Below are 144179 nucleotides of genomic sequence, written 5' to 3' on the forward strand. Positions count from 1 at the left end.
CATTGGCCCCATTATGAAGATGAAAAGAGAGCAATTGTCAGATGTAGTGGTTTTCTTTGAGAAAATTTGGGTGCTTTGGTTTTTCATGTCTTCGGATTCTCCAGTGTTGCCATTATAATGGATACCTGGCGTGTCATAGGTGATATCCAGCTATCCACTGCATAAAGATTTATTTTTGGAGCATAGTGTCCCAATGCATGCATCTAGGAAACAGTGCAGCCTTTTTTTAAATACAGAAATCAATTTATGGATTTTTTTCAGTTGCATCATTTTCACAACAGCAGTTATTGGAAATATCCTACATGTCAAAGATCCCCTGTGACTGCTGCTGCTCAATAGGACCATTACGTACACATTTGATACGGCCATGGGTTAGGTTAGGTATTTATTTATTTCAGGCAATGACAAAAAGCACACAAAACAAAACAACCCGTGCCACATCGCACGAGCCACATTTAAACAATAAGTAATCAATCAAAGTGGGGACTTAAAAGCCAATAGCATAGCTCCACACTGCATCTCGTGACTTTCTACTCACCATTTTAGTTTGAGCTAATTGACTGAATGGTTGAATCCCACATCTCTCATTAACCTCCTATGTAAGACAGCTGGCAAATGGTTCCAGCAAACAAACTCAGATGAGCCGAATAGCTGTTCAGGGCAAAACAACAAAATATAGGGCAAGAACCGTGGGAGGAATATTTACCCCTGAGTACCGATGCATTTCATCAGGCAGCCAGAAACGCAACCCTGAACACGATCTACCAACACATGAACCCAAACTTCTTCATTAGCCACACTAGCCTTGTAGGGCTAAATACCGATGAGTGTCTTTGCATCCTCATCATACCAAAATAAAAAACATATTAGAATCGTCCCAACCTGTCCTCCACAGTGAATAATAAAGTAACCAGAGGAACAAACGCATCCTGTAATGACGTGGCGTAGTGAATCGGCTTCCTTTTATTTGTAACTTCCATCCTTGTATAAATAAAGGAAGACGTGTCCTTAGAAGGGAATTAGGCAGATGGTTGAATGGTGAATCAAGGGTGAGAGCAAATCACTTGATGATCACATACAGTGGAAAACAATACATTTAAAATAAATGATTGTTCGCAAGTCATACCTGAGGCAAAATGTTTGATACATTTTTTACAAATACATTTTAAGTCATATTACCCAGTTCCAGCAGTAGGTCATGTGTTTAGCTTTTTCCACCTGTACACATATTACAATTCTCTCACTGTCAACTATATGGCTAAACAATAAAATATAAATGCAGATTCTGTGTTTTAAAATGATACAGGCTGACATTTATTCTGTATAACATCCAACACATAAGCTCAACATGTCAGTCAGTCAAAAATGTGTAATAGATGCAGATTAAATACTAGGATAGTGATTGCTAATAGACAAATAAGTTCTCTTCAAGGTTTCTGCCTGTTAAAGGGAAGTTTTTCCTTGCCTCCGTCACCACTTTTGTGGTACAAGTTGGGTTCTGCCTTTCACTGCAGGTCTTTCCCTGTTCTACCTGTAAAGTGCCTTGAGATAACTTTCTGTTATAATCTGGCGCTATATATATTAATTGAATAGAACCAAAACGTTATTATCGGGGTTACAGTGGTAAATCCACCAGGGACCTTTCTGTGTGGAGTCTTCGTGTTCTCCTCGTGTCTACTTGGTTTCTCTTCAGGTTCTCCGGCTTCCTCCCACCACCAAAAACAAGTAAAATAGAGGTGAGCTGCTGACTCTGAATTGCCCCCTAGGCTTGAATTCGTGAGTGATTCCTTGTTTGTTGAAATGCCCAGGTATTACCATGCCTCCTGCCCAGTGTCAGCTGGGATGAGCTCTGTCCCCCCAGCATTTAAGAAAATGAGTGAAAGAATGAAAACACATTAACAGGTGAAAGAATTACCCCAACTGGTTGGCAAAATCATGATATTGACAACTGAAGGAGTGAGCATTGCAAAGGTGCTTTGTTCAGCCATCAGGTGTGGGTGTGTGCTGAATGTAAAGTAAGGCAGAGCTGATAAAGGGCGCAGAAACGTTCCTTGAATGAGTAAATGCTATCTGCTCTGTCCTCAACAGTGGAACTTGTGCTGCACCCACTTCCCATTAAATCCTTTTTTTTATTGTGCAATGGGTTAGGTCAACTCGTGGTCGAGATGTCACGTCAACGAAGCAACATCTTTCATGGTCAAACAATGAAGCCGAGGCCACTGTCGCAAAGATCTCGGATCATAGTTACTAATGAATTTGGAGTTGTCATAAAGAGAGCTCCAACAGATGACGTAAAGAGCAGGTCTGCCAAGTCGAAGAGAACCAATGAGCCAGTTCGGTCCAGGCCCATTTTCAGATTCTTACCAGTCGAAGAAGCTGGTTTCTGGTCTGGCCCAGTGCTCTGAAGTCAAGAGGATTAGACTCTAGAGTATTATTAGAACTACTGATTATCCCCTTACCTGATCCTCCTAATTCCAGCTCGAGCCCATTTATTTAGCAGAAAAGAGGCAGAATGTTTGGATTGGGCTGCGCAAGATGAATTGGCCTTGCCGCGCTTTGGTGCTCTGTCGAGTTCATTTGCTTTTTTTCTGCTCAACTCATTAGGTCCTGGCCTTTTGTCGCCTCCTCCCCCACTCTGAGATTCATGTGATTAATGCCCTGTTGACCACTGAGGCCAAACAGCGAGGACTTGTTATAGTGCCAGGGAACAGCAAACAAAAGACAATTGTCTTTCCAAATGACAGAGGAGGACACACTCTCAAAGCTGGCAACTCTCTTGTCTTATTGTTGCATGCAGACATGTCAATACTACATCTTGAGTTCAAATAAAAGCTTTCTAATCCATGGACATGGATTTTGTGAATTTAGATCTTCCTATCTTGATCGTGTTGGAAATCCATGAGTTTTGTTTGCCAGTGTTTTTCAGATTTGTTCAACATGTTTATTTATGTATTTATTTATTTATTTGAAAGGATAAAACCCCTTGAGATGAAACCATCTCGTTTTCAAGAGGGGCCTCAATCAAAACAAAACAGAAATAACAAAATAACAGCAGTGCAGATATGAAAAAACAAAAACAACAACAAACAAAATAAAATAAAAAATACTCTCTCTTTACATACAAACACACATCCACACTCAAACTACACACATACAAACATGCACATGTAGCTCTCTGTCAAAATAGTAATAATAAACTAAAATTGCAGTTATTACATGAGAAAATAAGATAGCAATTGACAGAATGGCAAATGACTGAGATTCCACACCATGTTTCACTGCCATCTTCCACCCAGCAGAATGTTTGTGGCATGCATGAGCATGCTGCTAAAGTTGGCTTGTCATTCATGCCCAGATTTCAAGTCGCTGAGTTAAGCAGGATCACACGGTGTCACCTCAGCAAGGATTCAGAAAGGAGCGAGTGCAGGTTAAAAGTATCTAAGCGGTTGTAGCATCGCCATGCTGAAGTTTCTCCCGGGCTGCAGCTGTTCTAACAGAACCTGTGACGGTCTGGTCTGGCCTTGTCCCTTGCCTCTCTTCTTAGCCAAGCGTGCATGTTTGTAACCGACTCCAGAGTCTATCCGTGTTGCTGGTGGTAACGATGATGACACATAGATGCAAATCCCAGTGTGTCCTGATCAAAGCACGGCGGGCCCTCGGTTCCGATATAATGCGGTGATTGACAGAACTCTGTCATAACTGTATTATTTAACGACTCAAATGAAATCTCTTGGTGGCATGGTGGTGCAGTGGGTAGCACTGTTGCCTCGCAGTGTTAAGATGCTAACAAGTTGGCTGACTACTTCGTTTTTTATTTTTGAGACACAGGAATCGCATTGTATACAAATAAAATCAAATATAAACATAATATATGTGATCTGTGGCCCCGCGCTGACATTCCTAATTTCTCCTTTCCAAATGTAGCAAGTTGAACATTTGAAGCCACTTGTTACAAAGCACCCAAATACAGGAAATGACATCGACTCCCATTAGATTGTCCAAGCAACATTTATGCTCCCTACACCCATGTTCCGATCCATTTGTCCTCAAGTCTAGATCTGTAATGCATTTGTGTTAATGTAATTATACGGCCCCCTGCTTCTGAACTTGTGCCCAGAAAGCCGCTTTGAAGCCCGGGTCCCAGACTTGGAAGTAAGGAATCAAACGGGAACATGAGCCGCTAAAATCCCACTTGACTGATCTTCCCGGCATAAACCGATGCAGAAAAAAGAGCAGTGAAGTAGCGTGGCTCGGTGCCGAACCTAAACCCTTCTTCCGCTTGGCCGATGACTAACGGGTTAGGCTGGGCAGCAATAAAGATGTTGTCATTTGCCTGACAACATTTCTGCTTATCTTGAAATACACGAGCACAAAACGGCACCTGCCAGTTGTCGCTGGTTGGTGGGTGTGTGTTCGTTCTGCAGGCCCACTCACACAAAGCGCGCCGGGCCTTTTTCCAGGTCAGCTTAACCGTCACCTTGTCAGCAACAATGTTCTGATGCTGCACCCATACAGAACGTGCATTTTTTGAGACTGGCGCCATCAGAAATTCATTCAGATCAATTTGTTTACATCGGTTTAAAATAGAAAGCACTATCATTTGACTTGGAGCAACATTTAGGAGGTCAACGAGCACGACTGAGATGACCAGGTTATTTCATGTTGACATTAGTGAAGGTTAGTCGTGGTTGATTGAAGACACACCTAGGATGTTTTGCTTGTCATCCGAGAAGTTGAAGCTAAAAACATCTGTTTACCGTGGGTCTTTGAGAGGTTTGCAGAGAGTAACCAGAGGAAGTTGTGGAGAATGGATCATAGCAGCAGGACCAGAGGAAGCAGCATGTTGTCAGTTCAGCAGTAAATGTACAGAGCATGTTTAAGGGTGTAAATAGAAGCTACAGCTTCTCTAGTCAAGAGCAAAGGGAAGTGGTTTGTCCTCACCTGCTGAAAAACAAAGGCCTGCGTGAGCCCTGAAGCTGGAACTGACGCCTCTTCTGTTGCTTGACTCGTGTATTAAAGCAAAGCTGAAGAGCAGTCAAAGTAGATTTCCTATTTGTTTAGTTGTATAAAATGTTTTTTTTGTGTGTGTCATTAGATGGCTGCTAGACTACAACACAGGTTCCTCTTTTTTGTGTGTGCAGCAAGCAGGAAAGAAAGTGGATTTGAATATGTGGCAATAAATAGTTTGAACCAGATTATTTTTGTTTGATTAAAAACACGTTGGGAATGTTGGAAATATTTACATGCATTTTCAATCATTTGTAGCTTTTGGACAGCAATGCACTGAAGTTAATGGAAAGGTTTGGCGGCACAGAAACGATCCCATGCAGCCATCGCTGGAATCGGGACGATCCACATAATTTTAATGTGATTTTGGATTCAAATGTTATTCTAAACTGCATTTGGTTGAAGTTATTAGGTGTCATCCTGTCTCAGAGGGCTTGATGTTTGAATACAGGTAGTCGTCGACCCACAACCTCTGCGACTTGCGACTGTTCGGCTTTACGATGTTTTTAATGACATACCGTAAAGCGAGCGAGCGAGTTTCTACGGTTTCTCCCACAATGTCTACCGAGAGGAAATTGTCTCTTTCTACTCAACCAAAAGCTTGACTTTAAATGCATTTATGGCGCACTGTACTTCCCCAAGTAGCCACCGATTGTCTTTAATATTGATTTAACAATAATTTTATCTATTTTAATTTGATTGTATGCAATTAAAAATATGATTTCAAATATATTTCATCTTACTTGTTCTTCTCTTTACAGCGTCCGGGGACATGAAACTCAATCCACAGCAAGCTCCACTTTATGTAAGTATTTCTACAATTATTTGATTTTAGTATGATTTTGCAATCTGTTTAATTACCTATAAGCAAATCCATCAGGAAAGGCTTTCATTAACTATGACGAACCCTGAAGTCACCCTGTCAGGCCCTTTTAGCTACTGGTACATTACTGTTGTTTTCTAAAGCGTCAGTGTGAAAACAAGAACAACTGACATGCATATTTATTTTCCAGTTCTTCTGCAACAAATGGGCTGAACTGCGGGTGTGAACAGGCTGCCCAGTACCTGGGGGAGGATATGCCTTTATCACGCTTAGCTTTACTTTATATGGAGTTAGATAACCTCGTGTGCTTCCTGGAAGAGCTCGGCCTGACCTGGGAACAGGCCTAATCAAGTGGTATAATAAAATAAAAAAACAAAAACAAGTGTGTGGCTGTGCAGGGCAGGGCAGTGGGGAAAGCAGCATTAGGCAGGCAGATCAACTGGGAAACAGTTGGAGCTATCCCGACGGTCAATATTGTGGATGCAACTTATGTTCTCAGTTACGTGACATTAAAATAACGTGATTGGAGATTTCCCAACGAGCAGGCAGTTGTCCTCTTTGTTAGCTTCAAATCTAGTTGACTGGGGCATGTGCCATTTGTCCAAAATAATAGGTGAGCACATAATTAATGGCTTGGCACCTTGCGCAAACAGCATGGATATGTGACCAGGAAAGTCGTGTTTTTTTTATTTTGATTATGTAAACCGTGTGTGTGTGTTTAAGAACATGCTGTTCTGCAAAGTTGGGTTTGTCAAGGAACAGGGTATACTGGTCTATTGGTTGTGGTGGATAAGTTTCTCAGGCCTTACTGTATGATTTCTTTTTCATGAGTGGGAACACCGTGGTCAGATAAGGAGTTTATTCAAAGAATGTCTTACCAGCAATGCTTTCTTGAATGGTGAGGCTCAATTATAGCGCAATCATCCTGCCTTGAACGTGCTGCATTCATGGAGCCCTAAAGAGGAACAACTGTCAGGTGAGATCAGCAGCGCTTTGGATTAACATAAAAAAACCAATTTACTCTTCCTTTTACAAAAGGGGTTGATAAATTTAATGGACTCCTGGACCTCCTGCTGTCTCCCTAATTAAAATACATTTTTGGGTTGAGGGTCAAGTATATATCATCGAGACGTTCCACCAGGATCCTGCCTTTCCTCATTGCTTTTAGAAAAATGTCAAATTTGTCTCTGTTACTACCTCTGAGGGAAAAGACGGACAGCAGTTGTGCCTCCATGACATTCCTAAGAATGGAGGTGCAGGATAAAGGTGCACCAGTCCCACCTTGACATAGACGGAGGTCAATCCTCTGATGATACCCCGCACTGCAGAAGAACTGATTTTGATGCAGCTTCTTTTTTTAATGCAAGTCAGTAGGAGTTTTAAACTCACGGCTGAAAGGATGCCACTCGGTTCCAGGCTGGCTCGAGCATTTTGCTCGGCCAACTCTCGAGCTGTTGTCAGAGCGGAATTGAAATTGATGGAATCCAGTTATTGACAGCGACTGTATTAATCCCAGCAGAGATTTTCAGAATTAATTAATCCAGATTAGGGTTGTTTTATTTGTGGCTGATATTCCTTGTTGTCTTCATACAGTACAGTACTAGTCTCTAAAAAGCAATCAGTCACATGAATCATAAATAATTATAATAATAAAATGGTCAAACTCCGTTTGATTACAAGTAGCCTGGTTTTGTCAATGTAATTACAAATTTTGAAATTATCTTAAATTGAACTCAAGTAGAGTGTAAACCTTCTTAAAATGTCCACGTCAGACTTTAGTATTTAAAAGCGCAATTCTTTTAATTAATTCAGATTAAGACATATTTTTGTGGTGAGGTGGTTGACCTGTAATTGATCCCTTTTTAAGGTGAGCATTTTGGAGACACTGTGATGGAAATGAAGAGTTCCGTTTCATGCGTCTAGGGGAGCTACCAACATGTGTGATGCTGAAGGTCGTGGGCTGTGTTGCTGCAAATTAAAGTGATAAATGAAATGTTCATTAATTTTCAGAGAGCAATTAGGTGTGTGTGTATGTGTGGCTGGGGGCATGAAGTAGAAAATGGACCACAAATGGCCCTTAATGATGTTAAACTAAATGAACCTGGCTGACACTGCAGGTTGACATTAAGGTCCCCTCACTTCAGAGCTTTTTGTTGGGATCAAGTGAAATGGCAGCGCTCTTAGTTGTTTGCATTATCCCCCCCCCCCCCCCCCTCCTTTTTGGGGAGCTCGGTGCTTGTTTTATTTTTCTTCCGGGATGCTACAGGCTAGATTGAAATGTTTAACAGGCTGGACCTGCGCCTGGAGCGGTACCTTATCCATGTGTGTATAATCGAGAGTGTTGGGGTTTAATTTGTTCACCAGCGGATGATTTGTGGCAGCTCTTAAAAAGTGAGTCATCTTTCAGTAACTGCATCTGGGCTGTTCTGACTGAGTAAACATGCTATTTTGCATTCTTGGTTGTTAACAGGCAGCGTTTTCCAGGCTGCCGTCCAATTAAATGAGCAGGTAGGAGCTCAATGCCTGACAAAGGGCACATGACTGCAGACATAGAAGCAGTTGTGATGATGGAAACTGTGACTGAATGATATTTCAGCAACGCCTTGAGAGAATTCCTTCGAATTTACCACGCAAATCTAAACTAACTCAAAGGTCATGATCACTGACCCCAGAGGACATGTTTCTTGCCATAACTAACCAAATTAAAATTATTATTATGTCAAAAGTTCACACGTCGAGTGGAAGTAACTGATGGATTTTTATCTAAAGGGTCAAAGATCACTGGCATCATATCGACAATTTTCCAGCATATTGGTCAACACCATAACTCAGAAGGGGAGATTATGACCAAAGGTCATCATTGATTGGAGAACAGATCAACTTGGACGTCTTCCTTGAGACCTTTGTGATCACCAGGCTGAAATTTATGTTTACATTTTTTTATTTATTCATAGCCAGTCAGAATCGATTACCGGCATCTTGGTCAAGCACATACATGGCCTCCCTCCTCACTATATTTCCTACCTCTCTGTAACATAAGTTCCTGAGTAGACTTTGATATCCTCAGGCAGCAGCCTATTATCATTCCCAGGGGCTGGCCTGAAGTCTAAAAGGGTTAGGGTTAGTGTTTGCTGTCAGGGCTCCGGGACGACCTGCCTGTGGAAGCCGAGTTGACTGAGACGGTTTATAAACCTCTTCTTCAAACATGGAGAGCCCTTCCTCGTCTTGCCCTTGTGATGTACTTTGTAACAAGGGTTTATAAAGTGTTCTCTTAATGAGATTGATGATGATGATTGATTATTAATATTTATGGGGCTGTTGGTGGTGGTTATTTTAATTTGACACCCTAGATTTGTTCAACTATTTGTAGGATTTTACAAAAAACTGCTTAATGGATTTTCCTGAAACTTGGTTGGGGAATAATTCTTTTTTTAATATGGAACACTTTTCTGGCTGTGTTTGTGAATAACACTTAACCTACTTGGCAGAGTTCAGTGGTTCTTTACACAAAAAGGAAGGAACCATGTAATTTTAGAATGGCTCCAGATAAAGGGGCGATGCGTGATTTTATCCGTGGTATATTTTTTCAAATTTCTTTAACAATGCACGATCTGTGAAGGCAGCAGTTCAGATCAGAAAGAACAGGGAATTCTGACTGTTCTAGAGCAGCTGTTTTCCCTACAGCAGAAATGATGGATTTCATATTCTAGGTGCATATAATCACGGATCTAAATACAGGAGTTGCGTATAAACCGGAACGTAACCGGCTGCTAGTCGGCCTTTTTGGAGGAACCGCTCTGCCTTGGTCTTGATAAAGGAACATCTGTACAACTCAAAGCACAATCCTAGGTCTATTGGTTTTACAGTTACAGTATTAATGATAATGTAAAGGAGAAAACATCTCAAACCTTATCAGGTGTCTTGATAATTAGCTTCCATGCTAAGGTGGGGCAAACGTCCACATTGTACAACCTACAGTCAGAAACCCAGGTTAGGTGATTAAGAAGTATCCAGGCGATTTAAATATTTTTGAATTTAATCCATGAAAAACAGGTTCTGAGAGATTTCAAAACGGTATGTGTCACCGAACTCGGTACCGTTCCAGGATGTGAGCTTTCCTCTCTAAAGCCCACATCCTCCCGCTGTTCTGTTGATGTTGCCCCTTCCCCGCTGAAGCTCCATGATTAGCCGGCCAATGCCCCAGCAGGTCACTTTGTTACGTAAGTCGTAGGAAGTGGCTGACAGACTGCTGCCACACAGGTTTGAAACTGTAGCTTGTTTTTGTTGTTGCTGTTGTTGCTGTTCGCCTCGGTGACGTTTCGTGCATGTGCTTGTTTGAATGCAGCTGTTTTTCCTTCCGTGTCCAGCAGATGTTTGTCGTCCTTGTTTCTCCAACCCCCTCTGCCAAAATATTTGCCTCCACAGGACTGACAATGGTCTTATTCAGCTTCTTTCCCATTCGTCCCTTCAGTCTAACTATGTTTGAGTGAATTGATCTCAGATTGATGACAAGGATTCACAAAACACACCCTTTTCAAACCAGATAAAGAATTCATGTTTTTTTTGCTAATGGCTATTAGATTGAACAGAACATCTCATCCATGTAACTCGTGATCCAAACGCAGCAGGTTGATGGTTGAGATGTAATGTCTCAAATGTTTGAAGGTCCTCTCCGTTCAGCATCACCACAACAAACCTCACCTCAATCAAAACACTCATGTCTGCTTGGCTTCCTCTCCCATGCAAGTCATTTACTTCAGTGTGATTCAGTGTCGCTCTTTTGCCTGTCAAAGCTGAAACGTGGCAAAGCCGGCATCCTTCATGCATTAAATCAACGCATTTAGTCATGTCTGTCAGACGCTCACTGCAGGCTGTTTCCTGTCCTGTGGCCTCTGGGCGATGTGGTGGCCTTTGAACATGTTTTCCCCTTTTGCATTGCTCTGCAGCAGAATTGCCAAACGGCTGCTGGTTTGCCTTGCTGCTGTCAACCTGCTGATCCCCCCCACATGGAAGGGCCTGAGGCTACAGCTTCACAAGCAAAGGAGGAAACGCCTTTAACCTTGACTGTTAAGCTCTTTTTGACACCAGCTTTTGCCGGCTGCCATATCAGACTGCTCATTATTTAACTGGGCAAGTGAAAAGAGTGCCTCGCTGGTCAGATTAAGTAGGATGAAATGTCCCATTATGCCTCCTCGGTGTCACCAAGCTGCAATCCCACAATGGAAAACAGCGCATTTTGAACAATATCCCTATTTTTTGCTGCTTCTCCTCCTCCTCCTCAGTCTGTCCTCGGATGACACCACATTATCCTCCCAACGCTTCAGCCACCACATCGCCATTTGTCACATTAGAGAGAGAGAGAGAGAGCAGAATGCACCATTAACTATGCATGCTTGTGTTGGAATATCTTATCTCTTTCACATAGCAATTATCTAGCAAGTAAAATAGTGGAAAAATTATATTAAATCTTAAGTTAACTTTGATACTCCAATCACAAATCTATCATTAACTCTTGCTAAACTCATTCTTTTGCAGTGTGTATAAACCTACATAGAAATACCCCCGTTTCTCATTCTATTACTAATTTTTGTACAGCACTTTAAATAAATGCTAAAGTGCGGCTCATAAAAAAACGCCCTCTCTCTTCCAGCAGAGGGTCGCCCATGTTCCCGGTTGACATTTTTGTAACTAATGATCTGCTTTTCACACAAGTTATTTTAAAATGAAAGTCGAAAATGTGCGTCTTTTGTCTACTCTACGCATAAAATACTACGGTAACGGAGTAAAGTTAAAGCTGCATGGAAAAAATCTGTCCGTGCCATCAACTGTTGTGCTGTGCAGCTAGGAGACAAGGAAATAAAGAAGCTTTAGACTAAGAGTGAGAAAACAATGAAAGGTTAGATTATTTCAAAATCAAGGCTCTTCAGCTGTTTCAGCAATTCAAGATGATCCAAGGCTGCTGAAAAAACCCAAAGTACTGCTATTCAGCCATGTTGCCTGCTTTTCTCAAACTGTTTTCACCCCCTGCACTCTGAACATGGAGCTCCTGTACCGATTTGCCATAAAATCAAGCTGCTTCTCTGTAGTCGAGCTCTGCCTGCTGTCTACTTTCCCCGTTTGCTAATGATGTGATGTGCAGCATTTCGACGTCAATAAATCATTATCATATTATCTCAGAGGGATTAGTGTAATTGATGTTAACGAGTGCAGTGCTGCGAAGACGTGCACGCTCCACACCATGGATTACTCTTGTGCCCTGTTTTTTGGATTTATATAGCCAATCTGTTCGATTGACGAAGTCTAGTCGTGGCTCATTGACGAGCTATGATTAGACTTCGTGATCCTGATTTTTCAACAGGAGATATAAGCAAGCACATTTTCTTTTTTATTATCATGCTATTTATTTCTTTTTCAATCGGCTAGAGACGAAGAGTTAGATAAGAAGTACTCGAGTCCGAGATTGACAACCTAATGCCTACATTTTGCAGGCGGTGTTGCAGGGAAGCATTCCTGTTCAGAGCTGTGTAGGATAGTCTCGGTAGATACAAGCATCCCTCACAAGAAAGTGTGAATTACTATACGTTGCATCCAGACATCTCGTCATCTAAACTCACCTACACATTGACTTGGAACTATTTGCCTCACTTTGAATCAACCAACATGCACAAAATGCATCAACTGTGAACAAAGCAATGTGCCTTGAGAAAATTACCTTCATTTACATATCCACCTTTTTAGTAGACTTGATTCCAGTGATGCTGTTGTAACTGCAAGGGTTCAAATTTTCATCAGCTACATATTGAGAGGAATGCTGCGCTATACAGCTGACTGATTTACAATCAGTCATTTAATTGTTTCTATTTTTTTTCCTTCCAAAGATGAAATGTATGCAAGCTTTCTGTAACTGCCGTTTGTCCCTGCAGGGGCAGTGCGTTATCACGGTGCAGCTTGCCGATGAAGAACTTGCTGATGAGGAGGGCGTTGACTATTTCCTGCTGTTTGCTGGCAGCACACAGAGACACCTGACCAGCACCCTGAGGAGCAGTCATGACACCTTGTATGCACTGTGTCCTGGTAAGCCAACCTGCCCACGGATGCCTCGCAGTTTCCCTCTTCTCTGTTGTCGACCTGTGGGCATGCAGCTCCACCTTCAGTATTTAATATAGGCTAAAGAAAAATTATATTTAAAAATAAATAAATAATAATACAAACTATGGTAGACATTCAAAGGTCAGAATGCAACTCTTAAAAAGTATACGATAATACAGAAGATCATTAATACATAGTTACTAAGAGTTAAAACAGTTAAATAGTGAATGTATTGGTTAATCCTCCATAGCCCATATATGCTATTTCCCACGATAATAGTACAAGTAACTTAATAAGTTGAGTTATTATTAAGAGGTGCTAAAGCCTGCCAAAATGTCAAACGTTTTCATTAATTAAAGAAGGTAGATGAATGTATTCTGTTCTTGCAACACACTGGAAGCATGCCAAAGATTCAGAGGTCACTTTGCAAAGAATTGATTGTTTAAGCTGCATATAAGATGATTTGTGATTGGAAACATGCGAATAATATGAATTGAATGGACGATAATAGATGTTGCTGATGTCACCGTGTTCCTCAAGAGTTCCAGACAGGAAAAAATAATAAGGCGAAACATATTAAACTGAATTATGTTGTTGTCTCGGTGTCACTCTCCACTAACGGATTAGCTCTGCTTCACTGCTGCGTCCAATCAGAACAGAACACCGAAGGCCTGGTCCTGTGACCAAGGTCGTGGGATCGCGTTCTCAGATGGCCTGCATGGGGAAAACGGCTGCAGATGCACTAAATCACTACTTTGACTTGAATTGTGGTGTCCTTGAGTACGGATGCACACCACTGGATTTTATACTGGGGATATATTTTCCAACTCATTTTAGCAGATTGCTGGTACCAATAATATTTGCTCTGATTCCCCCCCAATTTCAGAGATTGTCTACTCTTATCGTGATGGTCCACCGGCAGATGCAGAAAGTCAATGCTTTTCATAATGTACACATTTGCTGAGCCACATAATAAAAGTTTCTCATCAGTTGTTCCCTCCGCATAATAAAAGCATCTTCAGTTCTTTCTGTCAAGTAAGCAGAAATGATCATTTAGGGTTGTTACCACCAGTATTACAAATGTTACATAACCAGATTCAAATTATGTGCCGAGTCTATCATGCATCCTTTCCCTTGAGCGAGGAAATTGAACCTCGAAGTTTAGATGGAGTTACCGAGACAACAGCTGACGGTTTGTAGCAACAAATTACACTGACACAGAACATTAAAGCGATTATTATTCCAGATACAGAGGGCGCTCCTGTTGATTTCTTTTTAGGAGAATAAAATGAAGAGTCCTGAATTTGTGGTGCATGACTTGGCATTTGGGGATGGAATAAATTGAAGCTGAAGGCTGTAATATCCTGTAAACTAGAAGCAGAGCTGTCAGGACTTCAGACATTAGCAGGGCAGCCATGCAGCACTTTCTTTCCCTGCTGCGTTTCCACACCGGCCATGTTTGTTTACCACAGTTGTTGTTGGACATTGCTATTGCTATGACGACTGAAATTGTATTTGTTCTTTGTCTGGTTAAATTTGATCTGTGCTGAATAAATGGTAAAGAGGGGAACTGAAAAGTGCCACAATAAAATACCAATCATGTTTATTGATATTAATCACCTCCAATAAGGAGGTCATCTTTTTTCTGGCATTGGGTTGTTTGTGTCTTTTGCCTGTTTGCAGCGTCACTTAAGAAGTGGAGTTGTAAAACCGCGACTCATGATACTGAATGAAGCCAACGCGTTTCATGGTTCCCTCCCTTTTTTCCAAACTTGCTTATTTATCCAGTCCAAAATGTGGTTATTTCTTCCATGGCAGATCCCCGACTGTCTCACTTTCTGTAATGGTTCACAGTAATATGTCAGGTAAGTGGTGTGTAATTGACAAAAGGTCCAAAAGTCCAATCTGGCAATATGTGAGAAGGAGAATATTCTGTATCTGTTCCACTCCCCCCCCAAAAAAGGGCCATTCCTTACTGCCCTCTATGTTTAATCAAAATGTGTCTGGTAGTTTGTTTAATAGATGTTAATGAAGGAAGAATGAGCGAAAACGAAAATACTGGATAAATCTTGAGCTTTCCGGATGTTGACGTGACTAAGATCCTCTGTGTGCCGCATCACTCAACACGTACAACTTTCAGTCATATACACAGACAGATGTAGAATCTATTCAATTAGTCCTTCTGTTTTTTTATTTTAAAATGGCAGTAAAATACATTATTGCTCCTTTCTTCTTCTCTCTGTGTCTCTCCTTTTGTCGTCTTGCAGCTCATGACTGCTGTGAGGTGGCGCTAGTCACCTTGTGTTCAGTCAGCCGAGGTGTCCTCGAGGCCCCCCAGGACCCATCGCCCTGTCTGGGTCATGTGGTTCCATTGGCTGAGCATCAATTCAACTTTGTTCAGGATTTGGCCTTTGACATGGCTCAGTTCTTGGTAAGCAACAGATCCAGACATTTTCATATGCAAACATGACACAAAGCACATAATCTGAGGCGTGTCACAGGAAAAGAGGAACAGTGACAGCGAGACAGAAATAATGTTGTTGTGTTTTCTCTGATCAGGCTTGAAGTCTCCTAGTCATAACTTATCATCCCCTAGACGTTTAATTTAAAAGTTGCTATGCCAAGAAAAAGGACAAGGTGATATAGCTGTCTGAAGCCCTTCACGTTTTTTAATAGAATATTTTTCTAACTTTTCTAGCCTGAATATAATTTGTGTTCACCAACCCAGCACAGGCACAAATGGAGTTCAGTATAGCATGTTTGTCTTCCTCCATGTACATCATAAGTTTTAGTCTACACTCTTATGCTGAGCCTCTCAAAGCGACAAAGCCTTGGCTCCTCCTGTAAAAATTCCTCTTTCCGACCTTCCTCCGCTCAGGTAAGCACAGCCGGACGGGCTGACGGCCTCGATGGGGCCCTGCTGCTCGATGAGTGTCGGATCCCTGTGCAGGAGTGCGAACGTCTGGACGAGAGCCTGGCGCTTGCCCTTCACCACCTTGTGCTGCCACCGGGATGGAGCTTACTGGGGAGAAAGCTGAGCAGCAGCACTGGTGAGCCTGCAGGCCAGCGGCATGGTCTCATCTCAACTTGTGATATCCTCGCATGATAAAATGTCCCAGAATTAGACGGCATGTCTAAAAATATGCAGCGTAATGATTTGCATGCATGTGCTTTTTGTGTCTTATCTTTCAGTGTCGGCCACATGTCATTGAATCCCGGGAGATCAATCTCTTAGTATAATGCAACTGATTTCTAACTCTATAGACAAGTCTAACGGCTGATTTATGTGACACGCCCTCAAGTGCTGCCACCACTACTACTCACGATAGTGACAGAGAGGAACTGAGCACTATTTATACTGACGTGTGGGTTAATCACAGTCAGCAGACACGCCCTCTGACAGATGGAGGTTGTTCGTGTGAAGTTACTCAGTCTCAAAGGACCAATCCATAATACTTCATGACATGGGCGTTAGAAAAACATTACAGACCCTGTTGAAATAAAAGTTCTGAAGTTTTTGTAAAATGTCACTAAATGGGATGTGAATGTGGTTCGCAAATCATTTTTTACCTGAATACGGAAGGAAGATATTGGATGTTTGAAACTGATAGAATTCCCTGTTTGATAAATGTTAGATCTGTATTTGCTGCCTGCAACACTTTGCTGAAAGGTGGAGACGGGGACATTGACAGAAGACACAATATCAATGACTTCTGAAACCATTTGAAATGCAGACCTATCAGTTCTGAGGACAGTTTTCCAAGATGAGCTGGCACCAGGAGAAGTCCGTATCGCTTCTTATATTATATACTTGTATTGATGACAAACAGTGATGTTGATCAGATTGGACATTTAAAAGCTTCTCTATTTTTTAAAAACTCTTCTTAATGACTTGCATCATTACATTCTGTTTTATTGATGCTTTACAGACAGTAGGGGTTGCACTAATTTTGTCTGATGTTCACAATCGGAATGTGAAAGTGCTGTGTGAAGAAAGTTAGGCAACTAAAATCGACTGGAAATACTTGCTTGCATACGATAAAAATAATGATTTGTTCATTGTAATTAGATCTCTCTCTGAAACGACCGATTAGTCCTTTGTCAGCAAACTTCTCTGAATATTATTGAAACATGAGCATTTAATAGAGGTTTATGAAAAGAGAATTGACTTCACTGGATGACGTTTCTCGCTCCAATATTTTTTAACCCCAAAGTCTTAGTTTGTTGTTGGAGCATAGCCCAGTCCTGTGAGTTGCATTTCCAACACTTTAGCAAACTGATTTCTAAGCAAACGTGCTTCGAGGTGACATCTTCTAGACACATTGCAATTGTATGGGCAGGTTTAGAAGTGAGATGTCTCTGCGGCTACTGTGGCCTTTCTCCTTCCACCTACAACCTACAATTAGCTCATAGCAGACTTTTCCACTGTGGGATCTACTTTTTCTTATGCAAACAACATGAATCACTCAGAATTCAGCGCACATAAGCAGAAGCTTCTCCCAGAATGAAAATACTCCTACGTAGCAACGTAGCTTCATCTTCCTTTATTTTCTCTGTTGATTTAATGATCAATCTTGTTTGTGATTTACTAAATAGTTTAAATATATCACCAACGGTCAAAGGCATGTCTTAAATCCCCTCTATTTGAGGGGAATCTTTAGATGCATTGTGAAGGATTTGCAGCTGCAGCTGCTGCGGGGATCCAGACTATCATTTATACTGGTATACTATCTTAAGTCAATGATTGTAAACGGGAACTAAGGTAGATGTTCATTTTACTCACAGTGCACTGAACAGGAAATAATAATCCTCATTATGTTAATTCTTATTGAAGCATTAAAAGTTTTAAATCTACTTGTTTTAAAAGAAAGACAGAGAGCGATCCAGAGACAGTAAATTAACATGCGTCATGCAGTGTTTATATTGAAAGGGAATGCAGAGTACCGGTAAGTGTAGATGTGATACACAAGCTTTGTAAGCCTGTGTTATCATTACTTTAATCCGTTTATTTTAGCTACGCTGCAGACTGCATCCTGACAGCTGACTCTAATAAACAACGCTGACTGTGCAACGACAGGGGCTGCGTTCTGTCTCATTTATGTCAGATATAAGTTATGGGTTGCCTCCTGCGTGTCTGCCAGGTCAGAACATTTGTAGATTTAACACTGGGCGTCTGTTCAACAGGCCGGCTACATTTGATCTTCATCAGTGTGATTTGATCGCTGTTTGGCTGCATGCAAAAACCAAACGGTTGCATTCTGTGACTAAGTTTAGGCTGCAGCTAACACACGTATCCTCAGAAGTATCACTGCAAATCAAAGCTCCAGCTGTGATGGAGATGCAGTTGAGTCCACCCTGGAGCTTTTCTGTGTGGAGTTTGTGTGATCTGCCTGTGTCTGGGTTCCCACCACCAAAAACATGCAACCTGGGTGTCTGTCGGTGTAACTCTGTGAGTGGTCGATTAGCGTGGTACACCATGGATGAGCTGGCGTCTCATCCGGGCTGTGCCCCATCTCTCGCCTGTAGCCAGCTGGGATAGGCTCCAGCAGAGCTGTGGCCCGCAGGCCGGATATGTGACTGCAGACGAGACGATTACGATTAAGAAGATGAATGATTCTTATTCTCTGCGTCACAGTGAAAGGATGTTTGACGTTAAATTGCAAAGCAGTCGATTAATATCAAGTAATGAGATAATATGCAGTAAAAGTACAAAATATAACTTGCTATCAGTAGCTCGATAATAAACCTCTGTCAGTGGCTTTAAAGTATACTTGGTATTGCATTCGTACCTAATAAACGACTGTCTGGTAGATTTTCTCAATCTTCTATTAAGCTTCATGAAAGGGGCCCTATTTCTCTCTATACATGAGGCTGATGCCAACGTGGTCTTTCATCGGTCGGTTAGACTTGGAGAAGGCGGATCCGGCCCCTATATGGCATTCATCTGGCGGGTATCGGTGTTGTCTCTGTGCTGCAGCTCAGCCAAGAAGCAGTTTGGGTTGTGAGAAATCGAGCTGTGTAAACAAACCGACAAGTTTTTATTAAAATTAAAGTGACAATTGTCTACAGCCATTGACTGTGAGGACTTTCATCACTTAAATTTAAAGGAGTTGATGGTGAGGATGATAAACATGGTAATCGCTTACTGCTGGAAGGAGCTATAGCGCGGCCCCTGCCTGTGGCTATTGATAAGATGATGGATTATGATTTAACTTGGACTTGGATATTAGAACAAACCAGCAGAGCCAGTGGGATGTCTGACTAAAATTGAGACTCAGTAAGTGTGGAGTGGAAATTGAAAGTCCAGACACTCCTCATAATGTTTTATTCATTATTGGTTTGGAGCCTGAAAAGAAAAGTCATCACATCAGATTTGCGCTAATGACTTCCCTTCTGATTAGATCAAATCTGTTTCTTGGTGTCGTGAAGAGAGTAACAACTTTTTAGGCTTACGCACACGTGCGTACACACATACACGCACGCAGCCCTTCGCATAATAGCCGGTTGTCATGTTGTACATTTTGAAGGCGTCTTACTGCTGTGGTGAGTGATGTGTGCTCTAATAAACTCTGCTTTGAAATGTGTCACTGCTTCAACACAAGACACTTGGAATAGAATAACTGTGGGAAGGCAGGAGGGCTGCTGCTCGGGTTTGGATGATGATGGATGGCAGCAGACTATGGGTGGAGGTAATGATGTTTCATCTGTCATCTTTGCGCCGTGGACACGCAGCCGTCCCCTGATCTCACCGTAGCCACCACACATTAGGGGACATTAGAACCTGGAACTGTGCAACTCAGAAGATTATAACACCTAATTATGTGTTGGTGTTGAGGAGTGAGTAAATCCTTGTAAATGTATCAGTAGTACTATTTAGTGTCCAGGTAGTAACTCCATGATCTCCACCATTAACTAGTATAAACATAAAGGACCAGTCATGTCTTTAAGGCAGTTAAATGAGGCAAATGAGGTGGTCTGTGTGTGCCTGATGATATAATTACTGGTGATTTACCACAGTATTCATTTACTTTTTTCATGGTTGTGTGTCCCAATTTAATTTGGAGTGAATTTCATATAAATATTAGTGAACGTGGGTTGTGCTCTTTTGCGAAGAGTAAAGCAAAATATTGACAAATTCATTGACAATGAAAATATGTTTAAAGCTTGGCGGAAACCAATTGATGATGCACAGCTAGCGAAGCCAGCCAGCTTCCTGTCATGTCTCTGCCAAGGTGCAGGTCCACAGGAAGCAGCATGCAGCAAGTAGCAGCGTCTAACTGGATGACACTCTCAGGTCAAAGTACAACAAAGTCATGGATGGTGCGGCAGCCAGTTTTAGGGAATTGCCACCAAATCCAAAATTCCCTGCTGCTGTTGGCGCCTGTCATTCTCGTCTAATCCAGCTCGACCAGGCAGAGCGATAAATACGGCAATTAGGTTGAAATCCGTCAGCGCATGTTGGTAAATGGAATGAAGCCTCTCATCAGCAAACGCAACCAGCATTTTAAACCAGCATGTTTTATATTGGGGCGATATGCTTTATGTCGCTTAGCCCGGCACAGTTTAAAAGTCCTACGATAAATCCCAGTCGAGTTTCGACACAGAACTGCTCATCTGTGTCAAACTGAAAGATCATGCATTTCTCCTGTTTGCTCAGATAAATGTCTGATTTGATGAAGAAAACCTCCATTCAAATGAAAGATGAAGAATAAAACACAATCTGTCTGAGGAGGGTGAAGGAACGATCTGTCTAAAGAATCCACACTCGGCAATAGTACAGACATTTATCTCTCCCGAGCCTGTGGTTTCTGTTAGAAATGCATACAGACCAGCTGATTTGATAAACCCGAGTACTCTGTGTTCAGTTTATTTACTCTGCATGCAAACACACTTGGGTTCAGAGGTGGGGATGTTTCACCGCAACAATAATATATTTTTTTTTAACCCATTAAGGCTTTTTATTTCTCCACAATTGCCTCTGTGTTTCGCTTTTTATTTCATTTATCTCTGAACAAATGTTAAAGTGACAATAAATTAACCAGTACCCAGACAGTAAAAGCTATTGATAAAATAACTGGTTAACTGTACATTCCATCCATTAATGTTCCCCATTGAAACTGGAGAATGGTTTAATTTCATAGATTAAGCTTGTGATATGAATTTCTCGACAATAACGGCGGCTCTTGCTGGCTGTAATATGGGGCCTTCCTAAATGAATGTGTCCATTATCTCCTTGTCTTTGTGGATGTGTCAAGAGGAGGGTTTTATTGTTCAATTATATTCGATTTTTCTATTGATGTATGGAACAAATAATGAACTGGCATTAAAAGCTCTTGTAGCTGCTCACCGCTTCCAATCCAATCCCAAAAAAGTTCGAGCAAAGTCTACAACGAACAGAACTAAGAACAGAACGTACTTGTGTTTGTTCTGCAAGTGCTCCATTGCAGAAACGTCATCTGTACTATCATGCTTTTCATCGCCCCATCCTTTCTTGTGAACGACACACTTCTGAAGATGCCTCTTGCATAACAGACCATGATACGTGTTAACCGGTGGGAGGATTTCTTTGAGCGGTCCGCTTCTGTCCAGGCCTTTTGCTTCTCCTGTTTGAACCCGTTACTGGCTAAACGCGGACTGGAATACAAGCAGTTCAATGGCAACCCAGTTTTACAAGCGTCACATAATTCTCTGTAATTCTGTGCATGGCCCTAAGGCACTAAATAGTACTGCCAGTTGGCATGTTGACCTGAAGCCAAAACAATTCCAGTACATTTCGAAATCTTTTTTCAGTCATTGATGAAGACCAGCGCAGCGATAAGCGACAGTTTCATCAGTCATTAAATGTATGAAGGTCTGCGTTATTTATTGGGTCGCTGTGACTCCTATACTGGTTTCATTAGACAGCACTGTGGCGTTGCCAAGCTGCCTGGAATACTGCAGTCCTTGCAGTCCTCTGGGCGGCAGTGGATCAGGAGGTGCATTGGGGGGGGGGGTCGTCCACATATCAGCTGTTCAATCCCTCTGTCCACACACTGAGATACTGACACTGGAAGATAGTGAACCCCACTTCCTCCCAATGGTTGTTACACTGGTGTTTGAGTGATCGTGTGCAAGTGGCCACCTCACATTGTAACCTCTATTACTACTGTATAAAATATGTGAAGGGGTGAAGCACGATATATATATATATATATATATATAAAGTGCTATAAATATAAAATCTGTATTCTCTGGTTCTGTGTTTGTTTATCGTTTATTATTTTACCCTTGCATTTGTTTTTCTATTTATTGTCCACTGTCATTTCCTCAGATCCGAATCCTCAAGAGACTCTGCTACATTTCTCAGCACGTCGAGGTCTCTTTCGGGTTACGCAGTTTCTACTGAGGCAGTCCGGAGCGAGAAACGCGCTGCGATTGCCCAACAGAGAAGGCCACACCCCTTCCACCATCGCCGCGCTACGAGGACACGGACGACTTCAAGAGCTCCTCACAGAGCACGTCTTGCAACAACAGTCAACGGCTGACGGGTATCCGGATCACTCTGAAAATTTAATGGGATCTAAGTTAGACCGAGACTCATCTTCAGATGTTTTTTCATTAAGATCCATCCAGCAGTTTTTCCATAATCCTGCTAACAATCAGACAGATAAAAACACAAACGCTGTTAAAAACATGACCTCCTTGGTGGAGGTAATCAATATATATCTCTGTTCTCTCAATCTCAGTACGGCAAATGTGGTTTCTCCTGGGCCTGTAGGGCAGCGTTATTTGTGTGTTGTCTTCATAGATCAATATTATCCAAGAAGCACAAGCCGCACAACCTGAGCAGTTTTAGCTGCTGCAGCGTAGTTGGGGATGGACTGAGATGTTGTGGGTTACCAGGATTGTTCCGACAGTATTCAGAGAGATGGGGAAACTATCTGCAGCGCCAAAGTCTTGGTTACAACTTTTGTGTCTCCTGAAATGACAAAAGTCTCAATAACACAAATCCACACGCGTGTCTCTGTTCTGTTGGCAGCTGGGAAAAGTACAGACTCAGGCGTGACTTGGAGTGAAACCGGCCTCTCTTCTTCATTCTAAACGCTTCATTTCTAATAGTTATCAAGTAACTAACAATGACAATAGCGCAAGCTGAAAGACGACTACCTTATTCATGTTGCTCATTACCAATGAAGCCTTTGAGTTGCTCCACAGCTCCCCTGTTTGTGTGTTGTAATTACATTTTCTTCAGGAAAAGTGAAATCACTTGCAGCCTGGCTGGTGACATCACTGTCGGGCCTCCCAGTTAAAGCAGTCCACCCAGGATTAGGCAAACCGATGTGTCAGAGTGGGAGGAGTCTCCTCTTTGCAGCACTATCTTTAAGAACAACACCACACACACCTTACCATCAACACTTACTTCAGGGATTCTCAGGAAGCTTGTCAAAAGGATTTTTACCACAAACAAACCGCAACGTGTCCCGCAATGTCTGGAACTTTTTAACTTTCACTAGCCGCTTTCTCATCAGACACGCTCACAATAAGGCTGCTTGATTACCCGAGATGTCCAAATAGACTAACAACCACAGCGTTTCCCACTTGGGTTAAAGAGAAACACACATGGATTATTAGGAGGAGCGTGGATCCGCTGACATCACCTTTTCTTGAATGCAGTTCTGCAGTGTCTTATTGCTCTACAGAAATGTTTGGATGATCTTAGTATTCACTTCATGGCAGGGCGGAAGCAGACACCGAGACTGACCGAGGAGCCGAGGCTGCCCGGCTGCTCTCTACGGAAGCCCGGCTAGTTTGCCACCTCCCCAGGCTGAACACACACACGCTGACGGTGAGCGTCCACCCCGCTCGCGTCCCTCCGACCCTGCAGAGGAGCGTGGAGCAGCTGCTACACTTGATATGCCATCTCCACGCCAAGGTGAGTCACACGACCCTGCCCTTTCACCACATTACTGCTTGTTTTAGTACTGCTGCCGGACATTGTTCACAATTGTTTGTCTTTTCATTGCCCTCGCGTCTTTCACCTTCAAACTTACTTTGCCCTGTAACACCTTTAGCAATCGCATGTGACGAATGATAAGAAAGAACTGCGTTGGTTTCCATGAAGGGAAAGCTAACCATCGCTCTCCTTTTCTACGTTCTGAAGGGAGTTTCTGTTCTGGAGCTGCCGTTCGAGTCCCTGCACACGGCTGTTGAATGCTGTGATGGCATAGACACGGAGCTGACGTGTCGTGGCCAACGACGTCTACCTGATCGAGAGTTGCGGTACCTGGATACAGCGACAGGAGAGCGCTGTGTGGAAGACTGGTCAGGGGCAAGCGGCAGCAGCAGTGTTGTTTGTGGACATAGTGAGACGTGGAACACTGAGAGAGACTGGAGTTTGTTTGTGAGCGCACCAAAGACAGAGGTACGTCCCCAGGAGCATGGCGTCGGTCCCCCGGAGCACTGGGCGTGTCTCAGTTCAAACACTGGGAGAGATTACTGCCAAATGGAGGAGGAGGAAAGGGAGCAGTCTTTTTCCACCCAGGCTTTGAGTTTGTGTGACAGGAGTGACGGAGCACAGAATAAGGCAGACGGGGAGAGCTTCACTGTGGGAATCGTGACACCGGCAGGCTGCAGTAAACAGGCAGCGGACACTGATAAAGGAGAGGCTGTGATCCAGGAGGAACAGGACACAAAGGGAAAAGAGGCATCGGAGCCGGAAACCGAGGACGTCACAGCTGGTAAGGAGGAGGCCACCTCCGAGACCATAGATCTGACAACGGCGAGTGGAAACACAGAAGCATCAGTCATGGGTCAGTCCTCGTCATCATCGAGTTCTGATTCTGAAATGAATGAGAGCTGCCAGGAAGGAGAGGATGACGGAAGAGAAGACATTCAGATGGGTGGGGAACACCGTAGCAGCCTGTCTTTACACGAGGACAGGGCAGACAGTGAAGGGTTAACAGACCTTGCGTCATCCCCAGGGGACCCCTCCAACCCGTCGTTGATAGACTGCGATGATGTCATGGAGGGGCCGGCATCTGCCGGTCCGTGTATCTTGATGGAAGAGCTCCACAAGGGGGAACCTCCACCAGATGTAAACAGCCTAGAACAAAACCAGGAAACAGCTGTTGGGGATTACACGACGGAACGGCAGCGGGGCGTGGCCCCACAAACTGGGCGTCATTCAGGGAAGTGGACTGAAGCAGCCAGTGTTAAAGACATAGCTGGGCTTTCTGCATGCCGTGTCGAGCACACAGATCCGCTTCCTTTGGCCGAACCTGACGATGCAGTGGCCTGTCGGGCCGCTGGCGACTCCACGGAAGACGTTCAGACGGACACTTCACCTGAAATGATTCCCGGCTCCAGTAACGGACCTGCTGATCAGGATTCAGCGTTGAACCATGGTGCTTCCAGTGATGATGATGATGATGATGATGGCAGTTTCAAGTCTGTTGGAAGCTCCACAACAGAAATATTCCACCCCACTCGGGACAATGCGAACACGGGGGATTGTGAATTTCCCAAAATGGACACGGAGGAAGTGATCTCAACAGACATGAAGATGGAGGACTCGCATGGTTCGCACCCTGGTGACAATGGTGAACATTCATTAACTGATACAGGGATCCCCTTGGAACTGGGTACTGTGCATGCACTGACAGCGACAGAGCGCGGCGAAGCTGGCGTTGATCCTGAAGAACAACTGTCACCCGACCGTGAGACAACGGATGCTGTGAAAGACACGGGAGAAGATCTTGTGCCAGGACCTCCTACAGAGGATCTGCTATCTGCCTCGTCAGAGAACAGAGGATTAGGAGAGACCACCATCTCTGAACCAAATGCGGGCATTCAGCATTTGGTACCAGACATCACCTGTCAGGATTTATCTGAACCCTACCCTCCTGTTGTAGGAGAAGGTGAAGTGATGGACTTGGGTCAACAAGACGATCAGTCAACGGACACCAGTGAAGAACGTGCCGCTGAGGACAGTGGAGGTTTCCGGTCGGCGCTACAACCCAAGCCGGACGGGTCTGGGAGGACGGGAGATGAAAAGCCCCCTGAGGAGGGTTTAACACGCTCGGAGCCTCCTGCTGATGCCTCGCCGTCACACAGTGGCGCTGCAGACGCAGACGGCGAAGACGCTAAAGCGAAGTTGCCTTTTCCAAACGCCGAAGCTTCCAGGGAACCGCCTTTTCCGAAGGAGACTGAATTTCCCAAAACTGTCGATGCAGTCTCACAAAGTGCAACTCCAGGTGGGTGAACGTTGCTTTATTTCACTGTCAGGTTTCAGATGTATGCTAGTTTCTCAAACTCAAAAGTGTTCGACCCTTTTCTTAAATTAAATTTATCCAAATAAATTTAAAAATAATATTCTAAACCAGCTAAAGTTATAATTCCTAAATAACTTTTACATCAGATATAAACATTTGCCTTAGCATAACCTGCTAGTAGAACCTTTTGCTCATTGTCCAATGGTTTTGGCAGCTACAGATTGTTTTATGTTAGTCGGCTAGCCATGTTTTTTTTTTTTTAATGATGGCTGACCGAGGCTAACACTTTCATGCCAGCTATTTTTGTTAAAACAATAAATGAAACTGAATGAAGTCCTCTGTAGACGCTTCCGTTGCGTTGTGGCTTTTGTAAATGTGTTTTTCCGGTTATTTTACTCCATTTCCATGTACAGTGTTTCCTAAGCTGCAGCTCCTGCTGCCTGTTAGTTGTATCTTATTGTACTCGGTTGTCTTTAATTTCTGGCATGTAATTATCTAACATGTAACATTAACTGACATCAGTTTATGATGCGATGCCATCTTGCACTTTGACATAAATGATGCATTAATGGAGATACTGAGCTGATTTGTGATAGATACATTTTATCTTTAATACTTTATTCTATATGTAGACTGACAACACTTCTTATCATTATTATATACTTGTTCTTTTAGACTCGGGCTCATGCATGCATGTACAGTCCCGGATGCACACCCCGAAGGCTTCTCTAATGCAAACACCCACAAACTTGTTGTTGTCGGCATGGAGCGGCAAGTAAAATTCTGGCACTCCTCTGTTGGTAGTTTTCACTCATCAGGAATAATTGCTCTAGACTGAAGTCCAAAAAAGAGAGGTTAAGGGCGAGGCTGGTGCTGTGCGTCGCGCAGAGCGTGGGGTGTCATTACGAACCAGGGGATATATTTACAGCTGAGCAGCACTTCACATCATGCACAATCAAAATTTCTGTTGTTTCATGGGTCTGGAATAAAGAGGGGGCCTAGTCAGTCTCGATTCTAGAGGATGTTTAAAAAACACAAAGGCAGGCGAGGTTCTTTTTTACATTTTTTAGCATCCATTAAGTAGTATTGTGTTACATAACCAACCCAAGAGAGACGTCTGTCATGCAGCCAAGATAATTTTATCATCAATGGGATGATTTGGCTTCTGTTTTTCCAATCAAAGAGTGATACATCCTGCAGCGATGGTTGACAGATGTTTTTCACTTAAAATGCCAGCTATTTATTCCTCTATTAAGAGTATTTCCTATTGACACCATTCTGTGTCGTCTACATTGCTCCAGAGGTGGAAGTCGTCATGTCTGAGGAAAGTAGCGTTGGTGCCGAGAGGAAGGAACATGGCCCAGCAGAGGAAGCAGATGTCTCCATGGTAAGCTGTCTCTCTATCAAGCCCTGGTTTGTTCTAAATTAAATGAACATGAGTTATCATTTGCCAAACTTTCAGATGACCCTGAATAACCTTTCAAATAAAGTTGTGAAGCAACTGAGTACTGAGTTCTTTATGAATATATAGTAATCAGTTACTTTTTTATCGTTTGTAAGAATTGTTGCATGACACAAAATTTGTTCCTATAGAATTTTGTCATTCTCAAACAAGTTTTATTTTTTTTTAGTAAAGATATTCAACAAGAAATAAGATGCTGCCTTAGGCATTTCCTGTTCATTTATTGAGATGTCAGACAGGAACTCTCTACTTCATGCTGTGGGAATCGTGTTATGCAGTGGATTTACTGTTTGAACTGAGCACATGGATGCAATCTTGGGTAGAATCTGAAATGTTGCTGACTGACAGATTCCTTAGGAGCCTGGACCGGAGTGGATCTGTTTATTCCTGGGTTGTGGTTGAAGTCAGTGGCTTGCTCTGAGTGCCGGATGTTTCACTCCAAGATTAGAAACGTAGACTGTGAGACTCTAGGGTCGCCAGCAGAGGGCGATGTAGCTCCAAATGCCATCTTTAGGGGTTTTCCTCCCAGTCAGAGGAAAAAAGGCCTATTTTGTGCTTTTGAAATTTCTGTGATGGACAGACAATTGTGAGTCGTGCTTGTGTTGGGCACACTCCATTCCTGAAAGAGATGAGGTGAAGAAATTAATGTATCCTCCGAATGTTCTTGATTTCTATTTACACTGTTTGAAAAATGACATTTGTTGCACATAATATGAAATACGTTTACAAGAACATTAATGGTTATAGTAGGTAATTGTTATTTCAACAGTAATTATAATCTACTGTCTTTTATCAGTGTGAGTGCTGGTGGTGGTTTAGTTGGTCAGAGTGTTGCTGATCCCAAGGATAACAGGAGGGTTAAATTGATGACCGATCAGTGAGGTTACCAAACGGTCAAAGGTATTAACACGAAAAGCACAGAGTGTACAAATCTCCACCGAGCAGCTTGAGTGAATTGAATGCATATTATACAAGATATAATTTTTTGGTTTTTTTAAAAGCCTGCATTATAAGTAAATGCGGAAAATCCAGATTACGACAGTATCTGCAATCTGTGTCCAATCCGGATGAAATTTGGTGGTGAGATGGAGGTCCCCCACCCTACATGAATATTTCCAATTCCATAAACATCGGTCAATAATCAACCAAGATATTGAGGAGCAAAATTTGAAGCTCCATTGACTGCAATGTTACCGGAAATTTTGAAGTGATCCATAATCTCTTTTTGGTGTATCATCACCAAAATGTAATCTATCTGAGAGCAATCTGAGCATGTCAACGAATTTACCTCCACCAAGGAGGTTGTTTTTGCCTGTCTGTTTGTCAGCAGGATTACAGGGAAACTGCCAAATGGATCTTGAAAATCTGAAGATGGGTCTTGTTATAATTTAGATCCCATCACATTTTGAGAAACAAATCTGGATTTTCCAATTTACTTATAATTGGGGCTTTTTCTATCTTCAATTCACTCACCACGAATCAGTCATGTAGGGTCCGTTATGCACCTGCTATGAAATTGCTGCTTTTTATTGCACCTATATCTCAACTTAACTCAGACTTTATTTGTAAAGCACATTTAACCAGTCAATGTTTACCAAAGTGCTGTACAGGTTAAAATAAATGTAAAATATAACAGCAGCAGGGGGGGGGGGGGCAGCTGTCCCAAAAGCTTCGTCACTTTTGGTTTTTAAGATGTTCTTTAGCAGCTGATTGGCTGATTGCAGGTTCAAGGATATACCGTAAAGGAGAACTGTTAAATATTGAAGTAACAGGTCATGCAGAGATTTAAAAACAAAAACAGTTCTAAAAGAGTCAGGCAGAGGCCAGAACAGAAGTGAAATGTTCACGCTTCTTCATGAATGTGAGAAGACGTGCGGTGATATTTTGCACCAGCTACAGGCGACAGCGATTAATTGATGCTAAGGTAAAGGGAAATTAAGTCGTCTCGCCGAGTCAAGACGTAATAAGACATATTGTCTCAGCATCAACATATAAACAATGTCAAACAACAAACAATTGCTCAAAACCACGTGAGGCTGTTGTTCATTTGATTTGATCAGGGCATGCATGGGGAAAAAAGCCTTCCTTGGGGACCACATATTTTAAAACAGTTAAAGATAACAAATGAAAAAGTCATTTGTAGTTAGAAGTACAAATTATGCATACAAGATCTTTAAAATAATAATAATTTGTAACCATATTGGGGAGGTTAGGATGTGATGAATCACATGAGGCAACACATCTGAAATAAAAGCAGGACCAGAGAGTTGCTAACCAATCACAGCTCTGCCCCCTGTGGCGGAACTTGTACGTGATGATGTACAAGCTCTGGCGTAACAGCTTGCCTGATTCTTCTTTCGATGTGGCCACAGGCCAGACTGTCATCTCTGAGAGGTTCAATCGCTCCCAGAAGGCGCCTCACAGGTGGCCGTGATTCTCATCCAGCAGGGGGTGTTCAGCGTCGACGGCGGACACTGACCATTCAATAACATCAACAGAAGAATTCCCAATTCCATATCACAATCCCAACAATGTTGTGTTTGACTGGTTGACTTATAGAATGGGAAAGAGAGACACATTCCCAGCCTTTTTGAGAGAGCGAGAGAGAGAGAGAGAGAAGGAAAATGCACACAGAGGGAGATCAAAGGCGTGACTCAGGCACAGTCATGGGAGAAGTTTGGAGGCGACAGAGGAAAGAAAAGGGAGGGAGGGAAGAAGAGAAGGAGGGAGGAAAGAGGAGAAGGAGGGAGGGAGTTGAGCTGGAGTCTGGTAGAAAGCTGCTTCTGTGGCCAGATGTGAAGCTTAGCAGACATCTTCAGCTCTACTCAGTTGTGTTTTTGTTGTACTTTAACGCTTTGTTCGGTGAATCTGCTCTGGATACTTAAAGGAAAATGTATGAGCGACATAAACGGCGGTACAGCCTCTGTGCCAAGGGAGAGAGAGCCGTAGACGTGGTGTTGATAAAGGTAGGAACCCTATCGGCACACATTAACAGAGTTGCTTGGGATTGTAATGTGTATTGTGCTGCAGTCGTGCACTAATTTAAACGGATGCGGTAAAACAGTTTTTTTTTACCAAAGAGAGAAAATGCAGCAAATAAATAATCTAGAAATTTAAAAAAGTACTATTAAAGTAATAACGGAGTTTAAACACACATCAAGCTACGTATGTTGAGCAGAGTTTGTGCCGAGATTCAGCAGCTTCAGATCTCCAGGGTTTAAAGGCCTGGTCACACTTTTTCCTAAGTTCCCCAGGAAAAGTACTTTCTTGCGTGAAACACAATCATAACTGTCATGAAGTGCTTCAGCGTGCACGGCCAGAGCATTAGTTGTCTGCAGGGAGCGTGTGTTTTGCTGTGTTGCACCCTGGGAGATGATTGCACGGTTGTTGTTCGTGGTCCTCCAGACACAGAGTGCTGATTATTTTGGGGTGGAGTGCGGTTTTTGGATGGACGCTGCATGGGCATTCTGCGTGTGACGCTAACACAGACGCCCACATTCAGTCCGTCTCCGTTAAATAGCTGTGTATGAAATGCGATGAGGGAGTTTAAGGTCGTTGAGGGATTATTTGGTCAGGCTTGTGGGTGCTGACAAAAATTTGCAGAGCAGATGTTCTTATCTCTTCTCTCTAACCTCTCACTTCTATAACCCTTTATGCTTTGTGCTGCATTAAATCTTTCTGGAGAAGATATTTTTTATTTGGTTGTAGGACAGCAGCATATTCCTGTTTTTTTTTTTTAAATCAACACACTTTCAAGAACCTGCTTCCACCAAGGTTTTTGATACTTTAGTTTAGATCAACAGATGCCTCCTCTGGAATGTCTGTAAATCCACAGCTCAAAACATTAGATGAAGTTTCTGGCTGCTTTCATTTGTTCCTTTCTTAGTTCCTGATTATTTTTCTTTGCCCTGCTGCGGCCCTCTTGATTCATCAAATGATCATTCTCCACTTTATAAGTCACATTTTGTGACGTGTGTGGTTGGTCCAACGGTTTTGTGTGGAAATGCAAATCATTTGTTAACTCAATTTGTTTAGTTATTTGAATATGATATGAATGAATCTGACATTACTGACACAGTAAAAATGTAACTTGGTCACTTCTAACACGGTAATGCTGTCAGCGTGGGAATCCAAAACTCCACATCAGATTTTTGGATGCCCCTTACAGCGTGTCGTGGTTACCATCATGCTGGTTGTTACCAACAAGAAGGGAAGGAAAGTGGCATATCTATGTCACCTGTCTTCAGTCTATTCAATTGTCAGTCTCTCCACCGGCTCCTGATATCAGCTTCTATTTTTACCTGAGGGTTGAAATATAAGGGATTATCTTGTATATGTGTGAAAGAAAGTGAGAGAGATATGAGTGTTTGTGTGTGTATGTGTGTGTGTGTGGGGGGGGGGGGGGAAGCAGGTGCCAAACCAACACGTTCCTTTGGCCTCAGATGGAAACAGGAGATTGTCCAAATGACTTCGTTACAACATCCCATCATGTCTCCTGGCCCTAAGCCATAGAACACATCATATCTCCCCTTACCAAGTACACTAGTCGCAAATAAGGCTTTACAATGGCTGGTGCAGTGCAGTGCAGGAACCCTTGGTTCCGAAGAAGCCTGTGTAAATCTTTTTAATTATTGTAACAGTAAGGAAACACCAAATTTGTCTTGCCGTTTTCGTGCATTCCCAGGTCCAGCTGAAGTTATTCCCACCATACGTGTGTGGATAGTCCTAAAAAGATCAAAGCTGGAACAACGTGGGCAGCATCAACCCACAAGCTGAGATTTACAGTCTCAGATGTCCGACAACAATATGGAAATTAAATTAAAAACAGCTATACTATTAGCAAATGAAATAAAATCCATAGTACAAAAAGCTGAATTGCCATTATTTATTTTAACTAACTCACATATTTTATAATCACTGAAACCTGACGGGAACAAGGTCATCAGAAACACTTTGGCTTGTTTTCCACGGTTCGAACAGTCTCTCACTCTGGTTTGGTCAAATAAACCCATCATTTACTCAGGTAAATACAGGGAAAGGAGTGAGAGGGAAGAAAATCACGTGTTTCTGACATTTCATTCTATTCTGTCCACACTGCAAGATGAGGCAGTAGCTTCTATATTATATATATTTATTTAGACAGCTTTCGGTGCTGCACTGGTTTTACATCACAGACGTGTCCGGACCCTCTTCCTCTCTGAAATTGCACTTTTGGTTTTTTCCAGCAGTGGCTGATGATGATAGTTTCTTGCTAGCTTGAAGAAGTCGTTCCAGATCAGGAAAGGGGAAGAGAGTCGTCAAAGTGGCAGAATGCTCCAAACACCTGATTGGAATAATTCAAAGGCAGCAGATGCTTGTATCTGTATACTATTAGTATTTGCCGTTTTTATACCACCAACAGAATCGGCACAGACAGTGTGTGTGTGTGTGTGTGTGTGTGTGTGTGTATGTATGTGTGTGTTTCCAAATATAAAATAGAATCAAAAAGCCTACCCCCTGTATCACTTGGATCATTGTCTGACAAGTGCTGTGCTTGCTTTTGTCCTGTGTGTCTGGCGAGGTGAAATCAGCCCACCCCCGGAGGTGCAACAGAAACCGACCTTGCCCTCTGGTTTGCTGCGACCTCTCCTTGGGAAGCTGCCGTGTATCCCCGGGGATCAAACCGTGTGTACAACATTGTACATACCTGGCTGGAAACAATCATCCTGCCAACCATGGCATCCTCCAGTGCTGTGGAACCTCTCTGGCTGCATGCCTGTTTAGAAAACAGGCAGCAGTCCAAGTCCTGCCTGCCTCGGCACACACACACACACACACACACCAGCCCGCCTTTTTATTTTTAAACCAGATGTGTTTTTACTGGGTACTGCGTAGATTCCCCCGACGCTACAAATATGCACTGGGCTGTTCTGATTCTGGGCTGCCAGCTTTCGCTGGAGGATCTGTTCTTCGGTCCTTGGCTAACTGGCTGGAACAGTCGTTGGCTGGCTGTATAGCTGGCAAACTGGTTAATTGGGTGCCTGCTAACTGGCTGTAACTGTATCCCTTTTGTTTTTTTAATGGGGAAAACGAATGTTCTCACATACTGATCTTCCACTATTTACTTGATTCAAGAATATGATTCTACTCGACTTTAAAATGAATGAAAATTCGGCTTGAATATTATTTTCTGAGAATGTTTTCAGCATTTTTTGCTTTGATTCCACCAAACTTTGCTGTGTTTCTTTGCGCTGATGCCTTGTCTGGTTTATACCCGTCCTTGATGGAGCTTTTTATTTTCCAAGTGGTGGTTTGTTTAGCATTGGGTCCAACGAGTCGTTTGTGAAGCACCCTTGATTGGCGATTTGACTTTTGAGGATTGAGCATCTTTTTGAATATGAGCCACTGTCGTGAAAATTATGCACATCTTGCATAATTTTCTTGCATAAATTATGCACATCTTGCATAATGCCAAGTCTAATTATGAGTTTGGTCAGTCTGATGATTTATCCCTTTGGTTTCCTGACACGGTTTATTCTTTAAGTTGTATCAACTTAACTTTGTGGCACAATGACCATGCACATCTACCTATAGCGCGCGCTGCGGTATATTTACCTTCACAAGTCAATTCATGTATGGATTCACAATGTGCGCTTTTGCAAACTGTGGCACACTTGATAATGTAAGCTCACTCATCCTTTAAACAACCGGCGGTTCTTGTGCCTGTGTGTGTAAACCTCAAACACTTGAAGCTGCTGTTTCCTTTAATTCGGCCTTAATCTGTGCTTCAAACCTTTGATTTTTGTTTGAAGTTCTGCTGTTTTCTGTTGTAAGGTCACGCCATCTAGCCTGCAACACCGGCAATCGACTTCTGAGCAGTTGTGTGTGTATTTCTGTGTGTCTATATGGATGTGTGTGTGTGTGTCTGTGTGTTCAGGCGCCCTCTGTGAGCAGCTAATCTTTCCTCGTCAGCGTGTTTGTTCTCTCTCAGGGAGCTCCATTTGATATCCGAACACAGCTGTGAGAAAAGAGAAAGGCCTGTGTGTGCTGTCTGTGCATGTGTCGGTATGTGTGTGTGTGAGATTTTTTTTTTTGTAGCGTGCATGTAAGAGTTGATGAGTGAGAAAAGGAGCCCAAGTGTTTGTAATGTGTGTGTGCATGCATGAACACGTGTTTGATGGAGGTGCATGTACATAGTGCCAGTTGGTATAGTGCCTGTCCGTTTGTAGGAATGTAAAAGTGGATGGTCACAGCAGTTACTTTCTCACACACACACACACACACACACACACACACACTCCCAGGTCTGGACAATTGAGCTCAGTGTTTGAGGGTCTCGGCAGCCTTGTTGGTCGCGTGCTGTGGGGCAGTTGAGGCTTACCGTAGTTGTTGAGAAGCTGAGCCCAGCACCCTCACCCCACAGCATTCTGGGAGGGTCAACCTCACTGGTTTGTTTTGTCTTGTGCTTTTGAGTACATAAATAGAATCAAAACAGAATTTTATTTTTAAGAAAAGTTAGTAAGTATTTATGATTCAAAGAGTAGAAAGACAAAGAAGTGTGTACATTTATTTGTAGTTAACCAATTAATGCAATTTATGAAAAAAAGACAAATATCTGAAGTGATTATTATCTTTCACTCTCACCAAACCATAGATTTGTGTTGTTGCACTTTGGTTGTTGTGTTAATTAATCTATTGATTATTTATTGTTAATTAATGACCTTTAGGGGAGCCCGAAATCAGATGGGGCCAGGCTAGATTTAACATTTGTATTACAATTTTTCTGCTAAGCTAATGGAAACAGATTTAGTCACTTTTACACTTATGTTTTATTGTGAATTAATACCAAGTTATTTGAGAAGCATTTGGTCATATTTGCATCATCTTGATGGTACAAGAGCAATCAATGATTAATTAAATTTAAATTCATATATACATGTATATATGGTCGATGCAAACCAATTTTAAGCCCATCCAGTGATTTCATTATTGTCGAATTAAATGTTTGAAAAGCATATATCTTAAAATATTGGAATATTTCATTTATGCAAGATAAATACTGTGGATCTGTTTCAGTACACACAAGTCACTCCTAAAACCTACCAACATCAGAAGAGTCTTACCGGGGCTAGTGAAAGGAAGAAATGTACGACTGCTCAGTGGACCAATGTCCACTTTTATACATGAAAGTACATTTTGTATTTGAGTTAATGTCCCAGAGTCTGGATGAACAGTGGATGCCCAGGATCCAAGCTGTGTGAAGTCTCTGAATTTAGTGTTATAAATCTTTTTTTGACTGATTTAATAAAGTACAGTATTCCAATATTTTCAGATATCAGATGAAATATTTTTGTTAGACGTAATCCATAGCTATCAAAATTAAAATGAACAGGCTTAAAATATTTTTTATTTCTGTGTAATGAATCCAATATATTTGAAAACGTCGTTATATTAAAAAAGAATTTATGCATCTGTAAATTTATTTGAGTGAATGAGAAATGAGGCAACTGGGCATGGTTCTGACAACAGTTCTGTGCTGTGTGCTCCTCGAGGGACTGGCTTTGGACGAAGGTGTAAAGGATTTTATTTGGTTGGAAAGTTAAACTCTGCCATTCCTGCAGGATTCTTCAAATAAATCAACTGATCATTTAAAGAATAAGACTTAATTAAATAACTTTTCTGAGATGCTCGGAAATGACGGGTTGTTTACCTATGTTTAACAGTTTGTACAGTTGTCAGTGCTAATAAATGGGCTGCAGCTGTGGTCCGCTGTGCTTCTCGATCCGCTGCCGTCTTATCTCAGCTCAGCTTTTGTGATGTTGGCCTCGTAGATTCATAGATCGATTCATTTTGCTTGGTTGAGAGACGCGTTTCAATCAAAGCTCATCACCAGCATTAACATGTCATTGAGTTCACGTCGGTGTCTCTAGGTCTCTGTAGCCTTACATTCAGAGGCGTCAGTCAGATCTGTGGTGCTTCAGTCAAACCGTCAAAGCTTTTGTATCAGCATTTGAAGAGCGGGGTCCCTGTGGGGTTTTAAGCTAAATCCAGCTTTCTAACTGGCACACACATCCACACACAGCTGTTGTGTAGACATTCAGTCCAGAGAGGAAGCGCAGTGTTGGCAACCGCAGATCTTCGACAGGCTGTGTGTGTCTGAGTGTCTGTGAGAGCGGACTAAGGCTAGATCTTACCCAATACCTTTTCTAGGAGATGGCTGGAGCATAGCCACTAAATCCAACAAATGGTCTTAAGTCTGCTGATGTGGAATAGAGTCTTATCGTTGCCTCCCATCCTGTGTGTCGAGCCACACTTCCTAACTGACAAACTGGTCTGCATCATTATTTCTCTGTGGGTGATGATCACATGTCACTGAGGCTGATTCAGTGTCTTCCTGTTCCACTGCAGATCCACCGAGACAGAGAGGCGTCGTTCCATCAGCCGCACAGCACTCAACACTCAGGTAAGCGTTACTGCTTTTCATTCTCTAACACTTCTACTCAGAGAGGGAAACGATTTCCAATAACTTTAATAAGTGTATTAATATATGGTGCTGTTAGCCATACTTGTAAAAAGTTTGTTTTTTCTTTATGCCCAAAAGCGGGTCATAATTGGCAATAAAGACACCGCAGCATATTTTGGCTCTGGTTGTTGAATACAATATTTGCTTGTGATAGCATGTTGATATTTGGTCAGGAGACTCAATCTGATTCAAGTATCACTGACATAATGCCCTGTAAGAGATCCTCAGGGACTGATAGTTAGGGCTCAAAAAGTCAAAACTTTAGAACATCCACTGGGCTTGATAAAATGCAGGAGGATAGTTGGAGGAATGAAAAACAGCAAATTTAGTAAGTGTAAAGTACGTGGGTGAAAAGTCGAAAGTTGCGTGTCAAGTTTTTGACCATTAATAGAGCTGCATAGTTTAGATGTGTGGTGATGCGGCTTTATTTTCTAACGGCATACACACAGGGATCGATCTCCCTGCGTGCTACATAAGGCCCTTATTGTTCAGGCTATTTCACTTGACCTTATTTTTGCATGTGACCCTGCAACTTCCAAATTAAAATGAGCCTCCGTGTCTCATGGTATCAGCAGAATGGGATCTGGCATTTAGCTCAGCAGCTGTGGGAGTTGCTCATGGTGGTCATATTACTCATCTCAGTGTATCTCTTAATTTAATAACCAATTTGTTCTGGTAGCAAGAATCCAAACCCAGCAGCTTTTTAAAGTGGTACTTTGAGTTAAAGGTGAAGCATAATATCCTCGCAGTGGAAATGCTAATGTTTCACAGGCTGTCTGAGTTTGGCGTCTTCCTATTTCTAGTGCCACACTGCTAGTGTGGCTAAAAACAGCACTGGTTAACGTGTCATTGCACCGAACTGTGGACTGTGACTATTGTAGGTGTAGTTCTGTCAGTATGTGAAGAATGACTGCAAGAGAATTCTCCATATGGAAAATGCATAGATGTTTATAAAATAAGTATCTGTCTGTATGTGTGTGTTTGTATGTATATATATCAGAAGTATTATTATTAGTAAACCAGTCTGAAGACAGATCAACATAACGAGGCAGAAAACAGGCTGTGCTTTATCTTTGCTGGAAAAGAGATGAATCAACAGTCTGAGAAAGAAAGAGAAGGATTTTGATTTGGTGAGGAAATACAGAATGAACAATGGGAAAGAGAATAATAATGAAACAGTTATTTAGTGAAACTGCAATAAATTGTAGGATTGAGTAAGGGTGGGATTTCCTCTTTTGTGGAAAAACCGCTTTCTCTTTCACTATTCTAATCCAAGTCCTTCAGTCTTTAAGAAAAAGAGGGACATAAACATGTTGCTAAAGTGAGAGCTGATCAGAAGAAACAAAGTTCTCTGGTACAGTTTTTGATGTAAGAGTCATGCAGTCTTTAAAGGCAGCTAACCAGTCAGAGGGTGGACAGCATTCAAGCTACTGGTTGTTGTAGAAAAACACGTCTTAGCATGTTGTATGACACATCACGAAAACAATTTAGCAGATGACCGGGAGGAAGCGTGTACAGTGGAAACATGAGTGGTCTGAGGATGGACCCAGTGTGGGACTCCACAGAGCAGTGCAGCAGAGGAGGATATGTGAATGCAGATAATATAATGCATTTTAAAATGTCTGTCAGTGAAATATGACTCAACTGTTCTTAGAGTATAGGAAATGCTGACCCAGACATGTCTGCTGTCAGGTTTATTGAGACTAGTGAATAAATGATTGTCTATGCCTGAGAATGTTGGCGGTCACTCAATGTAAAGCATGTTTCTTTCACAATATTTTAAAATGAACCCCTAATCGAAATGCTGTCACCTGCAATTTTACGTTTTGCGGGTGTGTAACATTATTATTATTCTTGACATCCCACAGTTGGACTTTTTCTGCATCCTCTAAATTTAAATATTTCTGAATCACCAGATGTGGAAAGTGACTTTGATTCAGATCAGGTTTTGATATTTGTTGAATCTCATGGTGGATATCATTATGTAATTTTTGGTCAGGCATTATCAATATCCATAAAGTTAGAGGCAAACAGCTTGTAACTGAACCAATCCCACAATGGTCAAGAATCATTTACAAAATATTTTCTCCAGATGACGAGCCAGCTCTCCACCACTATCTACAGGACTGTTTCTTTCACCATACCCCTAACTTGGGAAAAAAATGGCCATCGGTGGCCCTTTCATCTGTTGTCTATGTGTGTGTGTGTGTCTGTGTGTGTTTGTGTTTGAGGTGGGTCACTCTGTTTGAAAGGGATAGTATAAGACAGCTGTCAAAGCTCACAGTCTCCTGCTACTGTTTGGTGGACAGGTGTGATGGTGTGGAATCTGAGAAAAATTCCCGGCATCCACTTTTGTCACCACTACTTTATTATCTCAGCCAGCGTTTTATAGAGCAGCTACTTTAGATGGCGTGAGTCGACCGACTGTATGAGGCTCTGTGTGTGACTTTAATTTACTCTTGCTCAGTGATTATGTAACAGATACAAGGACCTGTCGTTCCTGCCCTGCGAATATCATGCTGGTCATAATTTCTGTATAAACGCTTAAACTGCTGATACTGCTGATTAACCTGACAAAGGTCAGGTTAATTTAATATTGCTAGTTTTATTTATCGATGTATTGTTGCCCATTATAAGCTCTGTGCCCCACTGTTGAGATGCAAGTTTTTCTGAGTCACATATTTGCAGCTTTTGGTTGATCTTCTTGGGTTAAGGTTGTGTTAATTAGTGAAATGAACTAGTGTAGTATGTAAAAGCACGTGAATATTAACAAGTCTTTCACTGCAGCTGACAGTTCCCACTGCATGCTGTCGCATGTCTTCATTGCCATCTTTGATTATTTATTGTCGATATTTTCAAGTAGAGATCAGGTCCTTCTTAATAGGAACTTCCTCTGATTCATATTCAGTAGGGAAATTGTTCCTGAGGAACAAAGAATAACTTCTGCTTTTTTGTGTGGTGAAAATAGACTTCAGAAATGATGCAAAATAACATTCTCAGGAAGTTATCTCATCCAGCGGCATCTGGTTAAAGAAAGCTGATTTCTATGCATGTACACTGTATTAAGCTGCCGTCTTCCGCTCTTAGATTGACGTCCCTATATATTCAAAAAAGAGAATGAAAAGTACAAATGAAAGGCATTTCATAGGATTTGCAATGGCATGTTTGAACCCCGGAATGGCTCGTGGTGAGTTGCTATGATCAAATAGTCCTGGGATGTGACAGATAATACTGAACTGAGGTCTTAGGTCAAGTGTTTACAGTGGGAGCGATGTTGTAAAATTGTTTTTGTAGCTTAAACATTTTATTTTCTGGCTGTGATTCAAGTGGGAAAGTGGTGACTTATGATGCACTAACATGCTGCACAATATCTCTGCAACGGTTCAACCGTGTGAAACAATCATTCATAGTTTAAAAGACAAAACGCTGCAGAATGTCCAGTGGGTCCTATGATGATGATGACTAGTGATGTGTGTGGTGAAAGCTGGTTTAAAACATTTTGTCTCCAGCACTGCACCCTGAAAACACAAACATCCATTGTTTGCCTTTGCAGTGTCAGTCAGGACAGTCGGCTATTGATCCACACAGATTTTCACACCTCCTCAGATTCCCAGGAGTCTTTTCGCTGACGTCTAACAGATGTCCTTATGTTTTAGAGGAGGGATGGAAAAATAGAAACAATATATATAAATATTTCTGGTAGCTCAAGTTTGACCGTTTCTGTGTAACATTGCGCCCCCCCCCTCGGTCTTATTTAAAGGTTAATGTGTTTTGTTGTGTCTTTTAGGATCCTCTCAGTCCTCAGCATCACCCCGTTTGCCCAGCAGAACCGGAAGTGGCACCAGCCGCCCCTCCACTGCTCACAGAGACTCTGGCAGCGACATAGAGAGCTTCTTGAACGCAGAGCCAGGATATGACGGCATTTTCAGAAAGGTCGGACTCTGTTCTTTACCTTTTCCACAAAATATACCTCCTGAAAATTGTCCTCTCATATAAGCCACTTTTCATGATTAGAGCGGAGATGTGGTTTGAATACTTGCATTGCACACGAATAACTGGAGGTAGAAAATAACTAGAAAAAGCACTAAAGTAAAATGAAAAAAAAATCAATGAAGCATAAACCCATTTCTTCTATACACACACATTTCATAATGCAAATTGCCTTGGTTTTGAATCCCCCCACCCACCTCAGCTAGTCCTGCGGGTATTATACAGTATATGAAGCAGTTATCTTGTCAGCCTGTGGTTGGCTTTTTATCTGTAAGTAGTCAAAAGCTGACACTCCAAACAACTACGAAGCATTAATTCAACAGTATCGTTTCAGTATCTTGTACCAAGGCAGTGGGGCCTTGGTACAAGATACTGAAACATGAAATACTCCATTCCGATTACATATGACAACAGAAGCATTGTCTAAAGTCATAGAATAATTGAAATACATGAGAGTTGAAGATTCCTCATCTTTCTTGTTCCAGACAGGTGGACTCACATTACACCGCAGTCACATCACATGGGATTTGAACGTATAGACTCCAACACATAAACTCCTGCATCCTGTCACTCCCAGAGGAAACAGTGCGTGTCGCATAAAGCAACGCTTTCATTCCCTGGTTCTCCAACAGAAGCAGCTCTATGCTCAGCTCTCGCACTGCAGCTGCCAGCACAATAGGCCCAGTTAAAGCTCACACCTCCAAATTAGCTCTAAATGGACTCTACAATACTTGTGTGTGTGTGTGTGTGTGTGTGTGTGTGTGTGTGTGTGTGTGCATGTGTGCATGCAAGAGCTCTTTCCCACCAGACTCAGGCCAAAGAGAATACACCAATGCGATTTGTTTCCGTGATGTCACAAACTCATTGCTTGAACAGAATAACAGAGCGCAGGTCAGGATGGTGCAAGGAACAAAGTCGGACAAAGATTAGCATTTTCTCATTGACAAAAATGCTGATAATGATTTTGCACAAACTATATGATGTGTCCTTGTTAACTACTAACTTATTATTCTCATCAGTGGAGAACTAAAAAAAACCTTTACGTAGCAAAGTTTGGCTTTCGCAAGGTTGCCGTCATTTACGGGTGTTGTTCTTAATGTCAGCACCGCTATAACGTGGCTCCGGCTCATTATCCCTAAGCCTTGTCATTTGCTCCTCATTATATCCCATTCCTGTGGCTTAAATAGCTCTCTAGCATTCTCTTAATTCATCACATGCTTCAGTGAGGAAAGGCTGATGTATGAACAATGTGACCTCATGTAATCAACAGTAATTTGAGAGACATCTGTTCAATTCTGTTTTATTTTAATGCTATTCTGTTCCATTATTGTCCTCGGCTTTATGTGTGATATAACAGTGACAATGGTCTGCAGACATATTCAAGGCAGTCCTCTGTGGCCTTTGTTACTTCATAGAGAAATCAACGCACCAGGATGGGACTGAAGTTCATGTTTAGTTTTTCTGCTGAAGTGTTAATTGATTAAATGTAGGATGGAAGTAAAAAGGCTATTTTTCCACACGGTTCCTTAAAAAAATACATCTGTGAATATTTCATTACAGCGGAGCAATTTTTTAATTAATTGATCAATTCTTGTGGTTCATGATTAACACTTTTTAGTGGTTTCATTTTCAAAAAATGCTTTTAAATGATAATATTATGTTTGCTGAATGTCTGCAGAATGAGGAAGCAGTAACGGGAGGAGACAGTACCAGCGAGGTGTCCGTCTCCTGTTCCTCCACAGACGACACAGTCAGTGTCGGCCCATCCAGCTCCAGTCCCGAGGGCAGCCAGGGCCCGGAATGTAGCTGGAGCCCAGAGGAGGGTATCCGGACTGCGGCTCCTGGTGCTGCAGGACTGGACAGTGGTGAAGGGGGAGGAGGTGCAGCAAGAGAAGCTGAAGAAGCCAAAGACCGAGTGACAGAGGTGCCACGGAGGTCTTGTCTCCTCCGGAACAGCATTCGCTCCCTGTCGCCTCTTCGTCGCCACAGCTGGGGGCCGGGAAAGAACAACATAGGAGACGCGGAGATGAACCAGCGGAGGTGAGACTGGAAAAGGATACTAGATTATACTTCAGAATTATGGATACTTTCATTAATTGGCAAAAAGGAATGCCGTTCTTTTGTCCTTGGCGTTACGTGCGGTTTTCAGTAGATGCAGATGTCAGGTTTGTTAGAGCTTGATGTTAATCTGTTAGTGTTGAGTGTTTCCTTTTCTTGCCATTGGTAGCGTGACTCTCCATATCACAAATCATCTAACCCAATATCCATCACTTCATTTCTGTCTCATCCATCACCTCCAGTTCCACCTGTAGCCCTCGTGAGAGGAAGCCGGTATTTCACAGGAGAAGGTACTAATGAGTCACATTTACCAGTTTTGCATTGAGTGCAGCTTTTGTCTGGTCCCCTGCCTTGCCCTATGCATGCTGAACTACCGCTGCACTGTGCTGCATCCCTGCATGAGAATGGCCTGAAAAATGTTGCTTCCTCTTCCCTCATCAGGATGTGTGTGGGGCAAATAGATGACTGAGGCACAGCGGGGGGTTGTATTACAGTGGTAACATCTCCAGGAGGGAGTTCAGTGCTGCAGGTTTAGAGGGCCGTGTTGCCTGTAGATTGAGAATGTTGTTCTTTCTTTGTGCAATCAGCTTTTTTATGGGATTTTTCCACACTGTAAAGACATTAGATGAGTTTTGAATTCAGTGATTACATTGATAAATAATATGGATCAAGATGGGAAATTTGATTAGTTAAAATAAAACTTGGTCAGTAAGCTCTGGCAGATGAGATGCTTTTAATGAGCTCAAATAAACCGTAACATTTAATGTTCCTGTGCTTAAAATGACTTCGGCATATCAGATACCACATATGATGATGGCTGATGTGTCATGATTTACCGTTACCATGCAGATACATGAACATCATTGCTATTGTAACTTCAGTTTTCCACAATAGCCGTGCAGTGAAAATGTCATTGTGGCATTCATGCTGCATCTTTATCTCTGATTAGCTAATCAGGGCTAATAACATCAACCCACCTCCGCATCTGTCATGCTCTGATTAATATACCATATTCACCTCCTCTCTATCCTTGCCGTTGTTACTCTGCCATACATTCCCTTTTCTCAGTCTCCATTCTTCCTCCAGACTAACCCATCCACCCTGCTCTTTGTTAGCATCAGCTGGTGCCCCCCCGATACTCCCCACAGCCACGGTGTGGGAGTAGTTGGTTCCCTCAGGTACAGTTTGTCTCTGAGTGTGTGCTTACATTCTGACCTACATCGAGTAAGGCATTTTTACATGCTGTTTGATTTGCATTTTTGCTATTTGATGCCATATATGCCTGTAAGCATGTGAATGTATGAATGTCCCTGCGGGTCAGTCAGTCATTTCCCACAGTAGGAAGCTGCAGCAGCTGCTGGCGCTATTTGTGTTTCAGTAATTATGATATTTTTGGCTCTGTTGCATCATATGCAATAATGCTGGCAGGATGCAGGCATTAGTATGGTAGATAGATACCATAGTACTGGAGTGCTGCCCCCCCTGTTAGTCACTGATAATCCCCAAGTGATGATTCTCTTTTAGTCCGGTTTAGGTTCTAGTGATGCTTGACTGATGATTGACTGATGATTGGCTGGATAAGGCAGCGCCATGCAAAGAAAGGGGCTCGAGATAAGAGAGATTTACCGCTGCAGCTGTGTCTTTCACTGAGTCTGTCCTGCAGAGGATAGAGCTGCCGCCCTGTGTTATAGCTCATCCTGAAATGTGGCTGTAGTTTTCCTCCATGATCACTGCATTGGATTTTTCAAGGCTTCTTATTTGCAGTCATAGATCGATGTAATTGGGTTTGTAAATCACAGCCGCAGAGCTCTCCATGCCGATGCTGATGTTGGAAGTCATTTACAACTGCTTCAGCTGTAAATCTGCTCTGGACCCCAGTGATAACTCAGCTAGCTAAACACTGTGTGGGACCAGCTTTGCGTGTGTGTGGCAACAGGTGCACGTGTGCATGTCTGTGTGTGCTTGTGTTTGAAGCAGCACCGGCTGTGTGTCACAGGAAGCTGTGATGAATATTCCAGAGAGACTAGTGGAATATAAGTATACAGCGCAGCCATTCCTTCTTTTGGGTCACCTCTGATTTCTGTTTTTCCATACAGCTACAGCCTCGAAGGGCTCAGTAGGGCTCAGGAAGAGCTGAGGAGCCCCACCACCCAGGTGCCCCAAATCTTGGAGCCGCCAGCAATGCCCCGGAAGGACAGCGATCACAAGGGCTCCCTGGTTTCTCTGACAGAGGAGCAGGATGACCTTGAGGAGCACAGCAGAATGCATGACCTGGTCAGCTGACACACTTAACCTTGGTCCGTTAGATGCCGTGTTTTTACACTGCCACACCGTCGGCTCCATAAGATCCTCCAAAACATTGCCAGCCCAAAAATCAAAACTTATTATGAACTCGCATTCACAACTACACTTTGATTGTTTTTGTCCTTATTTTCCATTAAGTAGCTGGTTATGTTATTATCCTGTTTTAACATCCTTGTTTTTGACATTGTTTGGCACCTTGATTGATTCAGTCTTGTCTCTCTGTCTTCAGAAATCAAGAAGATATCGACCTCTGAGGAACACTTGCCCCCCCATGACCCTGCCACTCACCAAGTCTGTATCTATGCTTGCCATTAGCCAGAGGGACATCGATGGTGAGTTGGGAGGCTGCCTTCCTGTTTTCTGCTCTTTTATTCATTGTCGCTGTTTTTTAATTTTATTAGTATTATCTTACTTCAATGTCATAAGTCAGCATCATGAGTCAATGATTTTGAAATCTAGAAGTTTAAGTGTACTTCACATGCTCAAGGCATTATAGGCTCTGAGTAGAATTTCAACTTTACTAAAGTAACTCAAAAAGTAGATTGTTTACTTTTGTTTTCCTGGAATCACAGATGGTTGTTTACAAAAAAAACGATTCTGTCCGTTCTTCATGAGCCTGACACCGATGGTCCTCTGTAGCTCACTTATTTGCGTAATGCCTATCTGTCTGTGTGGGAGTCTTCAGACTGTATTTGACCTGTCTGACCTTTTGATATATTTTACTGCAAGAGAGGAGCAATGAGAGGTTACAACTGTTAAGCATGGTGGTTTGGTGACCTCATATGACTCCATCATGGCTCCACCCACCATCAACTTCAGCAGAGGTCTGATTGGTCAAAACAAATTGGAACACACCGTGTAGGCGGGCAGGGTCTTTCAAAGATCGATGCCAATATAGGGAGTGTAGGATTTTCTTCACCATCCTTACTGTCATTCTAAAGGTTCTTAAGTCAATTCTTGCTGTGGTTCTTCCCTTCTGCTCCTTCCAGCAGTGGGACGCCTGAGACGTAAGAGGCGCATTTCCTTCTCTTTCAGCTTTTCCCCAATCCTCACCAAATCTAAGTCTCAATTCAGTTATGGCGACTCTTTGTCTAGTGATAATGATGATGATGATAACTTGAGTAAGTAATGTAGTGTAAATTTAGCTACATTTGAACATAGCTGTGATGTTAGAAAAAAAACAAAAGCCAATAGCTGTTCCTGTTCTCCTGGATCGCCCCAGAATGAGTGTCACCCGAAGCCGTTACTATTCACTATGTGAACATTAAAGTAATGATACCGCTGTCCTCACAGGGTGAGGAGTTGGGTGGGTGAAGGAAATCCTTTGAGCTGGAGAACATTTACATCGTAGACAGTGTGACAGTGTTTATTGTAGGTGTTCTGTCCAGAGTCGCCTGTTTACTGTCTGTGTGCGCAAATAAGGCTGGCAGGAACCGCGATGTGCATCTAGGAAACACGGCGGTCTGAGTGCATCTATGGTCTGTCCTTGTGCGCAACAACAATAGCATGGCATTTTCAAAAGTTTGCCTTTTCAGCCCTAAAAAACAGCATCCTCCCTTTTTGGCTGAAATGTGTGTTGTGTGAACGACCTACAGACACTCTGAGACGTTACACAACATTTACACAGCCAAATCGCTGCACACTGCTGAACTGTAAGCTTTCAACTTCATTACAGTAAGATCCTTGCGTGTTCTCGTAGATGAAGTCAAGACTGAGTGGTACTAACTTATATTACATCATGTGTTCTATTGGATATCCTTAAGCATTTCCCATATACTGTACATGTGGCCTCAGTATTTTGTCATTTTACACTCGGTGAGTACATTCATACAGTTTATGTTTATCCAGTAACAGAAATAAAAACACACTCCAACACAAATAGAGGCTGAAAGGTGATGAAGCACCAAAGTTCAGCTGCGACAAACATGAAGGAGACACTAATTACTGCTGATGTGACGCTACTTGCAGTGTGAAAGTGCAATTAGACTGCGCTTGCATCAAACACATCTCACCCAGGCAGCAAGCTTTGTATTAATAATTCTTATAAATTGTTTGTTCCTCCTATCCCCTACCCAACTGAACATTTAGACAGCCTCTGCTTAGATTAGTCTTTGAAAGAGGGGAAAAAAGAGTAGCCATAAACGGTAGATGTGAAACGTGGAAACCCCTTTCTTTTCCTCCCGATAAATATGAGTCTGTGAGATACTTTCATTGGTGATTGTCTCCCAGTCTTTGCTCTTCCTGATCCCATTCTGCGTTTGACTGTGTCGGAATGTTGGGTTGAAATAATTGTTTAGGAGGAGGTAGGCTCGTTTCCCAGAAATGATGCATGCTTTTTTTTAACTGTTACCAAATAAATAGACTCGGTATTTATTTGGCCAAGTACAGTTTATCCTTTCCATTATGCTTCAACTATTCTATTCTATTCTATTCTAGCCTGTTCTGTTCTGCTTAGTCAAGTCAGTCATTAAGTCTTTGAGAGGAAACCCAATGTGCTGGTCGAGCTTTTATCAAATCAAGCTAGAAATATTGTTGCTGTGTGAATAGCAAAATGCAGAATCAATTAACTACGAGAAGTTATTTTTGAAAGAAAAATGTACTGGATATTGAAATGCATGCCATGAATTACACGTGTATGCTGCAACACTTTCTTTTGTGCCAGTATCACAGCAGCCTGTATTGCAATTGACCTGAAAGCGGTACATCAGCTCTCCTGCCGGTCCGTATCAGTGCCAGAGTCAATTTGATTTTGGCTTCAACACAGCTTCTGTTAGGCACGTAATGTTAAATACCTTGCTAAAAGGTAACTGTTGAAGGAGAGGAAGCCATGGATTATTCAATTTTCTGCCCAATTTGTCCAACTGGGCCTGAAACTGTCAATTCGTTGTGCATGCTGCAGGGTCAGAGAGGTCATTAGTTTACTGTATCAAGGGAGAAATATTATAACATGCTGGTTCCCAGCTTCAGATAGAGCCAGGAAGGAGACTCATCACCAGAGATGGAAAATGCATACATAAAAACCTGAATCTTGTTGTCTTATTTCTTTCCAGGTATGAGGTCATTTTCCAGCACCTCAGGGTCAGTAGCATACAGGTTAGTCCACATCGGCACATGCATAGAACAGCAAAATAGGCTGTTTTGCTTCAACTGGGATCTTTATAGTCTCATAAAGAAGCTGTGGGGAGGTTCTTGTGAGCAGTCACATGGTTATCCATGGAACATTTATAGTGCTGTAATGAATCATTTTCAGAACAGGTGAACCTTATGATTGCAGCCGTTTGATATAAAAGGAAATGTGTGTGTGTGTGTGTGTGTGTCTACCAGTATATCTGAAGAGGAGCCTGGCCCTCTGCGGAGCGACACCGAGGCAAAGAGTCAAACTACAAAAGTCAGCCGGACCTTCAGCTACCTCAAGAGCAAGATGTACAAAAAGACCAGGGTGAGGAAAAAATAAGTATTGATTTATATTTCTGTTGTAACATATATAGCTATAGGTTGAATAATGACACCATCTCCAACACTTTACTCACACTTTAAATCACACTTGCACCATGCTATTTTATCCACACAAAGTTTGCAAGTGACGCCTAACTGGTGAGCTAAGTAGCATTTTGGAACATCTACTATTTCAATCTGATGCAGAATTTGAGAATTTGGAAGACACACACCTTAGGAAGTCTTAAACTTCCTCTTTTACAAATGAATCCGAGCAGGTGCACCGTGCTATTGTTTACAAAGCTAGAATGTTTCACTCAACATTCAACAGGATGAGGTTTTGTCGAAATACCACCAATTCTTTTCCCTGTGGATGAGACGCATGATAAAGATCTGATGACCTGTCTTTGTTAATGACTACATTAAATAATTGCTCACTATTTACCTGTGCTGTTGGTAGTTGATATTTATAGGAAAACAGAAACCGATCCAGCCATCTACACAACACCTCTAAATCCACCCAACAATACCAGCTTGAAATGCTGGGGGGGGTGGGTCGGCCTAATTATTATTAAAGTTTGTCTTTTTTTTTTTCTTCTCAGGAGGGCCTTCATTTATGTGAAGAAAATTAATCGTTCTTTAATAGACTTTCCGGCTTTAAATATTGAATCAGAGGGCTTTTCTTCCACCACATTTATTTGTTGGCGTCTCTGTGAGCTGCCCTGTGGATCTTCAGCTGCTCTGAACAGCTTCAGTCAAACGCTTGCAGAGAAGCAAGAGTCGTAGAGGGGATTGCTATATGCGTCTAGCTTCAGGGCAAAGTCAGAATTTCTTCTCACTTCCCCTATTGAGAGTTCCCCTGTAGGTTTGGTTTTGAGCCTGCCACATTTATCTCGTCATATATGTGAGTCTGTGGCGTAAGAAGTGGGCAACTTTTCTGTTGCACAGAAAGTAGCTCCGTGCCAAAGGTGGGTTCCCTTAGAAAATAACCCTAACCCTAACACATTGTGAGTTGTGACCATTGTAAAAGTTTATGGTAAAAAAGTACAACTGTTGTACTGTTTTCCTCAGTTGTACTTTGCAGGAGGCGCATACCATATTGTAATAGAGACAAATGTGAATTTTGACAGTTGTGAAAAATTGCTACGTATTTGCTTTAACTTCTGTTTGCTGTCTGTGATTGGGCAACCCGTGCAAAGAAACACGAGTGAACAGGAAGTTAAACAGGAAGTCTGAGCTGGCTGTGAGTTTATAATCTCATCTCTAACTTTAGCCATTGTTTTTAAAGTGACATTAGTTCACCACAATCTACAACCAAGATTATCAATCACATTTATTAGATTCAAAGAAAATTAATAAAGCTTTGATGGATGAGAATTAAATTTGCATGTTATCAATGGATCTTTATCTGTGTATATTTAATGAGACTGAAAATGGCCGTCGCATCAATAACAGACCAGTAAAACATCACATAACAATTCAGATTTCTTAACTGAATTCAATGGGATCAGTCTTCTTGAAGGATTCCACTCACATTTTTTAATCTTTTGAAGTAATATGCAACTTTTCACTTTTCCAAAACATAACTAACAAAATTGTTTAACTGTTCTGGGAGCAGATCTAATTTGTGCAGGGCTGACACACTGTCAGTACCAGACAGAAGGGTCATTGCAGTAATAACACGTCCTGTAGAGAGCCAGTAACTTCCTCTTTGTCCCTTTCCTGGTGAAGTCATAGTACTGGTCTCAGCGTCAGGAACTCACACACACAGCCGGGCATGTTATACAGGAGATTTATAGGGAGCCATGGCTTCTCACTGAGATGGAAAGGTTGGCTGGAGGTAGGATAACAGAATGCTGTGGTTTTTTTCCCAGTTAAATTGTAGTCAGTCTGTGACAATAACATATTAAATGTGGCATTCTCCTCGGGGCCTGTGTCTCCTTACAGTCGAGTTATCGCCTGTGTTGCAGTGTATTTCGTTTGAGTGTTTATTTTTTTAATCGCAGCTTTAGATGTCACGAGTGATCATGCTGCCTGCTGTGGATGCTTGTATCTGAAAGCAATGCGCTTACTTACTTACTTTTTTTTTCTTTTTTTCTTAGATATAAACCTAAAATGTTTCGAAGTGCAATAATTATAAAGCGTTCTGTAAGTGTTGTAATGGCCTTCAAAACATGCAGGCATGTTGTGGTCAATTCAGCATTATGGTACCACGAAGCAAGTGAACAAAATGAGCTCGCCTATGTCACGGCTTTGTGGTCCCTCATGATGAGAAACTGCAGGGCCATTGAAATGAGATGGAAACTCCAGTTTTCCCATTTCCTCTGGGTTTGGGTGGAGGCGCTGTGATGTCAGTCCAAGAGAATGAGAGCTCTGTTCTCCTCTCCATCCATTTATGCGATTATGATTCATCTCGGTGCACAGAGTTGACCAACAGCTGAGGATGACCTCGTCCATGAAAGCAGAGACAGCAGAAAGACTGCCCTGTTATGGAAAGGTCAAAGCATTGATTCCCAGACAGCGCGACTCCCTTGGGAGTCATGAATGCTGCCGTGTGTGTGTCAGCTGCTCATACATCATAGGGCCGCTTTAACGAGAGCCTTTAGCAACGAGAAAGCAACACAATATGCACTATGAAAATTAATTGGCTGCTGTAATTGGTAGCGGTTGCTACGCTTATTGTTTAGCGGCGGCATTATAAACCTCTAGTGCTAGTGATGCACATAGAAATACACCACACATCAGAGTTTGTTAATTAATTCAGCAAACGGTGATTCACGGCAATAAATTGAATAGTCTTTCAATAACTGGATTTGTTATCAGCATAAATAATGCATTGCTTTCTATGCAAAGTCCCCGGCTCTCCAGTACATCACGGTAATAAAGTCACTCTGCTGGATTCAGATTAGATTTTAACTCAAGCAAGCTGCCAAATGCTGAGACGTTTTGTCAGCGTCTGGGAGCGCCGTTTTCTCTCCACATACCAAATCAGACGTTTAATTGGCTGGTATAAAGGTTGAAGTAAATATGCAACTCAAAATGACCTTCCCCTCCCGCTGTGATTGGTTTGTGACCTTAAACTGGGATAATTCTACCTGTGCAGGAAAAGGACAGAGAGAAAAAAGAGAAGGAGAAGGACAGCAAAGAGAAGGACAAGAAATCGGTTCATGGTCATCTTTTCACACCACTCAGTCCGGGCCAGGCACCCCAGTGCTCCCAGTGCTCCCAGTGCAGCAAGGCCTTCAGCAGTAAGGAAGCTTTCCATTGCACATGTGAGTACTTTGAATTTCCCATTATGACTCTTGTCTTATTGTTACTTCATTTCTTTCATAACTTTTAATGTCCTTTAAGATGGAAATAGAAGTAAGAAAAGAGTCGTAGGTATATCCACACATGTAACTGCAATATAACAATACAACAACTACTTGTCTATAAGAACAATAATACAAGTGTTGTGTTAAAGAAAAAGGGTTAGTTGAACACTGCTACTAATACTCTGTTAAAGCTGTTGACAATTACTTTTTAGACGAGCTATTTCTAATATATTCTAGTCAGACTATCAGTGCAGGCAACCAAAAAACAGCTTTTCATTGTTTTCCACTGAAGCAGCAGCGGCAGTCCTAAAGAGGATGTAATTTATTGTGCAAGCATTTTGGCGCAACACTAAGTGTAGCCTGAAAAGGAGATGAGATCGCAGTAGTCGTCTCAATGGTCACAATCTGCCAGGAATGCTTCAGTGGCAAAAAACGGCTCTCGTCTTCAGATGATCTGGTTCTGAATGTCGGAGCTCGAGACGGCTCTGAGGGTGTTTCTGTTTTGGGGAGTTTTGTGCTCGCAGATGTCTGCCTCATTTAACAAACAAGTGCTGTGCAGTGATCCTTTGTCTGAGAGAAACCGGAATTCACGACGTAGAAAGAAACGGTAAATCATTTAAGATGAGAACAACGCTGCATTACTCATCTCCCAACTCAAGTACTGCACATAAACACCGGTGAACCCTTCCAGGTGACTGGTGGAATTAAAAGTAGAAGCTGTTTCACATTGTTTTCTCACCCCAGCTCAAGAAAGCTGACGTAATCCCAGAATCTAAACCGTACATGTGGCGTCTGATCGTTGGTTTCGCTTGTGCAACACGTCTATTCTGTGAACTACAGAGGAAACGGGGTGGTCCTCTTTCTGCGTTCAGATTTTCACACCTCGGTTGTTTTTGTCATTGTTAACATGACCAGTTTCAACTTAAGGTTAATTCTTACAAAATGGTTTGACGGTTTGTAGAAGTACAAAACAGGGTAATTAATGTCTCTGACTGACTCACAGGATGGATTTCATTTTATCAATCTAGAGGGATGGCCCTTGGTCTTTTGTGCTTTGAGGATGTTTACGTAATTGAAATTTTCCCATGCAATTCAGTGTCTCTCTCTCTCTCTCTCTCGCTCATGAGCAGTATTACCCTTCGATTGCATCACATGCTCTGCTCCGGTCTGACTTTCATTAGTGGGCTGGTGGAGTTTCCTGGCTAGCTAGGAAAACCAGTCAGACTTTCTATCCCCCGCCTTTCCACACCCGCACATCCTCCGCCATCATGCTCATAGTATTCACTGAGTGCTCTGCTGCCTTTTCTTTCCAGACTGTAATGCGTCCGTCCACAAAGGCTGCAGGGATAGTCTTCCTGCTTGTGCCAAGGTGAAAATGAAGGTAAAGGTTCCCTCAGAGTAACTCCTCCAATGATTCTGTTGTAATCGTTTGTCCTGCAGCCAATATTGATTTGATTTATTGATTATTTTTCCTTCTCATTTATGCCTTTGTTTTATGTTTCTCTGGCTAGCAGCCCAAACAGCAGTTTGCAGTGCCAGATTCAAGTTCTTTCCCTATAGTCGCGATGAGGAGTAAAAGTGAGTGTCAGATCTTCAGTAACAGTTTGTATATCTGCAGATTCAAGCAAAAACGATATTGAAGAAGCATTGTTTTTGTGTGCCCAATAATTTGGCCTCAAAGTAGCTTAACTAAACTTAAAGTTTCTGCTCCCTATTTCTACTTCTTGTTCACTCTCAGACAGTTTTAGTGCTGTTTTACGATCAGGACCGACAATCAAAATTATGATTCTTCACTGAGGGAATACAGAGCGTCTGTTGCTTCAGGCTCCTGTGCCATTATTCAAAGTGAGCAGGGAAGTTATCTGTGCATAATTGACAATAAATATTTCTTTTATTAGGTGAGAACACAAATATCTCCAGATTCAGTCCATTTTCTATGCTTTTGGTCACATAAGTTAGTGCTAGATCCTTAAATGTCAGAACAAATATTAGTTATTAAAAAAGAAAAGTTCTACTATGATATGTCATTTGGGTTACTGTTTTCTTTATAAAGTAATGTCAGTAATGGGAAACAGCCTATTCACCTCTCTTCTGAAATTGCTGGACAGTCTTCATTGAAATATCACGTGTTCTCTAAACATTGTCTTCAGTCTATTTATTTATGACGCCTTAATAGTTTGGCAGTTTCATCGCCTCTTATTGTTGGTTAGGATTTACTTGTCATGAGTTGAATACACATTTTGTACACTGTCAGTTTTTGTTCGGTGTCACTGGTTTTCAGCTTCAACTCTGATGAGGAGGTGGAATTTAAGGGAAGTGCAGAACAGTGTGTGATTTGCACACTAATGAGAAACGTCATTTCTCTGGACCAGATGTTTGCCCTGGATGCTCAGACAGACATCATGTTTGACGCTTTTATTTTAGCAAATACTCTGTATTAAAAACATTATATATAATCTTATTGAGCTCAATCTCTTGAGCAATACAAGCCTCATCACCCTCAGTTTTCATTCCAAAACTAAGGCTCAAAGAAATTCATTATTTTCTTCCTACGTTCAATATTTTGCTCAAGGATTCGCGATAGTGAAACAAGTCTTTTCTGTCAATGAAAGTGTAGATTTATCTCCTTTTTATTTATCTGTCTGTGGTCCAGCTGGCATCACGAGGGACCGCCCATGGTCAGCCATCTTGTCCCCCGAAGACCATTCTTCCCTGACGTTGCCATCGTCACGGAGACACGCCGGCATCATGTCTTTCCATGGCAACAATCTCTCCAAGAGTCTTTCCATAAGTAACATTGCTGGGTGAGTGTGTGTGTGTGTGTGTGTGTCAATTAAATAATTGTTGTTTAACTTTTGTATTGAATACATGCTATTAATTTGAGATCCTTTAGGTTAGCATTTGACTAATACGTCTGCAGTCAGGTATTTGTTTCACTGCTTACTTTCAGTCTTCCTATCTCCTCATTCAGTCCGGTGTTTGATGAGATGCCCATCAAAGGCCTGCGCTATCTCTCGCAGTCTACTGACTCCCTCAACAGAACCAATCAGGTCACAGAGTCCATGGAATCCCTCACAGATGAAGGTCAGTACACATCACAACTATGAAGGCCGCTGCATGTCAAAGTTTTGACGGGAATCTTATCTAAGTGTAGCGGTGCAATTTTTCAAAAGTGCTCATTTATTACTAATAAACTAATCAGAGAACAAAACTGCATTGATGGTGTGTGTGAATAAATCAGAATAGGATATATATATATATAGGATTGACATGTACTTTGATATCATTTAAACAGCGACTACAGCAAATATCTTCCTCAGTGAAGAGGCTATTTGTCAATACAAAGAAAACCTATGCTAAAAATAAATTCACTGCTGTGTCATACACATTGTATTGTAGAAACTGCAACATGAGCTTTACATTGCGTGGTTGGTGCAGGGACCGAGATGATGGACGGTCAGCTGATGGGGGAGTTTGAGTCCGAGGCAAAGGAGCTGGAAGCGGACTCGTGGAGTTTAGGCGTCGAGCAGCAGCACCTCCAGCTGCTAGACAGAGAGCTGGTGAAGAGGCAGGATGTCATCTATGGTAACAAAAATATGTTTTTAAACAGGATCTTTTGAGCTTAATGGTAAATTAAGATGATGTTGTCTGGACCGAATGCCTTGATTATTGTTCCAGGTTTCTGTCTCATCTGCAGGACCCGTATTCTACTGACACTGTAGATTTAAATCATTTACATATGCACTGAGGTTTTTATTTCGATTTTATTGATATCACAATGCTTATGGGAAAATTCAGTCCATGTCAGTAATTCTGAAAAGCACATTTCTATTTCTGTGTAAGGTAACCATGTCACATACAAATGTTGATGATGCATTTGATGACACTGTGTAGACCTCTGAGGTGGAATTATGTAATTCATTGAATAATACATATAAAATCTGCTTCTTGTTCAGCCTGCTTACTTTCACCTTCTTCTATGGCCTTCAGAGCTCATGCAGACAGAAATGCATCACATCCGGACCATGCGCATTATGTCGGAAGTGTTCAGCAAAGGCTTGCAGAAGGAGGTGCAGCTGGAGCTCCAGACTGTAGAGAAGCTGTTCCCGGCTCTAGATGAACTCCTGGAGCTTCACACACAACACCTTCTCCGCCTCCTGGAGAGGAAGAGGGAGAGCCAGCTGGAGGGAAGGAGCCTGGATGGAGGCTCCATCATCAACAGGATAGGAGACATTCTCCTCAGCCAGGTTAGAGGGAGGGAGGGCAAAGGAGGTCAAACAACTGAGAGCCAAGTCACAAAAAAATGGCAATGAAAAATGTTCCCAACCAGCTAACCGATTGAGGTTTGTCATTTCCTGCATTGACCACACCATCTGAGGCAGTCCATGATGATTTGCTTTTGTCCATGTCGTAAGCCACAAAATGAATTTTCACCTTGGAGGTCATTCTGCCTCTGTGTTGGCACTGATAATAGTCTGGAGGCTATTTCATATCAAGAGAGCATCTTAAAAGACGATGTACCTGCATACATCGTCCCCCGGGATGAAAACAAAATAAATACAATTCCCATCAACCTGGGCTGCACTTTGTGCTTTATTTTAATGAGCAAGTGTTAAAAGTGTGTAACATTGAAGACACTACATCTGCTCAACTGCAGCATTAAGTTCAATAATTTAAATGTGTTGTATAGCCTCACAGCACTGCTGCAGGTCTTATTTCCTATCGAGTTTAGTTTCTACATTTCAAATCTATAACTATACAATAAATAAGCAGAAAAAGACTCCATATGGAGAGAGATAAATGTAAATGCATCAATTATTCCTACAGGAAATGCAAAAAGACATGAGAAATGAAGAAAAATGAACTCTTTCCTGCATCACTGTTGAACTAATGCATTTTTGAAGATGAGTTGAACTTGGTATCCCAGAATGTGTGTTGTTGGTGAGAGGATAAGAAAGTATTCGATGCCCCCACGCCGTGTTCATTTCTGTCACATTCTGCTCTAGTTTTCAGGGTCCAATGGTGAAACCATGAAGAGAGTTTACGGAAGATTCTGCAGCCGCCACAATGAAGCAGTAAATTTCTACAAGGACCTCCTGACCAAAGACAAACGCTTCAAAGCATTTATCAAAGTAAGAATTGGATATCAGCACCCTTTTTTTTATTATTAATTATCTCTGCCTGTTACCTTTGTTTTGACTTTGGTTACCTTGACTTGTGGTGGCAATATGTCGCACTTAAAAGACATCTAATCTGAGTTGTCAAACATTCTGTTCCATTCTATAAAGTGCTTTTTATTGTCTTAGCCATCTCTGCCTCTCATGATTTTTTTTTTCATGCTTGTTTTGAAACATTTGTTTAAAAGCATTGTCTTTGTTATTTTTGCTTTCTTGTTCCTCTGTGTATTGTCTTTTATGGCTGTGAGATTGTCACATCTATAATCACAGCAAACACTCAGGTATTATGTCTATATTGCTAACCAGCAAATGAGATTCTGAGATTCCCAGCGGTTATTTGAAACCTTGTGTTGCTTTGAGCCGTCTGTTGTGTGGGTAGGTTTAACAGAAGCACTTGTTTGCTGTTTCAGAAAAAGATGAGTAGCAGCATTGTGCGGAGGCTCGGCATCCCTGAATGCATCTTGCTGGTGACGCAGAGGATAACAAAGTACCCGGTGTTAATTCAGAGGATGCTGCAGCACACGAAAGGTTAGCATCATGATGTCCTTCTCTCCAATGTCATCAGCGTGTGTGTAAATAATGTAAATCAGGGAAAGTGAATAGAGGTTACTTGGAATCATTGGGATTACTCTGGCAGCGACAGACATTATTCCAGACTAACAAAGCAGCAACAACATAAATGAATCATAATATCTTTCAGATGCTTTACATATGGTAAGTACAGTGTAAGGACATTTTTTTCTTAACGTTATATTGTTATTGTTCTTTTTCTATTTTACTGTTCCAGCCACATTGCAGATTAAAATATTGATTTTTAATTCTCAAATTTAAAGTTGAGGTAAATTTTATATTCAAGACGGAATAAGTAACAGAAATGTTTTATCTATTTTTGGATTTATTGAATCAAGTTGACTTGACATTTTGGCAATATTGCTTCTCTTAAGAAGGTAGATTTAAAGCCTGTTGGAGATGTGTTAGCACTGCACAAATTTGTGTTTGTTAAAACCATTAATCTGTTCTCGAAAGCAGACTCTAATCTAGACACGAGCTTCATTAAATCTTTTAGCGTGGCAACAAGTATTCCTGAACTGCGGTAATACTTCACACCTTTTGGAGAACCTCATCCATTCATGTTATCATTTTAATAATGGCTTCATATTTTTTTTAGGAGGGGAAATACTTTTTTTTAAATTAAAGATCAAGCAATGTTAGATGAGAAATTCCTCACCATATTATATCTGATTTAAAGCAGCTCTATTCCGTTGGCCTCCCTAAGCGCACACTCACTCTAATCCTTCTCCAATGCCTGGTTGTACTTCTGTGTGGGATGCCTTAATCCCCAAGGTGCTTTAAGAAGACTCTGTCCTGCCAACTCATATATACTAAGTAGAATTACAGCAGCACACTCAAAAGTTAGAGATAGCATTTTTGTTCTCAAGAGCACTGAAGCACATCAACCAATGAAAGTAAATATTCCATTTTTTAATGCATTTTTTTTGTACAAGACCCAAGTGCAAAATACATTTTTATCTGTGATATTGACTCTGGGGCTTCAGTGTGTGGACCTGCAGGCCTCCTTCAGACTCATTTAAAATTGCAAAGCTGAGTTTGTCAAGTTTGATGTATTTGTGCCCCTTAGCAGGTAGAAGAAGATGCAATGTCAAAACAATAAAAAAAAAAACACCTAAAGACAGCGCAGAGGTTTTAGGCGACTCCATAGAGATGTGAACAATGAGCTCCATTAACTTAAGCTGTAAAATGGTTTTGTAGTTATCCTTGAAGTTTGAATCTGGACTTCTGAGTGGGCACAGAATATAACATATTTACTACTTATCTAAAAGCAACCTCTCATGGGGTCACAATGCTGCTGCCCTGGCACTGAGCATCCTCTCAGATGTGATATTGGTTGCACAAAGGCATGTACCGGTATGCTTCCTTGACAAGTTGGCCATCAACAGATTCAGTTCTTAAGGATAACCATGGCCTGGATGACCACGAATCTAAGAATCTACTCCATTGTATGGCTTGGCAATAAAAAATAACAAAAATTCAGCCAAGGCCAAAAATATATAAAACATTTTTGCTGCACCTCCTGATGTCATTGTGTTAATCAGATAAATTGGTTTGGTATCAAGTAAATATGTCAGTGGCCCCTGCTTAGAATCTACCTGTTCATTGAGGACTAGGGTTATTTATGACTTAGAAATGGCCTGTTTCGCCATAGTACAATTATTATTATTTCTAATTTTGGTTTTATCATGGGTTTGCAGAATAATATTTGTTCACTAAGCCTAAAAGGCAGACACCAATGTTTCATGTTTTTACCAATAAATGGCTCTGCGTCTTCAAATGTGCTTTTATATTATTGAAATGTGTTATTAGACATAGACTATAATGGTAAAATAAATGTAACGGACTTCCACGACCCGCATTGAATGTGACCTGTCGCATCTCATGTTACACGCAGAAACCGAGGAAGACTTTGCTGATCTAATGGAGTCTGTTAGGCTTGTGAAGGAGGTGATAGCAGCCGTTGACAGTAAGGTAAATGAGCATGAGAAAAGACGCCGCCTCAAGGAGTTTCATGGCCGAACAGACAGCAAGTCCATTATGATGATGAAGAGTGGTCAGATATTTGCCCGAGAGGATCTGCTGAGGAGGAGGCTGATCCACGATGGAGTGTTGCAGTTGAAGAACAACCAGGGAAGACTTAAGGGTAAGAGGACGTGGACTGACTGCTTCACTTCACACTAACTTACCACATGGTCATGCTTGATTACTCCCAAGGAGAACCTTAGATTCTTCATCTCCACCACGTCTAGCTCCGCCTCCTGTCTTTTCCCCAGAGCCACTGTCTCTAAGCCGTACACCACTGTCTTGTAAAGCCATACTGCTGCTCAAAATAACTTCATTATATCCCTATCACTGTTCAAAAATATAAAATGCATTCATTATTATAATTATTAGCATTAGCATTATTAGAATCAGCATAATTATCATTATTTGTGACGCTATTATTCCACTATTTGTGGAATAAGTCAGACTTCCATCTTCTCAGCTCTCGGTCTATATTAGAAATGGAAAACGCCGCCATTAAAAGATGGTTTTAAAATACAATTAAAATGGAAGACGATTGCTGGCTGGAGAGAGGAAAGCCCCCAGGACCTGGGAGAATTCATTATATTAGACTACAGTCTTTGGCAGGGTCTGACCAATCAGCTCCAGGAATAACCTACACGCCCGCAGTTAATCGGCCCAACACATCTGCAACCCATCGCATGCTCATTAAGGGATAACAGCAGCAGAGAGCTATTAAAAGCATGTTTAAACTTGGACATATTGAAGATGTTCGAACGAAATTGGAGTTGTAATACAAATGAACCAAAACCTTAGAGTAAATGCAGGGTTGTAGAAGTAATCAATTCTTGGATCAGCTTACCCACAAGCTGTTTTATAAGTCTTGTTTCCTTGTTCCAACTCATCGTGTGTGGCTTTGCTGCAGCTCAGGCTTTGCTCCTGCCAAGGGGACTCGATTCTAGCTGCACTTTCTGAGCCCGGTGTCGTCACAGCGCTCAGATTAGTGCAAATTGGTGCGCATGCTGAGTGAAAGGTTCAGCTAATGCCACTTTTCAGACCTGTAATTTGCACCCGTTCTGTGTAATCGAATCACAAATAGACAGCTCAAAGTACAGGCGTGAATCTGCCCAAGACCCTTATTATTGTTATTTACGGAATTTCTTTTCTCTGTACATTATTATTCATTGGAAATATGAAGTACATGAAATGTATTTGAACTTCTCATTCATCCAACCGCAATGACTTCTCTCCACACTGTTCTTCAGATGTCCATGCTCTGCTGTTATCAGATGTCTTTGTCTTCCTCCAAGAGAAAGATCAGAAATATGTCTTCGCCATGCTGGTAGGATCCTGCTGTTTGTATCTCCTCCTGTCACTCTTTCCTTTCTGCAGCTGTACTCTTTGTTTCCCAACCATTGTTTCCGTAATAAAAATCTTAAGAGCACAGCCAGATGTTTGGCTAATGCTTTCCTATCCCACTGTCGTTGCTGTTAGCATTATTTGCTCTGCTTTCCTTTCATATTGTGCAGCTGGGTAGTCACTATTAACGTGATCCAGTGATTGAGTCTGTTTGCATTTTTTTTTATTCGAGTTATAATAAACTGTAACCCCAGTGGATTGCAGATATTTTAGAAACAGTAAGTTAGTCTATTCCAAAACTTTCATTTAGAAAATGCATTTCTATTAAGAGTTAATTTGAAGAATATGTTAATACATTGATTGTATATGGCTGATTGATGTGTTTAATGTTGGTGAGCTGATGAATAACCACAGCAAAATGGTTTCAGTGAAATGTTAGTTACACTTTTGTACTGCTCAAAATCTCTTTCCAAGGTTGGCCGGTTTCCTCTTGAATGATAATTAGCAGATTGTATCTTTCCCTCTTCCTCACATTTCTAATGGTCTGTTTTTACTATCCTCCTGTTAACTCCACCTATAATCTTAATTGTTCCCTCTTTTTCCCCATTCTTCTGTCCTCTGCCTTGTTTCTTGTCCCTCCCTCTTTCCATATTTGTCCTTCCTCTCTCTTCTATTCACTCCCTCTGGCCTTCCCCATTCTCCTTTCTGCCTTCCCCACCCTCATCATTTGTCTGCCCTCCTTCCACTCTCCTCCTTGCCCCTCCCATTGTCAGTTTTTTGATCGTTTTTCCTTGTTGCCTCCATCAATCTCTCTGCTTCTTTCCCCTCCTTCGTCTCCTTGTAGGACCAGCGCTCCACAGTCATCTCTCTCCAGAAGCTGATTGTGAGGGAGGTTGCTAACGGAGAGCGCGGCCTCTTCCTCATCACAGCAGGCATTGAGAAGCCAGAAATGATGGAGGTCCGGGCCAGCTCAAAGGACGAGCGTAACACCTGGATGCAGCTCATCCAGGATGCCATGCAGTCCATGTAAGTTGGATTTATTTGTATGTTGATGTGCTTTTAAAAGGTGTTACATCATCATGTTATCCTGATAGGCCCTGATCAAAGCTATTCACCTTAAAACCATGATGTCTACTGCAAAAAAAAGAAAAAGAAAAATTGCACTCAATTGGCTTTATATTCTGTAGTGGCCTCTCAGGGTTCAGCTATGATATGTTCATTTTGTAACCGAGGATTAGACCTAGCCCAGCTGTCAGATTGTAGTAAACTGTAAGTTAACAGAGCACTTTGCTATCAGTTGGCTGCTCCTCCATGGCGATGCTAAACTGGCTTCAGGGGCAGCTCCTTATGACCAGTCGTTTATCTGAATGTAGCCTGTGGGACATATTTACTAGTCTTGCTACCAGTTTAAGAAAAAAAATCAAGTTAAGACTGCGGTGGGGTGGGAGCGCCTGTCTGCAACATCCATCAAAACGCTCTGATGTTGATTTAGGGTTAAAAAAAAACATCTTATTTACAGGATTGTTTTGTTTAAACTTTGAAATGGTAGCATTCGTCTTCAATAAATTGTTTTAGTCATGACCCATCCTTTTAAACCTCTTTTCAATCATTTCTATGAATCAAGCGTTTAATCAATTACAGATTGACATTCTAAATTATGTATATGGTGACATTTTGTAGATAGAGGGATTGTGTTTTAATGTTGCCTGGTTCGACAGGGACAAGGATGAGGATGAAGGGATTCCCAGTGAGACGGAAGATGACAAGAAACAACTGGAGATGAAAGCAAAGGAGATGCGAGGTGATAAAAAAAAAAACACCTAGTGTGTTTTTATGAAAGGGTTTGCTCCAAATCCCACAAATAGTTTTCCTCACTCTCTTTCTTCCTATCCTTCCCCGCTGGTCAGATCTGTTGAAGCAGAAGGACACAGAGATCATGTCTCTGCTGGAAGAGAAGGTGCAGCTCTTTAGGGGGATGTCAGAGGGCTTAAATCCAGGCGAGGATGTCTCCAGGCAGGTCCAACCTTTCTTCAGGTCAGCCTGCAGCCAAGAACCACCCAAGGGAGCATCTGTGATGAAGGATGCCCTACAGGAAGGTAAGAGAGAGTTTTATAGGATAAGTAAAGTTCCATAACTTTGTTGTTCATCGTCTATTCTTAATAATGAAATTAAATGGCTTGATCATTTTTATGTGGCAAAATAGAAGTGGACACAGGTCTTGTGGCTGCCAAATCGATATAACAGCTGGCAGGACATTTGTATCGGCAAGTGCAGCCACTCAGCACCAATAGCTTTTAATCAATATTCTTGTCCTTCACCAGAAGCGTCTTTCCAAACTTTGCATTCAAGCGAGAAGCAGTAGATGGTAATGCAATGGCAGTGTGAGGGGGACCATGCCTGTTTCCTAATTATATGCATGTTATTCCTGTGATTTAAGAAGTATGAAAATATTAGAAATATAACCGACTCTTTCACAAGTCCAAAAACGAGAGTACTAAAGTATGTACTGCGCCATGGAAAATATATTGGGGAAAGTTGTTAGGGATGACAGCAGAGTTCTGAGTACTGTGGCTGCATATTCTGTTTCAGAAGTGAGAAGACCGCAGTGGAATAGAAATCATTCAGGAGGAGAAACGAATGAAATCAGTCTCCCATTCATCGTCTAAAGAGCAGATGCATCACGAGCTTGAGATTCCTGCGTTTTATAGATACTAACTGATCTTTCTCGTTTTATGGAAATAATAATATTCTTTATTGGTCCCTTCTGAACACTGAAATTAAACTAAACTGTTTTGTGTTTGTTGACTGAGATCAACATGTGAATCTGCTATACCACATGCTGTTCATTCACCAAGCAGAGCAGGTGTTCGAACTTAGGGTACTGATGAATAATCTTTTGTTTGTGATCCAGGCTATGCCGGTTTTGCTTAAATGGACTGTCCTCAGGACATCCTATCCACATCTTGATGGACTTTTCTGTTATTTCCGTCCAGTATTTTATTAAATCTAGTGGGATCACTGGACCTTCCTTCCAAAACGTGACACCACAATGGGATCTACATGGGTTTCTCCCTTTCATTTCAATGAATCCACAGTGGAGCAGTGGTTCATAGAAGTGTTCCGTTTATTTCTAGCTCGGATAATTCAAATTCCAACACACTATTTATGTAATTCTCCACCTTGTCTTAGTGCTTACTCACAAATTCTGTGAAGCTGAGGTGTTGAGCTGCGGAGAGATTGCCCTCAGGTTAATCAGTCAGGGACGTGCAACAAAAAATAATCCTACTGTAATCAATAGAGTTAATAAAGGTAACTTATCCAGATCTTTATTTATTTTGTTTATCTTTTATATAAGTTACTTTAGATGTAATCTTTGTCAATGGAGACCTGCGCATAAATTCAAGATAAGGAGAAATTTGCATTCATTGTCATTAGCGTGACAGTTAATTCCTGACCAAGGGACAGAATAGGAAATCTTTTTCTGCCAGGTTCTGAGCACATCAAGCAGTCACCTAGAGTAGAGCAGATTGCAAGCGTTTAAGGACAATACAAAGTCATTCTTTGAAACTTTTGTCACTGTCAAAAGCAATGTTTGTAGAATATTAAGCAGTATTCCTTGGTGTCCACCAACATAAATCAGTGTATTATCTTCACTCCAAAAAAAAACAAGTTATTTGTGTTGCTACCTGGAGCTGAGTGGTCAGAGCCGTCAGTCTTTTGGGAAGGATGAGACGTCAAACACGGACGCAGCCACCTCTCTCAGTGATTTCCAAGTACTGCTGCAGGCAGAGTGTGTTCCACAAAATGATGTCAGTGGTCCAGCAGACCAGGAATCTGCTCTAGGCTTACAAATTGTGTAATTGACCTTCAAGTACGAATTGTTTTCAGCTCTAATGCTGGAGAAATGTGTCAAGAGCTTCTGCAGTGGATTCCACGTTTACAGCTAGCAGCAGAGGTTGAGCTCCATTAACACAAAATGCATTTGTTACCAACTCTTTCTAAAGCCAGTGGGCAATAATTGTTGACATGTGGCATGTTAATTGGTACTAATAATATCATTTCTTCTGCCGAGGGTACGATGTGTACTCTAAGTAATAGTGGCTTTGCGTCTCCTCATTTTCACTGCGAAGGTCACAGATCTGCATTAGCAGTATACAGATGTGGATACGTTTTGTAGTTTCTTTCATTTGAGTTGGTGAGGGTATTCAAAGTTTTTGTAAAACAGCTCTGCAGTTAAATAAAAGGTCTTCAACAGTTGCTTAGCAACAGCAGCCAATACCAGGCTGACAGGAGAAGTGCCTGGTAGGATTCATGCGTGGGGAGCTGAACAGTAACACAGTTAGCCATGATAATTCACTTACTGATGTGCAGATTGTTGGTTTCCCTCTGTGTGTGTCCACAGTGGAGACGTTACAGGCGCTGGTGAATGACAGTCTGGGCGGGGCAATGGCCAGCATCCAGGAGGGCGGAGGCGCAGGGCCGGTGTCTTTGCCCCGTCGGGCTGAGACCTTTGGGGGCTTCGACAGTCACCAGATGCATAGCAGTAAGAGTGAGTCAGCTGCCACATGCACGTTCTCCAGTCTAGATTGTGCACAATGGTCATGTGGTCAAATGTAAGCGCCCAGACTACATGATGGAGTCCTGTGACAGTCAGATCAGCGTGTTTTAAGATCACTCTTGGTAAATGTAATGAATCCATCTCTTGTTTTCAGGGAAAAAAGCTAAATTATTTAGTCCTCAGTTGTGAAGATTTGACTAATTTTCTTTAATTCACCATAAAGACCATCATTTCTTGTATAATCAGTGTTAAATGACTCAATTATCGCTGGACGTGCAGGGCAAAAATCACTATTTATCATCTAATTATTTATCGACTTCATTTGAAACTGTGACATTACAAACTTGAAGGTTACTTTACCAGCATATTGGCATATGCGCGACAGTATTGAAAATCTTGTGCATCTCCTCTTGTAGTTGGCATCTTATTTTGCAACTTTTTCATTCCTGCTTCCTGTGGTTTCTCTTCTTGTCAGGCGGAGACCGAGACGAGAGCGAGGATACAGTCGGAGATCTGCGCAGGACGGAGTCCGACAGTGTTTTAAAGAAGGTCGGCATCTCGGCAGCCAATTGTTGACTCCGAAGTCGCTATGCCCCCACACCATAATGAGAACCTGCACCCCTGCTTGGGGGTGCACTTGTCCTTCAACATTAACAGTACCATTAAATTCATTTAGATGGTTCTTCCCCTCAAGTTAATTAGTCTTTTGACCCTTCCTGCTATGTTCAGTTGCTAATGGCGACCATCAGTTGAATAAGCATTTGGCTGTGGATGAAAATGAATGGACTGCGTTTAGTTGCTGCTGTTGCAGCTCTGCATTGGATTCTAGCTGTTTTACTCATAGATCCTGCTCATATGCAGAGACTGAATTTCACACGTTCAGTTTTTGCACGTTTTAAGGAACAATAAGCTGCTTTTAAAAATATATATGATTTATTTAGTCCGTTACCCAACTTGACACTTTGCTGCTCCTTTTTAATTATGCTTGAATAAAAAAAAAGCAATACTTAATGTTAATTAGCTTTTCATTCTGGGCATAAAGTTCACTGGGGCTCAGAGGGAAAATAAGGTAAAATTACTTTTTCTGTCAGGTCATGGTTTTTCATGTACCGGTAAAAGGATAATACTTATTTGAATATGTTTAGCGCATCGCTGTTTAAGATTCAGCTGCAATGCTTCCATATTAACGAGATACAATAAGATTGTTGCACATTCACACAACCAAGTATAGCATTCTTTAGCGTATCCATTCATGAATACACGTCATGCAAGCAAAAGACTTTATTGTCCAAAGGCATTATTGTCGCTGTACAGAATTGAGTGTGTTTTTTTCGCTTGTGTGCAGGGGGGAAATGCTAATGTGCTTCTGCTGCTGAAGAGGAACAGTGAGGTAAAATTGACTTCCTGTCGCCATCTCAATTAGAGCCACCGTTTACATGGAAACTGTTAAAAACTGTGTTACCATCATCGTTAGCAGCATCATTTAATGCAGAATCTAAAACAGCAGCTGCTGTGTTGTTTGTTTTGTCATTGACTAAAGCACACTTACTTCAAAAAGGTAGATTATTAGAAAGGTCGTGTCTGCTTTTTAAATATTATTAAAATTAGTTGTATATGAATATAGAGAAAGCTGCAGGCTAATTTTCATAATACAGTGCAGCTGAGGCTGATAGGAGTCGTCATTTACTGGACAGGTGGGCAGTGAAAATTTGATGTTGGGAAATGAAGTGATCACCAAAGTGAAGGATGCAAGGATAAGTGCAGTAAATGTTACAACAATCCATGCACTGCTTGTAAAAATAAGCTGTAAAGGATATATATGTCTGCATATCCTCCATGCCCATCGAGAATCATGTTTCACACTATTTTGATGAATTGCTGTGGCTCCAAGGGTATTAATTGTTCAATTCGGTGTTATCTTAAGTAAGAGCATAAGTGAGAAGATGGATTAACTGATTAATCGACTAATTGAAATGGTTTGACTTATTTTCCTCTATTCTCTTTCTATCTCTATCTCTCCATTTCTCGCGCCATTTGTGCTAGTTTTCTTAATGAGGTTAATTTGTAATTTAATGTTGATGTTGACATATTGCTATAGCAACAGTGTCAGGGATGAAGCAGTGTGGGTGAGCAATTCTCAAGAACTCAAGATATTAAGTAGTCCCTTGCGTTCAAAAGCGCTCTCACTTAAAATATTCTTCATAAATGAGTAGTTTCCTTTCTTCATCCATTACATTTAACTATACTAAAAAAATATACTGGCTATAAGATCACTTTTTATTTTAAATTATAAAATGTTGGTACACCCCAATTTGATTTTTTACCTCCCACCATGGTCCATTTGTTATATAGGCCGTTATCGACACCGTGCTGTATTTATCTTGTTCAGAAACACTTCCTTCAGACATTCTCTTGCGGTCTGTAGAGAATGTTAATTGGAGTATTCTGTGACAGCTGAATGCTCAGTGGCCTTGTCTCTGTTAGTGTTTGAATGAAGAAAAGGTCACATCATTGTGAAATCAAGTCAATTTAAAGCTGACTGAAAGCACTTATAAATGCATACAATGCACGGCGAGAGCTAATTAAAGGGAAAAGTCAGCATTTTAAAGAAAGCACTGCAACCATCCATGGTGAATTTCAACTATAAGTCGGGTACAGTAATAAACAATGACGCCAACCAAACAGATTTCACCATGCAACAGGACACTCGGTGACCCAGCTTTTCTTTAACAGCAGGTACTCCACAGTGTGTCCAACCTGCACCTCCTGCTCAGCACTCTGCAGGTAACATACAAGCCTGAAAGCATCACTTAATGTCAAACAAAGAGGATAAATAAATCGTAATTGAAGATGTTTTCAGGTGTAGCGCTTGCATATGTAACTGACCCGGACTATCCGTCCTGCTGCTGTGCTTGTGTCTGACAGGCTGTGGTGGTTCAGCAGGATAGTTTCATAGAGGACCAGCGGCAGGCCCTGAGTGAGCGCTCCTCCTCCTGCACGTCGTTATCGCGGGCGTCCTCGCGGCCAAGCACACTGATCGAACAGGAGAAGCAGCGCAGCCTGGAGAAGCAGCGGCAGGAGCTGGCATCCCTGCAGAGACAGCAGGCAGCTCATGCTGAGGAGAGGAGGAGACGGGAGAGAGAGTGGGAGCTGAGGGAGCAGCAACTGACTGAAAGGGAGGGGCTGGTGCACGTACAGGTAACTGGGCCTTCTTATCCATGAGTAATAAATAGGTAAATATTTTACTAACTACCTGTGTGAAATCCCACATTTCCAACCAGATGTGTCTGCATTCCAGTCATGAGCTTTAAATGCAGCTCGTGAGACCAGCTCTCTCTGATGAGAGATAAGTCAGAAAGTTTTTTCCTGCAATTTGCAACAACTAGGACAACAATTCCTCTTCAGAGACAGTTAGAAGCTTGTGTTAAAGAAGAGAGAGTACCGACGTGTATTTCTTTAATAGAAGGAGACATTTGCATTAATGTGACCTTGAAGGGGCCCCAACACACATCTGTACTCATTTCCTATCTTGGATAATAGCACCTTATACAATCCAAAATTCCTAAAGATAAGATTTGTTATCTACATGTAATTCAATGCAGTTGCAAAGACCAGATGCACAATATTTGTTATTGTTTTATTAATATATGCGCTCATTCTGAATTTGATGCTTGTAATTAGAGCTCATTACTGGAGCTCTTCATAATCCACTGCATCTTTTGAGGACCCAGACTGTAGCGAGACGCTACAATGTGACTTCATTGTCTTGCTTAACTTGTTTGTATTTGTCGTTCCAAAATCAATATGTGCCTTTCAACATTGATGGTTCCTCTATAGTTGTGATGCCTATACTAGGGGCACCAACACCCCCCCCTCACACCATCACAGATGCTTTTAAACTTCCACCTGGAACGATCATCTTCTGATGATCTTGCACTTGTGCATTGAAAAGCAAGGGTTTTCATTAAAGGGTGAATCTTTCCTCATCAATGCCTCTGAATGGCTGAAGCCTTTTTCAGACAGACAGCATTCAACACTGACAAAATGAGTTCCCTTCTTTGTGGCCCGTTTTGGTTTGTTCAGAAAGGATCAACCCAAAGTGTCACAACATCACATTGTTGGCACGACGGGTAACGCAACCCTGAGCATAAACACATATTGACATATGTCACGTTGTCCCCAGTTAGAGGTCGCCTCTGTTTCCTATTCAAGTAAGACTTCCTGTTGCTGCTGCACATTTAATACCCCCAGGGAAGGATGCACGCGTGAGCCGGTTACAAGAGTATTGCATGTCACGCTCCTGACCCCCGTCAGTGTTGTTAATGCCTCCGCAGGCTTCACAGAGGTGGAACAAACTGTCTCCCCGTCATTATAGTCCAACAGATCAGTGCAGAATAAGGTGTTCCAAGCATGAAATGAAAGCGCTCTCTGATTGGAACTGTATTCTTTCCATTTCACACTCCATCCTGATACCATCACCGGCTACCAATGAACCTCTTTACCTGAGGAGTGGTCCATTCAGGTGTTGGAGAGCTTTCCACAACGATCCCAGTCTTTTCTTGAAACCATAAATAAATATAAAATTTTATAAAATACTTTTTCCGCTGTTAGAAACCACTCTATAGATAGAGGCAGATATTTATATGGCCAACATTTCAATAAATCCATTCTTGGACCTCCAACCCACTGCAGGTGGAGGATGTGTTGAAGCAGCACAAGGACCTGGAGGAGGAGAAGAAGGAGCTGCAGCATAAGAAGGACGAGTACCAGAGAGACTTGGAGAGGCTGAGAGATGCCCAGAGGAAGCTGGACAGGGACAGGGAGGCCGTGCAGCGGCAGTTCAACAAGATGGGGGAGGTCCGCGTGGCCGAGGTGAGCAGGGACACTTTACAAATGATGATAATGATAACAATGACGATGCCATGAGCTGTTGCCCCTGCAGGGCATCTTTCAATGAGTTGTTGTTTCCCCCCAAGGGCACTTCAACAGCGTGTTTATTGAACCTGAACCTGGTTGCTCTATAAAAGCTTTTTGAAATATGTTAACCAGCAGACAGTGCTGCACTGCATTCAAAAAGCAGAGTTACATTCCCTGGCTTCTATTCCATAACCTCTACATAGATTCATATACATTTTCCACAATTTAAGCCGTTTTTTCTGGAAACAACCTTGCTCATCTTCTATTTATTACAGTGTTGGTAAAAAAAACATCACCTTTCATATATATTTGCTTAAGAGATACAGGTAATGACTTCACATCTTTCTTCTATCCCTTGCTTCCAGCGGACTCCTTCTACAACATCGGATGAATCCCATGTCCCCGGCAGTTCCAGGTCTCTGGAGCTGGATCCACTGGAACTCTCCTCCTCCTTCCAAAGCCTGCAGCTCCAGCTTCCCAAGCCCAAAGGGAGAATCCTCAATCCCTTTACCTCATCCTCCAATCCCAACCTCAAGGGCACTGAAGCCAACAACCAGATCTCGAAAAGCCTGCTGCAGCTAGCCAAGAACAAGAGCAAAACAGACAAGGAGAAGAAAAAGAAGAAGAAGAAGGGCAAAGGAGGGAGTGCTCAGACGGAAGGTAAGGAAGAGAGAACAGGAGAGAAGGGACAAGAGTCAGTTTGGTTGAATCATTCATTGAGTGAACAGGTTGGACTCAAGCGTTTTTGATTTTCAAGATAAGACACCTGACGTTATCAGACAGAAGAAACATGAAAGGTTGATGTATGGAAGGAAGCCAGCAATGGACCAAACAGGAAAATGTACTCGCTACTCTCACTTCAAGCTGCAGTGCATGCTGGGTAGGGCAGATCAGGAACTAAATTTGATGTACATGTATTAAAGTGGAGGGATTACATCTCTCAGCTGGCCAGAAAGACGACGAGATGAGATATTAAAGTGGTAGTTAAATACATCTGTCTTTTTAAGAAAGATAATTGGTAGCTCTAGTATTATGAATTAAATATCTGAATTGCATTTGAATTAGAATATTTGCAGACATCATTTCTGTATTAATCCAAAGACGACACTGAAGCAGATTTCAGAGACAATTAGCGTGGTTCATATGTGGATTGAGCACTAATCTATGTACATCCATGTCCGGGACTGCTGTACCCCACCGTGACCTGCAAAGCGGAAACAAGCATAAGGGAATGGATGGATGGACTTTAGGAAGAGTTTTGACGCCTTTCACGTTGGAGACGTCTCAGGTTCAGCTGAGAAGGCATTTGGAAAATGTTTGAATGAGTCGCCTTGCCTTTCTGGAACAGCAGCACACTGAACACGATACGCACACCTTACTTAAGCAACAGTAGGAATTAAAGGAGTCGATACTCTTGAAAGTAAAATCCCTCTGTGTGTAAGAAATGATGGCTGATGAGCAGCGAGCTAACGCACACAGCTGCTTCCTGAGCGTCAGTTCTGGAATGGGCCTGAGATGACTCGGGCAGTGGGTGGGTGGGGGGGTGATGCAGCGCACTAACCGTCCTCAGAGATGAGACATAATCCTCTTAACCCTTGTGATGGTGACACTTACTCCTCTCTTCTCCTCCCCCAGACCCCGAGCACCTCCCAGAACCTCCTGTGGATGGGCAGATCTTCTTCTGTTGAGTAAAATGACTCTCCTCCTCCTCCTCCGTCATCATCAGCAACCCATCACAGCTGTTCTAACATCCAAAGGAGAGTGTTGCTGCCAAGTAGTAATAACATTCATCTTCACGAGTAAGGCTGCAGCTAACTAGCAGGCTCTCTGGCACCTTGAAAATCACCTTGAAAAGACTTTCAGTCATTTCTGCACATCATGTCGTGCTGTCAACTATTAAATGCAAGAGAAAGACAAAAAATATATTTTTATTTTTAAATTAAACCACGGGTCTTAGTTTCTGGTAAGTTAAATATGTTGATGGTGTGAGTACGTATACCCCCGCGGAGTGCAAAGTGAAATAGCACATTTTTAGTTTGCCAGAAACTCTTTTCAAGATGTTGTGGTTAAATTACAGCAAATTCAAGTATTCAAGTTGAAGAATCTGCTTACTTGTCAAATTGAAGTCGTGTGAGAGCAGATTGTGTTACAAGCCCTGTCCAGCATGTCAGATGCTCAGCTTCCGTTTTGTTTCCATGGTTATTACTGGGTCCAATCAGCACCCTGTAACAGAACCATTACATACCACTTGGAAACAGATGCTGAATGTCAACAATCTCCATGCGGCACTGGAAGCTCCTAATCATCCTACCTTATTGGTTAAATGAAACTGAAACCACAGAGGAAAATCTGTCCGTTGTTTGATGATAGAATGTTCAGATCCACATTGAAAGTAACATTCCACTACTGACTACTCACTTTGTTCACGGATTTTGCCTCAGGATTACAAGCGAAATGGGATCGACGCCTCCAGTAATCCTCTATAATTACCTAATGCCATTAATCATGTTCCCTGGCTGGTGTTTAATGCTTCTGAAGCAATGATGTCTCCATTTTGGAGTGAAACTCTTCAGCTGTTTGTCTGCTACACCAGACTCCGCATTGGGATATGCATCAAATGTCTCAGTCTTGTATTTCATTGTTTCGTAGAGCCTTGGATGGTTATTAATTTGATCCTCACTTCATCTTATTTAATATTCATCTTTCATCTAAGTGACAAAAAGCGTGGCTTTCCTTCAGTTTTTTTTATTTTTTTTATTGCATGTAACCTTTCATGTAGCATACGGTTTCTGTCAGAGTTGAGCTTCCTGTTTCTACCCTCCTCTTCTTAATAGTTCCACACAGCTGATGGCTTTGGGAAATTTACGGGAAAAGCAGCTGGTCGGAGAAAACTGAGAAAGGGCATTTATCAAAAAGCAGCAAATGATGTTGTGTGTCCCTTTTTGGACCTTTGATGACTGAACCTGCTCAGCGGGTACCGCCTGAGTCTCTGATCATTTCAAATTAACCAACACTCGGTGTTGTTCAGCACTTTGGTCCTGACATGTTGATGCAATTTTTTAGTTATCAGTGTAAGATATCAATCAATGAGATCCTTGTGTTTTTGTGTGTGTGTAAATCAAGGGCACTGATTCGAATGAAAAGCAACAATGATCCAAAGAGAGAAAATGTACTAAAGAACGTTAACAATGCTGCAGTGTCCCCCTGCTCGGGTTTCAGATCAACAAAGGGCTTTGCGGCTTTTAATGTTTGCGAGGTGGCGTGAACCATCTTGATTTTTAAGCATGTGTTTTAACTCCACCACCGAGCCCAGATCAAGGGCCGCAACTACCTGCTGGACAGGTAGGAAGGGAAAATGTGTTGGGTGAATGACAAAGCGGCTCCAAGGACCTGCTTTCTAGCTGCCTCTTTGTCTTGAAGTGCTTGTTTGTTAACCTGCTGTCTCTGTTGAGGATTTGATTTCATGTCCGGGCTGGTTTATTATAGTGTGTCTTCTAAGAGGCTTACAGGGCTAGCCAATTAGTAGCTTCATGTCTTTTTGTTTATGGTTCGAGTGTAATCCTGTTAAAAACCAGAGAAATGGGCTTTGTTTTCTCCTCTCCCTTCAGGTGGGCTTTGGCCACTAGGGAGCACTGCACCTATTGATTAAAATTGTTCCCTCTCTAACAAAAACAACTGAAGAGCAGAAATGATTAAACTACTCTTTAATTTCTTTTTAATACGTCCTTCTTGCTGTGACAAATTGTCATTTTTCTCAGCAGGTCATTGCCGTTCAGTGATAAGCGCAGTCTTTCGCGCTCTATTTTCCCCATGACATTTGTAATTGACTGCAGCAACAAATACGTTGTCAGATTGTAATTGGTTATTCAGTGAAACCAGACAGCAGCTTTAAAATGAGAAAAGACATTCTAACGACTGGAAGGAGCAACTGGGCAGAACCACAAACCTCCCTCTGCAAGGGACAATCAGCAGATGCGTCGAGAAAATGAACTTCGTCCCAGCGATGATGGTCCTGGTGATGAGACGGATGTCTCTATCAGGGGGACCCTGCGTAGCCTTAAATCTTAATGATAAAGTGCACTAGAGTAGAACCCAGCATCTTCTCAGGAGAAACAGGAGGGCTGTACACCTCTGCTTTGAAACACTTGTACCATGAAAGTGGTACAGAATTGTTTCATTCCCAACAATGTAAAAAAAAAAAGGGCAAAGAAAAATATGTAAATATGATTCATGTATAAAACAAATCAAATGTAAAAAGTTTCCGTTTGTGATTTATTGCAACATTTTGTAAGAATGTTTTATTTATGTTCTATTCTCACCCTTGGGGCGATGTAAAGTCATATTTCTCTCATAATAAAATCATAATTGAAATGTTGAGGGTTTTGATTTGTTATTTCTTTTATTACAAATTTCTGAAAATGAATGACCTTGCATGCTTCAATAACTATCACCTCATTCACTGACAAGTGTAATTACATGCTCCAACCCCAAATTATCTATTGACTTGTTTTTTTTAGCTGAGATTGATTACGAGAAGAAGAAATATATCGTTATTTATCGCTCCGTCTATTGCCTCAAAAATATTGAATAACATCTATCATAAAAAACATTCTACATGGGTAAAACACATTTTATTGTACATCATGTTGTACAATAAAATGAGGCTCACCAGATCTTTGATTTGTTCTAATCCTATAAGTGTGATGATTAACCCTCATTAGGGCAAGAAAACAATTGTTGAATTATACAGACACCACACATGTTTTAAGAATAAACATTAAGATACTTTTTAGAAATTTGTTTCTAAATGTAATATCTTTTAAACAGATATGAATGCAGGGCCTTTAAGGAGGTATATGCTCCATGTTTACTTGGATGTAAACTCCATTTCCTGTGAAATGTGTCTATCTTCGGGAGAGGGTTTCGTTTTTCTGATGTGAAATACATTTATTAAAGACATTATATATTACCGTATTTGTAGATACTGTACTGTATTAAAAGAGAAAATTGCAGAATTTTCATTCCCCGCTTTTATTAGTCTAATGTGAGCGTAATCTGATCATATCTGGGGTTTGCGTTCTTTTGTCAAGCAAAATATGGAATGTAGTGATTTGCACTCCAATAACCTTTTCACATTTTTGAGCAATAATAAGGACTGCTGGAGAACATAATCAGACACATCATCTATCACTATTGTCAGTTGCAACTCTTCATTTCATTGTTGCCCAGCCTTGAATCAACACAAAATTAAATGCTTGTGACTTGACTTCAAAGTAAAAACTGATCATTAATCTCTAAAATGGACGAGAAATATTTGGATCTGAATTGTCTTCTCTTGCTTGTTTCAGAAATGAGATGTGCTTTTCTCCTTTATTGCAGTAAACACTTATTTTCATTAATCCAGTTGCTCTGTTTCAGTTCAGCTGCTACCCTGAAATTCTGTAAGTGGTTTGATTTCCTGTTTCTAGTGGTACTGCTGTTAAAGCCGCGCCACTAAAGGGGCAGGTGACAGCTTGATGGATTGGCAGCCGTGCAGGCTCGCAGCGGTGCTTCCAGGGAACCAGCTCCTTTACTCTCCCATTGCTGCAGACAGCTTCCTGCTTGCTCAACCCTGCAGTGTTTTACCTCTAGAAAAATCAACTATGAGAATTTATCACCAAATCCTTAACTTTATAATCTTGTACTGTACATCATGGTTCATCACCATCACATATTTCGTCATTTCCCCATAGCACTCGCTCATAAATTAAACTTCAGAATCTTTCTGCAGCCTTTTTTTTTTTAACGACCCCCAGAGACATTATCTGATAAGACCAAAAGCAAAAGTGAATAACTTCATGCATTAAATTTAGTTTACTGGAGCTTACCACTGCAGAAGCTATCCTTCTCTTTTTAGATTATTCCCACCAAATCAAAGTTGTGCAGCAGCAAGTTTGTTGGCAACGTACGGCAGAAAGTGCTTTGCCTCTGGGTGATGAGGATAGTAAGGGATGGATCGTTCTTACAAAAAGAGGAGGGAGGCGGACAGACGGGGAGATAGAAAATATTATCTTCACAATGCAATTATTACAAATAAAACAATCCAATTATGCCTTAGAAGAAAAAAAGTGGCTTGTAAATAAGTGTGTTGAGCTTAAAAGAATGACTAACAGTTGCAATTATTGCAGTCATACTGATTAATTATATGCCAAAGATAAGATAAATCCAACAGGGCCAAACTAATTATTGTCATATCATGATCAACAAAGTCTGTCAAATTGATAGCTGTGAAGCAGCTTTGAGCTGAGCCCTGAGGCAGATACGCTGCAATCCACCTTCCAATAGCTGCAGTCTCCAGGCCAAAGTGAGGGTTTGTCTTTGAGGTGCACTCTGTAGCTTTTTCTGCTCATCAAATCAGCTTTACTGCTCCCAGTGTATTTGCATGTGACTCGAAGAAACATTTACAGGACTGGAACATTTTTATCCATGCACACTCGTGAAAAACTAGAATAACTATAAAAAGACAGTAAAACAATTGTGTTGCTGTTCATTTGCAGTCTCAAAATGATTTCAATTACTGTCAGTGATATTTCAGGTCAATCATATACATTAGTATATGCAAATGTACTATACTGCATGTAGGTATACTTTCCTCCTATGACCACAAATATCACTCTGAAAATTTGAATTTTTTTTTTTAACTCCAATAAAAATGATTCAATGCTTCAATTTTAATCAAGATTGTTACGTTTTCTTTGAGATGTTGATCTTCGCTGCAACAATTGCTTCATAATGTTGACATAATTTTCCTAAGCAGCCAAGATTGTGATCATTACTACATTACTCCTACTATTTTTGGACAGGACAAGTATAGCATGTTTATAAGGGCATCAGTTTGTATCCAACATGAAATCAGCAGGGAAGCAGGACTCGCATGCCTTAGTTTAGTACAAATATTGCAATTTGTAGATTGATTTTCATTGATTGATTTTCCAACCGCTTTATCCGTAACTGGGTCGCGGGTAGTGCCAGAGCCTATCCCAGCAGCCAATGGGCGAGAGGCACCCTGGACAAGCTGCCAGTTCATCGCAGGGCCACACAGACAGACAATTATTCACACACCTGCGGAGAATTTAATGTAACCAATTCACCTAATTTGCATGTTTTTCGTGGTGGGAGGAAGCCGGAGAAGAACCCACACAGACATGGGAAGAACATACGCACTCCTCACAGAAAGGCCCCAAGTTGGATTTGCACCTGCAACCTTCTTGCTGTTAGGCAACTACGCCCACCACTCCGCCAACATGCTGCCTAATATAAAACCGCTTACTGAAAAATTCCTGCTTTTAAATCTGCTTTAAAATGCACGGACATTTCTAATTGATATTGTATGGTGTAACAAGCAGTTTGCATATTTGAGGAACATGAAGCTCCTTCTTCATTCAGATGGAGTCCATCTCTCTGATTGACTATTTACTTTTGTAGATTTGTTTTTTGTTTGGGCCCCTGAGGCAAATTTCCACTTCTTTATCTGCAAAATCCTCACGCTAACTTGATGTGTCTGCCATTTGGTGTTGCGCCAATGTGCAGAACTGCCTGCTGCCTCAGAAATCTATGAACATTTGTTGCCGTAAATGCACAACAAGCTTAAAGGCATTAAAACAGGTGGAATGGAGAGGAAATACATCATGCACAGGGTGGGAATGATGACAATAAAGATTTATTATTGCACCCAAAGGCAAGTCAATGCTGTTCGTGGATCCTCTTTGTGTCCCAAGAACTTGATTCATCTGTGGCCAAAGCAAATGACTTTTCTGATTGTCTTTATTTTCATGGTTTCCAGAAGGGGCTCTGGGCTGCCACTGTTCTACACCAGCTCCTGTTTGGGGCTGCACTGCACTGTTTTCCTGACATTCTGAGTCTGTCATTCACGGCATTATGGAATTCAATCTTTTATGAGTGTCTCTGAACAATACAAAAATAGTAGCACTACTTTGGCCAAACCTACATGAGTAAAAGGCAGCATTCTCTTCATGACCATGAACAGGAGGAAGAGTGTAGATAACATATAAATAACAACAGGCGCTAAACAGGCTCCTTCTGCATGCACATGCCTTCCTTTTTAGGACACAGGAGAAGAACAGTTCAAGAACAAAGAGCAGGAGTTAAGGATCAGCAGACAAGCCCATATAAAGCAACCCAAGCACAGCCGCAATGAACTGAGGTACATTCTCCCAGTGGATATTTACAGAATGCTGAGTAGATATTATTCCAGTCCTCCAGGAGGTTTGAGGGAAAACATGGCTGTGAGCAGTATCTGTACCACATCGAGTCGAGCGCTCACGGCGGCAGCAAGGATGGGGGGCGGGGAGATGTGATGCCAGGTCCTCCATCTTGCTCAGAGATGTGAGGATGATTTAGGAGACCTGTCTGTGCCAGGGTGTCGAGAGAGGGAGCGGGGCAGAGCAATCCTATTACTCCTCAGTGACCCTGCCTTAATGCACAAATACACACACGCACTATTCCGGTGTCTGGAAATCTCGCAGTGTGTCCAGGAAGCCACCACCACACTCTGAAATGTGTTTCACACACTAGACTACAGTTACTGTGTGTTAATAATTAAAGTCACCTGCACTGGCCACTGATGTAACTAAAGCCGCTGTACCATTGAGTGATTGACTTTATTTAGCCGTGGCTCAGGGGCAGCAGAAGGGTTCAGACCATCTCAAACACTCCTGGGTGGACTGCATGATGTCTGGCTCAGTTGTCCAGCGTCCAGAATGCAATCACTTGGATTGAGTGACCCGCCGTCTGTGTCATGCAGAACCACCCTGCGGTTGGCATCTTTGCTTTATGGTGGCACATTTTTGGATGATTTTCTTCAAAATGTTTGCAAAGCACGTCACCCCCATCCCCCCCCCCCCCCCCTCACCTCCAGTTCCCCGTCGTCCTCAGCTGTACTTTGTGTTTAGTGCTAATCAGCAGGTGTTGGTATGCTTAACGGTGAGCATGGGAATCACGCTGCCTGCTAAATCAGCAACATTTCCTTTGTGAGCATGTTACCATGCTGATGTTAGTGTTATCTCAAAGCATTATGTGAATCGTTTGATGGATATCAAATGGCTGCAGACTCTTAAAAACGATTCTTCCAGAAGTAAAGGCAGATAAGTAATGCATTTCTTCTCATCGTCATTATTGAAGTCCAGCAGAATGACATTTTAGCCACTCACTATTACTGGCCTTAAGGATATGCTATCTGAGAAACACTTTACCTTCAAAATATTTATTTTTCATCTTAAATGATCTTAATGCGTTACGAGTCATTTAATAAACAGAAAGGAAGCAGAACACAATCTGAAAAGCTCCTGGTACCTTTTCAATACAAAGCATTTCTTCAATAATGAGAGTGAGCAAATAACAAGGCTGTATGTTTTTACAGTTTAATTTAAGGCCACAGTTATGGGTCAGAAAAACAAAGCACATACAAATGTATTCATGTAGACATCAATCACAAACCACAGACCACCATAGCAGATCCTGAATTGATCTCGCTTCTTTAGATTTGTTTAAAGAAGCAACCTTCTCATAGAATAATGTGTAACTCAAATTTCGCTGGAAATTGTACATTGAAGTTTCTTCTTTCCCTACGAGCCGCGAATGTTCCGAATTTTTATCACAAGTAAACATCAACAAATTGTGAAAGAGCAAACAGAAGCCAGTAATTTAAATGGAAATACTGTATGTGATGTTATCAGGGCAGTCTGAAAGCATGAGCTGCTGTTTTTATTTTACAAATTATGGAAATGGCAAATAAGGTAGAAAAATAAGCCACTGCTAATGAGCGCTTTATTATGAATCCCTTTGTGAAGTCCTGTTTGCACAAGACAAATGCTGCTTGGCTATAATCTCCTGTAAATGCCTGTTGTCTGCCGCCTCTAAAATATTACATGCCATTAAATCACAGAGTTGCTGCAGGACAGAATGTGATGGACAGACTTATATTATACATAATAGTGTGTCCCTTAATTTGGCTGCTTTTCTTTTGCTCATACATGGTTTAAGAGCGACCCATGAGCCTTTTGGATTAAAATGCAGCTCTTCTTCCCTGGTGGCTCTGCGGTTTAATGTGGATTACGTATAGTTATTTATATCCTCCTCAGAACTTAAAGTAATCTCCTTTATGTCAACATATCTGATGTCACTCTACTTAAAAAGAAAAAAAGAGAAAGCTCGTCATTATTCAGCAGTTGGATTTCTAAGATGGTGAACTAGAGCGCTGCACCATACTCGGGGGGGGGGGGGGGGCAAAACACCCCCACAGACATTTAGAAGACGTTCGCCTTAAGTGCTCCAAGCGAAAATATAAACAGAATGTGTCACTGCCACTCACATAAACATAAAAAAAAGTGTGCAAACACAAAGACGTGCACAAGCTCTGATTTTCTCGGATCTCCTGTTTGCTAGTCATGTAGCCTGTTGCTACGGTAACACTCAGCCTGTCGCATCTAAAGATATTGATGACCTCAGTGCTGCCTGATGTGATCAGCATGATTGGTGAAACCCATGGAGGTGAGGCAGGGAGGCAGAATCCAGGAAATTAAACCTTTGCTGTTGTGACTACACCTTCAGCGTTAGACGTGTATTTCTATTCTGTATTAGTAGCATGCCGAGGGGGAAAAAAGATGAATCTAATATGATGCTGGACTTCTGAAAACACTGTTGACATTTATATACAGCTGAATATAAAACACTGATTAACATTCTGATTTTCAGTAAATCAGAACTAAACTAAACACAAAGCTATTCTCTGGTATAGGTTCATAAATTCAGGACGCTTCCTTTTCAGTTCATTTGAGTTACACATAGAAATCAGAAGAAATCATAAAAGTCAATGATAAATATATTATTATTATTGGTAGTAGTAATAATAATAATAATAATCATCATCATCATCATCATAAATTCACTAAGACACTAAGAAGAAGCAACCTTGAATCAAAGCAGTCAAGGCAGATGGCCACCCACTATGACTTTTGGGTTCTGCTCAAGGTTTCTGCCTGTTAAAAGGAAGTTTTTTTTCACCTCCTTTGCCAAAGCGCTGTGTTCATGTGAGAGTTGGGTTCTATAACAGCAGTTCTTTCTCTGTACTATCTGGAAAATGCCTTGAGATAACTTTTCTTTAAAAGAAACAAGCCATACATTTTCACAGTAGTTCTTCTTTTCTAAGGTTCTTGATGGTCTTAATCTTTAATGGTCATTATCTTCTTCATACACATGTCTTGTTTTCTTTTATAGACTGTCTAATCAAACCTTTAAAAGCAGCATCTGGTTGGAAGCATTTAATACCTCAAACTAAAGCTGACCAAGGGGCACAGGTTTCCACCCCTGGAGACATTTATGCCAATCAGATTGGTAGAATAGAATAAATGCCAGCCAGCCTCACGAAGCACATAATAAGCTGTCATCTTTTGATCTTCATTACATTCTCAACCATCCGACTTTGTCTTCCTTGTTAGTGAGAGCTTTTACCTCGACACTGTAAAAGCCATGTAGAAATAAGGGTCTTTAAAACTACCAAGAAACAGATAAATATTACTGATGAACCGTTTTCTCTTGATGGCAGCCTACGATACTACACCATGAATAAATGCAGGCGGTTCCAAGTTCAAGGAAGTTTGTTAGAATGGAGTCACAGATGTACTGTGCACAGTAGCAATAGTGCACCTGATGGTGCTCGAGGAACAGCCTTGTTCTGAACACCAGCAAGACCAAGGAGGTCATAGTGGACTACAGGAGGTCCAGGAAGACTGAACACGCCCCCCTGTGCATACGAGGGGAAGCAGTGGAGCGTGTAGAGAACATTAAATTCCTGGGCATCCACATCTCCTCTGACCTCTCCTGGACACTCAACACCAGACACCTGGTGAAGAAGGCCCAGCAACGGCTCTTCTTCCTCAGGAAGCTGAAGCGGGCTGGACTCTCCTCTGTGCTGCTTGACAACTTTTACCGGGCCACGATAGAGAGCATCCTGTGTCTCAGTGCGACCGTGTGGTACGGCAGCTGCACGGCACAGGACAGGAAGGACCTATCCCGGGTGGTGAGGACAGCTCAGGGGATTGTGGGTCACCGTCTGCCTGATTTGGACTCTGTTTACACCTCCAGAGTCCAGAGGAGGGCCAGACGCATCGCCACAGACCCCACCCACCCGGGCAACAAACAGGTTCAGGACAATAAGAAGCAGCACTGCAAGTCTCAGAAACAGCTTCTTCCCCTGGGCTGTGAAAGCAGTTGTTCCCTTATATTTTGAATGGAACATGGAGCACATTGAACCATTTATTTTGTTCGAATGAAAAAGTACCGGTAAGCAGATATATATTTTTTTGAATGTGACTTAATATTTGTGGTTAAAAGTTGCACACATAATTTATGACATAAGGACACTAAAGTGGTATCTGATTTGAGACTACACACACTACACAGGTATACTCATATACTGTATTTTGCATGTGAGTACCGGTAAATGGAAGTACAGTATGTGATTTTGGATACAACAATTACCTGAGTGGTAAAAGTGAATCATGGGAAATGTAATTTCAATCTGCCCTAGCCCCTTGTTGCCAGAGTGGGTGCTGTTCATCAACATTTACAACGTCTCAGTTTTAGCATTGCAAAGCAACCTCGTGTTGCCAAACAGTCATTTGGTCAATTCATGCATTTTAACTTTTACATCTTTTTTGCATGTTTTGGGTGAGACGTTCTGTTTAAGTATCATAACCTCCTTTCTTCCTTTTAGCATTTAATGAAATATTTGTACACAGTAGATATAGATATAGATATAGTATGTACAAACTACTTTGTGTGAGTGCCAAGATGAAGTGACCCCTTGCTCTGACGAATGCACGAGTCAGCCTCCCAAAACCTGTGTCCCTTCAGTAATTAGTGTTATATCTTTTTACATTTACCACCTAATGCAACAGCAGTAGCCAGCACTCACTGTTCCCAGTACCAGGGCAGGACTTAGACGTTGGCTCATTTTAGCATTAAATGGGGCTAACAAGCTCCGCTGGGATTGAGCCTGCACACCAATTGATGTCAGTTTAGAATAGTTAAGCAGAGCTGATAATGCTTGCAGGAATGTCCCAGTGGCCCAATGCTCTTGTTTTTCCACACTGGCTGATAGGAGTAGAACTGGACTACATATCCCCATGAGCTTTCTCTTTTACTCTTTAAAGAAAATGGCTTTTAATGGACTTGTGTCCTAAAATTAGTGCCATTTCATCTGCTAATGGATTCTCTTTGAAGCCTGCTTCTTACTTGACGAGGAGACTTTCCATGGGTGCAAGTTATTGTCTTGGTAATTATCATGCATGCAGTGTTTGATTTAACCAACTGGTGGTGATTAGCCTGGAGTTTTGACTGCAGTAACTTATATTATGGGGGGAAAAACAAAGGCTTGTTATCAAAGTCCTCCTTTTTCATTCTCACTGTCTCTTTGGGGTTATTGCATAGAAAATAATTTGTATGCAACAACACTTACCTCACAGTTTTGCTCTTCCTTGGATGTTCCTTGAAGCCACATCCATTGTGGGCACATGCGGACATGAACTTGCTCCCCTGTGCTCATTGTTGGGGGATGTGGTCGGAGACAGAGTGTAATTGAGTTCAGTCTATTGAAGGGGCTGCTGCCTGGCAGGAGGTGGCGGGGATGCAGAATTAATATATTTTTAAAAGCCCACCTTTGAAACTCCTTCAATTCCTCTAGCACAGTTTAATATTCAGGTGATCCTGGTCCTAAATTATCATATAGTCGCAACCCAGAGCTGCAGAATAGAGGAGATTTGTGGCTGGCATGAATCCCATGTAAAGCTGCGGCTCCATTTACACAACGCTGTTGCGGAAAACTCTTGACTTGACTTTTCTAAAATTTTGACTTTACTTTTCAAAGATTCTGTGTTTCCATGACATCACATAATGACATCTCAATAGCTGTTCAGTAAATCTGCATTTGATGAGTATTAAACAATACCAGGCAGTCTGATGCCCCTCTGTTGTTTCAGCAATAGGATGCCATCCGCCTGTGTGCATAAGGTTGAAACTGTAATAGGCTGTCTCAAAGAGGTTCAGTGATGTTTTTGGTTTCAGGCCTTCAAAACGCCGTTGTGCAAAAGGAATTGCAACAAAACAAAACTCTTTTAGTGGAACAGTTGTTGTGGAAATGGTTTCTTAATCTCTGCCTTTTTAACAATCTTCTTGGTGCCTGAGCAAGGCACATAATGATGGCTGCACTTTGGCTGCACGCGACAGTACAGGGGTTCTACCAATTTAGCAGTATGCAAATGTCTCGGTATGAAGCAGGGGCATAACAAAAAAAGCAGCATGGTGACCAGCTGGCTCGCACCGAATAATTACACTTAGTTCAAAAATAGATCTCAGAGCCGGGACACTGCAGCAGCTTATCTGTGTCTCTGTTTTGCGCAGTCTGGTCAAACTTTGACGCTTGTGTTTTTGGTTCTCCTCTGCATGTCACACTGCTGCTGGCAGAGGCATGTTTTTCAGCCTTTGGTATGTTACACAGCAGCAAAAGATTTCAAACACATTCAGAGCCCTATTGGTCCTTAAAAAAAATATGAATATTCATTGCTGCTTGTTATTACCACCACCGAGACCCATTAAACCTCAGTTACATTTCATTTGAATCCCCATGGGGGCCTTTGCTGGTGTTTTCCTAAGAACGAATCACTTCTTAATTACACTGAGAAAAATCTTTGTTTTGTCACCGGGTGAATTCAATGGCTGCATTGTATAGGGAATGGCAACAGATTACTGCAGAGACCTTCTGGTACCCTGTAGACTGCAGGGACATTGGATTGCATCCATGAAAACTTGCTGACTGGAACGAACAGGGAGGGGATGCAGCGCTCCTCTTTCAGCCAGAAATAAGAACGTGTCAGGTCCTGGTAGCTTTGTTCATTTTGAAGGAGCAAGTACTGGAGTACGGAAACAATTCCGGTTTAATGGACCATTGTGCAGCACAGTGTGCATAGAAATAGAAAAATCCGTCCTTACTTTGGGCCTCATTCCAGTTTGTTTCCGGCATTTCTTTTATTTCTGATAACAGGATTAACATGAGGGCACATAGCTCTTGAATTGCCCTGATTTTGAAAAAATGGGTCTAGACTGTTGTATTTATTCAGTAGGCCTACTGGTCTAAAGTTTGGATACATCGCCGCATTCACAATCATTCGCCGCGTTTCAAACATTTCGTACTGCGTTGATTGCATGATTTTATGGATGTGCATTAATCAGTGATTTTAACTTTGGAGACACTTTTGCTGAACTACATGCTGTTGGGCTAAACCTGTTACATGAGAATGAGTCAAATTCAAAATGTGCATGAAGCAAATACAATCAGAACAGCTGATCAGTTGCAGTTGATTAAGCAAGTAATCCCACAGAAAATGAAAACCAGCAAGAAGCCTTTCAGTTATATGAGGTAGGAAGTTAGTTACGTGTTGCTGTCATGTGGAAAACATGCACCTTGTTAAAAGATATTTAAATGTAGAAAACTAGAAAAGCACTCAGAGAGGGCTAAATCTAATGTCTACAATGTTACAAGGGAGACAGAACTGAATTGGCCATTGAATAAAACTTTTATAAAGAGAGCATAAAACAGAGGAATTAAATGTTGACCTTGTTCTTATGACTCCAATTTCCCCTACATAATTATAAGTTTGACAGATGAGGCCACACATTGTTTTCATTCTTACATTGAAATGTGCTTCTTGCTTTTGTACCTCATACCTCATCTGTCACTGCTGGAATTAAAAGCAAAATTCTGCAATTTAATTCTTACGCAAGGGTTACGTCTGATAGTCTCTATTCTATTTCTGCTTCAACATAATTCAGATCACATTAATTGTATCACAATTCTGTTCCCTCTCAAATACATACATCCTCTTGAAGACGAGGCAATCCGTAATTGTATCATCTTCAGATGCTAATCTGTATCACGGGTCGCGGGTTATGCTGGAGCCTGTACCAGCTGACATCGGGCGAGACACGGGGGGAACGCTGGACAAGTTGTGAGCTCATTGAAAGGCTACACATAGACAAACACCCTCTGACGTACACATTCACACCTACAGTTAATGTAGAGTGACAAATTCACTAAAGATAGCTGTAGTTAGTTTCTATCCATTAATGTCACATTATATTGTCTCCATATACCCTCAAGAATGAGTTTAAAGCCAAACCCACGATGGACTATTTCCTTTTGAATGAAATACTTTTATGTAGATGCAAGAGGTATTTAGTTAATTTTATAACATTTCATAGCGCACCAAAATTTAAATGGATCAATAATTTGAATGGGCAGCACTATGGCGCAGTGATTAGCGCTGTTGCCTCACAGCAAGAAGGTCCTGGGTTCTGTCAGAACTGCTCTCAGTCAAGAGTGAAGAACAGATGGGTGATATGAGCCCATCCTTCATGAGTGGACATTTTCCAGAACTTGCTCTTCATCTCCAAAGATCAACATATCCTGGAGATTTCAAAACTATAATCTCCACAAGCCAACTTTATATTTAGATCACAGGGAATGTTGTCATCAGAATTAAATAGCCCTGCACTTACACCAGCGATCCCAGTGAGAAATATATAACAAGCACAATCGTGTTCATGACTTTCATCCCATGTTTCCTTTTAGCTGTGAAGTCACATAAGCGTAATGTTTCTAGGCTTTCTGCTCTGCTGTACGCCCACTCTGATGGCTGTTAATGATCTTTACTCTCGGGATTTATTTGAAAGATGCAAGGAGCAGACTCTTTGCCCGGGGATATGGGGCTTCGTCTGTCATGTTTGTGGAGACATACTTAAACATGAGTACTGGGGACATATGCTACGGCCAGTTTGACCATATGTCGGCTCTGCTGCTGCTGTTGTCCAACAAATTGCATTACTTGCATGTAAGTCTGTGTCAGGCCGGACTGTTTCAGAGGGACAGTCAGAGACAAAGGCTAAACAGTGAAATCCATGTGAATCGGAATTACCTAATGAATTTATAGTTTAATTCATGCTAGCAGTTAATTTTCCCTTAAAATCACAGCCGTAAGACATTTATTTTTTCAATTAACTTATATTTTATGACAATATTAACTCACCAAGGTTTGTCTAAAACATCCTGTGCATTTCGGAACCTGAGCCCATATGTAGATGCACTCTGTTTGTGAACCATTCCCTGCCAGCTACGAATGTCTGACATGGGAGGCTGAATATTTTCCATTTCAATGCTGCACATTGACGTCACACTATCATGTAAAGCTGTTTTCTGACAAATGCGACCCTGAAATTGAGTATGCATGAGCACTACACGGACTACCAAACATTTGGCAAAAAAAAAAAATCCCTTTCATATTCTGGTGGGATGCTGTTCTTTCAATGTCCCGTGGCTGTGGCCCCCCCCCCCCCCCCCCCTTGCCTTCTTAACGCTGGATAAAGTGGCAGAGGTAATACTCTCTCAGGGTGTCGGTGCACTGTTAGTCAGTAGGGGTCACTGTGACTGTGTGTCTGTTTCCCTCCTGTGAGTGGAGCGGCTTCAGCTGCATAATAATATCTGCTTTCTCTCAGGAGCTTTCACTGCTGGGAGAAAATCACTGTGTTTGCTGATGATAATGCAATTAATTAAAGAGCCAATCATTTTGGCCTGCCACATCTACATTTGAATGGAAGTTGCAATATTGTACCGTGCGATGTACAGGCTGGGTCTCTGCTCATCATCATCAAACATATTTATTTTTTGAGTTATTGACCACCATAATGAAAATCATGGTTTCTTATTCATTTTAATATGCAAGGTGCTGCATGGTGAGGAAGAAGGAGAAACAAAGAAAGACAAAAAATAACTTGCCTTGTATTTGCAAGCTAATTCTAAATGAAATTCTTTTGCCCTTTGTCTTTGAGTGTATTAGTAAGATTTACAGTATGTGTACGCACCGTAGCCTGGGGCAGCTAAGGAGGGAAGATGCTGTTTGCCTACCTGATGAAGACCTCTGCTGTTATAAGTGCTATGGTTGCTTGAAGAGGTCGCTCCTATAATTCATTGACTTGCAATGACACATTGGCATGAAGGGAAGAGATACATTCAGGAATAAGACATGCATAGAGGAAGGCTCACCAGCATCCATAGATTCACCGGCAGGCTGAGGGGAAATGAGCGAAGACGGTTCAGTCCCACAGTTCCTGCCATGCTCCCTCTACTGTACACTTTGTGCTCCTGTACAAGATGGATGGCCTGACAACGCTGTGGGCAACAGAGGTCGTGTAAAGCATATGTACACATCACCAGGAGTGCATGTGGTTGCATATGTGGGTTGACAGGGTCTTTTTTTACGTGATGAGAGCACGAGCATGAGATCTCGTCAGTGAGCATCATCACAAGGCTTTGTAGTGAAGCTGCGGTCTTCCTGTGTCTTCCAGAATAGACGAGGTAGATCATGGAAAGATGGAGAGAGAGAGAGAGAGAGAGAGAGAGAGAGAGAGAGCAAGGGGGCAGTGATACCCGTAGCAGCAAATGCTGTTGGTTTTTTTTTGATAACATTGTCTTGCAAGCAGAAAGAAAAGAAGAAAGTACAAGACATTCTTGTATGTAATATGAAGTTGGTGAACGCATGTTTTTTCTTTCATTCAGTCCTCAGGGAGCTGATTCAATCTCCACGGAAGCTGTTAGCTGTTTGTAAACCATGCCGTTTTAAATCTCTACTGATGGACTGTGCTGCAGTGCAAAAGTGTGAAATGTATCTCACAGATGATCAAGAATTAAACATATGGTGTTTTTCACTATTTACTCTGCAATTACCATCCGCTCCAAGAACAATGAGCTAGCACGCAATGTAATAGTTATGCAGACTCTGTGGGCGGATTAGGAGGGAAGTCTTTGTAGAGCATATACAGTACAAGGTAAGCTGCTTCCTGATTTTGTGACTCTTGGTTCTTCTGTCAACTATTACCGTGGTACTGGCAACTCCACTGTCAGCTCATTTAAATGTGTCAATGTTTATGACAAACGTTTCATCTGTTGTGAATATTGACAATTAACAAAAATAGGCTTTGAGAGAATTTGTGAGGATCTTGATACAAAACAAGTCTTGTTGCAGGCATGAAGACCACCTGGGACCATCAGGAACTTCTATTGTCCATTCCCTACTCCATCATTCCTCAATGCATGTCTATTGTAATATTGTAATACAGTCTTATACATCACAATGTGCACATTCTGCATGTGTTAAAGGTGGAAATACAGGTAGATGATAAGACTATTAAAACCGTGTCAGATGATACTCGAAAGCATCACATGAGATGATATCAAATCCTGGTTTAATAAAAGGTCAAATTCGCTTCAATGTGAAATTCAAAATTTCCAATAATGTGGAGGATGCAGCTGCTGCAGAAGCAACATTAATTCTTAGTGTTGTTCAATATTCAGTATGTACCTATACTGTAATTCAATATTTGAAAAGGCTAACATCACCTTACGGGCGTTGTTTAGCACATAGAGGTCATAAAGTAGCCGAGATAATTCTTGATTCATTAAAATTGATGTTACAAATAAGCAGTGCAACCCTGAAATGTTGAATCACATACAAGCAAGAAAATGCAATAATTCTCACCTTGGCTGGTATTAATGGCCTATGTTATGATGTATGTAATTCTATTTCAAGACAAACAATGAAAGGAGACAAATTATTTAATTTACTGGGATTTTAATGTTTAGAAATCTTCAATAAATTGAAGTTAAGTGGCTGAAAACAATTATCCATTTTTCGATACGAGAAAAAGAAAATGGTGATAAAGACTGCAAAACATGTCATTAAATTAGAATGAAATGAATTATGAATGTCACTGAAATCATAAATAGATTAGTATCCATCCATCTTCAAATGCCTATCCGGCGTCGGGTCGCAGAGGCAACAGTCTCAGCAGGGATTTCCAGACTTCCCTCTCCCAAGACACGTCCTCCAGCTCTTCATAGTCTGTCCAGCGTGTCCTAGGTCTTCCTCGAGGCCAGACGTCCAGGATGCCCCAGCCACCTCAGCTGACTCCTCTCAATGTGGAGGAGCAGCGGCTCTACTCCGAGTTCCTCACTGGTGACTGAGCTCCCCACCCTGACCCCAAGAGTGTGCCCAGCCACCCTGCTACCAGCTTCAGAGGACAGATGAACTGAGTCAGTCGATAAAGTTTATTTTTGGTGGCATTGTTTTCCGGCAAAAATTTACCTAAATGTTTTAGTGTGCGCGATACTCCGAGCCTAACTGCTTTAATAAGGTCCTCGGCCAATATGACGCTGGACTAGTTAAGAAACTTTATCTCAAAGAAGGCGCACTAGCAACTGTCTGTGACAGGAGGGGGGATGAGGTGGCAAATGTGAGTATTTTAATGTTATTTGTTCTGTCTGGTCATGAGGCTGGTTAGCTGTGGGTAACTGCATGTTGTAACTTGCCAGCTGCTGCAGGATGAGCGGAAACCACAGAGGGTCATTCATTTTCAGAGGCGTTTCTGACAGAGCTGTTTGAGACAGTATTGGCGGACACTGTCCTGCAGCATCTGTTTGTTATTTTGACCAAAGACTGTCACAGATATTTCATATAAGTGTCTTGGAACTGCGTTAACTTGTTGAAAAAGGGTATAATATGGGACCTTAAATCACAAGGATAACAAAAAGCCTAGTGGTGAACTGAGTTGTTAAGTCTGTTATGACCATCTCTAAAGTTAAAAGGGTCTGAATAATTATGAAAGAGAACTTAAGAGCTGTGAGAAATAAGAACGTTGGGAATCATTTTCCAACCTTGGCTGCACTGGCCATTTTGATATTATTGACATGTACAAGAGTCTGTGTAGATGAGTATGATATTGTGTATGGACGACTAGAACTGATTGAAGAAGCAGACCCATTACAGATCCGTGTCAGTACAACCCCAGCTCAGCCTTTGACAAACACAAATCGGTAAGCCATTTGGCAGTCCCCTTCTCCCTCATTGCATATGTATTTATTTGAGCAGCTTCTCTTTTCATGCTGTCTGCGCCTGTCAGACGCTGCACACTGGTGTGCATCACTAGCAGGAACATTTCTGACTTGATAGCTATACTGCAACCACACGGAAAAAGCAAGACAGTGAGAGAAATAACCTTGTATAGACATACTGTGAGGGACACAAGGAGCAGTAAGTATATACAGTAAATATTTTTCTTTAAAAGAAGAACTCATGCTGTGGAAGAATGGAGCACATACTGCCAGCTAGCTCAAATATCACACAATACAGCCGACTCTGCGCCGTTTCTCAGCCTTACTGTGTACCACTCATTTTATCTGTGCGAGAAAGCAATACCAAATCCAGCTTTTGAATGTATTAGCATAGTTGAAACTTCCCTGCACTGTCGTAAAGCCCAAGCTTAATCATCGCCGGAAAGGCATTTCCAGGCAGACAGAGAGATTTACATCTATTCATGTAAGCACAAGACAGTACGGTATATAAAGTCAAATCAGTATTTGAGCAGTATAGTTGTTTATGTATTTAGAAATTAAACACATTTGATATAAAACTATTACTGAACACTGTTGTGTACGGCATCTCCTCTACATTTTGATATACCGTTAATCATGTAAATTTAATAACCCTTGGTGTATGTATTATTTTGCTGGTATTTTATTCCCATTGGACATTTGCATCCCAGTGAAGTGATAAGGACCTTTTGTACTTCTGCAGATGTTGCACTATCACAGTTAAAAATAGCAGTATTCAGGAAGAAGAATCAGAAAATATTTAATTTACCCGGTATATATATATTTCATTGAATATGCAGGTAAATGCATATAAAATAATGGAGCAATAAGATCACATTACTGAACTAAATGAATAAGATACATATAATGTCAGATGTTATTAATATAATCAGGAAATCTAGAGCTGCAATCTCTCTTGCACAAATAGCTCTTATTTACTAGATACATATAGAAGATACATGGACGCAGTGAGGGAGGACGATGCAAAGGACAGGGTGAAGTGGAGAAGGTTGATTTACTGTGGCCCTTACGGGACAAGTTGAAAGTAGTTGGTAGTAGTTATTTCTAGACCTATAGTTGAAAGGTTTTATTTTTGAAAGTTTCTATGAAATTCAAAACTCCCCCATAACCAGAAGGAACCAAAGTCAGCAAATGAATATAAGATGGGTCTTCACAGATCAGAGTTTCTTGTTGACAATATGTATTAAACTGAGGCCTTCAGTGTGAGAAGATGGACCCAAAAATAACAAAGCTGTCCCATTTATCATCATTATTAAGCTTTCAAGAAAAGGTGTTGACTGGCCTGCAGGGAAATGGACCAAGCTGCTCCTATTCAGGAGTTTGAGTCAGCCTGTCTCACCTTCTGCCAGAGGTGATCTGGATATTAGTCCAAACGTTAGGTCGTGCTTCCAGTGAAACACAAGCAGAGACATTAAGACATCAGACAAAGACAAGCAGAGCTGCTGGCACAAGCATTTGGATGAGATTGAAATGCTATTAAAAAATCATCATAACCAAGCTATCATGCATTTGTTTCAGTTCCACCAAATTTATGACCAATCACTAGTATTACAAAGTTTCCATTAATCGTGATTATTTCTCATCCTATTTACTGGATTTAACATAATTCTATTTTTAATTACATTTGTTTGTTACAGTTTCAAACTACCAAAAATGGCTGTAAAAATACAGATAACACGCTGGCAGTGTGCCACTTTTCTATAACGAGTTTGTGGTTTTCATCAAAATGACACACACACACTCACACATGTTTAGATCATCGGAATACAGAATGAGAACAACTACAGCTTTCTGTCTTTACAGAATTATCCCTACGCCATCTTCAGCTAGAGCTTCATACACAGAGATTCAAAATGTGTCTATTTGGAGAAACATCTTTTTGCAAAAGCATGAATCAGTCAGTCCGTCTCATTAGACCGATCCCTGTACATCCTGCACAAACTTGCAAATGTGTTCATATTATCTGCAAATTTGATCTACTGCTGTAGTTTCCCACAAGTTTATCTAAAAATACCAGCCCCATTTTCTGGAGGGACTGAACAATAATACATTACACCCAATGATGTTTTGGTGCCTGGTTATTGTGAGTTTCCTTTGGTGATAAGCCAGTGGTCAGTGTATCTAAACAAAGCATGGCCTTGGGCTTGTGTGTTTTTGATTGGTGCCCTCCATTTATCTTCATTCCTGTACAAATCACGGAGAAAACTGTGGCTTTCAGCCACATATCAAAGAAAAAGCTTTCCTCTAAGTAATTACTTGCAAGACAAATGGCTGGCATTGTGACATCTTACATCCCTGTCTAATTAATGGCTGCCTTCTTCCTCCCCTGTAATAATTCACAATGAAGGACAATAAATAATTGCGACTGCGATGGTGAGGGGTTTTTTTTGCCTGGAGGAGGAAGGATTCAATTAAAGGTGAGGCTTTGATCCCATATTTACCCATGAAATTCTTATCTCCACCTCAACGAAAATGTTTCTTAAAGTCAGACTGCTTGCTGTCAGGCAGAGGTCCTTTGTCTTTGTGCTGTCAAAAGCGTGCTTGGATATTTAAAGATAAACTTTTAGTCATAGCTTCATTATCTTGTTTTTCTTTCTTTCTAAATGACAGAAAACGTTGGGAGAGTCAAAGTGAAGAAAATCCTCGGGTAGACAGAGAAAGACGAGGCTGAAGGCTGTTGCAAAAAGAACAGAACAAATAAAATTAAGAAGAAAAGGAGATTTGTAAAGACTTGGCAAAATTAATAATAAATAAGTAACTATAAAGGAGAGTGGCATACGATTTAAACTTGATGTGGGAGAAGGAATATAATGGTAAATTAATGAGCCAAATAAATAAAATAAATAAATACATTTTTTGATGTTGTCCACTTCTTTCTAGCACGAGTGAAATGGGGTGCCCATCTAATACAGAAAAAACAGGTTTGGGTTTGACGGTCCTTGTAGTACACATAGGTGCGTATAGGTGTGTGTGTGTGTGTGTGTGTGCGTGTGCATTCAGAAATAAAGTAATAGCTGAAGAGCGACAGGTACAGTCATACTTGCAAAGTGTTTGACTTCTGAATAAATGTTCAAACCAGAAGGTCCTAAAGGAAAAAGATGGATATGCTTTTCATTGATTATCAATGAAACAGGATCTAATCCAAAACACAGTCGCAGAGTAAAAAAGAGAAAAGGCAAACCTTTTAGACTACAGATCAGCTGATCAGATTCTAGTGAGTAAAATTCAGATATCACTTATTCATAATGTTCTTGTGTTCACAAATTAGTTAGTAAGCCTCTGCTCAGACACAGTAGGTACAGCAGCCTAACAATACTGAAGTACTGTAGTACTGTGGAATGAAGAGTGGAAACTTGAGTAGAAAATACAATTAATTCATTGTGACCTCTCATAGTCACAGAGCAGTGTTCAACCTTTATCGCGCCCTCTGAGCTGATGAGCAATGCCACCTTCTATTTTCTCTCTTGCAGTGTTCAAAGCACTTTCTCAACCTCACCCTTTCACCTTCTCAGAAGCTCCAGCCAATTAGGACCAAAAACAAGGTTAATATTTCATGTCTCATTCCATGAGAGGAATCCAGAGGAATCCTAAAGAGGGAATGTGCCTCTTTAGGTTGGCTTCACAGCTACCTGCCACCTTCTTTAGCAGACGACATTCATGAAGGTGATTTCAAATATGCATGAGGGCATTGTACGGGTTCTTAATATCTGTAGCGAGAGCAAACACAGCCATGGCAGCACAAGTTCTGCATTTCTTCTTTTTAATGATACTTTTGGTCATTATTGTTTTGGATAGGACATCTGAAGAGAAGACGGAAGTTGTGGGAGAATTTGAGGCGAAAGAGGAACACATGCAGCAGAGGGCCTCCACACCTGCAGGTTGATTTTCTGTGGCGATCCCCCCGGGACAAGTGGAAAGAAGGAGAAGAAATGCAAATACTTTTAAAATAATTAATGTATATTTGAATATTCAAAAATCAATGCACATCCCTAATATGTTTGGGAAAAATTTAAATGATCCAAAAACACAATCAATCAATCAATCCATTATGTGCGTATAACCCTTAAGAAGTTGATTTGCTTTCTGCCTAAAAACATTTCAGTAAGTACTGGGGAGGTGCAAGAGTGAGAATCGTACATTTTCAGCTTTAATCAAACTTTGGATGTAATGTAAAACCTGAAGTACAAAAATAAATGTGTTGCTCTGTTTGGACCGCCTCCTCCTCTCCTATCATATTCCATTAAATATATGGTATATCCACACCAGCAGCCAAGACACAAATCACACAGGACCATCTGTTTGTCAGCATCCTGTAGCCGGAGGCTGCCACTCTGTCCTCCTGTTTGAAACCACCTTCCCAAAGCAAATATTTCCAATAGTAAAACACAGGGGAGTGTTTCTAAAAGCCTGTGGCACACATCCAAACGTACTGTCCCTCTGTCTCCTGTCTGTCTGAACAATGTGAACCGGAGAGTCGGCTAAATCCATTTTGACGCTTTGACGCTTTCAGATAAAGACCGAAGCGGAGACCAAAGCATTGAGCCAGTGGCCTCGTGTGGCTGTGGGGGAGCTGAATTAAACAAAACTGAAAATGCAGCAAGGGACTTCAAATGCAATTTTCCATTAAATTCCCATCAGTTTGAAACCAAGCTTCTTGTACTCTGCATTAATAGGCTATCCCCGTTGTTCTGCGTCTCTCTGTCAGCCATATGGAAGCTGTGCAGCTGCTTTACAGCTATAGCTCATGGGTGGCCTCTGGAGAGCTGCCTGTACACAGAAAATCAGGCATCAAACTGGTTGTGACAAATACGAACAGAGAATGTGAGACTAGTTTAAACACGCATTTAATCAGTATTCAGTTGGTGACTTCTTAAACCAGTGGGGGGGAAGGAAACTAAAATAAACTGGAAACAACATAAATAACATGACCTTTTCAGATATTAAAGGTCCCATATTATGAAAAACTCACTCATAGGTCTGTAATCACCTCCTGAAATGCGTCTGGAAGAAATCCCTCTAGGCTTGACGTCAAGCAGGGGGAATGTGAACAAGATGTGCGTGTCTGCGCTCTCTTCACCGCCATGGTGTCGAGGAAGCTGAGCCAAAAGGCGAGGCTCTCTTTACCGGTCGATCTCCGTTTCTACCCTCACCTGTGGTCATGAGCTTTGGGTAGTGACCGAAAGAACAAGGTCCCGTGTACGAGCGGCTGACATGAGCTTCCTCCGTAGGCTGGCTGGACTCTCCCTTAGATCGGATGATTGGGCGTCTAGATGAGGTGTCCGGGGGGGGCGCCTCCCTGGGGAGGTGTTCTGGGCACGTCCCACCAGGAGGACACCACGGGGGAAGACACGGGACATGCTGGAGAGACGATGTCTCTCAGCTGGCCTGGGGAACGTGGAAGAGCTGGAAGAAGCGGCCGGGGAGAGGGAAGTGGGTGTACCACTAATTGTCTACGTAAAACAGAGGATGTACATCTAAAATGTCAACTTGTACTTTTTTGTACAACATTTTTGTAGTTTAAAATGTTTTCTTTTGTGTGTGTGTTTCTCTCAGACTAGTTTTGAGTGTTGTTGAACTTCCAAAGCAAAGCAAAATAAAATGCTTAGAAATTCAGACTTGTGGGATGCACTCACTCCCCGAGGTGCTGAAGTGATGTTGACATTGCTATTGAAGCCTGCTGTGAGGATACACAAGTCACGTAACAGCAGGCTGGGTGCTATGCGGGTATTTCATGAACATTCTGCCACAGCACCTGTGACTGCCAGACAAATCTGGATGATGCACAGATTACATGTCTCATTGTTTAAGAAGGTTTTGTCAAAGAAAAATACAAACATGCTATGATGCAACTATAATGTATATTAAAGGACAATGTTGGGTGCTCTCACTGAGTGCATTGTTTTGTCCATTCCCATCTTGCTCTGGTGGACTTGGAGCCAGACTCGGGTGTAGTGATCAGGCGGTGGAGGATGAAGGTCTTCCTTCCTACCATCACTCACATGACAAAATCATGAGCTGCTGTTGTTTATAATGTTTATATATATATATTTCACCCCCCTCACATTAACTGAATTAGCTTTTATAGCCTCATGCCTCTGTGTGAGTCATCGCTGCACAATCCATATTTCAGTTTTCTCAAGGTTTACATCGCTCTCTTTACTCTGTCTGGTCTCCTTCATCTCTATCTCTCTTTCATGACCAAAGTGGATTTAACAAGAAAATCAATCAGGGATCAGAGGTTTCACCTGGATTCACCTGAACAGCATGATTGATGGAGACACTAGAGGCTCCTGATATCTTCATATTTTGTCCCTAGTAAATTTGCCCTGCTGGGGCCTCACCACAGCTCTCTGTGCTGAGTGCATCTTGGTGAATGGGTGATGGATGTCACAGGCTTTAAATGGAATAAGAAAGGGGATGAGGATGGATGAACAGAGTAAGAAAATGAGGAAACACGGGGAGAAGGAACAAAGGATGTAGCGAGAAGGGAAGAAGGTGAGGAAGCAGTGCAGGAGAATGCTGAACCAGCTGATTTCACACATACAGAATGTGGTTGCGTGTTTGTAATATGTTGGCCAGCATCCAGTCGAAGCACCTTCCTCCCCATCCTAATTCCACCTCCCCCATCAGGCTGATTAATAGTGAGAAGAGCCAGCTGCATTCCTCTCCCCAGAGAGAGGTCAGGCATATGGGCTTGAGCTGCAGAATTATCATATCAAACCTGGTTTCCCTTGAGCACTCAAGGGAAGGAGCATCGTAGCCACTGATTCTGAAAAAAAGCAAGAATTATGAGGATCAGGGTACTCGAGCTGATTCTGAGAAGCACTGTTCACTATGAGACTGTGGTGTGTGTGTGAGAGACTGCGTGAGTGCTGCTAGACTTTTTTATCTTCATGACTTCATCGTCTGTCCTCTCATCGTTCCTGATGTAAATTATGCACAGAACAGCTAGGACAATTTCCCAGATGTTTATGTCTGTAGCCTCTGAGGCATTGCCCTAACCTTATGCTCAGAAACTCAGCAGTTGGTGGCCGTAGATGTGCAAGACTGGGAAATCTTGTGGCGATGAGGCGGCAGGGACGTCATATGGTCAGAGAAGCATATCAGTGGCATGTCAGTGGTTTTCTGAATTTCATTCTCCACAAATAGATAAAGCTTATAGAGTAATGCTGTTCAATGTGATACTTGGTGAATTTTAGACCCATAAATAAATGCACTAGTCTGTTGTCCGGAAAAAAAGAATCACTTGATTCAGATAGTGTTTTGTGAAGATTGCAATTTCATTTCATAAACTGGGGATGAACTGTCCAGCTGGAGGTGGCGGAGCTGAAAATGCTGCGATTAGCATTGGGAATCATGAGGATGGAGATTGAGGGAAACAGCATGAAGTGGATTGAGCTGCAAGGCAAGAGAGGAGGAGCCCAAAAAGGAGGCTTATAGATGTGGTGAAGGAAGACACGCTGGTGGTTGGTGCCACAGAGGAAGAAGTGGATGACATGGAAACGAACAATCTGCGGGAAAAACAGAGACAAATAAGGGAAATTGAATGAAGTCTTCAACTCCATGGGGATGATTTGTTTTTATATTCTTAGTTTTGTGTCTTCAAACTCTGACATTAGCCACATTGGGCACAAATCCATAGTGACGCTCTAGTAACCTCCCGTTTATGGTCCCTGCCTTCTGCCACAGATCTGACAGTAAGGTTAGACCATGGTTTCAGAGCATAATATAAAATGTAGCTTAATTTTTTTTTCCAGACTTAGTGGAGACCAAAATAGTGCTAAAAGAGAGAGAATATTGTGTTCACCAGGTAGCCAGACAAGAATTGAAGGCTACGTTTGCTTCATAACTGCTGAATGTAAATACACAGCTGTTAGCCAACAAACTAGGTTTGTCCACTGTACATAATCCGTCAGTATTACAGGTTGTTTAGCTGGGCTCAAGTGGGCAAAACACATTTAATGGCTATTTTTGTAACCTTACTTTATCCCACATAGACAGAATGGCTGCTGATTAAATGTATGGATCTGTGACTGGAAAGACTATCGGTGTTTTTCATGCAGAATACAGGAAGATGTATGGTTCCTAATACCTAAGTCAAAAACATGTTTGTATGGTAGCAGACCAAATTGAACACCATTCTAATGATGCACAGAAACTTTTATAAGATATTCATACCTCCGTTAATAAAATCAGCTCAATGTAATTTCACTATTAAGGAAACGAGCGGCAATTTACTAGACAATGAATATGACTTTGCATGCTTTTGAAGAAAAACTGCCGACCATGGAGATTTTAGTGAGTTGGCAGCTTTTCATTTTGTTTTTGGACCTCAACACGGAAGCGTGAAATCATCGGTCAGACATGGCTGATGAGGTTTAACTGCTGCTCTTACTTGTGAATCTCGACAGAATATTAATGATGCCATTCACGCCACGAGTTATATATAATGCATTTAGATCCAATAATGTAACCCCAAAACCTGCCTGGTTCGTTTATTTTGACTTTGAAGGTCCTTTGTATGGTGGCCGTGAAGTACAGACCACTACAACAAATAGAAGCATTACAACAAATTAAAAAGCGCTACAACAAATAAAAAAAAACTGCAATATTAAGATAAGCAATACAACAGTAAGGTAAGCACTACGACATTAAGGTGAGCAACAGCGATACAACATTAAGGTGAGGTCTAAGATCCCCCGTTCCTGCACACTGAACATTGTCTTTATCCGCCGAGCCGTCTTCGGCGCCGGTGAGTGCTGACGACCGGAGAGAGGAAGGGCGCTTCAAAGGAGGCGCCCGCGGGAAACGGATGGTTCGGATGGTTCTGGGTTCGATCCCCTCACCTGAACCGCAGCTTCTTTTTGGGCTCATCTTTCTGAGTCGTCACTCTCAGTTGTTTGCTGATAGGGGATTATTTTAAATCCACACAGCTGGTAAAGTCAATGGAGGCAATACTTTATTGATCCTTTATTTTTTCCAGGTAAGATCAATCGAGGACAACTTATTGACAACGACCACCTGGTTCAGGTGGGCTCACGTGGTCCCATATGGTCTAGTGGTTAGGATTCCTGGTTCTCACCCAGGCGGCCTGGGTTCGACTCCCGGTATGGGAACGGTTGTCTACTCTTTTACAGAATTTCCTTGGCGATAAATTCTATCTATGATGAGGTAGCTGGTTGCACAGTGCCGATGTCAAGATAGTCAGCTGATACTGGTTTACACCTGGAGATGTGGGACCCTACCCTGTTCTTGCCTGATAAGACAGGAGTGTGTTCTAAGCGGTTAAATAGAACAGAAGTGTAGCAAGAACATTCCCAGGACAAGATAAGACAGTTCTGACCTGCAGAAAAGGTGGTCCAACTGGAGTCGTGCTTCAGGGGGACTCTTCTTTGTTGCTTGTGTTGGGAGAAACACACTCAGTGGTTTCAATTTGATTGGACATTTATTCCCTCAAGATTTAATTTAGAATGAATGAGCTAATCTTATTAGCCCAGCTCCCGGGGAGCTTCTCTCATGGGAGTCACCACTTAGGGCATCACTTGTTGTGGAATCTTCTTTTTGTAAATAAAAAATAAAAAAGTTGTGTTTTTATAAATTATCTTCCTCCAAACTCACCTCAGAGGTGAACCTCCTCTCTGGTCTATAGCTGTTTAGTTGGGACTGTAACCTACTGCTTCCAGCTTCCATTAATATGTTATAGTTGCCACAATAACAGTTGGAGACAACCTAATGTTTTCCAGGTGTTGCAATAAATATGTTCATGCGCTGTCTGTGTAGTCCAAAATGGGAATAACCCCGCAAACATTGCAGTAAAATTGTTTGAAATCACAACTGAAACAAGGTCATTATCTCAAACCTACACTGAGCACTTGCGCCTCCCTGTAGCGCTCTAAAGCTTTCAAAGGTATTACAACAGTGTTGTTGGGTCGATGCAAATGCTTTCATGTACAGCCTTGTGGGAGTATTTGTGTGTTGTTGTCTTAATGTCACTGTGTGGCTGAAGAGATTGTTCTCTACAGAGCTACACACAGTGTATTTATGAGTAACAAGCTGACAACGACACACTGTCTGGGGCCCTACATGTGTCTCTGCTGCACTGCGTGCAAAAGCCGTATTGTTTTGCAGAAAGACATGATAGCTGAGCCGAGGCAATGATGGAACTTGCACTGTGGCTGGAGTGATGTGATACGTGTGTGTGTGTGTGCGCTATACAATATGAGATGCCTGCTATGGAGCGGTCATCAATCAAAAGCTGTGATTAATAGGGTTGTGTTGCTCTGTGGAGCTAAACGGCCACTGGGAGAGTGTTAATCTACTTGTCAGCTTTGTGGTTGTTTTTTTTCTCCATGACTAGACGCCAACTGTTGCTTAAATATTTGTTTTGTTTTTCTGTTCATCCTGTTACTGATGAGTCATTTAACCGATTAACAACTGTATTGGAGCCCTGAATAGTTGCTCAGGGCTTGGTGTGGTTAGTTATGCCTTCATGCATTCTCTCGCTCCAGCAGACCCCCCCCCCCCCCCCCCCCCAGTCACATTGCACATCAAATTTAACACGCAATCACACACAGACACGCACACACTCTGTTGTGCACACCAGCGTTTACACCTGGTATGGGAATATAAATGATACATTTCTCAAGCTGAAGCAGAAATGCTCATAGATGAAAATTAAATCCCGTGGCTGGGACTGACGAGATATTCATGGCTACATTTTTATTTTATCTTAGCAGCAGGCCCATTCTCCATCAGTGGGGCATTCTTTCAATCAATTGCCCCATGCTCCCCATCCATACTATTGAATTATTTATCTCCTATTACATTTTTTTTAATAATCCCTGCACTTTTAACCTGAGGTGAGTTCAGAGGAAGCCATGAGTGTGCAGTTAAAAGAACATATTTTCCACACTCAAGGGCGGACCAAAAAGAAAATAGCAAGCTGGGCCTGTGTACAGTCTCTTATCTTGTTAACTGGTGGGCTACTGTTAGCCTGCTCACAATCTGTGGGAATCGATCGCTTATACAATCGCTATCATCGACCTGTCACCGGCGGTAGTTGCACCCCCGTCTAATGGAAAACGTGGTTGTGCCACATCTTTGTGAGCTGAAGTTTGCTGTGTCCAGTGTAGTCTGTTATCATGGTGTTGTAATCTTCATGTTTTCTTTGACTGCTCTCAGCAGCAGGTTGTTTAAGTGATGAAAACCGATTTGTCGCTGACCAGCAAACTATTGGCATAGAGCATATCGACTGGCGCTCTGATACAGAGGGAATTAGTAGCATGCTGGTGGAGTCGGTGGATGTCCCGAGACCGCTGTATTATTCATCAGCCCGGATGACTGTCAGAGGCTTAGCGATTTTGCTTGCAATCAGTGAGTCCTGTAAGTAAAGCATGGTTTCAGATGATGTGCTTAAGACAGGGTCACATCCGTGTCTCTAATGAGAGTCATGGATAGCTCCCCCAGGGCAGAAAACCACTTACCGACACCTGGGAAATGGAGAAAAAGGAAGCATCCCCTATTATGGAAGCATTTTTAAGAAATCACATATTTCATTACTTTCCTTCCAGTAGAAAGGGAAATCAATCACTGCTCTCATCTGCCACGCACCCGGCAGAGCTGAAAGCGCATTGAATCTTGCATTTTTTTCAAATAATTCTTACAATTACTATTCAAGGGAAATGTTTATAAAGTCAATTTATACAGACAATTCATGTTGACCAGTTAGACCGCAGCACTGTTGGCTGATTCAATCCCAAACACCACCTGCCTCAAGTGACATGATGATGCTGGAGCCACGCTGAGAGAAGCCATCACCAATCAGCTCTCAATATATGAAATAAGAATCAAGCACACTTCTGATTTGTTCATCTGTCCCATCAATATGTTAGCTGCCATGCTATTTACCAGGTGCCGATGGCAATCTCGTTTCACATAATTCAACAAGCAGAACATTAACAGTGAGTCGGGAGCCTTTGTGGAACATGAAGCTAATTGTTGGGTGTGGTTCTGAGATTCCCTGAGAGGGAGGGCAAACAAATAAACATTATTCTCAAAGAGATCATATTTTTTATTATTATAATAATTAAACTTTCTTAATTAATAATGAAAAATAAGCATATATCTACCTTTCCTAATATAATGATTTAACAAATAAAGCTAATTCAAATACATTTTCTTTCTTACTTACTTACACTGAATTATTTTCTTTTGTCAGCAAATTCTTTTTGTCTTAGGTTCATGATTCTGTCATGATTATATTATATTATATGAAAGTATTATTATTTCAGTTTTCACCTTTAATAACCAGATAAATATACCAATATAAAGTAGTAATTTTATACCATATATAAAAAGGCAGTAAGAAGGATGAGAGGTTACTCTGAATGCTGTGGGCTAGAAGTCTTAGCATCCAACCTTCAAAGTGAATAAACATTTACACACTGACTATCTTAGATTTAGAGTAAGGATGTTGATTTTTGCAAAACTGGCAGACAACCTTGTGTTTGTTGGTCATTTTGCCCTCTACGTTGTTGAGTGTTCTGCAAGCTGTTTCCCAGATCTGTCTATGTCGTGATTATCTCATCAGCATGGCAGCACCCCCCATTCTTCTTTATTAGCTTGGTTTACTGAAGTCAACTTGACATTCGATTGGGGAATCTCACAGGGCAAACTAATGCTAAAATAATATATTGCATTTTTAGACTGCATGTCTGACTCACAGGGACTAGGGTGATTGGGTCGGCTGATTCAACTGCATTCAAAATTCCTGTCATTATGTATAATGTTTGAATTTCGAACAAAAAGCAGCGGTGTTATTTAGACAAGCACCGTGTTCAATTATATTGTCATTTGAAGAATCTTTGTCTGTATGTCTGTCTGTAATTTGCTTGTCATGAAAGCCTTTCATTTGATCTACTTCATGACATGAGCGCTGCTGGGGTGACAGAGAAGACATTCCTTTGATTTCGTTGCAAGGCGGTTATACAAGATATTCAATATTAATGCATTTGGAACAAACAGGAAAACAGGGCTCTGTAAAGCAACAGGGTGCAGATGCGGGATCTGCTGAAACAGAGCAATACCACCAGAAATGCTGGAGACAGTGTATCAACAATTCAAGCAAAGCATGTCAAACGTGTTTGTAAATAAGGAAGAAAAATAATGTGAATTGAGATTATATATGTAAATACCTGAAAAAGTGTCACTCCTCATGCACGGATGAGCTATCGCTCGCTCTGCATTTGCTTCTTTGTATTTACTAGGAATGATATCACAAACACCACTGGTTTCACCATATTTGTTTTCATACATAAATACATTATAAATGAGTGTTACTTTCGTTGCTGGAAATTGTGTTTCTAACCATAGAACCACTGACTGCAGTTGAATTTTTCCGATGACATCTGTATCAAGTCAAGTTAACAAAATGTTAACGCTTTCCAACCTCTACTAACTTTGTCATTATAACACGGTATTGTCAGTACATGCCTCTGATAATTAAATATATAATCTATTTTAAACATGTAGTGGTTTTGTTTATGAGTATATGCATTGGATGAGAGTCTTTTCACCATTGTTTCTGGTAAACCTCTACTTGGATGCTTTTCCATGTTTGATAGTCACTATTTAGTAAGAATGCAAGGCTGATTGCATTGCTAATATGAGGACAATGCAAACATCACAAATGCAAGCAGAGCACTGCAGCAAACAGACACCTTTGCTGCTACTTGTGGGAAATTATGTTGCGGTCATGACGAGACACAGTCAGGCTCTCATCATCCAGATACATCAAGTACATCAAATAAGCGATCAATTAGGGACTGACAGGATGACTTTTGGTTACAAACAACAAGGGTCTCTACCAAATGTCGTCACATTAGAAGAGAAGATGACATAACGTATTACAAAAATGATTCACCACGTCAAACAGGACCATGTGTCGTTGGAACTTGGACAGAGTGTTGTCCCTTAATTTGGGAAGAAATAATAATACAAGAAGATGCTCTCTGCCTTAGTACCTCCCATTTCTGGAACCAATGACAAAAAAACTGTATCCCATTTTGAAAAATCTCCAAAGGATGATCCATCGCTGAAATGAAATTACCACTGAATCACTGAAAAAAAGAAAAGAGCAACAGTGAAATCCAAGGCAGCCTGGTAGAATGATGCTTCAACTTTGGAAGTCAAGAGATAGAAGAATAATCAAGATTCTTGAATAATATATATTGACACAGACTGTCCTTTAAGACGAGGACTTGTAGATGTAGATATTTTATTTGTGTTCAATAAAAGTTTACAACCTCAAAATCTTATATCATGTAACATGTACTGGCAAACTGTGTAGGACTGTTTCTTCACAGTAAGAGGTCCTGGGTTCAAATCCTGTCTGGAGTTTTCTTGTTCTCCTTGTGTCCGCATGGGTTTTCTCCAGGTTCTCCAGCGTACTCCAACAACCAAACATTTGCAGTATAGGTGAACTGGAGACACTGAATCAGCACGTTTTTTTTTGTTGGTTATGGTAATTTATTAGCAATTTATTGAGTGATATTAAAGTAATTTGTGAAAGAAATATTGTTACCTCACAGACTGCACAGTACAACACAATATCACACTGACTGAATTTGACAAATATCTGTAAACTTTTTTCACCCCTAAGTAATAAAAACATATAGATGTTTGTCATTGGAAACTTGGTATAATCAAAGGAACAGCAGTGGGGAGGGGCTCCAGGGCATGACTCAACTCAACGAGTGAAATGCACACTTATACTAAACGAGGGACAATCATTCTGAGAAATGATAAATATAATTTGACACGATGTGAAATTATGCTGTGGCTCCAAAAACACCTCCAGGCAGCACAGATGTTTAATCGAGGTGGAGGCTGTGTACGAAACTACGAATGAACATAAAGCTGCTAAATCTAACGGCATTTCATGTTAGTCTGTTATGGTTTCAAAACAGATTGAAGAAGACAAATTTTGGGAAGTAGCAGGTTTACAAAGACAAGTGTTAAATATACCTCTGTGGGTGAGTAGAACTTGAACGCACGGTTTAACTTTGTGGCAGCTACTGCTAAATGGTTTATATTTGCAAAGGACAATTTACAGGTGTAAGAACACTGAACATTGGACATGTGTGAGACAGCAGACCTTACCATTCATGATGAAAATATGCATGAACAAATGTCCATCCATCCCTGTTGTATTTACTGCCAGCAGCTTAAGTAACCCCCGTGTTACTTTATCTACCCTCCCAGTTCACCAGTTTGTCTGATGGAAATTTGTTCTGTTGAGGTTTTTCTCTTTCTCTCATTTTCTCTCTTAAATTAAAGTTGTTTTTAACCTTCGCTATCCTGTCATCTCTCCATCACTCTCTCTCACTCAGCCTTTGTCCTGCTCCTTTTTCATTGTGTGTCACCCTGAACAATGTTGTCAGCTCAATGTCCAAACTGTGATAGTCTGTCTCTATTACACTTTCTCTTTTGCATTCCCCATCCTAAAACCGCTGTACAGCTGGCCTTCTGGACATAGACTGCTTCTTATTAACTGCACACAACAGGATCTCTGTGTGCAATCTCCTCTGCAATTGAATTCTATTAATATTCTTTTTGCTTTCAGCTGTGTGTGAAGTGATAATATTCTTCATTTTTCATTTTTGCAGAGTGGGCTGGGATTCATAGGGATATAGGAGAGGGGTGGTTCGATTTAGCTGTGAGGCATTTGATGTGGTGGTTTGTGTGGCTGCAGGGTATATGGTAGTATCTTGTAGGGATGCGGCTGGTTTTTTAATCATGGCTTCTCTAGCGTGATTTCTTGTTGCTTTTTTCCGGTTGGATTTTTTCCACGGTTATTCAAAGTCATCTTTACGACAGTGACACAAAATAACATGCAACCGTCCTCTGAGGGAGGGGGGGTCCAAATATAGTGTAGTGCATTTGAATGTAGTTGCACAAAACAACTGGAAAAAAGCTTTTGTGTGAGTGGAGATTGTGACCTTTAAATGAGCTCTGGAAAAAATGGCCATGCCAAGCCCCCCCTGAGCACTGAGGTGAATATGGAGTCCTGTCAACATGAGCAATGTTGTTGTCTAGCAATAAAAAGAAGCCATCATTCTCTGCGGAAAATCAAAAACAATGCCACAACTGAGCCAATACACAAAAGATTTGGAGTAATGAACCGCCCAGAGATGCATGCATTTCCAAGCTGTGGTCTGGTATGAGGTATTTGACGTATATGACACAATGTCAATGAAAGGGTCCAAATACAGTTCATCATGAGACAACAAAGCTTTTTATTATTACTGGCCATTAATGGTCAATTTGTAATTTGCTGTATCCCTAAATTACCTCCAGACAGCGCAGCTGTGTATTAGAGGTAGGGGCTGTGAAAGAATGCACATAATGCTGTTTGATTTAACTACATAATCATTTCACGCTAGTAAAATATCGTAATTTACGATTATGGTTCCATTTCAATTCCTTAAAATGCTGGTGTAAATCTCTATGCTGTAAAACCAACTGCTCGAAAACACAGTAAAAATCTGTGCACCCTTCAAAGCTGCGTCATCCTGTCTACTGAGCCTGGCTTATTCTCCTTTTCTCCTGGTGACAGGAAGTAATGGCAAAGTGACAGTGATATTATTAAAAGCAATCTACTGCAGTCATAGTGACAAAGGTGAACTGTGTAGCAGACCAAAAAATAAAATCAATTTTAATACCACAATTGATCAGATGATGAAACAGGCAGTCTAAACCAACTCTGGTCTAATGCAAGAAATGATCAACAAAGTCCATTAATTCAGTTTTGGACATTCCTCCAGATTTATGAGTCGTCCAGACATTTATCAGGATCATGGAAGAAGAGTAATTATCTGCAATGCGGGGTGGCAGAGCAAACACTCAGCAGGTCACTGTGAACCATGGTGTTGGCTTTGACAGAAAAATGGTAGAAAACTAAGAGGGATTAAACATTATTGAATCATTTGGATCCATTCCTTGGATCCAAACCTGTCACATTGATGGATATCGACACCATCCATCCTGTTGGTGGACAGGCCTTGCCTGTCCGCCAACATCTGTTATACATCTGCAGCTTGGACTGTTCCTGCTAGGACAGCAGACTGGCCTGGTAGTCACCTTTAAAGCCAGTCTCCCACAGCTCAATCACATAATTACAGCCAATCAGCAATCAAACACTGTGCTCCTTCAACTGTAATCATACTCAATCTTTAATGGATTTCTATTCTCCGCTGCAAAAAGCAGTTTATCAAGGGCTTGAATTAACCAACTGGACTGAAAAACAGTGCAGTGCTTCCATTTATATGGTTCGCAGTTGGTTTGGTCACACACACAAAGCTGTAGAACATTTGTCAGTATGTGAATATGTTGCTATTTCTGGAGGCAGAACCTTCTACTAGAGAAATAATGAGCGTGAACTCATGAATGAATCTGTGAATCAATATAATAATATTTTTTTTTGGTCTGTCCTACACATGGGCATTTTTACTCACCATAGTATTGTTCAAGTAGTAAACAACATTAATCGAACATTTGACAAGGAAATATAGAGCACACATTATAGGCCTAATGCAAAAACAATTTCAACAGTAAAGGATGCACAATGTGTGTTTTTATATGACATTGCACTCATTGGCCCAATGATAAAATAAAGCATTCCATCTGGCTTTTCAGACCCTGTGGAGCTGCCCTAATTACTCTAATGAGCCTTCAAATCCTTAACCGAGGATTAGAATGCATGATAAATCATTATGACAGTGTTATAAATACCAGCAGCACAATTTAGTGACAAAACAGAAAAAGGAACATTTATGAAAAGGAAGACAATCAGAAATCTTGTAACAAAGAGCAAATGACACCTCTTGTAAATAATGAGTGTGCAGAATATGCACATACAGCATGACATTGAACTGAAAAATAGCAGCCTCTTGTTTGAAAATGTTCCGTTTTCTCTTCAGGAAAAATAAATACACACTAATGCCATGCAGTAGGACAAATTTCACACCCTGCTTCCTTCTCCTCTAAATGACACAGCTAATATTTATCTTGGAAAGGTGAAATTAGATGTTCATGTCACCAAGTGTATTTTGTTTGGATGCTTTGCACCATTTTTCCATGATTACAGATAGTAGGAGAGCAGACGCGGTGTTTAGGGACTTCTATCGAGGGCCTCTTTTCATTTATAATAGTTTTACAATGCTTTCTCCCCAATGGATCATACTTTCACAGGCACAAAAATGTGCAATGCTGCATACTTTAACCTTTGTTGTTGACTATAATAAACACACAGGACACACTGCTGTTTTAGAAAAGGCAAGGTAAGTGGCAATGCATTGTGGCCGCACAGAGGAAATGAAAAACATCCAAAAGTGGCATGCATTCTCCTTGAAGCTGCAGTAGGGACAATTGGGTCTATAAAGAAGAGGACTATCCCATTTAAGGCAGTAGGTTCACCTATGTTGACTAAGTGATCTTTGCTTGTTTTTGGACCATAGAAAAAATAAGCAATCACCTGGAATAAAGGACCTTTTGACTTGCTCCTATTTGGCCAAGTGGTGTTGTTGTTCCAGGAGCAGAAATATGGAGAAATTCTTGTCCAATACAAAGGACGATTGCAGTTGTGACAAAAGGTGAAAATTGCAGAGAAAACAAGATAAAGCCTTTCGTGCTTTCAAAGGGTAAATGGATGGTTGGAAGGGTCACAGTAACAAAACCTTCAAAACAGACACTGAGAAGAGAGTCAGACTGTGATTCTATGCAGGCCAGTGGGGAAAGAGGAGCATGTTTCTGTTGTGCGTTTTTCTTCTTCTCAGTGCTGAGTTGCAAGGCTTTGTCTGAGGCTGCTGCAGCTTCTCGCCTCGTTGACTCGTTAAAGACGTGGTAAAGACACGTATGAAACCAGTTTGATGAAGTCTGTGAGGCCGAAACACATTTTTGTCAGCATTTTGAATGCTGTGATGCTGAATGGCGGGTTAACTTTATTCATTTTTGTAATTTGATTGAAACATTTGTTTCAAGATTCAAGATTCAAGATTCAAGATACTTTATTGTCATTATGCGAGCATAATAAAATCGTGAGAAGGCCCACGGCTTAAGGCACAAGTCATAACAAACTAAATTCTCTCTCTTAAGAAACAATATATATACACACAGAGAGAGTGAGAATCACAGGCAGGCTTTTCTTTTCCCATTACACCGACTGAAGTAGAAAAAGATAATTTTAAAGTAATTTAATAGAATGGTCCCTTCAGACCAGGCATAAACAGCTGTCTATGGGGTAAAACATCTGGCTTTATTCATCCAGTTTAACCTCCTCTATATACGGCCTTTGTTGCTACTTGTATGTCATCTACTAAAGGTAATACCTTAATAACTTTTTTTTTTAATTAAATGTGCTTTTTTGTGTGCTACGGTTTGTAAGTATAAAAATGATGATATTAGATTTTTAATATAACCTGTTAACTGCTGCCATTCAAATGGTGAATACGCTCCTCTGTAGGGCTCATACATTTGTGAATCTCATTGTGATGAAGTCAGTGCCTCACCAGCCATGATCCTCAGAGCACGTCACCGGTTGAGACATGTGCCTGTGTGTGTGTGCGTGCGTGCATGCATGTGTGGGTACATCATTCTGGATTCAGTCCTACATCTGACTATCAGCGTCGCTGGATCAGAATTGGCTGTGAAGATGTTGAGCAAGACACACACTTTTCCCCACAGGACCATCCCTTGTATTGAGCTGAAAACCTGTCTGCTTAAATCCAAGGCTGATGCCCTATCTGACAAAAAAACATTTAGCAGTCCTTCATTATCAATGCCTTGGGCTTTCTGTCTCAGCTCCTGTTAAGCAAGACCTCAGTGTCAGGGGAGTTCGACTGGAATACATTTTGCAACAGGGATGAATACGAGGATTAACCCAATCCAAACTCAGTTTACTTACCTTTTGATTGGAGTAGCTTGACAACTTTTTTATATGAAATTAAATTAGTTGTATCACTAGAATAAAACCCTTATTTTAATCTGTTCCTATTACTGATAAACACGCTCCATGTGTTTATGCGGACAGTTATCCTGTACATAGAGTCTTTCTCTGTTGGTCAAAATGCCCATGCTAAATTAGGGAGGGGTTAAATGTATTGCTCCAAAGCATTTCAGCTGTCATTCAAGCTTTATCAAGTGTTAGTCTACCAGTCAAACTTTAAGTTGAATTTCCCTTACCTAAATTGGAATATGGCAGCAAGGTGGTGGCGTGAGTAGAGCTGTTGACTCACAGCAAGAAGGTACTGTATGGGTTCGATTCCAATCTGTGTGGAGTTTGCTATCCCCGTGTCTGTCTGGGCTCTCTCCGGGTGTTCCTGTTTTCTCCCACCTCTCAGGTGGGGTGAAGCTCATGTGAATCGATCATTCCAAATTGTCTGTAGGTGTGCTTGAGTGGTTGTTTGTCTCTGTGTGGCCCTGCGATGCTCTGACGACGCATCCAGCTAGGGTGTACCCTGCCACTTGGCTGTAGTGAGCTGTAATAGGCTCCAGCAACACCTGAGACCCGCAAGGCGGATAAAGTGACTGTCGAGACAATTGAGGTTACAAGAAAATGGATGGAAATTATAATATATTCTCATAATAGCCCGAACAATAGCCGATATTTTTCCATTTTTCCAAAGAAAAAGATGCGTTCTTTGACATATCAAGAGCGATTCTACTTAGGATCCATTCATCTATGTTCTGCGATCTGCTTAGTAAAGGGTCACAACACCACACAGTGTCCCACCTTTGCATTGACACCTAAACTGATTTAAAGTATCCCATAATGCATTTAACTCTCGGGAGGCCCCATCGCGCATCAGCATTCACACTGAGCTAGTCAGGTTAGCTAGCCTACGTAAAATGTGGAAGCTAGTTCACCTTGCTCACAGCACTTATTACCATGCCATATCATTTGAAGACTTTTAGAATCATCCACACCTCCTGCATATCTGTGCTAAATTAGACACACATGATTAAAGGAAGCAGGATCTGGTTCTGACTTTCACAAGCTCTGTAACAACTTAAAGGTCCGGGTAGCTCTGTAACCTCAGTATTACTCTCATTCAACTTGCTATGCAACTGGAACAATATCGGGAACTGTCTATGTGGTCATTACTTTATTACTAATATCTCCAGTCCTCAAACAGATATTTAATAATTCAGATATGAAATTGACCACATAATTCAAAGCCAAAGATGTACACACTTTGTAAAGCATGTCATGCAGGATGTTTCTGTCATATTGAAATAAATCTTATGATTTTTATGACCCCTAATATGGAGTAGTCTATGCCAGTCCTTGTTTTTGTTTTTGTTTTTTCCAACCCATAGCAGAAATCCCACACTTAAGTGTGGTGCTGTGTGTGACCTAAAAATAGGTAGACAGCATAATTAGACATGCTGGATTCAGGTCAAAGAGGGAACCACAGTCCGTTTCACTCTCCTACAAATTAGTGACAGAGCAAATGTATTCAAAGAGATGACAAAGAAGCGATGAGCTGGAAAGAAAGTGGAAGAAAATCAGAGTCTTACAAAGAGTCCTAAAATTAGACCTTGTATGTTGACAGTGTGGCTGGTTTCTGAATATCAAGTACATACTCTCTCCTTCTGATGAATACATATGGCTGGGCGATGTGAGGTATCCCTCTTTCCTGACTGCTATGATGATGCCCAATGAATGACAAAGCGGGGCAGATGGTAGCCTATCCTGCAAATAGACAGATTATATCCAACATGTGATGGAGGGAGAGAAGGGGAAATCAGTATTCACAAAAACTGCAACTCCTGGTTTTGAAAGTTCTTTCTGAATTTCACCCTTCGTACCATCTGTGATTTTTGCTGATACATATTTGGAAATTGTTATAGAATAACGAGACAAGTCTTCTGCGTTGACCAGTTGAGGTGAGAAAAAGGGAAATATTGGGAGATAGATGGTGTGAAAGAGAGATTAGAGTTAGATTATTATAGCGAAAAATAAGGAGATAAATGGGGACAGAGACAGTGGTGCGGAAGATAGATGGGAAAAATGATAGAGTAAGGAACAGGGACATTTACAGCCAGGGACATTTACAATAACAAATGGGCAGTGAGAAAAGAGTCAGCAATTAAAGCAAAACATTTTTTTAGGAAATATATCACATAAGCTTGACAAATAAGGACACAAACCTAGATAACAAAGCATAAACCATAAATCAAGTAACAGGACAAGGATAAACATGTATTCTCTCATTGTCAAGGTCATGAAAGATTATATAGGATTAAAATTGAAATTATAATACATAACATTATGTAATTATACACCTGTGTTATTTGCCCAAATAAACTAGGTCTGCCCACAGTCACTAAATAAAACGTATTTAAACAGGAAAACTTTGTATTGTAAAATGCATCAATTGTAAGCGGGCACCTTGTCCAGGTTAATCTTTTTGTAATCTATCCATGCCTGTTCTTGGAATTTTAGTTTGACACTGAGTAATGTCCAAAAGATGGAATTGGAAACTTCCGTTTGGAATATATTATAACATTAAATGAATTTTACTGCAATCACTTTAGTTTACTTACAATTTTGTTCAAATATTAAAGTTGTTGATGTTGCGTCTTCCTGCCAGTGTGTACAATCACCACCTGCTGCTGCCTGCAAGGCTGAGAAGAACGTTTAGTCATCCTCTGTGTCGGCCTGCGGATCTACGGCTGCAAGGCTGACCCATATCAAGAATCGTTTTTGTCACTGTGGTCCTTGTCTGCGGTCGGTCCAGATAAAGAGAAGCGATGCAGAGCTGTACTGGCCTTGTTCCAGTCTATTGGAGAGGAGATTGGCGAGGCCTTCATGTATCACTTCAGAGACCCTGGTACATGGATTCAGATCTGCCTGGAAGACCAGGAGAACATGGCGGGATGAGACTGCCTCGAGACCCACAAGATGTGAAATTCAAGAGCTGCAGGTTTGGTGGTTTAGCACAGTTTAATCTTTGTGTGCAGTCCTCCTTCTTGAGCTTGGATTTTCTATTAAGTCCCTATAACCAGGAGAACCCGGGCATGCATATTCACAAGCATAGACACTTCTCACTCTCCTCTTCTGCAACTAATTGTTCCTGTGCTCGTCCAAGCACTACTGCCATGATTCCCCATCTTTCAAACATCCCTACAGTAAAGACCACCTGCTTAAAGGTCTGAAGTCGTCTATTTAAAAAACGCTTGTACTCAGGTGTGACTGTTTCCTTGTTGTTGAGTTGGATTGTTTCCGGCAAAATGGACACAAAAAGACAGTTGCAGTTGCATATAGAAGAAAAGAGATGCTGCTCTGAAGAAACTCTGCCTCCAATGACAGATCACCAGTGATCTCTTAATCCCAGTGTGATACAGCAGCCATTCAGGTCCATCTTTGAGATGCCGCAGCAGGTAGCTTTTGCTGAGGTTTTTTCACCATTAGATGTTTTTTTTTCTAAAAAGAGATGAAAGATTGACCATGGCCTGTGGTTTCAAATAGCCCCTGATAGCATATACAGCCTTAGGTTAGATTGATTTTATTGTTGCACCCTGTGTTCCATTCTGGTATCACGTTTTGATCTATGCATGCACAAGTATAGTCCTGATTGTTTGTCATGTCCTCTCACTTTGGGTTGCTGTTACACCTGTTTTCTTTTCTTGCATGGCACTTTCATTGAGATAGGGGCAGCATCATTCTAATGTTGAGTCCCTGATGTTAATCCAGCCCTCTAAATGATTGATTGAAGCTGAGCTTTCGACTGTAACCTAAGATTAAAAATGAGTACTTTCGGTGCTGTGGTGAGCACAGAAACCGTCCAAAATATTTTTTTATTTATGAAAGAACACAACTGAGAACAAAATACTCTTTTCCTCCATTTAAAATTCAAATGGTAGCCCTGAAATGGATCTAAAATGTTGTCAAACAAGGTTATTGAGAGATTGTTTCTGAAGCAGTCATTGAATTGTTACATTTTAGGGCTGCTATAGAAGGACCAGTGAAAAGACAAAACATAACTGAGAACGAAATTGGATTGCACTGAAAGAAAAGGATTCTTCCAGGTATTAAAGAAGGAAGGGACGGCATCTTCGAATGTATAGCCAAGATGAATAAATGAGTATTACTTCTTGGAACACAGATTAGGTAATAAAGCTCTGATTCATAAATGATCAGAAATAGTTATGAGTGATCATTCTAAAATAGTTTGAAAGCTTACCCCTCCCTGCTTGAAGGTTATCTACCAAAGGAAGTGTCACAGTTAATCAGATCTACACCAGGCTCTCAGCATATAAGGTGACAGACCATTACAGTCCCGTACGACAGCACGCTACCATTGTTGCGTGTGCTACATAATTAGGCAAAAGCAAATTATGTGAGTGCTGTTCACTGAGCATGACAAAAAAACAAAACAAGCTGAAGCATTGTCTTTGTGTTTAGATTTCCTTCACTGCCTTTTCACTTTTCCGCTGCTGTGTATACGTCTCTTTGTTTCTGTAAAGCACGTCTGAGTTGTTTAGATGGCATGCAAAACAGTACCTGATGCATGGCAAACATATTGTCACAGTGAATGTATGCATATACCGAATATAGACACTATATAAAATGTTGAAGACATGAATTCAGCAAGCTGCTCCATTTTGGCTCAGTCATATGACACAGTTGCAGGAGATTTTTTGGCAGCAAGTTCATGCTGTGAGCATCTTGTTCTACCTGATCCCAAAGGAGCTCGCTCCCATTTAGATGCAGAGACCAAAGCATAGTTACTGTCACTTTTGTGAAACATCTTTATCCTGCAGGAAATCTCCATTTGAACAAGTGTTCTGTGGAAGTGAAGGTGAATGTCAGTATTGAAGTTTAAGTTTGAAGTTACAGCTCTATTTGGTCGTGGGTTTTACATGTGTTTTGCTTTGTAATGTAAATTTTTGTTTGGCGATGGCAGCGCGTTGTTTAAATTTGGAGTTATAAAATGGATTCTTACAAGAAGAAGCTCTGGCACAGAAAGTGTGCAGGGGAAAGCAATGACCATGTGGCTTATTGAATTAAAAATGTGACACTGTACAATAATTGCATAAGCCCCCTAGGGGTAATCAGGCCACTCACATTATTGATTAATTCTTCCCACATTGTGATCTTCTCAGAATCTCTCCAAAGCAGAGAGCTAACAATCAATATTTATCACAGGGTACCCGGTTATATCTCCACAAGGGAGCAATCAGACGCCTTGTTGTGTGTATTAGCCAGCACTGTTACTTAAGAGCCTGCTACCCAACCGGTAAAACGAATACAGCGGCGATTGAGCCATAAGGTCTGGGTGAAACAACAAACTCATCTTCCACACAACCTAGAATAGAGCACGGTATCCAAGTACGGAAAAACTGCTGGATGGATCTTGATGAAAAAAAAAGAAATCTTAAAATGGGTCTTGGTCTAATTTAGATCTCAAATTTTGAGAGTAATTCACCCATTTGGATAAAAACAAAACAAAATGAAAAAAACAAAATCCTGATTTTCCCATTTACTTAAAAAAAAAAGAAAAAATCATATCTTGTAAAATACGTATTCATTTCACTCACCAAAAATCACAGTCATAAAGGGGTCCAATATGCACTATCGTACAAAATGTCTTCTGGGTTTGATCCAGAATGAGGTCTGGAAAAAAATATGAAATATTAATGATGAAAACTACATTCATGGATTAAAAAATCAGTTAAAAATACACATCAACCCCGATTCACTTTCTCTTTTCCTGGTTGGTGTATAAAGATGCCAAGAACAATTTATAACATTTTGATGATGATCCAGATCACCATGTGGATGGTGTAAATCCAATTACGAGTGGAATAAATTGCTTAGCGGAGGTTTGCGTTATCCGAGTGCTTTTCAAGTTTGGGGAGGGCATTTAACAGTGAATCATGAATGAGGTGAGAGCGGAGGAGATGCTTAAAGAAAGATGTTTGAAAGACACGCCACCAGGGATGTCTTCAGACTGAGATGTGAAGCTTTTGGGACAAGTATCTTTAAATACTGAGCGGCTACTCTGAGAGACAGCATGCAGCATGTATATCGCTGATCTCCATGTCACTGCATCTAAATTTACCAAGACAAATGTTTCACCCACCCACAACAGTGCCAGGTTATTCTTGGGCTTGACAGCTTGAGGGTGAAATTGCAGAAAGTTGGCACAGTACCTCATAAAGATGCAGTTTGGCCAGCCACCTCAACAGACAATCAGCAGCCCAGGTTTCGAACAGGACGCGGGTAAACATTGTGTAGCGTTCTCTGCAGACCTTTCAGACAAAAATCTCACTCTATTTGATATTTGTCTATAATTATTGGTTTAGTTTACGGCTTAATATCATCAGATAATGGCCTTGAAACCGATTTGAATAACACACAGATACTTTATTGGAACACACAACATGTTATTATTAGGTTCTGTATCATCACCAGTTTAGAAATTATAACAGTGGCAAGGACATACTGGAATTGTAACTGTAAATATATTACTCATACTTCATTGACAAAGGTTGCCAATAAGTAAAAAGCTATTCTTTAAGACATTCCAAATATGGCTCATATGCTCTTTTGAAAGGTAATTGTGTACACAAATTTGATTTAGACATGCAGGGTCAGGGTCAACAGACTCTGGTGTGGAATGTTGACATTTTTCAGATCGTGTTTTTAAAATGCTTACCAAGCAAGGTAAAGGCCAAACAGCAAGGTTCTGCCAGGTGAGATGAATCAAAGAGCCGGGGCACTGCCAGATGTTCTCAGAGAGCATTAAGGATGGATTGGATTAGCGAAGGAACAGCTGGTTACGCAGATGTTTCAGGCATGAGTATTCAGGTGGATAAGTCGCAGCGTCTTTGATTAAAAAGTCAGTAGTTATTTACTCAAAACTCTTCAGGCGGCTGGCAGTGCGGTAGACCATCAGTTTGTTAAAGGGAAAAACTAAACATCATATTAAATTAAATACATAAAAGAAAGTTGTTTTTATGAAAAACCTTTATTGAACAGGTGACTTTTCTCAAGAAAGGATAGTGATCAAACATCAAGATACGAGATAGTCACCATTATCGTCTCACTGTGTAGTGTGTGTGTGTGTGTGTGTGTGACTTGGGTTTATTCTGGTTTGTTATTTTAATCCAAAAACAGACATTACACTGTGATATCAGACACGGACAGATTAACCTTCATCACAGCTACGGAGCCGTAATGTTCAAGTTTAGACAGCTCACCAATACAGAACAAGGAGAAAGGGCATTTATGGTGACATTTCAAATACCACCATCCGGGTGATTGAGCTCGTGCCTGTTGATCCTCACGGCCAGCCTTTTCAAATCAAGATAATGCTAGGTAATATTTTGCAGTCCTTTTCTCTCTACTGCTGTTAGTCTGAGTGCCTTTATATGCAGACACGACTTGACAATACTTCAAACACTGCAGCAGAGTAACTGTGAAGGTCAGTCTCTTTGCACGGTTCCTTTTCATACAATATTCATCAAAACCTAATTTTAAATGAAGGATACATGCCATGTAGGGCTTAAAATAGGGACTGCCAAATGTAAGAGGATGAACAAAGACTTTCTCGCTAATGGGATGATGGAAAATTCCAAGAAATTGAATTAGTAATTTGCCTCACTATAAAAATCTGCACACAAACAATCCAATTTAAATAAAAGTTATGTAATCCATTATTACTCACTCAGAATGCTCTGTACCTAATAACACTGTTTGTCCTTCAGGGAAACTCAAGTTACTCAGCTTCACACTGGATATAAAACAATTTAATTTCATTATATGACTTGTAACGTTCTTAAAAGCTCCTTACACCCCTCTCTAAGGGCTCCTTCCTTCTTGGTTGTAAGAAATGGAGCATTATTTTAGTGTACACTCTCTGGAATTCTCCTTGGATAAGAACATGAGCTTAACACAAAAAGTCTCAAGATGTATTTGGGCTGGATTAACTGCACCTGCTTTCGTAGACTCCATCCATGTTTACTAAGCCATAAATGTATACAATCACAGCAGTATGAAATCCATTTTTTACCCTTGCTCATATAGTCAATTAAAATGAGCTGAGATGAAACCAGACCTGTGCAAACTACCGTCCCTGAGGTTGTAGATGAACTCCTCCCCTCCCAGCGCATACGGATAAGAGTCATCTGCTCAAACTGCACCTGGAAGTGTTGGGAAATGTTCAGTTTGCCACAAACAGAGATTGAAAGAGACGATTTTCCTTTCCTCCTGCATTTTCATCTTTTGCACTCTACAGCTGTGGTGGTTTCCAATCGTTGTTCAAATTGCTGTTATTTTGTGTCACAATACCAAGTGAACTGAGTCTGACTCAAAACTACTATTTGAAAATGTTTTCAGATTTTAATTGCTGTACAGATTTTGTTTCTCTGCATACACATTTTACATTTTGCATATTACATGTTCATACAATCAACATATAGAAGATTGATTTCACATTATGTACCTGAAAGAATCATATCAATCAATCTGTGTTTGAACCAAACAATGAATAATGTGTCAAAGCTGAATCTTATGGTGCATTCATACCTACTAAATTAGGATTCAGCTTGTTTCCAATGTGAAAGCACTTTTTTGGATGGTTCTACAGCTTCCCCCACCACCAAAATCATGCAATGTCCCGTACGTGAATTTGTAAGTTGAAATTGTTAAAAGGCATGAATGTGAGTGTCAGTGGTTATAGGTCTTTCATGTGGTGGTGCAATACCCTGCATTCCACCCAATGTCAGCTGGGATAGGCTCCAGCCCACCTTCCATCCCCCAAACCTACTGGGAACTGGTTTGCCGACCGTGGTGTTACCCTGGCCTATAGATAATCTGTGGCGCATCATCGAGTGGAAGATGAGCTGGAGGTCTTTATAAAAGCCACCTAATTCATGCAAAAAAGAATCTAACTATTAATTGCATAAATGAACTAACTTTTCATTGACTCTATTTTTTACTTATCTTATGAAATGTTTTAAATACTTTGATATTTATTTTTTATGAACTGTAAGCCGTACTTGAAATATAGATATTACTAAAAAAGAACAAAAACAAAAAAAGAACTGGAAATGGCATTATGTCTGCAACTGCCATATATGCTCATCAAAGCTGTCATTACTGACACATGAAAATGCCTCTGCTGTATGTCTGCACCTATTGAATATGGACACTTTGCTGCAGGCAGAATTGACACGTCAGTGCCTTTACAGATGAGTTGCTTCATGACTTCAAGGTAAGCAAGCTTGCATCCATTAAACAGGATCCACTGCAGCCATCCAAAGATAAATGGTCTTTTTCTGAGATTATAATGAATACTCTGCTCACTAAATGGATATACAGAGGTGAGTAAGTATTGAATTCTAGCCCTCAATGTTTTATACACAGTCCCTTTTCTGCAATATCATCACCAATAACTGATGTATTTTTGCTAGTCACATTTAAATCCACATTTAATAAGAACAAATAAAGCAACAAAATCAATCCAGATTCAACAAAGGGTCAAATACAGTAAAAGTGTTAGAAGGGAAAATGATGGCTGCATATACTGTAAATCTGAAATGACACGTTAGTGCAGCATTCCAATATATCCAAAGAATCACACGTGTCAAATTCGTAAAGGTTTAGGGTTGGATTCTATAACACATTATATGTACCCCTTGTTTCTGAGAGAGCTTCTGTGTTGATGATGGAAAATCATATCATACTGTATTAACTTTGCACCACGGTGGCAAATGGACTGTACTTATTAAACTCCCTTCTAGAGTGACTGACCACTATGAGTGCTGCAAAACACAAGCCAGCACTAACCCATTCATGCACACATTCATCCAGAGGTGGCAGAGGCTACCATGCCGGGCTGATTATGCTCATCAGGAGCAATATCCATTCACATCAGCATTCAAACATCAGTGGAACAGCCATTGGCAGCAAATTGGAGTGCTGTATCTTACAAGGACCCTTCACCATGTGGGATCCGCAGGGTGCAGGATCAGACCACCCACCATCCTATGGATAGCCACTCTCCCTCCTACGCCAAAGCGATCTGATATTTCCTCTACATTGACAAGCTTGTTTTATTATTACTATCTATTACTATACTATTTTTTTAACCTTTATTCTGAACTAATCTACACTTCTGATAATGAAATCATGCATTCTAATAAAAAAAGAGCATGGTCAGAAGTGTAACAGAATTATTGTGGGCATACAATTATTGTAATTTACAATTGTGCATCCTACATAATGTAACTACAAGACAAACATCCTTCCTTCAACATATCTGATTCAAATGGCTCAACATAGTTTGCGTATCTGCATAATGCATAAGTTAATGTAACATGACATAACATAGCACTCATCAAAGACTGAGTAGTGACAGAACCAGTGAAGAAATGCTCTGCTCTGTAGCAACTAAATCATCCAAGTAATTCCATCACTATGTCTGACCCATATTATTACCAGTTGAAATGATGATGAAAGCAACACCAGATGTCACCATCAGTCAGTTAATTGGCCTGCCCCCCCCCCACGTTTGTGACTGAAATGCTTAAACAACAGCCACCAATCGACCAAAGTCCTTCTTCGTTACATATCTGATGTTAATAATTCAGCACTTTCAGCTGACCAATCATAATCCCTTACCTTCACTCTATGGATTGACAGTTGCTGTCATTATCTGCTTGGAGGGAAAGGACCTATATGACATTGTGCTGTCTCCCAGGTGTGGAGACTGGGACCTGCTTGACGTTTTCCATTTGTGTGCACATAATACTGATCAAAACATCATAGACCCATCCTTCCTATCCGCCTTTATAAATATGTCGGATTCAACATTGCTACTACCTCCACTGCCATCACAGAGGCGGAACAGCACAAGCCCCCCCATTAAGCCTTCATTATACAGAGCAATGGGGCGGAATAAAGGCACACCAGTCCCCGCCTTGGAACAGGTTGCGCAAATGAGGATTTGTTGGATTGCCAGTAAATTAACTTTTGACCAGTGATATGTTTTGACTATTTCTCAACTTTCTAAAGAATGTAGTCGTATATTGGTTTATCATTGGATCATATCTGCTAAATCAGTATCTTGATTCTGTTTAACCATGGTGTTAAGAAAACTGAACTGAAGCTGCCTTACATTAATTTATGTGGAACAATTTACAATTTATTTAGTTTTAATATGCAGACTGCCGAGGCCGGTATCCGGATCGCTCTCTAAATGTAATGGGATCTGTTACATTTGCAGAGAGAAACATACCATACAATGATGTTCCATAAAAATGATTGCTAATGAAAGTGATAAACATAGCTTGCTACGTCTTAATTAATTGATGATTGATAGCATTTCTAGTCACTTGGTTCATTCCAAATTAGTTGGAATGTTATTTGTGGAGTGAGGGCTTTGCAGTCCTCGCATCAATGGGCCTGATATGAGAGCCAATTCACACTGCCAAACCAGATGCACAAACAAAATTTCAAAAACATATTTCACATAACTCAGTGCCACCTCTTTATTATTGAACAGCAGCCTGCTTTAGTTTGAGAACAGCATCTGACAGAACCATGGATTTTACTTAGCTAAAGGACCGGCTTTAATGGCACTCAGTAGGAGGCCAAAAATTCCTGATAATTAAAGTAAAAGCTAATCAAAAATTTCACTGCAAAACATGTATGAATTTACATACTTTTTGTGAGAACCATTCCAACATTTATCAGGTTCTTCCTTAGTCCATTGCCAACCAATCTACAAATTTCATCAAAACCAATTACCGGTAAGTAGATTATACATAATAGAAGGAATATGCTTGTGTGGATTCTCCTTCATTCAGGTCACGTAATCCCTCTGAGGTTGAATCAGAAGCAACTGGACTTCTGTTTATGGTCTGAATATGTCTCTCCACTCAACCAAGAGACAAATTACTGGATTACATTCAAAACCAAAGCTAAAAGCAGACATTTGACGGCGACACCTATTTTCAACTTACATGCAGTGTGATTATGATACTGGGCTGCTTTGTGTTTATATTAACAATCATTTACGTTGGCGGTCTGAGTGTATGCTCTTTCCCTCCTGGGAATTAATAGAGAAAAAAATGAAATGATACGGCCTAAAAATATCAAATAATCACTGATAATCTATGTATATTTTGTATTTGAGAAAAACAAATGGATTGAAATGTCAGCTAAACTATAAAATCACCTGTATTTGCTGTCTGACTCGCCCACAGAGCTGCAGTGATGTAACATTTCTCAAAAATAATATTTGACAATATTTTAGCAAATCAGAGCAGGTGTCCTGACGGTAGAAGAAATTTATTTCATTTATGCTATTAAATGTAGCGTTTGCCATCCTGCAGCAGTTTCACTCTTAAATAATCTTGTGCTTGACCGGTTTAGGGTTAAATGCTTTTGCAGATTCCTAAAATAAGACAAACCACCATCTCTCTTTTTGCTTCCTCAAAAGATTATAAGATATTTACTGTGTAACACCAGTCACACACACACACGACCAGTGGTTGTAAACAGAGGTGTATGCATGAATCAGATTGGAATTGGAACTTGAAAGATTTTGCGCCTGGGAAATTTTGATGCTGGGAATTGACGTCAGATTATCCCATCCGGTATTCCTCAAGCAAACCTTTGATCTTCCAATCATAAACTCACTCCTCAAATCTCCACTGTCCCAGTTTTGATTTAACATAAATTTCATAATTGCCCCCTGCTGGTTGTAAACATGAAGTAAATTGTCACTATTGTCTTCATCACACTACTGGATGATATTATGGCTGTTGTCAAATGTCAGTCATTAATGACAAGCAGTAACTCGTTGGATTAGAACTGCATCATTTGTTACACTTATCTCATCAGTCAGAGCCTTCACGGAGCCACACAGCATCAGTCTAGACTGTACCGGTTTCAGAATGGACACTTTCACAAAAGACAAGGAGATGCCTGCCTGACTTTCATAAATCACCCTCTGTCTGACGGACTGGCCGGCATGCAGATGTCGGGCAGTCGGCCCGACCACCTGACTGGAACGCTGTCCAACTGACTGACTACCTTGTTTATTTTCTGAACAGCTGGCAATTTTTTAAAAACGAAATACCTTCATGGTCTGACAGATAATGCTCCCCTACTTGCTGTCTTACTGAATGGTTGAACTGACACTGACTGACTGGTTTCCCAGTCGACTGGCTGCTGGTCGACTTCAGCCTTGATGCCAAGTAAATCAATTTCAAGTAGAGCAGCGGTTCCTCCACTAGAGAACTGAGTCCAATTATCAGAAGGAAAACAAATTATCATCAGGTTGCCATAGACACATGCTTCGGCTGGACGTCTCCATTCCTTGCCTTCGTGTGAATGCTGATTGTGTTCTAGCGTGGGGGTAAACCTTCTCACTGGTCTACAGATGAGAAGAAGCCCCAGCTTTGTTCCAATATCACAATCAAGTAAGACAGACAGAGAGGAGGGCGTGCAATGGAACTGTTGGCTTTGTTATAATTAAAGAAGACATTGACTGAAGTTCTTAATCAGACAGATGAATATCTCCCACTCCCCTCCCTTCTGTATGCATAGGAACGCTGCATGCTCTAAGATGAGATGATTGCATTCATCTCAATACAATAAGCACACACACTGAATGCACTTGTCTAATCAGGATTATATTCCTTATATTCTTTAAGCGACTGCCTACATGGTTACTCCTTCAGCAAAATACTTGGAATAAATGGAATACATAAAAGGATCCTCAATAGATTCATCAAGCTCATTCGTATAGTCGCAAAAGCAAGCATGTGCCTGTTCAGTTGCTCATTGACATTTCTCTTTGGTCTGAAATCGATGCATAGGATTATAGTGATTAACTGTCAGGCATTTACAATGTGTCCTTTTAATCTGTCCCTCCAAACAGTGCTGGGCCTGAAGCCTTGTTAACAGGATATGTCTTAATTAGACAGCAGTATCAGGGAGGGGATGTGATCATTATGCATTTAAATTCTTTTTAGCTCTTATCTCTGCCTCAACTCTCAAATTAATGCATCTGCCATTTGCAGTGCTCTACTCTGAATGGAGGCTAAACTTTATGGTTTGGGCTTTGTGGGATTTAGTTATGGAATGTGCGTGTCTTGTGCCAACTACTACATGGATAATACCGGTGACATTTAATTATTTGTGCTATTTTTACTTTCCTTCATCATGGAGGCCATAATGAAACCTGAAAGTATCATTCTGGGTCCAGTATTGAAGCTGCTAAATGTAAAATAATAACATGTATGCTCTTAGCGCAATCTAGAAACCTTAAAACACTGATATTTGTTTTACACCAAACAAACAGTTTGATACCAAGTTCCTTTTGTAATTTCAGCACAGATCTTCAGCGGTGAGCATTGCTGCCACGAGCTGTGAACACAAGTAATTATACTGCTTGAGGAGACTCCCATGCTGACTTTGAATGGCTTCCAGAAGGAAGTTGAAATATTACACTTGAGTGCATATACTGCAATAAAGACGTCTGAAGTATCATGTCTGGGCAAAAGCACATCTTGATGCTAGAACTGCGACAGAATCAAGTTTTTTTTAGGTTATCTGCGAAGTCTGCTATTTACTATAAATGTGAAGAAAAATCATAAATGATAGAAGTAATGCTATAGATAAAAAATAAAATCCTTCCTATATGTATATTTGTTGTAAATTTGTTTTACTTACAACAAGTACAAATAAATATCATTCTTTTACAATCATAATTAATCATAGTAATCACAGTATGTTATTGTTTGTAACCTTATTTTTTTTAAATGTGATTGACAATGCTAAAATAAACATGAATCAATACCTGCTGTTGAAAACGAATGCAAAAGCTATGACAGTGCACTGAAATGAAAGACAGCAGCCAAACATCAGCTCTGGCTCCAGTCTGGTCTAGGAAATGAATGTTGAGCATATCTTTACTGTAGCAGTGTAAGGGCAAGAAGCCCATGTCAGCATTATAATTTGATAATTAATATCCATTCAACAACATCTTGGCCTTAAAGATAGAGGAGACATTCAGAAATGACATTTGAAAGGGTCAAGATGCATCACTATTCTACTGACAATGAGATTGGCAATTTACCAGATGCATTCGTGCTTCGCACAAGTCGAAATGACACCCAATGAGGGATGGCCTATGTATCCATCATTATTCATCGAATTATTTTTATAAAAAACAAAAAAATAATCTGTCAGTTCCACTGGTTACCGTTATGTCATAATTCACATAATTTCTTCAATATTATTAAAGTTTACGAAATGAGCTGTCACAAAGAAATAAATAAAAGAATGACGGTAAGCTGACATGTACAGCACGGTGAGAAGGATGAAATGAGAAATGTGGTGAGAGGAGGAAATATGGAAATTGAGGAGATGTAGTGAATCAATGTGCTTGTCACATCTCCATCCCTTGGGATCCATGTTTTTAATCTAATTAGCCAGGCAGCTCTTCGTGTTGCCTGTCTATCAGCAGCAGCATCTCAAGGTCAGATCGTCCTTCAGAGGTCTGGCGTGGAAACATCATTCCAGTTGATATTCAATTGCAGCTTAGCTTTAGACTCAGCCTCCTCACCGGACCACTCTGTTCAGCGAAGCATTCAGTGCAAGCAATCGTTCAGTGCGTGATTTCAAATCCAAACATGCTCACGGTACTCGCTGCAGTTTGGAGGATAATTTCAATGCTGCACAGATGTGTGTGAGTGTAAATCTCAAGCAGTCATTTAATAACTCAAAGAATCACCGGCAGATACATCAATATCTCCATTAATCTGTCTGAAGGCATGAATGAACAAATTAACAATTGACCAGCATGAAAATTCGCCAATCAAACTCAGAGTTGATCGCAGAGGTCACACAAATGATGCTGTGTCTTCCTGTGAACAAGTAGTATTGATCCTTTGTGTGTGTATGAACCTCTTCAGTAATAGATCTATAGCAGCTTCCATATGTCAGGAAAGGTGACAGGGTTTGATTTCCTCATGCAGTGAAAGTGTGACTCCTTATTGCACTTAAAGTCACATTAAGTAGGTGAACCAAAGCATTGCTAGATGAACAATCTTTTATTCTATCGATCTCAAAGGGCCAAAGAGAGCAGCTAAACATCAGCTCTGGCTCCAGTCTGGCCTGGCACATCGATTTTACAACCACCCAATACGATGACTCTCATATCATTGCCAAACTTGAAATGCATCATAAAACAGTTACATTGTGGACACATTTTCTGCCTCATGAAACAGCCAAACAGAGAGAAGCCCTGCTAAACCATACGGCTGAGGTCTGTTGGAGCACTCATTGCTGACTGGCTTTGTAATGATATACTGAACACCTGGAGACCAATGGATCAAACACCTCCTAAAACTCTGAAAATACAATGGAAAAAGCCCAGTCGATTATGTTGCAGCGCCTTACTGATAAATAGATGAAATAATAATCCTTGTGTTGAAAGTGGGTTGTTACATCGGACATAATGATGTAGGAAAAGCACCAGAGCAGTTTAAAAAAAATACTAAATGCATTTGGTGTGATATGGAATAATCTGAATGTATGTATGGATGGATGAATGCCAAAAAAATGGCAAAAACTTTATCTACTAACAAGAATAATTATGTATATTAATGTACAACTGAACATCAAATCGGCAAACCAAAAGAAGTGGGAAAGTTGACAGTCTTTTGGGATGATGGAACAGGAAAGTAGCTAATAACATGCTCTGCAATGAGGTCTACAGGGCTGTGAGACATCATTAGGAGTATAAAACGTATTGAGGATGTTGTGGTTATCACAAAATAAAAATAAATGTCTGATTTTAGTGAAACATAAAAAGCCCTTTATACATTGAGAATGGAGTGTATGGAGAGTATGTCTGAAACCGTTGACATAATTAAATACATCTTACAGTTACAACAGCCACAAAAAGTAGCACCTAGCATAGCTTTACCAGTCGATGAATATCAGATTTTACCATGACGAGAGGATAGATTTATGTGAGGTCTCTTAGTCATTACATTACTTAACATCACACAGTAGAAGGGAAGAGCTCACCATACCAAAATCCAGAAATGAATCACCCTGAAAAATGCTGTGTCTGTCACCGCGGATGGAGCTCCTTCTGTGATAGAAAAGAAAAGGACCAGTCACTCCAATGAAAGAAGACAACCAAGACTCTGCCTCATATATATCACTGCATTATTTATCAGACTGGCCTGCGCTTCACTATGCAGAAGAGCATGCAGCTGTTATGAATATAGTGATGAAAGTTTCTCGGGGCATTCTCACCCCATCAACATCTCCAGCAAGAAAGGCTGATGCCTATTTTCCCCAACTAAATTTTGAAATGAAAATTAATGCATGTGTGTGTGCAAATTAATGTTAAATTTGTTGTCATTTTTTAAAGATAATACATTTGTGCTTCCATCTTTGAGTGATTACTGAGCTCAGCCTAAAAGTCCACTTGATTCTCCATAAATAAACAAATAAAATGCATTACGGTATTATCAGTAATTTAGTTTATCAATCTTGGCTACAATTATAGGTGAGATAACTGCTGGTTAGGAGAAAATAATATGTATGGAAACACCTTAGAAAGCTACTAAATTACAAAAATGAACTTTCAGGGTCATACATCTATGAATGAACACAGCACGTGGTTATCTGTCATAAGAAGAATCCTGAAAAGGTCAAAAGTTCATGTCCCACAGGAGTCTTTCAGCTGCGATATGTCTGAGTGTCCTTAAGCAAAACAATGAACCTGCTCACCGATATTAAGTCTCTGTTATTATGAATCTCATCATTCATAGTCAAGTGTCTGTCTGGCAGATGTTTGATCTTTAAAATTCTCCTCGGGCAGCAGAGCTCTCATCTTCCATCATAACCTAGAATAGGCATTTCTTTACTAAATATGGGATGTCCTTTTCTCCTCTAAATGAAACCGCTTTAGTCTTGTATTTTTCACACAATCAATCCTGTTCTTTTCAATACTCATACTTATTATCCATAATCATCCTCCATCACTATAATTAGAGGGGTGGGACAGTTCAATTTAAGCCCCTTTTATACAGCCTGTTAAAGGTGGGACTGTGGCACCTTCACTGCACTCCATTCTATATTAAATAAGGATAAAGGGGTGTCTGTGTTGTTCCACTTCTCAGCCGGCAGAAGTAGTAGAGACTGCATAAAGGGAATGAGCCATCGCGGGAGCGTCACCGGACAAGGAACCATTAGTGATGTGGTGGGGGGGGTCATTCATGAGCAGCAGAGGAACGTTTACAATTTCCGGGTATGCACCTCATCCGCCCAGAGTGCATTGTGTACTTAAAGTAGAGTTGGCTTTTGCTACTAAACATACTAAACAAATAAAATATTTAACGTGTCCATATTAAGATATGGTATCTATTGAGTAGAAGGGATGAATTACGGCATATTAAGGACTACATGTCATTTGTGTTTTTAGTGTAATAGTATAGTAACCCTTGACATTTAAACTGCTATAAATTGGTTAGTAATAGTAGATCAAACATATTGTATGTGCCAAACATATGTGGCTCCATCATGTTCATTAAACATTGCAGATACAGTCTGATCTATTCAGTCTAATATGAATCTAATGAGTCTAATAGAATACTATACAAGGAGCCGTCGACGTACGACCTATGAGACTTTAGGACCGGACTTTACGACGTGTCTTTACGACATGCTGGAAAGCGAGCAACCGAATCGATTGTACAGTAGTTTCTGCAATCTCACCCACGATGTCTACCAAGAGGAAACTGCCTCTTTCTACTCATCATTTACAGAATCATGATGCAGCATAATCTGATTAGCACATCCAATAGTTCACCAAGTTAAACACTTCTTAAAAGAAAAGAAAGACAGGCACAAAATGCTGCCCTTTAAAGTTGTGTGTACCTGCCCAAAGACGAAATAGCATATCTGTTTGAAAAAATAAATAATCTATGTTCTCCATAAAACATTGTGGGTGCATCCTTCAAGGACGTATTACTTTTATGTCTATTTGTGCTGTAAATAGCACAATCCTTTTAGCTACAATGCGTCATCTTGCGGGCAGGGGGGGGGGGGGCATCCAGGTAGCGGTGAATTAATCTGGATGCTACGAGCATGGCCATGTTCACACATGACTTCATTTCTTAATTAGTCCCTCATTCAGAGTCTCTCTTCTCACCGGAGCATCACTGTTATTACCAATCAAACTGCTGGGAGTGAGGAGGGTCTGCAATGCGAGGCTGGGTCTCTGAGCTCACCAACAATTAACAGTGTGTGATTGTTGTGGAAGTATCAAAGTGAATTCATGTTACTTTTAACAAGAATTCAAGTTGCGTGAATTAAAATCAGAATCCTCCAGAAGTCACTGGCTAACAACTTTGATGAGGTAAGGCTGAACAAGCAAATAAACACACAAACAAAAACAATTTTGAGTCCTCATTAATTTCTTATGAAAGCTGAATAAACCAAGAGCATGTGCCTCTGTTCCTATTTCCAGGGAGCGCTCTGCTTCACTCATTACACAGATGAAACCTTCAGCTTTAAAACCCATGCTTCTGTAATATGTGCATCAATGTCAATGAAAAATTGAAAACCTTTTAGGTTTAAAATTAGATACTTCGTCTGTGGACCTTTCTGGCCACCAATATCCTTTATGACTCACAGAGTAATGGAGATCACACACAAAACATTACAGTCTTTGTACCTGACATCACATCACTTGAAACAATATTTTACAGTCCCCTGCATAAATTCTATATTCTAAGTCATAAATGTAGTCTATGCATTAGTATACTGTGGACTCACATATAATGCACAGCAAACATATCTTATTTTCTTTGCTTTATTAGTTATTCATTCTCTCAAGTTGAGTCTGAGTTTTCTCTCCTCTTGACACCACAGCTCAAATTAACCTGCGTTTAAGCTGTGTCCTTGTTCAGAGGCTGAATATTTGGGACACATTCTACAAATGTGAGTCTTCTTATGCTGAGCTGTAACGTCCTGCCACAATACAACTGATGAGCGCCACAGACTCCAGAACGAGTGATGTATCCAGGCTGCATTTCCACCATCGTCATTATGAAGAAGCAGAGAAAGCAGTCACATCCATGATGTCCAAATTTCAGCTGTTTGTCAAATTATATCCCAGATATCAGTTATAAATCGAAAACTTGGCTATAATAGCAGTATATTAATAAATGTTTCTCTTTTTTTGCTGAAAATGTAAAAGTTGTTTTCTTAGCATTTTTTAATTGTTGGGCTGTTGTTTTCAAAACAATCCCTACTAAACATATATACGCAAAAAACGTTGATGTGGTGTGTGTGTCAAGGTGGAAGTTGGTGTAACTTTTCAAAATCAACATTAGAGAATAAGATCACACTGGTGATGCAGATCAAGAATGGAGCATTCATAATCTCAATGGTGTGCAGAATAAACAAAACCACAATGTTATGTTTTTGTTGTTCTTCTGGCAAAAGCATGCTGTTTATGCAAAAATAAGAAAAAAGCCTCCACGAACTGTACTAGGCATGCGTGAAGCAGGGCTGCTTCATCATACTTTTGCTGAGCTCAAAAACTCGCTCGGAAAACTAAATATCTCGTTCTTACTCTGTAAAATCAATAAATCTTAATAAAAAAAAAAGTTAATCAATAAAAATATTCTGATTCTGATGGTGGCTGGGCTTATTGAGCCACACATTGTTTACTGCTGCAAAACAAATGCCGTTAATATCCCTTCCGTCTGCAGCTATTTTTGGTGTGTCCTGCTATCAACCAGTGATGACTAATGCTCTTGTTTATGCAACCAGTTATTTCTAAGTGACAGACCCAAACCGGTGTGTTTCTGCACAAAGGTGGCTATAGATAGTCAGGTCGGATGAAGACAAACACACACCAGTGGAGGTGTGTGTAATTGTAGAATACAGAAATATAGTTTGGATTACGGAAAACCTAGTAAATAAAAATTAACCTCTGCCTACACATAGAGAATAAAACAATACATCCTCACACTTCCGTCAGTACATTTACAGACATGTTTTCAAAGTTTAAATTATATTATCTATTTATAGACCCTGTTTGGATGAACTTAGCTCTGTTTACATTATAAGTAGTATCCAACAGCAAAAGTGCTGATCGCTCATCTCTGAAGGAGTACACAAAGGCTAAATGTATCTAAAGCAATAGCAGATTAATCAATTACTTTAATTGGTCAAAAATGTCTTGTCTTTTTTAATAAAAACAATCAACACAGCAATTACTTTGATCGCAACATATTTGAATTTCAGTCATCCACTTAGATTGTATGGGTTTCAGCATCTGTGTGGAATAAAGGCAAGTAGACTCACATCCACACAAGAGAAGATAAAATATGTATGTGCACAATGCAGCGGGGGCTCCCAGGAGGTTATTTGTGCAACATTTAGATCTCTGCGATCTTTGTCAGGCTTTGGAGTTTTCTAAATAGGAATCTGCTCAAAGTGTAGTGCCTATAATCAGAGCAGGGCTCTACTACACTGTCTTGGGCTTTCACAGTACGCCTACACGAAGAGCATTAAAACAACAAGGACAAAAAATACAAGGGCTCTTTTCAACAGAATGTTTTTGACAATGTACCAACATATCCACAAAATAATTAAATTAAATTGTTCAAAAATAAATTCAGACATCCTTTCAGCCATCATATGCAAAATGGTTAAAATAAATTTGCAGAGGTACACCTTGTTACAGTATTTATTTTGAAAAAAAGGTATAAAGCCCAAATGAAAGATAAAAAGGGCACATTCCAAAAGTCCTTGAGTCTTGACTGTTTCTGTTGGGCTCTTCCTGGTCAGCCCTGTCCAGATCCAGTACGCTGCGATGTGGAGAGCAATCAGTTCAACAGCAAACACCACGATAATTAACTATCCCTCCAGTCACTGAGCTCTACCCAAACTCCACTCCACTGCAGCAAATGTTGTGTTCACTGCAGACCGAGATAACTGAGGTAAAATGAGAGAGCACAGTACATTTTCAGCACGACATCCATTCACATGAATCTTTATGCTGGCTGTTTGAACTGGGAGAACATAATAGATGAAAGAACGGATTATTTTGCATCTTGCTCAAGAATACTTTGGCGTCGAGGGTCGAACCACAATAGATGACTCCTCCATGTCTTGAGCCACAGCAGCCCTCGAATAAATAAAAGACATGCATGACTGCATGTGAATGTGTTAAGCTACATTTGCACTCTATTCATCTAGTGTTTGAGTGGATGGATGTTTGCATTATCTTTGTGTTTGTTTGTTTTGCCCGTAACCCAGTTCATAGCCCTTTCCCAAACCCCACCAAAAAAACACATTACAGATGTGAAGGGCAATCTACAGCAAGGCTATGAACAAACAAATAGTGCAAACTGCAGGCTGTCCATGTCAACATCATCATGAATACAATGATGAACAATCCATTCAAGCAAACAGAAAGTGGCCAGGCCGTGGATTTCTGTTGCTGCAATAAGAGCTACGCTGTCGATGATGTAAGGCAGTCTGACCTCCACAATCAGACACATGCTCTTTCTGTATTTTATTCTGGTTTGGAGTTTGTTGCTTGTCATGCAAGCTTATCTATCAGGAGCAATAAGATATTTAGCTTGACAGTCCATGGAGTTTGTCAGCGACGCCGGTTCACCTGGGATTTGAGAAATGATGAGGTCATATGTGGTCAACAAGAGAGATGCCAGCAGTGGAGCATGCTAATGCTCTGCAGGGTGAGGTAGAAAGACTCTAATAGAAGAGACTAGTCTCACAAAATCAGGTCTTGCACTTCACAATGTCATCAGACAAGATTCATTTTTAAGACGGAATCCTAATGATCTCAGTTGATGGAGGTACTATAATAGGAAAAAAAGAAGTCACACCACGATAGTAATAATACAACTTCTATGTTAGTTCAAGCATCTGCTGCATAGAGAGTTTGATGAAGTATATTTAGTGGATTGAAACCAAGTCGATGAGCTGCATGAATGCATCTCCTTTATGTAATTTAATTATTTTTTTTTGCACTCGCCAGATAAAGAGCAATAACCATTAACAAATGCCGTAAAATAAAAACAGAGGGTATATACACAGCAACATCATCCACAAAAAGATTTAATGTGATATTTTTATAAGGCAGTTCCAGCAGGAAAAACAAACTGAAAGAGTCTTCTCTGCAGCAATCCAGCGATGGTGTTCCTCAATTTTGAATACTTTTGTTTTATCTAAATTTATGGAAAATTAGGTGAGGGATGTGAAATCTAATGTTCCAGTGATTGAACTGACAGTCACACACAGGAAAGTGTGATTGTTTAGAAAGCTCTGACAACCTCTCATTCTGTCTTGAAGCTGCTCTCAGCGTTTTTATTTTTTTGTGTGTTTTGTTTCTTGTATTCTTAGAACTGTATAGCAGCAAAATGAAACAACAAATCAGACCATATTTTCTTAATAAGACTCTCCATCAGCCAGGGGGACCTTAATCTGCAACGGAAGAAATTCTACATTTTTATCTGAGGAGCACATCTAATTACTCGTAGTGTTTGCCCTGTAGCATGAAAGAAAATGCATGGCTCCCAATTTAATTTCAAGCACACTAAGCACATTGTATTCAATGATAATAAACATCAATTATCATTAGGGCATGGCATAGTGCTAAATTATCATCAACAATTTGATATTCATATCCAGAGAAACTGTAGGAGAGATAACAATAAAATTATGGCACTTATGGTACTCACTGCCCAGTGTAATGTGTGGACTTTGGATGATGCTGATGATGGTGATGATAATACATTGGTCAAGGACACTTTTCAATGTAAAGAAAAGTAAAAACACTTAAAAACAAAAACAAATTAAAGCCGCAAGCGGCATCGTAGGCCCTCGCCGGCCGACAGGCCGATGAGCTGACCCGCTGACGCACGCCGCTTTTGTCCTGAGTGCTTCACAAGTGTTTAGATTTGAGCTGCATTAGTAGCTCACAGTTTAGTCAAATTGTTATTTGGATTATATGGCCATCTGCCATCAGGATTCTTTAAGTTTCAATCCAATATGGCCGCCTTCCTGTGTGTCTGGGGGCATGGCCATAATAATATTTTTTTTTTTACCCTGACATGACGCATGTCTGTACCGAATTTCGGGGCTGTCCGACAAAGTTGGCGTCGGACCCCTCCCCATGCGGTGTCCATCGCCATGGCAACAGCATAAAAAAATGCAGCCTGGGTGTCATTGCCTTTTCAACAGGCATGTGTGTGAGAATGTATGTGGCAAATTTGGGACGTTTCCATGCTAATATGTCATTTTCAGAACATTGGAGATTTTTTGTGTGGCACTCATTTGATTAACATGGAGAATGCTATGCTATGCCATTGCTATGGCAACACGGTAAATATAACAACATGGTTACGATTTACTTTTCCGACCGGCATGCGGGTCAGATTGTATGTGGCAAAATTTGTGACGTTTCCACGGTAATATGTCTTTTTATATATAAAGGGATAATATCGTGTCGTTCGTCATAGACTAACATGGGGAACTTCGGCCATTACCATAGTAACACCGTAAAAACAACGACATGGTTACGATTGGGTTTTTTGATCGGGACCACATGATGGAATATTCTGGTAAGTTTCAATAATTTCTGGCAAACTATTTTTTTAATTCACAGACATAAACCATACATTTTACAATTATATGTAACATTTATCATTTCAAAATGATTAAATGAGGAAGGAAATTGTTCACGGGGTTACAGTTTCAACATTTAAATGGAATTACAGATTGCCATGAGTCACTGGCCCTATACACTGCATGGTGTATTTAATACTTCCCTCCAGCTTTGTAAGCGCAGAATATTAACTACCCACCCTTTGCACAATATGGTAATCAATATAAGGTGTGTGTGTAAGATTTCTGGCAACAGTCACACACTGTGTGCATGAATACACAAAAATAGCCTGAAACAAGACCAAAGGTCTACGCTGATGAAACAGGGTCCTAATTTGGGCACAGTCTTTCCTTGAGCCTGATGCTGATGTTTTCACAATGCATTGCTTACATCTACGTACATACCGTATTTTTTGGATTATACGTCGCTCCGGATTGTAGGTCGCACCAGCCAAAAAATGCATAATTAAGAAGAAAAAACCATATATAGGTCGCACTGGAGGATAAGTCGCATTTTTGGGGAAAATTTATTTGATAAAATCCAACACCAAACAACATATAGCACAAAGAACATGCTAACACGTTTACCAAAATATCAGGTTTTATTCCGAATCACGAAATCCAAGGAAATCTTCATCCTCGGTGTCACTTTTGAACAACTCCCCCAACTCGGCAGGTAGACAAGACGCCGCTTCCTCTTCTACGTCGCTTACATCAGACTCGTCGTCAGTTGCAGTTCCAATTATTCCAGCCTTTCTGAATCCCGACAGGATGGTTGCGGTTGTCACTGAAGCCCATGCTTTGTCGATCCATTCAATGACTTCCAGGAAAGTTGCATGGCGCATTCTCCCGGTTGCCGTGAAGCTGTGCTCTCCATCCGTCATCCACTGCTCCCACAGGTTACGCAAAACTGACTTAAAGCTCCTATTCACGGAGATATCAAGTGGCTGGAGTATTTTGGTTAAGCCTCCAGGGATGATGGCAGGTATGGAGTTGAGAACTTTTAATTTATTTTTTAACTGTGGTGTGATGTGCGCTCTCATGCTATCCATCACAAGCAGAGCTTTGCGTGCTCTAAAGAAGCCATCCGGTCGCTTATTGTAGCACTTTGTGAGCCACATGTTCATCATTTCTTGATCAATCCACCCTTTCGCGTTCACGGCGACTTCAACTGAGGAGGATTGGATTTTTGGCATGGTTTTTCGTTTGAAAATGACCATCGGTGGCAGTTTTGATCCGTCTCCACAACATGCCAGCACCACTGTGAAGTGTGATCTCTCATGACCAGTTGTAACGATATTCACACTTTTTTGCCCTTTCTCTGCAACACTTCGGCCCATGGGGATGTCAAAAGTGAGGGGGACCTCGTCCATGTTAATAATATGATCCGGTGTCACGTTGTGATCACTTACATGCTTTTCAATGAACGCGCGGAAACTGTCAACCTTGGCTTGGAAGTCCGCTGGCAGTTTTTGGGACAGTGTCGTCCTAGCTCTGATAGAGAGGCGTTTGCGCTGCATGAAGCGGTAACACCAAGAAGGTCCTCCCGCAAAGCCGTTTATATTCACCGCCCTGGCAACCACTTGGGCGTGGAGACGCAACTGCACCGTTGACAAACCTCTCCCAGCAGCACGTTGTTCAAGTACCCATGCGTGAACTCGTTCCTCCAACTGCGGCCACCTAGCTTGTCGCCCGCGATTAGCTTTCTTTGTTTTCTTCATTTCAGTAAGCGTAGCCTCCGCTTTTCGCCAGTCCCTTACAAGTTTTTCGCTCACTCCAAACTTTCTTTCTGCTGCTCGATTGCCGTTTTCGGCTCCATATTTCACTATCTGAAGCTTGTAAGCCGCGGAATATGACTTTCTTTTCGGCGCCATTTTCAATCAGCCCTTCTAATTTGTGTTTTTAGATAACAGGTGTGACAGATAACTCTGAACCTCCAGAAACCGCGACAGATTCTGACGGGTCACAGAGTTCCCTGTAACACCTGTTATAGAAATGTGTAGGCTACTGTCTCTGCGCTCACAGATTTTGTAAAAAAAGCATATATAAGTCGCTCCGATTTATAAGTCGCACCCCCGACCAAACTATGAAAAAAACCGCGATTTATAATCCGGAAAATACGGTATTTATAATAATCTTGCTAACATTTGCAAATAAGCACTAAAGGCAAAAGACGAATGATTCTGATGGGAATGTTCTTTTGCAGATATTTCTTTATAAAAGAAAGTTTTCAGCAAACTGGAATTTTGATCTGTGCATGTGCAGCAGCAAAAGTAGCAACACAAGTTATTTCAATCCATGCAGATGAAAAACTGGATTTTGCACCAAACTCCAACAATCAATCCATCTGTTGTTACTCTGAAATAAGAATTCAAACCAAAAATATTGGTACTTGAGGAAAAGGAATGGGATCACCCAAGTCATTTCATTCATTCTCAATCTCTGGGGAAATTTGTTTCTGCAGCCTGTATGCACACCAGAGCAGTAAATGAATATCAATCAACCACATGAACACAAAAAGAAAGCTACAAGAAATACAGCATTACAGTCGCCAGGAAGTAGAGTTAAAGCCATAGCAAAAATGTGAAATGGTCATAATTTAGTTAATCTAACCACACGTATGGGCAGATTACAGACGCGTTGTAGCTTTTATCAATAATTGCCGCTGGTTGTTTGTTCACACCCAACTTGTTTATTACTGTAAAGTAATTTACTTGATTAAAAAGTGATAACTGGTTCAGACAGCACATTGGTGGGTTTGATAGCGGACCGGACACACTGAATTATGTCACCACAGGATTCAGTAGATCAAAATCTCTGTTCTACAGATACATGATCTCTGGGCTTCAACATGCGTGTTGTAACTTCTGCATTTGGTTCTACAGTCACCTTTCAAATGGAAATAAAAAAATGAATTATGATTTCAGGAAGTAGCTGGGGTTTTGCTTTAGGATGTGTGAAACCATTTTAATTAGGACTTATTCTTAAAGGTTTGACCAATGACATTAGAATAGAATGGTAGCATGTGATTTTGCTTTGGCATTTTTCACCATACAGGTAAACAGGGAGCAGTGAGGTATGGGAAGCCCTTACCAGAGCCAGACTGTGACTAGATATGCATCCAAAGCTAATATCCATTCAATCTAAGGGAGAACTGGTCTCAGTTGATATTAATAATACATTCTAAGGTTATGGATCGGAGGTCACAATATAAATAATATTTAGACAAATCAAAAGGGTGATATGTTCTTTCTTTAAAAGACTGTGGATACACTAAAAAAGTGAGAATGTGGGAAAGAAGAGTGGGACTGACAAAATATAGCAAGCAGCTAAGACATCAGACACTTCACCGAAATTCAGTGTGATTTATATCAGCAGAGGGAAAGTAAGCTCCAATACGGGAGCTTACAGCGAGCAGACAAGGGGAGTGTCTTGCTCGAGGGCAATCTGCCATAACATTACATAAATGGCTGATGATAGACAAACGCCGCAGGGAAATACATAAAAACTAATGCATTAGCCCAGCATTATCTCAAACAATTAGCTAGTTATAATGTCTCAGTTCTTTTTCTTTGAGTCCATTTCGTTACAAATGGCATCCTTATTAATTGCAGCCAAGCTGATAACAATAATTTGTCCCATTCAAGACTGAGATTGTTTGAAATGTCTCCGGACAAGCGTTTGATGTCTTATCAAGATTCAGAGCTTCATGGTTGAAAAGAATCCATTGTGTGGTGATGAAAGAGCAGCTAATTATAGGGATGAAGTAAATTGTGAGAAAGTGGTATCAAAGAGAAGGGGATCTTTAATTGAAGGATTTAGTACAACATTCATTTTAATTGTGTTATGGGGGAATGATCATTACTTTAAATTGAACTTGGGTTTTCAAAATCATATTATTTTCCTTCTTTTGTCACTGCTGAAATTGAATTGACCTTAAACGACTTGTCACCTCCAGGTTGAAGACATCAGATCTTTTCTTGGATGTATAAACTCACATCAACCTCGCTCCCCTCCACACAATGAGTCATATCCCCTTATCTTCTTCTTCTACTCATTCTAATATGATCTTATCTGAGCAGAAGAAATCCTTTCTCAGTAGTTCAATTTTCTTTTCTTTTTTTCATTAACTTTTTCTGGAACTTCCCCCTTCGTCCACAAGCCTCAGTACCTGGCAATAGTGGAATGTGTTATGAACTTATATCCCTTTTGTTCTTGATGTAGAGATGAAGCAAATTCCACTTTCTCGCTAAACCCCTCAGTTAGGCTGACCAACATTAATATCTCAGTCATGCAGAGACCAATTTATTTTTAACTTGACGGATGAGCCATGGACTCTCGGATATGACTTTAAAACATTTAAAGTCTATATTACTCTGGCCAAATAGGATCTTCTGACTGACAAACTTTCCCCATCATTTAGCATATTTCTGTGCATTCCTGCCAGCCACAGACATGTGTGTGTGACCCTGAATCAACAAGCTCAATCAGCTGAGTACAGGTCTCAGGGGAGCTTCCACAGGATCTGTACTGCACACCTGGTTTCAGTGACTTTAAAACCCTTGTACTGAGTGATGTGGTAGTACTCAATGGGTACAGAATGTGGACAAAAAATAAGTTAGGCTTTGGCTTAAAACATTTCCTGCTCTATGAAGCAACACAGAACAAATCAGCTTTAACCACATTGGTGCTGCTGTTTTAGCTTTAATATTAAGACCAATGTATTTAAGAGAACAGTGACACAATGTGGCACATACATTGTTTTACCAAGACTTATATGAAACACTCCTATCTGTATGCTAAATATGAAAGTTACAGTACCTTCAGTTTGCATAAAACAGATCTTTAGTTATCACTATCTAATTTTTCCTCTAATGTTAGACTTTCCCTATGAAGTACCGGGATGTACTCAGCCTCTCGCCCTTGGTCAGCTGGGGTGAGCTCCAGCAACACCCGTAACCCACAAGGCAGATAAAGCGGCTGCAGACGTCTACAAGAAAGTGGATTGATGGATAGACATTGTAAAGATCTATATTGATCCACGTTTCCAAGACAGAGTTACAGAAATTCGTATTGCACTAACTGAAATGTAACACAGTCAACACAGCCCAGCTTTGAGTATACAGAACAGTAATGTGTAATGTCAAAGGTTAAAATTGTGAACTCTGTCAACAAATGGTACCCTTTTTCCTGCTGTCGTTTAAATATATGTTAAACGAGAAAAATCTGCCTGTATATATTGTACAAATGCAGAATACAGTGTATTAATGAAAGAAACCCTTGTTAATATCATTACTGTTTATGTAATAATGTCTTTGTAAAACTGTGGATAAACACAGTCATAATCATTCATAGCAGCAGATTTATGAATTAAGTATGGCAGGGTCAGCGGCACTCATTTCCCTCACTACTATTCCTGCTGGCAGCAGTTGCCCCAAGCGGGTGGTCAGGTTGGGAGTGTGTGACTCTGTGTGCTTCTTGATGAGACATTCATCTCACAGTCACCTATCAGGACACGGACAACCTTCACCCATTCAAAGGTTTTTAATTAGAGAATCCATAATGTGGTCAACCTTGGCCAAGAGCTGCTGACAACCCTTTTGGATTGGATGACCCTTCAGATCTTTAGTCATGTGATCTTCTCACAGTAATACTCCTACAATTATCAGGTTGTGATCAAAATAACCTGAAGTCTGATTCTCTAAAACAAAGGATTTTACCTTTATTATTCTACATAGGTGCAATTAGACAAAACACATATTTAATGTATTAATATAAATTTAATTTCAGTATTTACTGCACAGTTTAGATATTCTTTCAATGAACCACAGAGAGCATATTAGCATTTGGTGATCCAGTCTGACAAGCATCTGCAGCTGTGACGGTGAAGTCTGAGTGTTGCAGGATCAGCACTGAGTAGCATTTCTCCATGAGGTCGTGTTTTGTCACAAACATATCCACTCGTCTCTCCTTTTTCTTGTTCCAATCATGATGAAATCTGTGAGAGGTGAGGAAATGTCAGTCCAGCCAAAACGCTTCTGAGGGCTGAGACATGCTGTTGCTTTGAGCTGGGGTAATTTCAAAGGAATGAGTTTCCCTTTCTTCGTGAGCAGGTTATGTATATCCTCTTTGTCCGCTTTCAGAACAACCCTTGGCAAGAGATTGCCAGCTATAGACTGTGCATAAAGATATCTATCATGGAGCCAGATTGGTTGGGACTGGGACTAGTGTCCAATAATACAGTCTGCTTTCTCCAATTTCAAATGACAGACGAGGAGGAGATGGGGACAATAAACACATTTTACCTCCTCACAAACACTCTAACTCTCGAGATTTTCCCTTTTTCGGGATTAATAATCAGATCTGTCTATTTCATATTGAACACTGTAGATTTTCAATTTACTCGAGCTATAATTATGTTTCCTATTTATACTGCCGCAATAATAGAAAATAGTGTTGCTGGCCTGTTTTGTTCTTTTATTGTATTGCTGCACTCTTTACCCTCTCCGCTGATTTGTATATGAATACGTTTTTCTGTTGCACCATTTCAGTTTTACAGCAGGAAGACCCTGGGCTCTCTGAAATGGGCCTGCGTGGAATATGCAAAGGTATGCTTCTTTAACAAAATGATGGATTTGCACAGCGACTACAAAAGAAAGGGGTCTTCCTTCCAGGTGAAATGACGGAGGCAGTGAGAGACAGCTTCCTTGGAGAGCTGTGGAATTGTTCCACTGTTTCATGTTGAACGTTATCATGGGCAGGCAGGCTGATGTGGGCTGAAACTACCAATGCATCACAACACCTTACCAAGGTCAAGCACTTTCTTTGCTTCTCCCTGCCTGTGTCATCAAGTTGAAGGGAGATTTGTTCAGGAAAAAGTGAGATGAAATGTCAAGCGCAGAGTGATTGCCTGGATACGGGAGATCCTAATTAACTCTCGCTGGTGCAGATCTCCCTCTTCCTCTCCTCACACCCAATGTGCCTCTATGAATCTTTCATAACGTCCTCCTTGCCTTCCCTCTGAGGACAAAGCTCGACTCACAAATTCAACAAAGGACGGACTGAATGTACAAAGGTCAAAAAATAAACAATTTGCCTGTGAATGGCACTTGTTTGTTCTTTGGACTTTATCCTGCAAAGTTTCGTTTGCAGGACTAAGTCCAAAGAACAAACAAGTGCACACAGCAAGAAGTTACATCTTCCACTGGACTTGCACTAAATAGGATATCCACCAACGGGTAGATTCTATGGTCAGAATCAGAGCAGATATGTGACAGTTTGTTTGCATCCTAATATGCTTTATAATTTACTCCGGAGAAGCAGCACAACTAGAATTAATTTTGACTTCAGTTATTTGTTAGTCGGTGACTTTAAAAGTTTAAGACCTTACTTTGCGGCTACTATTTTTTTGTTTTCATTATTTATTTATTTTTATATTGATAACTATTTCACAACAGTTACATTTATGTTTGGAAGACCATAATAGGCAAACATATTAAGTTTCAGCTAATTAAAATTAAACATTTTATTTAGCATAAATCTATAATGAAGCC

The 144179-nt window shown here is 41.0% G+C and overlaps 2 protein-coding genes and 1 non-coding gene across 3 annotated transcripts; all 3 read left to right on the plus strand.

The window, feature by feature from the left end:
• Positions 1 to 5779: 5779 nt before the first annotated feature.
• Positions 5780 to 26159, plus strand: LOC137912608 (A-kinase anchor protein 13-like). The gene is made up of 7 exons (XM_068756745.1): positions 5780 to 5812; positions 12754 to 12904; positions 15187 to 15350; positions 15798 to 15969; positions 22230 to 22413; positions 23636 to 23831; positions 24060 to 26159. The coding sequence occupies exons 1-7, from the start codon at positions 5780 to 5782 to the stop codon at positions 26157 to 26159; spliced, it is 3000 nt and encodes a 999-aa protein (XP_068612846.1).
• Positions 26160 to 27470: 1311 nt separating this feature from the next.
• On the plus strand, positions 27471 to 72561 carry LOC137912622 (A-kinase anchor protein 13-like). Its single transcript, XM_068756759.1, has 31 exons — positions 27471 to 27556; positions 37019 to 37073; positions 40921 to 41066; positions 42802 to 43163; positions 43424 to 43471; positions 45278 to 45455; positions 45715 to 45817; positions 48536 to 48578; positions 48810 to 48924; positions 52024 to 52192; positions 53548 to 53615; positions 53746 to 53812; positions 54888 to 55038; positions 55206 to 55318; positions 55673 to 55819; positions 56225 to 56481; positions 57241 to 57366; positions 57822 to 57939; positions 59879 to 60127; positions 61254 to 61330; positions 62192 to 62373; positions 63066 to 63148; positions 63255 to 63443; positions 65750 to 65896; positions 66381 to 66454; positions 67251 to 67295; positions 68639 to 68689; positions 68831 to 69103; positions 70598 to 70777; positions 71188 to 71482; positions 72458 to 72561. Exons 1-31 carry the CDS (start codon positions 27485 to 27487, stop codon positions 72508 to 72510), a joined length of 4236 nt encoding a protein of 1411 aa, XP_068612860.1. The 5' UTR covers positions 27471 to 27484; the 3' UTR covers positions 72511 to 72561.
• Positions 72562 to 100921: 28360 nt separating this feature from the next.
• Positions 100922 to 100993, plus strand: trnae-cuc (transfer RNA glutamic acid (anticodon CUC)). The gene has a single exon. It is a non-coding gene; the product is annotated as a tRNA-Glu (tRNA).
• Positions 100994 to 144179: the final 43186 nt, after the last annotated feature.

Source organism: Brachionichthys hirsutus, unplaced genomic scaffold (genome assembly GCF_040956055.1).
Source record: "Brachionichthys hirsutus isolate HB-005 unplaced genomic scaffold, CSIRO-AGI_Bhir_v1 contig_202, whole genome shotgun sequence".
Taxonomy (NCBI): domain Eukaryota; kingdom Metazoa; phylum Chordata; class Actinopteri; order Lophiiformes; family Brachionichthyidae; genus Brachionichthys; species Brachionichthys hirsutus.

Excerpts from the sequence above, each read along its gene's own strand:
- LOC137912608 (XM_068756745.1), top strand. The coding sequence starts at position 5,780 with ATGAAACTCAATCCACAGCAAGCTCCACTTTAT. Across the intron at positions 5,813-12,753 it reads CACAGCAAGCTCCACTTTAT|GGGCAGTGCGTTATCACGGT; the intron begins GTAAGTATTTCT and ends TTGTCCCTGCAG. Across the intron at positions 22,414-23,635 it reads CTTCAAGAGCTCCTCACAGA|GGCGGAAGCAGACACCGAGA; the intron begins GCACGTCTTGCA and ends ACTTCATGGCAG.
- LOC137912622 (XM_068756759.1), top strand. The coding sequence starts at position 27,485 with ATGTCTGAGGAAAGTAGCGTTGGTGCCGAGAGGAAGGAACATGGCCCA. Across the intron at positions 48,579-48,809 it reads TCAGGGTCAGTAGCATACAG|TATATCTGAAGAGGAGCCTG; the intron begins GTTAGTCCACAT and ends TGTGTCTACCAG. Across the intron at positions 55,319-55,672 it reads GGAATCCCTCACAGATGAAG|GGACCGAGATGATGGACGGT; the intron begins GTCAGTACACAT and ends TGGTTGGTGCAG.